The sequence below is a fragment of the Pagrus pagrus genome (assembly GCF_965226575.1).
Source record: "Pagrus pagrus genome assembly, chromosome: 10".
Taxonomy (NCBI): domain Eukaryota; kingdom Metazoa; phylum Chordata; class Actinopteri; order Spariformes; family Sparidae; genus Pagrus; species Pagrus pagrus.
The window spans coordinates 24616420-24760598 of NC_140194.1; the positions used below are offsets into that span (position 1 = coordinate 24616420).

At 41.2% G+C, this 144179-nt stretch overlaps 3 protein-coding genes across 5 annotated transcripts; 1 reads left to right on the plus strand and 2 right to left on the minus strand.

Annotated features, from left to right (window-relative positions):
* Window positions 1-13147: 13147 nt before the first annotated feature.
* Window positions 13148-40667, plus strand: siah1 (siah E3 ubiquitin protein ligase 1). Of its 2 annotated transcripts, none has more exons than XM_084363406.1 (5): window positions 13148-13305; window positions 30179-30235; window positions 34955-35136; window positions 35516-35812; window positions 38303-40667. In XM_084363406.1, exons 2-5 carry the CDS (start codon window positions 30226-30228, stop codon window positions 38672-38674), a joined length of 861 nt encoding a protein of 286 aa, XP_084219532.1. In that variant the 5' UTR covers window positions 13148-13305; window positions 30179-30225; the 3' UTR covers window positions 38675-40667. The 2 variants fall into 2 exon arrangements, with proteins under 2 accessions (XP_084219532.1, XP_084219531.1); XM_084363405.1 differs by lacking the exon at window positions 13148-13305 and adding an exon at window positions 24440-25602.
* A 6462-nt stretch (window positions 40668-47129) lies between these two features.
* lonp2 (lon peptidase 2, peroxisomal) lies at window positions 47130-72737 on the minus strand. Its single transcript, XM_084363892.1, has 17 exons — window positions 72414-72737; window positions 70344-70479; window positions 68710-68823; window positions 67241-67372; window positions 66980-67102; window positions 66327-66490; window positions 65539-65633; window positions 63611-63729; window positions 61931-62070; window positions 60279-60420; window positions 59931-60081; window positions 57920-58046; window positions 56724-56863; window positions 51010-51095; window positions 50212-50419; window positions 49907-50097; window positions 47130-49822 (listed from the first exon to the last, which is right to left on the minus strand). Exons 1-17 carry the CDS (start codon window positions 72644-72646, stop codon window positions 49592-49594), a joined length of 2532 nt encoding a protein of 843 aa, XP_084220018.1. The 5' UTR covers window positions 72647-72737; the 3' UTR covers window positions 47130-49591.
* Window positions 72738-73387: 650 nt separating this feature from the next.
* On the minus strand, window positions 73388-115936 carry il34 (interleukin 34). Of its 2 annotated transcripts, XM_084365224.1 has the most exons (9): window positions 115721-115936; window positions 106675-106722; window positions 104370-104662; window positions 87879-87982; window positions 86637-86714; window positions 86184-86261; window positions 82820-82927; window positions 81234-81417; window positions 73388-77696 (listed from the first exon to the last, which is right to left on the minus strand). In XM_084365224.1, exons 3-9 carry the CDS (start codon window positions 104413-104415, stop codon window positions 77638-77640), a joined length of 657 nt encoding a protein of 218 aa, XP_084221350.1. In that variant the 5' UTR covers window positions 104416-104662; window positions 106675-106722; window positions 115721-115936; the 3' UTR covers window positions 73388-77637. The 2 variants fall into 2 exon arrangements, with proteins under 2 accessions (XP_084221350.1, XP_084221349.1); XM_084365223.1 differs by lacking the exon at window positions 106675-106722.
* Between the last annotated feature and the right edge of the window lie 28243 nt (window positions 115937-144179).

Sequence of the window (144179 nt, forward strand, 5' to 3'; positions counted from 1 at the left end):
GAGCAGCTGGTTAGCTTAGCTTCAAAAAAGTTACTAGTCCTGGTCAAAAATAGAAAAATGTAATTTCACCCAACAACGAGTTAATAAGTGAGCTTTAGAGGTGCAGGTGGTTGGATTTTATTACATTTGGACCGACCCAGGCTGATTGTTTACTGTCTTTGTGCTAAATTGTGCTAACCGCTTCATATTTATCATTCAGACATGAGAATGGTGTTACTCATTTACTCTTGAAAGGAAAGTGAACGGTGTATTTCCCAAAATGTTGAACCATAAATTTACAGTGATTACAAATTAAATACATTCTATAAGTCTTTTTTTTAATATATTTTCTATTGAAATACATCTTCATATTTGTTTTTAGTTGTTGCACTTCTGAGTCGCTCCGTGAGCTCTTCGATTTCTTTCCTAGATCAAGATGATTTTCCTCATCATACGGCAGTTTCCACTGACATCTTTTGTCGTGCCATGAGTGATGAATAACACTGACGACCACACTAAGTTACACACTTGTCTGGTGTCTGGTGGTACGCCAGTGGATACTTCTGTATCTTTTGCCAGACAGCAGCAGGATGAACAGACTGTGGCTGGGTTGGGTGTCGTCTTTTAGTAACCTTTGGGCTCCGTGCAGACGTCTCACTTCACTGATGCTCTGTAGATGGTACCAGTGATGTTCTGGGTGGTTTTCGTCACCTGCTGTAGAGCCTTCCTGCCCTGGGCCGAGCACGAACCATGCCAGTCTGTGATGTTTCCAGTCAGGATGCTTTCTATCGCTCCTCTGTAAAAGTTGACGAGAATCTTGCTCCAGAATTTGGCCTTCTTAAGTTTTTCATAGGAAGTAGAGCCTTTTCTGTGCTTTTTTAACCAGGGTGGTGATGTGTGATGACTGAGATAGGTTCTCAGTGATGGTAATACCAAGGGGCCTATAACTGTTAGCTTTGCAATGTGAATCTGCCAGTGGTGCCAGAGGAGAAGACAGCTATCTAGCTAGCCGCTTCCAGGTGAGGTTTGCCGACAAAGAGCACAGCTAGCACACCTCACACGTCGCCTGCAGCACTGCACTCTGCACAGTTCAACTCTCAGTACTTGTTATTGTCTGATACTGAGTGCTGTAGCTGTGTGTGATGGCTTCAGCTTTTACACTGACCATGTGATGTTTGTCCTTGTGCTTGTTTGTCTGGCTCCTATGAAGAATCTCCTCTTGAAGACCGTGAGATACAAAACCACAGCTGATAGTTTGCAGATCTGTCACGCACATCATGAATGTAGCGTATTAAGTTTTCCTTGAAAATGATTTTGGCACTAAAACTCAAAATTTTGAATTATTATCCCGAAAGAAGAGTCACGACAATGACCGTCGATTTTTCTCTTTCATCCAAAACCACAAGTCCACTTCCAGATGAATATTTATATTTTCAACAGGTTGATGCCCCGTTGTCAGAGGGTGATATGTGTGACTAAACACTTTCAGTCTTCTCATGCCAAATATTTACTCACGACTGCAGGCAGATGGATTTGTTTGCAACTACTAACATTAGAGAAACATAATCTGAACCTATGTTTGCACGCTGTGCTGTGGAATTGCCTGAAATTTTCTGTGAGCTTTTACTTCTGACGTTTTGCATGGATGTGTTTACAGTTAGGACATTTAATTTTGCTTTTATCACTATCTGTTAGTGTTCAAACAGCAAGAACATTGAGAGCAGATGGACAACTACAGATGGAATTCTTTATTTTGGTTCTGGCTAATTATATTCACAGTTATCAGGTCAAATTTGTTTTCTAAAGCCAAAAAGTCCCGATGACATTGCCTCAGTGGGTTTCACAATCCGTGCAGTGAACGGCCTCCTCTGTCCTCAGACCCTCCATTCAGTCATTTTTCTCACGGGCCTACTTGGGAAACTTCTCGCCAGGGGCGTAGGACTGGTTGGGAGAAGGGTACTGACTATACAGGGCCTCACGTGAGAAGAGCACACAAAGATTATAGAATTAAAAGCATTGGGTTAAGAAAGCTAAACACAGCAGCCTGTGACCCTGTGTGTGATGGAGACAGATGGCGGGCTGCACCTCGGTCAGGCAAACAGAGAGGTTGAGAGAAACATGCGTTGTGATGCACGTTACTCGTGAGTTTGATCCCAGGATCATTTGTTTATCATTAGTTTATTCGCAACAAAAACAGAGGGAAAAACAGCCAGAACACTGTACTGTACATCAGCTGTAAGCTAGCAAGCAACGGCAGGCATCGAGGGTGTGTGTGTGTGTCAGCACTCACCACATTTCCCCTCCAGGTCTCGTCAGTTGCAGTCGACACAGAAAGCACCTGACAATGGAAGCCACCTCACCGCTTGTTGCTGCAGTCAGGTTGATAAACAGGAGTGAAGATAAATCCAATATCACAACCAGCGCAGAACTTAATGAACTCATAACTTCAATACTCTGTAGTCAGGTTATTACATGTTTTTATAACATCAAAAATACACTACTCAAAATTAGTTAGGGACATTGTAGTGTTTCACTTGATTGTGTATAAATTGAATATTTTTAATCCCCAAAAATAACACGACACATTTCATTTGATTTTCATTGCATATCCATGCACACGCATAAATGCACCCATATCCAAATATCCCTAACTAATTTTGAGTAGTAGTAGTTATTACATTGTGAGCTGCGGCCTCATTAATCCTTTAACTTCCTGCCATGAGAAGAGTGACACCAGTGGACATCCAGCCTCTATGGTTGGTGTTAAGCTGCAGTGTAGATGTGTGGAATTGACTAAGATAAGACTAAATACACACTTCTGGACTTTCTGGTATTACATAAGGTTTGAAAACACACATCCAAGCTGATATTGAAAGAAGTCCCAGGATGTTGCCAAAGCATACATGAAGCATTAGAACTGTTTACATAAGAAACAGCCTGTATCTGACTCCCTCCCTCTATCATTTCCTCACACACCGCTCCTGATCAGATTTGAACCTTCATGACGTCACAGCAGCTCTGTGTCACTTCTGCAGCTTATTCACTAGGGGTCAGTGTGCATTAGGCTATGGCCACTGGAATAATGGAGGGTTTATTTTTTTAATCACGTCACTTTACAACTTTTGTCCTCACCAGATGTCACGTATATACCATCTGTGTCTTGACATTTGACCAGACAGGATTGTGCATTAAAGTGGGCAGATTGCACAGATAATGGATCAGCATGGAACATCACGGCGCTGCCATCAGATCCCAGCAGGCATTAAAAAAAAACAACTACTTTTTTCATGACTCATGAATAAAGAAGAATAAAAGCATATTTCAAAATCTAAATGGATATATTGGATTATTGTGTAAGGAGCCCCGAAAGTGGCAATTTTTTGTCTAATTATATATTTTCTCCGACTCAATCACTCATCTGTTCCTTACTGGTCATTTCCTTTTCTTCTTCAGATCTGCGTGTTTGTGACTGTAGACAGCAGTGACTGATGATGTCACACACTTGGATGATAATGTTTATTAAGATTAGCCTCAGAGCTAGCCAAGTTTGTCGGCATTGGTTTTTAATAGGAAAACTTTGTGCTCATTTCATCAGCTGATTGAAGGCTTTATATTGCTTTTTTCACTCAATTTGAATGACTTAACATTTTTCTGTGTATATATTTATTGAAATACTCAGATATATCATCAAGTTGTCTGATCATTTTTGCCCTTTTGGGGCTGCTTAATAATGAAAGGACTGAAACTGGCAGGCTGTGCGTTTAAATCCTTAGGTTGGTTTATTGTAGTGGGGTAGTGATCTTCTTAGTAATTAAGAAGATTGCCTTTAGTTTTATCTCCAGATTTACAGGTATTTTTACTTTTTTTCAGTTATTTTACAAGCATTGCCTTTCAATTAAATGTGTTGCTTGCCAAGAATAGAGGACGGAGTTTCTCTATAAGGCCAAAGCCCATCTAATAAGTCATCATGGTGGTTTTAAAGTGTGCCTTCTCTTCTGTGGTCAGTTTTCATGAGAGTATATTTTTGTAGGATATAGAAATGATCACCTCAGCATGGCAGACTGCAGGTTAGACTGAAGACACGGCTACTAAATTATAAAACATGGCCTTTGAAACAGTTTTTGCCCAAACACTATTACATAGTATGAGGAAGGTCCAGTCTTGTCATAGATCTCTCTTTTCTCTTTCAGTCTGCCTCATTAATTGGAAGAAAACTTACTTTTTAACACTACACATGCAACACATGTTGTCTTGTTTGTGGTTATAGTGACCCTAGACCCTCTTCACCTGTTGAAAATCATACTCAATATCATTTTATCACCTTGATACTTTTCCTAATTCTATGAGAAGTGCATATTAACCCGATGCAGAGAACTCAGTTTTGTAAAACATGGTTAAACAGAAATGTTTTTGATATACTCAGATAGTCTGTGATTGATGGTGACAGTACATTTTAAACACCGCTACCTTTTCCAGATCAGTCTGGTCTGTATTGCTTTTGCTCATGTAGCAGTAGGGTCTCAAGTGTGGGAGCTGGAACAATGAGGACCTAAAGACAAAACACAAGTCCTGATCAAGTATTGCAGTCCAAAAAAGAAAACCACTCACAAGCATCTTAATCAGTGAATCTGGAGCAGCAGAGGTTTCTGTGAGTCGCCATGACATCAGCATTTATTTTCACCTGCGTGCCAAATGTCTCCATGATGCTTGTTTTCATGTTGATCCTCAGAGGCTGAATCATTCAGATCAGACAGCAGAGGGAGGCCGCTGAGCTGATTTTCAATCATCCAACTCATTCACTGCTGCTGCTTTCATTCACCATCTTCATTGTCCTCCTTCCATATTTAACACAGGGTGTCCCCTTTTAAACAACTGCTTTAAAGCACCTACACATCTGTGAGTCACCCACACATTCAGTATGTCAGCTATTTCCCCCTGTTAAACCCTGTGTGGGTGTGTAGTGTACAAACTGTGATTGGCTGACATCCCTGACTCTCCTGTTGCACCTGTTAGGGTGGGTCAACTTTCTTTCTTTCTTTCTTTCTGTCTGTCTTTCTGTCTGTCTGTCTGTCTGTCTGTCTGTCTGTCTTTCTTTCTTTCTTTCTTTCTTTCTTTCTTTCTTCCAGATGTTTCCTTCCTACCTTACTCCTTTCTTTCTTTCTTTCTTTCTTTCTTTCTTTCTGTCTTTCTTTCTTTCTTTCTTTCTTTCTTTCTTTCTTTCTTCCAGATGTTTCCTTCCTTCATTTCTTCCTTCCTTTCTGTCTTTCTTTCTTTCTTTCTTTCTTTCTTTCTTTCTTTCAGATGTTTCCTTCCTACCTTCCTTCCTTCCTCCTTTTTTTCTTTCTTTCTTTCTTTCTTTCTTTCAGATGTTTCCTTCCTTCATTCCTTCCTTCCTTCCTTTCTTCCTTCCTTTCTTTCTTTCTTTCTTTCTTTCTTTCTTTCTTTCTTGGGGAACTCTCAGCTCCACTCAGCATGAACCTGAGCAGAGGTCCAGTTGGTTGAGCATTACACCTTGTATCCGACAGTCATATTAAAATCCTGGGGTTAAAGCTTGTGTCCAGATGCCAAAAGGAAATCATTCCAGCCGGACAGACACTTGATATGTTAGGGGGGAGAACACACACGTATGAGCTCAATGCTTATATAAGGAGCACACACCTTTTAGCCGCTTTGCCTTCATGCAAATGTGTGTGTTCTGTGTCTCAGGATGGCGGCAGGTCAGATTCAAAGCAGAATCTGACCTGCCGCCATAATTCCCTGTTTCCATGAACACACACACACACACACACACACACACAGAGACAGAGAGAGAGAGAGAGAGAGAGAGAGAGAAAGAGAGAGAGAGAGAAAGAGAGAGAGAGAGAGAGAGAGACACATATGTTTTCATGTTTCTTGGCTCCAGATGTGAAGGTAAATTTAAACATTCCTGGGGTAAAGATAAGATGGATGCTGAAAGAAGATCTCCAGCCTGACTCACACATTATCTGTGTCTCAAATGAGGCCCCGGAGACACAACAAACGCTCATGTGTTAACACATATCAGGTACAACATTACATAAGCGACATGCCTCTCACAACCTGGCTCTCATTATGCAAATGCATGTGGGTCGTGTTTCAGGCAAAGTGATTTGCCAACAGAGACAATGTGTGTGTCCAGAGATTATTCTTCGACTGCAGTGGAAAACACTGATGCTAATCATAACCAGGTCTGCTTCGGCCAAAAAATAGCTTCAGGAACATTTCCTCCAGGCCCCGGCGGTGTAATGTGGGACAGATGACTGGGGCGCCTCTTGTTGCAATAAAAGGCCTTTGCATACACAGCATACAGTATGGCTACTGTACAAGTAGTTTGGCAGCACATGATGTCCTGAGACACTCTGGATTGCAGGAAGAGAGAACAAAAAACATGTGAGAGACAATAAAAGATTTCTTTGTCTGACTGAAAAGTTTTTTGCATTGTACACTTAAAGACTGCACTCTTACAACAACCTTACATGTATGGCTCCCCAAAAACAGGTCAGTTAACATGAGGAACTAAAGAGATATGACCCAAAGTAAAGTGTTGCACACAGATTAACATGTCGATGCCATGTGCATCAAAACGTTAGTCCTTTAATAAAGTTTCCGCTTTACTTTTGGGTCATGTATCTGAATTTTCTCCTTATCCTACAGTGCCCTCCTCTGAGAGAACCAGACAGGCTGTCAGCTCCATGTGAAGTGCGTTAAACTTCTTCCTTCATCTACTAAACCAAAGTAGAAACCATTTTACAAGATTTATTATAAATAATGCCTTTGGCTTATTCCAAAGAACTCTTGGGTTTATTTAAAATGTCATTATATTGAACTCTAATCATGATAAGAACAATATTTAGTTTTTAAGTATTTATTTATTTATTTATTTTACAAAAAATTACTTAAATAAAGCATATCACTTGAGTATTAGTCGAAAATATATATATAATTTTCCATTCTCTGTACAAATCTGATATTGAGCCTTTTGTGGATAAGGCTCTTTAAAGGAACAGTTCACCCAGAAATGAAAATTCAGTCTTTATCTATTCACCCCCATGCCAATGGAGGGTCGGGTAAAGTTTCCTAGTCCACAAAACAGCGTCGCAGCATTCTCCTAATCAACTGAAATAGATGGGGACTTAAAAAAACAACTGAAAAAATTAAATAAAATGACACCATGATCCAAGTCTCCAGAAGCCCCGAGATCACAAATTGATTTAAAAGACGTTAATTACACCTTTTTTTAAGCCGAAATCTTCACAGTAGCTGCTAAGCTAAAAGTATTAGCATACACCTGATTGTGTAAATGATCTCTGGCCATTTTATGCTTTTTCAGTTGTTTAATTACATTTTAAAACAAGTCCCCATCTACTTCAATTGTTTTGCCGTAAATTTACAGAAATGTTTTGTGAACAACGAAACCTCACCCAACTTCCCTTCAACATGGGGCTGAGTGGATAATGAGTGAATTTACATTTTTGGGTGAACTTATCCTTTAACTTGGGGGATAAACCCAAGGGTTCTTTATTGAACCTTTTTCATGCTGACTTGGCACATATTTATCTTTTCAATAAAAAACTGTTTCCTGATGTCATGATCTGTGATTTCATTTGTCATTTTTTTTCTTGTCTGGAATTTAAAACCAATCTGTCAGAAGCTCTACGTAACAAAAATAACCTCTGTCAGGCCTGTGGGCGCAGGATTTGATTGTACCTCCTACCACCACTGTAGAGCAGAGTGGGGAAATACAGACGCCCATTATAGACTTGTGGTTTTTTCCACACTTAATGAGTCCACTCAAATCCAAAATCCTGTCTGTGCCACTGTTCCCCTGTTTTTCTGAGTCAGCCTCCATCCTTAATTGCCTTTTTTGTTGCTCTGTGGTCCTGTGTGTGTCATACACAACCCTGTAGTTATGGTTATAAGGACATAAACAATGCTGTTTGTGTTGCACTTCTGCTTTGATCACTGACTATAGACCATCATTAAATAGCCGGATTTCATAATCACATAATTACATTAATCCACCGTAAAGTTCTTTGGTGACCAGACGAGTTTCAGCTACACAGCAAGCTGGTGAGAAGAAATACATGACATGATGTGATGTGACATTCTTCTTTAATTCTGTTGTCATCATGCACCAGTCATGTCATGTGACTCTTTTTAGTCTTCAGGGCGTGCTGTTGTTTAATTGAACACGCAGTCTCAAGACTGTCACAAGCAAACAGTCACACAGAAAGCAACAATATATATTATGAATACTGCTGATTGTTGAGTCTCATCCCCAAGTCGTCAAATACTGACGCTTTTGGGTTGTTGGCAATATTTGATGAATTGGGGATGAGACTCAACAATCAAAAATCTTTCTCCAGAACTGCTGTCAAACTTATAAAGTTTTGGTTTAAATGCACAGTGTGTAATGTCTGCCACCAGGCATCTTTCAATCAAAACATTTATGACAAAAGAGTAGTTTGATGCATGGATATAATAGGGGAAATCTGGATACAGCATCAGAGGCACATGAAGCCAATAAAGTTTGACTTCCTGGCTGTAAAATTACCCAGATCTTCCGCACAGCTTCCATAGTGTGCAGCCAATAGAGCATGCGCACATAAGACTTCCGCCAACAGAGCTGCTAACTTCCGGTTTAGCGCTCTGCTAACTGTAATGTGAACAAAACATTAAATCGTGTAGCTGTTCTTGGTTTTCCAAATGTTATGGGACTGAATGGCCCACAAACTCATAGTGAAACGAGTCATTTCACAGGGCTGGTGACGTCCAACAAAAAGTCTTTTTGGGCCAGGGTGCGTGCAAATTTGCTTCAAAACCTGGCCCTGTTTCTGGGGCCTTGATTGGATGAGCTTTCGCCTTCATTTGCTGACGAAAATGTATCTGACGTGACTCAAATAGACATGTTCACCAACAAGGAAATGTATTAAAATTGTATTCAAGTTATGTTGAGTCACATTGCTGACTTCCTTCTTTACTCTCTGACTTTCACCCCAAAAATCAAGCGACTGTTGAGAGTGTTGGTGTTAATAAAGCTAGCAAAGGAGCTTGGGAACGGGGTGGGGTTAGCTGGTTAGCACGCTAACTTCAGTAAATAACTCTGCACACACTTCATTCCATCAAAACTGTTATTTCTTCACATTCTGTTGATAATATGAGTTGATTTCTAAAAGTTTCCGACTAAAATTCTTTATTTTTCAAACACATGAGCATCAAACCAACGATGCTTCAAATACCATTCCCAATCGTACTAGCCGCCGGCCTCATTATCACCTATTTCTGGCGTTTGACCTCCCCTGTCACAGTCAGCCAACATGAAGTTTAGAGGACAGGGGTTCAAAACTAGTCTGGCCAGGGTTTTCCACAAGAATCTCAACAGTAAACAAGTCTTCAGAGAGCAGCCTGAGATATCCACAGCTAAGAATTTGTGTTTGGTTTCAACATAAGAATCTCCTGCCAAACTGTGTTACTTCTGGAATTTGCTGATGAACAGTTCTTTCTCTCTCTCGCCCTCTTCTTTCTTTCAGCTCCTCCGTCCGCCCCACCCTCTGTCTCTACTCGTCTCCCCTCTTCCTTACATCCATCACCCCCGTCTCCTCACTTCCTTCCTCCCTTTCTCCCCTCTCAGACCCCCCACCTCCAAACTTTCGCCCCTGGCCTCTTCCTTCCACATTTTCTCTTTCTTTAAACCTCCTTTTCACAGTCCTCACCCTTTTCTCCTTCTCGCTCGGTCAGGAGCAGAATAAAACAATATGTATGTTGTTATGTCCGACCAGAACTTCACATTCCAGCAGCATACCAGCCCAGCTTAACATTCTCTTAGGTTTGGATCTCTCCCGCTTCCTCTCCCTTCCTTCCCCAAACCCCTCTCCCGCAGGCTCCACACTGCTCTCTCTGGAGTTTCATTTCTTCTTTGTTTGCCCGCTGTAAAAACATTCTGCCACTGAACGATGAAAACACTGACATCCTTTGGTTCATATTGTCATGATTCTTTCAATGAGGATGATAAAAGTCAACACCCACCCCAGCCACAGTCTGCCCACCCTGCTGCCGTCTGCCAACAGATACAGAAGTCACTGCCATCCCACCAGACTACAGAGCAGCTTCTCACCTCAGGCTGTGATACTCCTGATTCCCAACACTCCACCATGAATAGATTTTAGATTTTCTAACTCCATATGCGTCAGGTGGTTCCTCCCTCAGATGCTGCCTGTCTGGTGGTCCCACAAAGGTCACCAAACCTTTGCTGTTACCTTTTGATCTCAGAATAACTGGCAGGATGGACTCATGCTCTCCTATAAAGATCAGCTATAAACATTAATGGAGTTTTTTTATGACCAATATTTTTTTATAGCCTTCTTTTTATTCTATCCTCCAGAGTTTACAGTTTGTATCAATGTCATTTTAATGTGTTGATGCTTGTTTTATAGTTGTTGCTACTACTACTACACATTAGATTTAACAGTAAAGCTCATTGTGAATTTGTGTTTTATTATTATTCTTATTATTAGTTATAATAAGTAGCTGTAGTGTTATTCATAATATGTTGAGGGGGCACGTATGCTGTTATTGGACCCTTTTTATGGCAGACATGTTGAGCATACACAATACTAGAGCCCAGGAACCAGCTCACCTAAATGGAATGCAGCCGTCACTAGTATTATAAATTTCACCTGCGCTTGTCCTGCTCAGATTGTCTGCTGTGGAAAGGGTCTGTGATGTGTTCGGGGGTTAAAATGTGTATAGATAACGAGACACAGTGTCCGCAGCCATGCTAGCAACTCTGCAAGCCTTCACTTAGGTACAACAGTGCTGTCGGTTCAGGGTTAGGGTTAGGGTAGTGGTGTTAGCTTGCTATGATTTTCTAATTTGCACTAAACAAAATGCAGCTAAGACTGACAGGGATGTCATTAGCAAGTAGCATTTATATATTTTTAAGTATTAAGGTATAAACAAACGTATCAGACAAATTTTAATTTTGGTCTGATGATGGCACCCCGACTAAAAGTTAAAGGGTAACTCTACATATTTTACATGTTTAAGTGTATTTGCAGGTTTTGTCGAGTACTACTGGATTTGTGAAAAAAGTGGTATAAAACCTTTTGTGGCTCCAGAGGAAGTTGTGTGTAATCTGATCAATTGCCTTCAGTGATGTCACTCAGCGGCTAAATTGCATTGTGGGTAATGTAGGCTCCAGGTTTTGAAAAGGAAGAGGAATGTGTGAAATAAGTAAAGCTGATATCTCTGGTTCTGCTGCATCGATTTGGATGATTTGCTTTTAAAGTTTCCATGAGTTGAACAGTGTTATAGGAGTGTAATGCTAGAAGAGTGGACTGCTTTTAAAACATGGTGCCTACATTACCCACAGTGCAATTTAGCCACTAAGTGACATCACTTGAGGCAATTTATCAGATTCCATGCAGCTTCCTCTGGAGCCACAAAAGGCTTTATACTACTTTTTCCACACATGCAGCAGCACTCCCCAAGACCTGAAAACACACACTAAAATTGGTGGAGTTACCCTTAAAGGGATTACCAAAGTTATTACAATTCATTCTAAGGGGTACATGAATGTCTGTATCATCTAATAGCTGTCAAGACAATTCAGTGAAATCCACAAATGTCAGCCTAAATGGTGATGTGAGAGGTTAAATCAGTGGATTACTAAAGGCATTACGATTCATCCTCTGGGGACGCTAACGTCAAAACTGTTGGCAATCCATCTAATGGTTGTTGAGATATTTCAGTAATGACCACAGTGATTGGCAGACAGACATTAGCCCAGCATTAGCATGGCTTAAAAGGTGGCATGGTCATTATGTTTAGTTTATGTTTGAGAGTACACAGTACTGGCAGAGTAGTGAATGCCATTAGCCCAGAAAAAAGAGGTGTTATTCAACGTATACCTCTCACAGAAGAGGTTGTACATCAATCCATGTGGATAAAGAGCTGACAAACTCTATATTAGAGGACACTTAACGAAGAAGAGGTGGTTATACATGCTCCGTGTGGTAGAGGTGGTTGACTTTGTTCTGTCTGATGAGAGAGACTCAATACATTTGGAGGGGACGGTTGCTACTGTCTGTATGATTACAGTAAGAAGCAGCATTACAGCGCCTAAGCCATTGTTGAGGACGGTACAATAGGATTATATTCACAAAAGTCTGTTCATTCTCTCACTTTTCTTGTCGTCTGAGTCCCTCTCGCCCTCCAATGCACTCAGGCTGCTGCTAGCCTACTGGGACAATGCACTTACATAACCAATCCCTCTCTGTAATCCCCGCCTGTGTCGCCCCTCCCACCTCCACCCCACACCACTCTCTGCCTCTGCCAAGCTCTCCCCCTCCTGATGCTGTTGGCGGCAGAGGGGGGGACTTCCTTATGTCCAGATTACTATGGAAGAGGCGTCATGACCTCTTAATCTTAATCTCACCCAGTTACATGTACACTCAGTATCAAGACTGAATCACATGGCTTCATTCTCAGCTAGTTTTGTGTTAAGGGAGCACAGTTTTCCAGACCGCTGTGCACTTGACTGGGAGAGACATTTGCTTCTAATTATAATGACAGATGCTCAAATTCTCTTGTTTTATGGGATTTCTTTCCACACAGAGGTTCTGTTTTGTTGTTATTGGAATTTGATGCAGTGTGTCATTAAGGGACACGATGATTTACAGCATTTTGTGAAGTTTATATTAGTGAGATGTCAGGGAAGCTTCTCATGTAAAGCAACAGGAAATGTAAATATAACTGGACTTTTCGTCATCAGTCACCATTTTAAGAGGAGCAGTTATTACAGTACAACACAGATTCACGAACTTATGACAAATATAACTTATGATAAACACACTGATGATGAATTGGAGAAGTGAAAGCCCAGTGAGACATGAACAGCACTGCTGGGGGTAGTGCAGGTGCTGTTGGAGAGCAGCATTACTACTATGGATTAATTTATAATGTTTCAAATCAAATAGATAAAAACATTACAAAAGTGTGAAGGGGGTGTTAGATTGTATTTAAGCGTATATTAATGTAGAGATCGTGTTGTAAATGTAGATTTGGCGCAGTTTGTAGGCTACAGTCTGCGATTCGTGCAGAGCGCGCCCCCGCGACAAACTTCAACAACTGTGCGCGCTCCGGAGCGGCTGGTACTTAACGCCTGGCGTCTCGTCTCTGCTACAGGAGCTGTGCGAATGTGTACACCGAGCTAACGAATGAAAGACGATAAAGAGGGATCCTGTGTCTACCACCTCGCCATACATTCACCCAATAATCTGCAGTGAGCTGAAGGATTATTCGTCCGAGGTAAGCGGGTGTGCCGTCGCGAGTGAAACATCGGATTTTCGAGTGTAGTGTGTGCTGGGAAAAACAACAGCCCTGCTGTAGCAGACGTTAGCTTCCTTCATTAGCGCGCTGCTAATGTTGGCTGTTAGCTAGCTAGCTAGCTCTGCTTTGGCAAAAAGCTGGCTAGCCGCGTCGGTAGCTTGTTTGTTGCTTTCTAAAATGCACGGCTGTCTGCGGTGTGCAGTCGATGGGAACGTCTGGTGAGCAAACGTTGTTGTTAACGTCCACTCAAGTGTGCAGGAAGAACGTTAGGGCATCTTTTTCCTAGCTTGTTCACACACTTGCTAAGCTAACAAGTCACCGATTCAGCTAGCTAGTGTGCTAAGGGGCACTGCTTTACGGCAAGACGAGGCCTTGTATGTCTGTAACAGTTAGTGCTAGCTCGGCTACGCCGTCGTCTGCTTGGCCAGACAAGGCCATTTTGCTCTCAAAGCAGGTTAGTTCAGGTCATCAGAAACACATCATGGCATTGTTTTGTGTAGCAGCGTTACTGGCATAACCTGGTTTAATGACGGTTGCGGAGGAAGTGATGACTAATGTTTACTCAAAGTAACGATGGTGGCTGCTGACAGATCCACCGTGACTGTGGGTGTTTGACCTGTCTCTAAGGGGAGGACGAGTGAATGTCAGCTTTCAGTTGTTATCCTTCCTCAGATGGCTCTCATCTTCTTCTTCTTCATCACTCGCTCACCTGCGTGTGCATCGCGAGTGCAGCAGCTGAACAGAGCGCACACCTGTCGATCTGTTATGAGCCATGCTGTCAGAAACTCTAATGCTATCACTGTGTGACCTTATGATGAAGCGACTTCAGCCTGTTAGGGGAGTCTTATGTCTGTTGTTAAGGGCTCAGTTAAGGTTGAGGTGGGATGGATCTATGCTGGGAGTTACCACAAACTTAATGTGCTCATAAGAATGACAAGGTGTACAGTAAGTTGCCCAGGGATCAGCATCTTCTTCATGTAGAAGTGACTCCAGTGTCATCATCACTGCAAAGACCTCAGCTGTATAAATGTTGTTACATGAAAGGCAAAACTGGAGCAATGTGTTATGTTTGTGAGTTTGCCATTGGCCTGCACCCTGTAGTGATGGGAGATGAATTATTAACAGTTGGGAATATAGGATAGAGAATGATTTGTTATTTATTTTTTTTAATATGTGATTGTATTAAAGTAGTCACTGAACTGGCTGGTGAAGCTGTTTTACTAATGTTTCGGATGACCAGAAATGACTTTGCATGGGGTAAAATAGAGACATGTGGTCTGACCAAGCAAGAGTACTCAGCAAGTGCAGCCACAGTGTAGTCAGACATCACATTGTGGCAGTGACATGCAGATGTGTGTCAGGTATTTGTTGAAAGAGATTTCAGCTCTCTGACTAACTGCATCTTATCAATATAAAAATACACAGATGCGTGTGAACCGAGCTTATAGCACATTACAACAGAGTAGTTTTCAGAAAACATGATATCCTATATAGCATTAAAGTGGAGGTTCACCACTGTGGAGGCTTCCTTGGAGAGGGTAATGATGAAAAACCTCTCTGACATGGTTACTTTGCAGGAACATTTTATATAATAACTTTTATACATTAATTTGAAAATTACTTATTCTATATTAGTCAGCTTGATGAAATGGGGCAAAATATTAAGGCATTTATTGTGCATGGACATAAAAGTCCTTTGTCCAGCAAGGTTATGTTTTCATCCGAGTCCGTTTGCTGGTTGGTTTGTTGGTTTGTCAGCAGGATTACACAAAAAACACTGAACTGATTTTCAGCAAACTTGGATGGAGGATTGGTCTCGGCCTAGAATAGACCCTGTTAACTTCTGGTGCGTATCCAGATAAAGGGACGGATCCAAGATTTTTTCTCACTTTTCTTTAGAAATGCGAGATACAGTGTTTTTCAACATTTTTGTCAATTTCTCAAGGAAAAGAGAGTGCTAAAGGGGACTGTTGGGCCTTGGCAGAGGTATGCGCTCTTCTGAGTGCCATTCTAGTCCAGTCTGTCACTGATAGCAGCGTCTTTCATGTCATTTTACTGTTGTTGTGATTACAAAGGATACTCTCAACATTAAAAACAAAACATTCTAGTCCGTCAAATATCAAAAAGGATTTATTATTGTTGAGAAAAATTGAGCAAGTGGAGCAACAAGTTAGAGTCTGCATACATCTGTTAGATTTATGTGACATTGGATGTTTTTTGCAAGATTTATGACGAATATATTGCAGTGTTTTTAGCCATAGTCGCTCCATTACTGTTCCAAAGTTAATTTCACGCTCTGGTATCTGCTGATATAGATAGCTATGACATAAAGCAGCTATGCCTGAAGCTTGTATTTTGACTGTTTGACTTTCTACAGTGAGATGACACAGCAGTCATTAGTCTGCTCAACAGCAGGGGTCCTGTCCTGTGGATGATTTCACCTCCTAATTAAAACTCTTTATATTGTGTGGTGAGCATGAGTGCTGCATGATATTGATTATTAGAGAGCTGGTCACATTTGTTGCTGATATTGAAGTTGCAATTGATTATTTATAACCAAGTATAAGATATGATAGTGGGAATGAATCCAGACAAAAGCCTGGTCTCCAGACCCAAATGGAAACCCGCCATAACGTCCAACCACAAAAAAATCCTAGTAGAACTTTTTTCTTTGAAAACTCTCGGACACTCACATGTGTATCGCCTGTTATTCTGACCAATTAGACCTCTGCTCTGGTTGTAATAGCATGGTAAACATTGAAGTTGATCAGACCTATGAGAACAACAAAACTAACAGACGAGTCAGATCAGGGGTGTCAATCAGTCAGTGTGCTCAACAAGCTCTCACACTCTTAAGTCTAATCACAGACAGACACACACACACACACACACACACACACACACACACACACACACACACACACAATCCTGAGCAAAAAATTGGCTTTTTATTTTGTGCTGACTGTGGTCAGTACAGTGGTGGTTGTCTATAATACAGCAGCAGCAGAGATGAACTTGTTTTGACCTGAGGGTTTTCCATGGCTTTTAGAGAGGCTTAGTCGTTTGGTAATGTAGCCACCGGGATGGTTTTCATATGTGTATTGATGTCGACAGATGCCAAGATGACAGGGATTTATGTCATGGATAGGAATGATATACTCGGTCAAATGTGGGAAATAAATGGAGGATGGCTTTTTCATATTTTGTTTGCTGAAAAGTTATTTAGCTCTGTTGTAGTGGCACAAACTCAACAACTGTTTGTAGTAGAGTTGTCAGTGTTTGCAAACCTTCAGATTGCTTGTTCTGACAGTCCCAAACCCCCAAAACATTCAGATTTGCTCATTTATGGCAAAGATTAGCTGAGTATACTCACATTTGAGATGCTAAAACAAGGAGTGTAAATTACCTCAAACATTTGCAAAATCAACAATACCGAGCCATTTGTCAATGATACTACAGAACTGTGCACACATGGAGCAACATGCCAATAAATAAATAAGTGTTTATAAGCTCTGCTCTGTATTGTATTTCAAGCTTTTCAGCACAGTGCTAGTGGTATACCCAAGATACCATGCCACAACTGCTCATGATATTTATTTTTCATATAGTCACTGCAGTACTGGGTCATGGTGGCATAGCATTTAAACACACATCAGCAGTGTGCTGAATTCTCACATTCCTCAAAGTTTTTTCGAATCTCCCTTCTACAGAGGAAATGGGCTACTTGCAGCATGTAGGTGCACCAGTGGGATGTTCTCCAGCTGAACGGTGTGACTTCTGTTCATATGTGGCCTCCCTGCTGTTTGTTTTTTTCCCTAAGTGTTTATTCTACCCCTAATCTGTGGGTATAGTGTTTGGAGGCTGATTTCATTTATATTGTGCCTTCTGCAGCGAAGATTATGTAACCATATGTGACTGACAGTTGAGGTTGCAGTGGCACAGACACCCGTTAAACCTGATATAGGACGTTTTACAGGTAGTTGACTTGTCATTCTGTTAATGACTGTATTGTGGATACATATGCTTAAAGGTCCGATTTGTAAGAAAGTTGATTTTATAATCATATTTTATTATTACTGTATTATATAATTATAATTATCCCCAACTCGTCAAATACTGTCGATTGTAGGTCAGGTCTTCCACCATCCCAAAGCATCAATATTTGACGAGTTGGGAATTATTACAAATTGGACCTTTTTTAGAATCAGGAGTCACTTGGTTTTATCCAATGAACATCAGTGGTAGGCCACATATTTCTGTTGATGGATGTAAAGCTGTGGTTTGCATGCAGCTTTGTCTAAAAAATCGATACATATCGACTGTGAATGTTTCAAAACTATTTCTACAGTACCGATGCACCTGTACCAGCTTCGCTTTCTTGCTCTGTCTACTCTATGGCAACGACTGGACAGACACACACACACACACACACGACTGCAGTGTCCTCATCGGCCCACGATAAATACAGAATCACGCACGACCGCAGTTATACATATGTGTTATTAAAGACAAGGACAAACAGATAAAAGGTTAGTGTTCCCAACTGAAGGATTAGAAGAAGCGCTTTGATTTGTCTCTTTTTTAGGGATTTTTGTGCTGGCACCAACACGGACTGTTTTATTATGAAAATCAACCGGATGTTGAAATCCGGCAGAAATAGAAGCCTTGCGTATCTGCACCGGAAGAGTCCGGACTGCCGGAGCTGTAACGGAGTAGATATGCAACGCAGCGGAGCCAGTGGAAGTGCACACATAGACTAGAGTGAAACCTATCAGCTCCTCTGCCGTGGCGGAGCGGAGACGTACCGAGCACGTATCTGGTGGAATTTAGGGGTAATGCTTGGCTGTGTGTATGGGGATGCTTCTGGGGAAGGTCCATTTGTTCAGATATCTGAGGCATGCAAAGCTAGCCTGTCGAACCAGAGGTGTAGTGCTACTTGTTTAAGTACAGGAACCTGCACCTTTTTCTAAGGTTAAGGTGGCTTAAGTAAGTTTACATACATGAGTCAACTTAACTGACCACACAGTCTAATGTTAGACTGTATTTATGAATAGTTTCATCATGTGGAGTATATTATGTTAAGCCAAACATCTAGTAGTATTACGTTATACCATTGATGTCGCATGGTGTGACTAACCTGGCATTCAGAAATATAGGCAAAGAAGTTTACTTGTGTTTTGAATGATTTCATTGAGTTTGCTGTGCAGAGCAGCTGAAGTTGCATTGAAAACACCAACTCTGTGGAAGAGTTTCAGGCAGAGGTCAAGTTCATAATAAACTATGTTATGAAAACATAGCCAAATAAAGCCTTCATTTCCTGCTGGTTTAACAGTTTGACAGGCTGGCTTTGAAATATTTGATTCATCACAAGTTAAGAAACCTTCAAAAGAGTGAATGATGAATGAGAGGATGTTTTGCTGCCTTTTCATCTTTAATGGTAAATGTTAACTTGCGATAGACTAGAGAAAAAATTAATTCACTGTGCTGCTCAAAGGCTACCGGCAGCTGCCTGGAACTTTTAAAGTGGAATGTTTTGGTGCTTGTTACTCAATGCTTTAACTGATGCTGTGAAACAATCACTGCACAAGCTGAACTTGCATTCAAAAGATCCTTTTCTTTATCCATTTCCTCTCAGGGAGGTTTGTTTCTGCTTGCCATCCACAGCGTTACTGCTGCATCGCTTCCTGATTTCCCTAACTATGGGGTGGGCGAGGGTTATAACGTGTGTGCATTAATCCTGCATCAAAAAAATTAACGGCAATCAGAGGAATTTGTTTTGTTGTCGCGCTAACTTTGACTGCCCTAATATTTACACATACAAAATGTGTATGTATGTCCTCCAAACTTTTTCTTTTTGCCATAACACATTTGTCAGACTGTAGTGATGCTGCAGGTGCTTCAGTAGATTGGGGAAAGGCTGCTTGACTAAAGTTTGTTCTTAATTTGTGTTTGAATCAAAAAGCTTGGTTGACTCGTCTAGTATTTGAATTTACCTGTAGCCGATCTGAGCTGTGTCTGTGGCAGTCTCAGCTGTGTGTGTGCATGCTTGTGTATGTGTGAATGCACGCTTTTGTAAGGCATTGGCTGGTGTCACATGGCATAACACAGGAGATTATCATGTTTTATGTGACATTTCTGAACAAGTCCTAAGCCCTCTTACAGCAAGCTAGATGTAATTACATGGCACACATCATTTTGTAGTATTTGGCATCAGTGACAAAATCGTAAATGACAATATTTGACCTAATACCTTGATGGATAGTGATCATACTATGGAGAGGGACACAGGTACCAGAAGTGTTTTGCCTTATTCTGTATTCCCTTTATTGGGGGCTGGTCAGATTTGCAAATCGGAGCAGTAGCAAATTCAACACACTTTTCTCAACACAGTTGGGAACAAAACATGGCATCATAGTGGTTCATCAAAGCTTTCAGTTTTCTCGCCACTTTTATCTTTAGCTTTCACCAGGCGTTCCTCAAGCTCACGGATTGGATGTTTTTAGACACACCTCTTAGGTTTTTATGTACCCAGGCTTGTGCTTTCATCTCTTTATCAAAGACCCAGATGTTTTCTAATGTCCTCAATATTTGTTTTTATGATTTAACCATTAGACTTTAATGCCAGTCAAAGCCCTTAGAAGTACTCCAACTGTGAGTCATGAAACATTGTGAATGGGGAAAAAGAATAAGACTTTTACGTCAAGAAACCAGGGATTCCCAAAATAACTCCTCCCACGTCGCAAACTGTGTTGGTGCTTTCAGGTGATAGTTAATCTATCTGTGTGTATGTATGTGTGTCGGTGACTTACTGTAGCTTGTCAGCATACCTGTGCTTTTTCTTACTGTCCTGGCACATCATCAGCAGTGCATGTCCAGCGAATAAAACTCATCTCGTCCTCACAAGAATGACAGCTGTTCCTGCTGGCCTGATGCAGGAGTGTGTGTGAGCGTGAGTGAGAGAGGCAGAGAGTGACTCACTGGCTCTGTAGCAGTGAGGTAATTCTAGATCTGTTACTAATGCCAAAGGGAGTCCCTGCTTGCTTTACGGCTCTTTGTGTCTGCCTGTGCGTGTGTGTACGCATGATGCACATCTATGTCTGCATGTTAAACACAAGGTCTGAGGCTTTGTGTGTGTAGTTTGATTTTGTCTCTGCCCCGATATCCAGCTCTGTGTGGATTCTCCATGGTAACAAGCGGCTGAGCTGCACTGTTACTCAGTGGTTTTTCCTGCTGTGGAAAATAGGTGACTGCCAAAGTAAAAGAAATGACAACATTAACCCCCAAAAGAAACGTTCATATGTTGTTTTTTGTTTTATTCAGGGAGGAAATTTTGGGCCAACGCTGGCTGTTACACAGAATCCCAGTGATATTTCAGCACTTGTATTGAACAAAATGTCCTTTGTTATTATACATAGTGTGGCGTCTCTATAACCATCTAACATATTTTACTTTAAATCCAGAAATGTCATAAAACACAGCTCATTAAGTCCGGAGTACGTGCAGCATAGGCTCAAGGGACAGCAAAGTACAGTCAGTGCAGTACACAATTCCCCCACTGACTGTACTTTGCTGTCCCTTAATTGTGTCAGCAAGCAGACGTGTTCCTCTGAAGAGTTATATTAACAACCAAGGACAGATCAATAGTTGATCCTTCGCTCTGACTAGAGCTTTTCATGAATCTAAAAATTTGTCCCTGAATCAGAAGACTTGTTTGTCTTAGCTTAACATGAGAGTACTTTGTAAACAAACCACATAAAACTAAACCAAAATGAGTCAGATGGCATCTGCACCTGAAGCCAAACCAACCCAAACCTGAGAATGTGGGAACACGTGGTTTCCTCTGTTACCTTATCTAGCTCTGAGCCAGATGGGAGTCCCTCTCATTAAAAGTTTATTGGCTCCTAATGAGTACATTCTAAACTTCCATTTGCTTGTTCACTCAGGTATTACACAGTTTGTATAACCTTTCTCTTTTGGAACAGTGACGTTGATTTACTTTGTGTCGGCAGTGATGCAGATATGCATAAACAGCCTACAGTTGCCTTAAAATTAATTTGGTATTCACAGTAGGCAAAGTGTGACTGGAGCAGGGTTGCAACGATATTAATATTTTCATGGAACAATAACCATCTCCAGAAATATCCCGCTATATGGTATTACACAATTTGTATTATTGTTGACCTTTTTTAATGGAATAAAAACAATAATAATAATGATAATAATAATAATAATAATAATATTAATATCACAGACATGAAACTTGTTATAAACAAATGTTAGATTCACCTCAGTATTGACGTGTGGATGTACTCAGCTATTGAGAGTAGTTAAATTTCACCAAGTGTGATTAGCTCTTCCAAAATGTTGTTAAATGGCAAATCTTTGGCAGGTCAAGTGATGTTTCTTTTGCAAATGACGACTTTATGTAATCAAAGCACGTAAGGAAAGAAAATATTTTGTGCCTTTTATTTTGACCCTGCTTCAGTGACTTGTATCGGATTAGTACAAGCTGGACTGTGAAAGGGTTTGAGAGCTGGAGTCATTTCATATGGAAATGTGGGCTTGTGCTCGGCTCTATTGTAGTGTGTTTTACAACCTCACTGCCATGGTGTGCTTTTTATGTTTCCTACTCACTATTCTTGTTTCTCTTACTCCCTTGATTTCAGCTCAATGATGCATCTTGAGCATGAATCATTTCAGACATTTGCATCGCTAAAGCGTGTGGAGGATCTAAATAATCTGACCCCCCACCCGCTTTCTTCCCCCTTTTTAAACCACTGGCTGTAGGTGATGAAGTGTTTGGGTCTCTGGTGGTGAACTGCTGCTTGGTCCAGATGGCTCATTGTTGTATCTGCTGCCCTGCCCCTTTAATAACACAGTCTTGGCATTGGCTAGTGTCACTAGTGCTGTTTTTATAGCTCACAATGTGTATATGTGCCACAGCAGGTCTTCTTTGTGCCCACATATTTTGTGCTGCTGATGTTCTGACTGCATTAAGTTTATATTGTCTGGTGATAATGTGAACAGATGTAGTGTGACGGTGGTGAAAAGAATACAGCAGCAGTGTGTCTCCTGTTCTTCCACAGTGTTAGCTAAGCTAGAATCGAGGACAAAACCAGAATATGCATTGTGAATATGGATGCATGATATGGTTCTTTCAACCAATACCGATGATTACTAGGGCTGAATGATTTGGGAAAAAATCATAGTTGTAATTTTTCGGGCCGATTTTTTTATTTATTTATTTTTTTTTTAGGTCACGCTTCAGTTCGATATTCACTTTGTAATAGATTTAAAACGTGATGGAGCATTGCCATATTGATATCACCATCAAAACATTGACTGATATATATTCTCATGAAAAGACAAGAACTTAATGATATAAGTGTTTATTATTATTTTTTTCAATTAGCGTAGAACATATAACAATCAAACACACAATAATCACAAAAGTTGTATGTTAATTAATATAACAAATAAATTCCAATAAGAGAATTGTAAGACATTTCTATAAATAATTAATAAGACACTAAAATGTGTCAGCCTCAGGAGCTGCATCTAAATACTGCACTTTCTGCAATCAAGTAAAATAAAGTCTTAATAACCAATTTTAAAGGTGCATACTACCACCTGCTTGTTATATTTATAGGCTATTATTTCACAGACACACCATTAATATAAATGTCCCAATACTGAGCCAATAATCTGTTGACTCAATGTAATGTTCATCTCTATTGTGAATGCCTGTTCCAGATGAGGACATCGTCATTAGCAGAGTAAACAATTAGTTTATCAACAGAAAATTAACTGCCAACTATTTTGATAACCAATTAAGTCATCTGTCATGCAAAACTGCCAACAGTTTTCTGGTTTTAGTTTCTTAAGATAATTGTAAGTAGCAGCCCTAAAATGAGATCTAAGATCAACTTCCTAGCCCAACTTGATGCGACGCAGAAGAATAGCTAGGAAGGACATTTTTTGTTTCTTTGTAGCTTCTCAGGTAATGCTTCTGTCAGTAGTGCGTTTCAAAACAGACAACTATGGTGACAAAAGGTTTGTACAATGATATGCGGCTATTTAAATGTTAGAATTGCGGTGTTTTATTTTCCGTTTGTGATCGAATCATCCAGCATGCTGTTTTAGTGCTACGTGTGAACTGGGCCAACATCTTTCTCTCTGTGTGCACTTAGCTAGCTATCACTTTCTCTCCTGCTGACAGACAGATTCTGGCTCACAGTCATATTTTGGTTTCACTTGGTCTTCTTTTCCTGGCTGGCTCAGTTTTCGTGTGTGTTTTTGGAAAGGAAGAGGGAGCCAGGGTGTGTGCCGGATTGAGTCTGTGAAAGAAAGGAGCAAAGGGTTGCATAGCTAGACTGATTCTACAAAGTAACACGTTAACATTTGACCCATCATGAGGGGTGTAGTCCTCTGAAGAACGACATCATATTGTTTTGATCTGCAAAGTGTGGTTTTTGGGCAAATCTATAATTTTGCAAAAGCCCGAACTCAGTGGTAAGATCCACCACACTTCCCAGGGGTTTACAAATTTCTCAAATTCAGCCATTTGAGGTTACTTAGTGTGATAAATATACATATTACATTGTGGCAAACAGCAAGACGGTAAGTAAAAAAAAAAAAGGATAGAATGAAAAGAGAGGCAGTGAGAAAGTGAGGTATGGTGTCAATGAGGGCAGCTGCTGGTACAGCCTGCAGCCAGACAAGGCTGAAATCTGAGACTTGCACAACCACAGAGCCGGGCAGAGGGAGGGGGCCGAGAGAAAGAAACACAAGTTGGAGAAAGAGAGAGAGAGAATGTCCATGGAGGAGAAAGAAGGCAAAATATGCAGGCTCAGGGCAAAGCAAGCATGGAAGATGGTGTGGCGGAGGAGGGGAAAATGGACACAGATACTGACATGAAAGATGAAGTGTAGCAAGGCAAATAAAATTAGTAACAGTCAAGTCAAGGTCTGTGTGAAAGAGAAATGATGTGTTGCGGAGAAGAAGGGGTTATGTGTTTGGGCTGGGAGCCACAGAGAGAGAAAGGGGAAGGGTGAGAGAGTGAGCATGCTCAGTTTGGACTGACATTGGATGCCGGCTTAGCTTTTCTCCGTCATGCACACAAACACACCCAGCAGCAGTGACCACCTACCACACTCCAGGGGACAGAAAGAACATGGCTTAAGAGGAAAAGCCAGAGGGAGAGAGACTTTGTTTGGGACTTTCCCTTGTGTTCCTCTCTCGCTAGCTACAGCCGTCTCCACTTCCACCAGGAAACCCAGAGAGAGCAGGGCTTTGTTTTCCAGTCGCCAAAGGATTATTCTTCCAGCAACTGCTGTACACCACACAAGATTTGTTTTTCATAGAAACCTGCCCTCCTTTTGCCGGAAGTGTGCTTTTGTGCCGCAAGCCTGCAATTTTGGAAAATAGGTTTTGGAAGTAGATATACCTGTTGTTGTTGGGTTTTTTTTTTCTCTTCTCTTAAAAGCAGTGCAGTGATACAGCGCCAAACCGACCCTGAAGATCTGGCAGCAGGAAAAACAAAGGTGGAACTAGTAAAAGGATAATTGTCCATTGTTGGAGAGAATCTACAGTGACTTTGCTAAACTGTCTCATGTTGCCTTTAGTTCCTAGTAGCTGACTGGGAGCAGCAGGGGAGTGGCAGGCTGACCACACACTGACAGACTGCTGACAGACTGTTGACTTAATTTTAGTTTGACTGGTTCTCTGTGTTGCAGCATAAGCACCTAGCAACCTGCCTGGTGTTCCTCTTTAGTTCTCTGATGGATGCCTTTTTTGCATGCTGTTCCTGTGACAGAGGGACTTTGGAGTTTAAAATGTGATATTTTTGTTTTTTGGATTCCATGGACACAGACATAATCACTCTTCCTCCTCCTCCTTTTGTCCCATCCCCTCGTGGGCTGTTATTTTTCCGGCTATTAAGCATCTCCATTGGCTGTTGTCTGGACTCAGCCCCGCATTCTTTCATTGCAGCTTTCCCCACACCCTCATGAGCTTTTGCTCCCTAAATTGGGGACCAGGAGGGAAAAATGTGATCCTCTGTTTCGTGGTGTGTTTCGGGCAGCTGCAACAGTGTGTGGTTTCCATGGAAAACGGCAGAGAAATATGGAGCTGAGGGGCTGCATGATTGCTCTATCCCTATGTCTCTGGTCCAAGTGAAATCAAAGCCGGCTTGCGTAGCACTGCAAGTTCCGCCCTGGTACTCCTTGTTCAGACTCTTCTCGTGTGTAGCCACAAGGAACACACACAGGACTAAAGGTGAATGAGCGTTTACAAGACAATGCACACGAACGCGCACTTACGTGCGGAAACATTTACACCCTTTCTGCTTATAGGTGTAATGTGTTGCCTGCACTGGTCCTTTATAGCTGCAGCCAAGGTGTTGTAAAATGTCGTAAATTCCTGAGCTGAGTCCAGCTGCAGCTGTGTGTGTGTCAGGTTGATAAATTGATACTTTGTGTGCAGGGAGCTTGGCTAGCAAAAGTGTTCGTACTGTATGTCGAATAGCTTGTGTGTGGGTGAGTACAGAAGACTCATTAAGCAAGCGTGGCTGTGTGCATTGTGAATTATGTGTGCGAACACTGCACAACGTGTGTGTGACTGAGAAAAGAGTGGGCCATGAGTTGAGAACAAAGAATGGCATGTTTGTGTTGAAGCCCAGCTTGTTTTCCGCCTCCCCCTTCACTCGTGCTTCTCCTCAGCCTTTTTGTATCATGTGAATGTATGTGTTTATGTTTTGTCTAAGGCAAGTTGGCGCTTGCCGCAGAAAAAATTGTGTGACTTAAACGTCTTTCAGGATAAAATGCCTACATACCCCCCTTTTAAAGCATTTGAGAAGCCAGAAACTCTGCTCCCTGGAGATGCGTCTCTGCTGTGAAAGACAAATACTTTGTACTTTGAGATAGATCAGATGACCTCTTCAGAAATAGTGGAGACTTGTTGAAAATGGGATCCTTCTAAGTGTTAGATAAGCAGAAGTCTTGATGCATCAAAATCAATCTCTCTCCTTCCTGGACGGATGCTTCGATGTGTGTTGCTCCATTAGTCCAACAGTGGCTACATCTACATGCACTCAGTAATTCTTCAATGACAATGTTAACACAAACATGATTGCTTGATGTCATCATTCTTCCTGTTCATAGTGGCTATAAAGAGAACCCTTCCTAATGTACTTTCAATTGAAGCAATGGAGGAACAAAATCCACATTGTTAACATGGTATTCAAAAGTTTATGAAGCTCATTTGAGGCTTTGGACATCCGAACGAACAAATAAAGCGCACATATTCACCAGTTTTAGTATGACATTCCCTCTTTGTGTTTCTCTGAACAGTGGACAGTCTCTCTGTTGAGCTGTAGTGGTGTGATGGTAACAAAAAGAGGATTTTGTACTAGAAAGAAAAAGGACTGTGGCAGATACCCACTTGTCTTGTCTAACTCAGACTGCAGAAACCTCTTAACTTTATAAATGTTTGAATACATTAGGAAGGGAGTTCTTAAATGTCTGTATAAACAGGAGGGATGGTTACAGCAAGCAGTCTGTTTCATTGTTCATATGGATACCTTACTATAATTTTAATAGAATTGTGAAGCTGTCCTTTTTAAGACTGTGTTCTAGAAAGGTCGATCAGAGTTTGAGGCGGATCTCGCCTGAAGCAGAAGCGCCGTGTTTAATATGCTGCAGCTAGGGAAAGCCACCTATAGTACAATGCAGAAGATTTCACCAACGTCAGCACATTTAGCAAACACATAAATGATGTAGCAGACAGGGCGACAATACTGACATGTACCTGGTGTCATGTGTTTCATGACTGGAGTCACAGAAAGTTTTTTATTATGGGCATGTCAGAGAGAATGTAGGACTACAAGAGTAGTTTGGAAACCTTTCAAAGCATCGGGAAGCATAAAAAAAACTTTGTACTATTGTATTTTAGTCACAGCCCGTATTTTCAGTTCTTATCTAATGAGGAACATAGTCTAAAATGATTCAAAATTTCCCATGTATAAGTCACTCTTCAATATTCTAATACTATATATGGCCAAAATGTTATGTGCAGGAAAATATTTTAATGAATTGCTGTTGAGACCACCATTATTTTCTAACATCTTGAACTGGATTTATTTGACTTCATATTTCATCCATACATAGTTGCTGTGTGTAATACATTGTAGTAAAACTGCTATAAGCCAATCTGTTTATATTGGCTTAAACATATGACCCCAATTCCAAAATGGGACCCCGTGTAAAACAAATTAAACAGAATTTGGAGATCTGCCAATAATTTTGATATGTACTCAATTGATAAACAGTATAAGACAGTATATTTAATGTTTCACCTTTTTAATGATTTTTGTAAATATGTACTTATTCTAAATTTGATCCCAGAAACACGTTTCAAACAAGTTTGGATAAGAGCAACAAACTGAAGGAAAGTTGTGGATGGCATTGTGTTTTTAGTCACGTTTTACACGGTACCAACTTTCTTAGGATCAGGGTTGAGGATCAAGCTTGCGTAAAGATGTTTCCCCTTAAAACACACCAACAACAAATGAAACAATCAAAGAGCTAGATTTTAGTCTCTCACAGTGCAGCAAATTGGTGTGAGTTGGCAATACTAACATGGGCATTGTCTCACTATTTTTCGTCGGAGATTGTGAAGGCGATGTGTGTAATGTTTACATGAGATCCAACTTTCTTACATGACGGCCTCAAGTCACATGAGTTGACTATTTGTGTGCATGTAAACTTGCAGTAGTGGTAAAAGCGCTTTTCTTCAATGAATGCTGTGTTATCTTTTCAGTTTGTACAACCACATATTGACTTCAGAAGACATGCAGGTAAACCCTGTTTAGAAAATAGACTTTGTGAGGTTTGTCCGCTGTGTGTTTTTATAACAGTGTTGCGAGTGGAAACTGGTGATCTCCTTCAGTTGATAGTGTACACAAATTGACATGTTGTAATAGACTTGTTGCTTTTCACATCTTGTAAAAAACTTGTAACAGTGATCTTTTACTTTGGACTATATGTGCACCTACTGAGGCTGGATTCTGATATTGAATGCATCATGAGACCGTTTCCCACTGTGTCTTGAAGCAGTGTGTGTGTATTTCTTCATTATTCGTGTTTCTATCAGCAGAGAACAGCTTTTCTGCAGCAGGTCGGCTTATAGGTTGCAGTGAATGCAAAAAGAGCCTAAGTGACCTAAGTGTGCTAAAACATAGCACTAGGACTTTTCAGGGGGCGATGCTACAAACCTGGAGCTAATCCTGCTCCAGAGCTGGGCTAGCAAACACTTGGCTTAAATTGGGGTTAGCCCACATTGGCCAGAATTGTACCAGTGTGAACGCTTTTGTACAGACTGGCTATACAACGTATGTGGACCGTTCATCAGGTAGCTGCTGCAACACTAAGCTTCCATTGTAATCAATGAAACTGGCTACACCAGGTATAAGAGCAATTTCTAAGTGATGCATACGTGCCATAGAGATCCACTCTCCAAGCATAAAATAGGCCAGCCTTCCTTTTTAATATTTTAATGGTGTGGTGTGCGCGGCCCTTTCATTCAGAAATAGGTCATACATAGCACTAGTTTGTTAAATTAAACAAACAGTATACAAGAAATTACTCTAGCCGACAGTGAGCTTTTGAGAGTTTATATTATTTATTGTTTCCTGTCAACTGCGTCCTTTGATAGTAGCTGACGAGAGAGATTGATAGCAGCTTCTACACTTGGGGCCTTGATCATCTTGTTGGCATTTAACTAACAGCTGATGTTTGCTTAGTAATTTAATCTATCTTACTGCATCCACTCATGTTACACAAAATTGGTGAACAGTTTTAGCTTTCCAGCACTTTTACTGTGTCCAAAAACTGAAGATGCAACCCCAAAACTGAAAGCTGTGACTCACACAGCCCTACACCATATGTGCAGGTGTAGCCAGTAAAAACATATGCCACATCACATCAGCTCCATGAACTGTCCACATGTGTCGATGTAGCCAGAGCGTTAGCCTGGGGCTAAGAAGGTTCTCAGAATGCTTTTAGCTGTGGTGTCGTGGGACTGCTACTTAAAATTGAGCATGAATGCTTGAGCTGAACTAGCATATAAGAACTGTGGTAAAGCATATCTGCACATCTAAGCGAAAAATAAGGATAAATTAGCATTATCTTTGGTGATGACTTCCTATAGAGTAAGCACTTAGCTTATCAAACTGTGTTGGTGAACAGAATTCAACCAGCTGGCAGCCACTTCTGGAGAATGATGGTCTTGCATCAGCATATTATGATCCTGACACAGACACAAACCTGACTAAACTGATGGATGGAGCCTTATCTGCTTTATGAAATATAAATTAACAGTAATGGGAAAACAGTTTGGAGACAGCACAGTAGGAATCGATGATTTTAGAAGCCTACTCTTATTTGCGTTGCATTAGCAGCGCAGTAAGTGGCTTAAATTGCTTGAATGAGCATTTTGCTTCGTCAGTGGAAGTGCATGAGGCGGGCAGTGCCCTTCCTCACCTCTTATAGCCTGTTGGCCCAGCACACGGCTCCCATAAACATTAGATTGTGTCATCATGTAAATCAGATCTGCTTCACATATGAACTGACCGGAGCAAGTGTCACACCCACTGTCAGAGATGACAGAACCAGGCCAGTGAATGAAGATGTATGTTTACCACAAAGGACGCCATATTTAACTCGCTGTCTCTGACTTCATGGTTATTGGGGGTTTATTGTTGGGGTGTTATTAGTTGGTTTGATTCTCAGCCAGTATTTTCTAGCTTTGCTCCTCAAAGTCATGTTTGTTTACCTTCTTTTTTTTCTCTTTTCAGAGGTCCCCACATTTCAAGAGAAGACGAAAGCCTTATTTGGAAATCTTATGGACGAAGGTGGGTATCTATGTTTCTGTTGGTGTTTTTTCCACCCTTTGCATCAGTCTTCCTGCCAGTCTACAGTTGTGCTTGAAGACAATGGTTCCCAAATAGTTTTCAGTGGATAATTTCACTGGGTGTGTCCTGATCTGTGTGTCGTGGCTGTTGCTCGACTTCTTTCCTGTTGTGGATTTGGAGCTCCCAGTTTGCTGTAGTTGGGCAGCGTGTTGCACCATTTATTCTCTCTCCATCACAGAAAGGGGTGTGGACCGTGACATGTCTCTCTGCTACTACCTTTTTATTCAGCCTTTTTGTTAGCTACAAATAGGACTTGATGCTCCATCCTTTCCCCTTCACTGTTGCGTTGCTCCTTCTGAACTCTTAAGGACCGTCTGCACAGTCATTGTTTGTTCTCCTCTTTCTGTCCTCATCCTTCCCTCCACCTCCTTGACACAGCGCAGTATGTGCTCATTGCCCTCTCTCTATCTGGTTAGCTGACTCACTCTCTCTCCTCAGCCCCTCTGAGCTCATGTTTTCTCTACCTTCTCTCGCACCTTTCGTATTCCTTTTTGTTGAATGTATAATTTGGTTATAAAGGCTCTCTGGGGAGGTATCATTCATAATGAGTTGCTAGTTCTTTTTAGTGCCCACATTGTAAAAACTAAAACCCAGAAGCCTTGTAAACTGTAAACTCGGACTGTAAAATCCTTCTAAGGTGCCTGCTAACAACAACTGGGCCATGTTTGTCTTTACTTTACCACTATCAAAAGCAAAGTGTTCATCACATCGATGGCGACTACACTGGCTTTTTTTAAGGTCTGTGTGCACCAGTGAAAAGCAGTGGTTGATGATCTCTAATCATAAATTGACGTTTTAACATAACCTGAATCACATAAAACCCTCATGGTTGAATTAAAACTATACTTTATATTCACTCATGCTGGGATTGGGTGTGGCATCTCTAACATTTCCTCCCTGTGAGACTGCAGTGTTGATCTATTTCAGTCAAATATGTTTAGCCATACAGTAATTCTGCTGACTGAGCTGCAGTCAGTATTCTTGTTGTTATATACTGTATCCATTTCATCTTTTCTAGGCTACTTTTACCTTTTTACATTAGAGTGTCATGGTTCCAGTGTGTCTAAATTGGCAGACTGGCACATTGAAATTTCTCTCCTACATCCTTTGACACTAGTTGTTTGGTCACACACATCATAAGATGGCACTGCAGTGTTTGAAAAGCAGGCCCAATCAGCCACGCCCAAAACCACCCAAATTTCCTCACAGAAACACACAGCTGGCAGAAAGCATCCACTCGTACGAAATGACTAGTCAATGAATCCCTATCGGATATGAAATAATTTTAGAAACTTTAAGACATCTGTGTATTGAGATGCAAAGATATAGACCGAAGTTAGCATGCTAATCAGCTAGCACCAACAGGTCTAAAGTTCCTTTGCTAGTGGTGTAAACACCAGCACTCCCCTGGTTCCCCAAACTTCCAGTTTGGACCAGCAGCTGCATCGGTTAGCTGAGCTTACTAGCTAATAGCAGCCACGGTAAGCAACAAGTAGCGGTTACTCTAGCAATTGCTGAGTCTTATTTGTTTTTAATTCAGCAGGTGGTCAATTCTTACATATTTCAGCTTTAAGCAAAAGGATCTTCCTTTCTTCCAAATACAGCAGGTATCCTTTTATAATGGGTTTTCTAACCGTTGTTACATCACTCATGGACATAAAGTAATGATTTAAGGGTATGGTATGGGTCAGTTGTAACTATAAGGTTGTGCTGGTAGTGTGAGCAGAACAGAGTCAGTGTTAAACATTACACATAATCTATTGATATTACACATAAGCACATAGCAAAAGCTGTACTTTGTATTTCTTGAAAATGAATAATGCACTAACATTAGTACAGGGAGGGAAGACTGTTTAAAAAAAATTAAATTATTAAGCTTGCTACACTCGTTCACATTGTTGCTATGCAGCCTTAGATGTTTCATCAGATTTAATGTGCAACCTGACTTGCATACATTGCACTATGCCTTGTCGTCTTTTTCTTTTACAAAGTGAAGCCACATTTTTGACCATTTCTTCGCGGTCCATTTTTCGAACTGTGACTGCTGCTGTGACACGCTAGTCATGCACACTAGCTCTCCAGCTCGCTTCTGTGTTTACGTGTGACGTAACAGGTCCTGACTCCTGGCAGATAAAAAAGGTCCTGGAAGGTAGCCAGACGAGCCATGCCCTTGCAGATATATGTAGGCTTTGTTTGCACTAATTAATTTTTGTCACGTTTAGGAGCAGAGCCGAAATTAATTTTTTTTTCACGGGTGCCCAGTACTTGGCATTAAGTACTCGGTTCTAATTTGGAACCGAATTTCGGTTCCTAACCCTAGCCACCAGTTCTGATGATTTCATTGTCTTGAAGCTGTATTTGCCAAGCCTATGACTGTCTGTGTGAAGCTACCCTGTGTTAGCTATTTCAGTCCTGCATGCTAGCTGACTGTGACCCTGGCCTTGACCAGGCTGAATGTCCTCAGCTAATTTAGTCCCACTGCTCTTTGCTGCTGCTAGCATGCATGCTAGCCAGCCAAGAAGTTCTATTAATAGCTGGCATTATCTCCATCGCAGCAGATGTGTTTAGAAGCCAGCAGGCTGCGTTACAGCCAGCTAATGCTATCTCTCATTAGGTCCAGTCTTCTGCAGTTGGCATGTGTGTGCATGTGCGCATGCAGAAAAGCTTTGGCCCAGCAGATGCACTGGCAGTGCTGCCAGCTACCAGGCTAGATGTAAAAGGGATGCTTATGCAAGGAGTGTAGATAAAAGCATTGCATTTGGTAATCATGACTATTGGGGTTAAAATGTAAACAAAACAAAAAACAAATAACTGAATTTTTAAAAGGCTTCTTCAGTAGAAGCACTGGGACTAATTACTTGCTTCATGGTACTGTGTGTAGAGAACTAACATGGATCAAACTGTTCTTTTTAACGCGTTTAAAAAAGGTTAACTGCTAGTCATCAAAAATGGGTATAAAGAGAGACGGGTCCTGGTACACATGCAACAGGTTTCGAAAATGACACGTCAACGTGAAAATGTCGTAAGACCACCTACGATGTTCCCTGACTCAGTATTCTCTATCGTTTTAAACTGTTAAATTAGCTGCAGTGTCAGGCAGATTGAGCAGCCTCGACCAAAGCTTTGGCAGCATTTTGTAGGTGGGTGTTAATTTCCCAGCTGTTGTATTGTCTGTCTACATATTGCACTCCCTCTCCACCTGATTCTCTTCACCTCCCACACATACTATCCTCTCTTTTCTCCATATTTGCTCCTCCGTTGTGGGTCTCCCGGTGCTGCATCTGTCTGTGGGTGGGGCTATATACAGGATGAACTATGCCAGGTAGCAGAGTAGGTGGGGATGCAGGCATGCACAGTCATCCTACACAGCACAGAAAAGACCTGACATGAAAGGCTCATCTTCCTGTCTTCTCCTCCTGTTTTTGAAAGCTCTACACCCACACTGTGCTGTCCACTCTTTGCTTATAACACACTTTTCACTCCTCGTCTCTCCTCCTCCGTTGTCCTCATCCTCATCTTTTCATGTTCCATTTGTTTCTAGCTCTTTGTCCATCTCTGACGTACTTGCCCTGCCTGGTTCTCAACTTTGCTGTCTCATTCCTCCTCCTTTCCTGCTCCTCCCTCCTTTTTTCATCATATCCTCCTCCCTCCTCCTTTCATCTCCAATAGCTCTGCCTCTGTCCCCGTTCCTGAACACATACCTATTCTCCTGCCCATCATTTTTACTCCCCTCTTTTCTCCCCTCTCCTTTTCTCTGCTCCACAGGCCATCCCATACTTAACCACAAACCTGTTACCAAGGCAACTGCACAGCACGATAGGAAACAGCAGCTCCACACACACACACACACACACACCACATCTGAGTTCACTTTGCTGTCTGGCGGTTCTTTTTTTATGTATGTGACTAAGAGAGTCTGTGCTGCTCTGGCTTGGTGCTGGGACAATAATAGACATGTAGTACACAGTAGGCTCAGACCATAGAGAGGCTGTCAGGCAGGCAGAGGACACTGACGTGTACATGGCTCATTCCTCATGTGGTGCCATTGAAAGGTGGTTTAACTCTCCCATAAGAGTTAATGGTTTGAAGCTCTGTGGTTACACATGTGACATAGCGTGGCTGGTCTACAGTGATTGAAACAAGTGGGTTACCACACTGATTGTTGGCAGAAAGGCAGTGATGATCATTGATTTTACATATAAAAATGTGATGAATCAATGAATAATGTAAGCATAGATCAGATACTTTATTCTGAAAAGTGAGATTTTCATACAGCCAACACACAGCAGATTCTGGCTCTGCTTGACATTTGATGGCTGCAAGGTGAGCGTCACTGATGAGATAAGAATAGATTAGCTTAGCATGTACCTGCATGTCGTCATGTAAACAATGGTCTAACTGCTTACGAACTGCTAAAAGCGTACAGTGAGGAGTGAGGTTATATTTGGCTGCATGACAAGACTTGATTACTGGGGGCTACATTTGAAACGGTGATGTCTCGCATGATGATGATGATGATGATGATAGCTTTGTTTTTAATATTTATTTTGTTGAGGCACAAGAGATGACAAATAAGATTTTGTTCACAGTATGTATGCTATATATTTTTATGGTAATTTGATATAGTGTCTTCATCATGTCCTTCCCCCTCTTTGTCAGAAATGAGTCGCCAGACTGCCACCGCGCTGCCCACAGGAACCTCCAAGTGTCCCCCCTCCCAGCGCGTGCCCACCCTGTCAGGCACCACCGCCTCCAACAGTGACCTGGCAAGCCTGTTCGAGTGCCCTGTCTGCTTCGACTATGTCCTGCCCCCCATCCTGCAGTGCCAGTCCGGACACCTGGTATGTATTCAGCCAGGAAAGAAAGCATAGCCAGCAAGTGTAATGATTGTCTCACATGCATTATATTTTAAGTAGCTAAATGTGTGTGTGTTGTATGCATACTGCAAAAGTTAAATGCAAAAAGTAATCAACATTGTGCCCAAGGTTTCCAGCAGGGTAGAAAAATCTTTATTACTGAGCTAGTTTCACTGTTGAACAAGTCAAGCTTTATTACAGTGTTGATTTAATAATTTAAATGCATTTTATAGCTGTGAATAGTCAAATCTTGAGTGCTTGGCCACCTGATGACATTTCATCCTCTCCTCAAAGAGACCTCAAAGAGAAGAACAACTCCAGGGAGGAGAAAATAATAACTCATGTTTTATCCGTCCCTTCCCAGGTATGCTCCAACTGTCGGCCCAAGCTCACCTGCTGCCCCACCTGCCGAGGCCCCCTGGGCTCCATCAGGAACCTAGCCATGGAGAAGGTGGCTAACTCTGTCCTCTTCCCCTGCAAGTACGCCTCGTCGGGCTGCGAAGTCACCCTGCCGCACACTGACAAGACGGAGCACGAAGAACTGTGCGAGTTCCGGCCGTACTCCTGCCCGTGCCCTGGCGCCTCCTGCAAGTGGCAGGGCTCCTTGGACGCTGTCATGCCTCACCTGATGCACCAGCACAAGTCCATCACCACACTGCAGGTGAGACACTGACCTGTCTCCTCAGCTTCTTTATTAACTTGGCATATACCGTTTGTGGGATACTCAGTTCTGATTAGCTGGTTGAAACTGTCTTTTCAGCTTTCTTAATTACATCCTATTTACTGGAGTAGTTAACAGCATTTCCATTGCATAAGAACCTTATAGGATTGTAATGTTTGTTCCGGCTATTAGTCAAAGGTGTTGCCGAGGAAAATAAAACATTTATATTTTATTTAAACGCACGGAAATATAAATTAATGGTTTTCTTTGGCAAGTGACCATGTTATAAGCAACTTCGAGGTGTAGTAGTTAGGTGTGAGCTAACTAGTTAGCTCAGTTAGGCCCCCTATTTGTTTTGAGTATCAAATCAAATCAAATCAAATTTTATTTGTATAGCCCAAATTCACAAATCACAGTTTGCCTCAGAGGGCTTTACAATCTGTACAGAGACGACACCCTCTGTCCTTCGACCCTCGATTCGAGTGAGGAAAAACTTGCCCCAAAAAAAGCCCTTTTAACAGGGAAAAACAAATGCGGAAGAAACCTCAGGAAGAGCCACAGAGGAGGGATCCCTCTCCCAGGACGGACAGACGTGCAATAGATGTCACATGTATCATGTACAGAGCAGATCAACGAGATCACAATGTATACAATTATAATGGATGGTTGACAGGAAAGTACATAAAGAGGTATTACAGCAATAATAATGAAATGCACATGGAAATGTGATTACTAGTGATAACAGTTGTAGTGGTTAACGGTAAGGATAGTATGTAGTAATGCATTACAATAATAGTAGTGGAACGTATGTAACAGAGATATGACTAATATTAGCAACAGTAGTGGTGGGTGTCGGGCAGGGTCATGGCAGTAGGCGCATCCACGATCAGGCAGGGCCATGGCAGTAGGCGCATCCACGATCAGGCAGGGCCATGGCAGTAGGCGCATCCACGATCAGGCAGGGCCATGGCAGTAGGCGCATCCACGATCCACGACCCGGGCGCGACCAGGATCCATGGGAGCCTGTAGGACTAGAAAGCACAAGGACTCCGGGGAAGAAGTGAAGTCAGTGACATGCAGAGATGGGGCATGTATACAGGCATAATGTATACAGATGGACAGGGGAGGAGAGAGAAGCTCGGTGTATCATTTGTCCCCCGGACTGGGCCTATAGCAGCATAACTAAGAGCTGGTCCAAGACAGGCCTGGGCCAGCCCTAACTATAAGCTATATCAAAAAGGAAGGTCTTAAGTCTACTCTTAAAGGTAGAGAGGGTGTCCGCCTCCCGGACCAAAACAGGAAGATGGCTCCACAGAAGAGGAGCTTGATAACTGAAGGCTCTGGCTCCCATTCTGCTTTTGGAGACTTTAGGAACTACAAGTAATCCTGCGTTCTGGGAGCGTAATGCTCTAGTTGGGTAATAGGGTAGTATGAGCTCCTGGAGATATGATGGTGCCTGACCATTAACAGCTTTGTAAGTGAGGAGAAGGATTTTAAACTCTATTCTTGATTTTACAGGGAGCCAGTGCAGAGAGGCCAATACAGGAGTAATATGATCTCTTTTCTTAGTTCCTGTCAGTACACGTGCTGCAGCATTCTGGACCAGCTGGAGACTCTTTAGAGACTTGTTAGGGCAGCCTGATAATAGAGAATTACAATAGTCCAGCCTGGAAGTAACAAATGCATGGACTAGCTTTTCTGCGTCTTTTTGAGACAGGATGGGCCTGATTTTTGCAATGTTACGTAGATGAAAAAAATGCAGACCTTGAAATTTGTTTTATGTGGGAGTTGAAGGACATATCTTGATCAAAGAGAACTCCCAGATTCCTGACGGTGGTGCTGGAGGCCAAGTTAATACCATCCAAACTAGCTATATCATTAGATAATGCATCTCTAAGGTGTTTAGGACCAAGTACTATAATTTCGGTTTTATCTGAAGTATGAATTCGATAGGTGGCCAATTCTTACATATTGCACCTTTAATGCGCACCCTGTCTGTCATTATCTTTTTTCTTAATTAACCCATTCTAGGTACTTACAGTCTGTTTTCTCAGCCCATGCTGCTTTGATTTTGACCCTTCATTTTTCTCTATGGTAGTTCACTGCTAAATCAATGCAGTGCCCCTTTAAATGACCACCCTCCATGTAATAAGGGACAACTGTTGCCTGCCGCATGTTTAGCATCCTAAATATGTCCATATCCCCAGACAACAGTTGGCATTTCCCATCAGTTTCACACTCACCCACACAACATTACCATATTTGCCAGTGCTTAATAAAGCACGTGTGGCTGCTACATGATAAATATTGTTAAGCGAGAGTATTTTGATTTGTGCTTATTTCTTTCATTGTGATTGAACTCATCTGAAATGCTGGATTTTTTTCAAAATAATAGAAAATCAGATTAGGTTTCCCTGTGAACAATTCTGAAGAGTAGAGTTCTTGAAGCAGTGATGACTGAACGTGTGAAACCTGTGTATGTGTGTCCAGGGGGAGGACATTGTGTTCCTGGCCACGGACATCAACCTGCCGGGCGCGGTGGACTGGGTAATGATGCAGTCGTGCTTCGGCTTCCACTTCATGCTGGTGCTGGAGAAGCAGGAGAAGTACGACGGCCACCAGCAGTTCTTCGCCATCGTGCAGCTCATCGGGACTCGCAAGCAGGCCGAGAACTTCGCCTACAGGCTGGAGCTCAACGGGCACCGGCGCCGCCTGACCTGGGAGGCCACGCCGCGCTCCATCCACGAGGGCATCGCCACAGCCATCATGAACAGCGACTGCCTGGTGTTCGACACGTCCATCGCACAGCTGTTCGCCGAGAACGGCAACCTGGGCATCAACGTCACCATCTCCATGTGCTAAGAACTTTCAAGTGAAGAGGGTTAAAAAGTTACAGATTGTCAGGGGGCATTTTTTAGGGGTCAGATAAATTAGTTGTGACCTCACAGCGCACCCCCCTCTTTGCCTCACCCCTTGAGATGTGGAACTGGACTGTCTGATCGGGCAGCCGCGGAGGCCCAGGGGGTGGGAGGGATGGATGGATGAATGAATGGATGAGTGGAGGAATGAATAACAAGGACATAACTGTGTAGTGATGGCTATAGACTTCTAAACACACACATGAACATATATATGTGAGACTCGTGCACGCACATGTAGTCTGGCGCTCTCTTGGTCATAAACAAAGACACAAACTGAAAAAGCTGTTGAGTCAAACTCTTCAAGTGATTTCCCACCGCTCTTGTTTTAGTGTCTCTTTCTTCTCTTCCTCTCAGTCCTCCTCAGACATTTCACACACTACAACTCCCCGGCCGTCACTCCCAGACGCTGGAGGGTGGCTGCGCCCCGACAGCTACACACTGAGGAAAGGCTCAAGCTAGATTTCAACATGGACTCTTGGTCAGTGCTGGGTAGCTAGCCAGCTATCCACCCCCCCGCCCCCCCACCCGTTCCCTGCTGTTGGTAATCCACCTCAGTACCGGTCAGGCTGAACGGTTCACACGCTGCCGACACTTGTAGGGCTACAACCGTGGCTGTGGCTGGGCTTCACCACAGTGGGCGTCTTCATGTATTGGCTAGCTCAAAGTGGAACCCAGAGCTCATGAAGTTCCTTATTGCAGATTTGGGTTTATATCTTCACTTGTGGATGACCCTGCTATCGATGGCTGGGACTGGAACCGCCACCCATAGACTTGGACGGCTGTAGCACCCATAACCACAGACACCCAGTTCTGTCCAGGACTGCAGTAAAGGAACTCCGTACAGGCTCATCTGGTCCATCCAAGGCTCAAGATTGTGCATCGGACGCTCTTTAAATAGTTGACTGTCGTTGTTGATAGTTATTTAGAACAGACTCTGCTCTCATACTGTATGGATTTAAGAAGGCCCTCAGCGACATCAGCCCTGGACTTTTTTATTTTTTTTTTATTTTCATGGATTGGACACAACAGTGGACTTCTCACACACACAAAACACACGCCCGTTCTTTGCATCACTGGCTGTGTGTACAGATGTAATAGTGGATGAATTGAGTGTGTGTCGGGGTATTTTTTGTTTGTTTGTTTTCAGAACAAGGAAAAAAAAAACACTGCATTTCAGTTGAGTCAGTTTTATTTTGGGGTCTGAAGTCTGTTTCTTTTTAATTATTTTAGTTGTCTTTTTTTTGTATGAGAGGAGAGAAGAACTCCTGATATTTGTGTGTGTATGTGTGCGCGTTTGTATGTGAGTATGTGTGCGCGTTTGTATGTGAGTATGTGTGCGCGTGTGTATATCTGTGTACATGTGTTTGTGTGCGCGTGTGTGTGTGTGTGTGTGTGTGAGACGGACATGTGGCAAAAAGCCTGCTCACTTTCTCTCCTCTCCTCTCCTCGCTCTTCTTCTTTGGTTTCTACTCTGCCTCCATCTCGCTCTGTCTGCCAGTGTCGGCCTCAACCACTGATTGACTGATCACCCAACCAGGAATGAGGGACAGTTTCTACCGTTACAATGTTGCTATTGTTATTATTAAATGGAGATTATCATAATTATCATTTTTTGTAATGACTTTTAAAAACAAAAATTAAAAGGCAGTTGTAAAACTTGTGGCTAAACTTCAGTGTTTGTAGTTAAAAAGCAAGTTGTGTCGTTCTTCTGAAGGTTTGTTTTCTCCGAGTTGGATTGTTTTTCTCTTATCTATTTGTCTCTCCGTCCTCTTGTTTGTGTGCTAAGTCTTTCCTTTTTTTCTGTGAGGAGGGAGGGAGGTCAAGCCAATCATCTCTCCCTTTCTCTTCATGTGGAGTCTCAGTAATGTTGCTGCTCTCCTTCAACTTCTTTTTTCTGTTTTAATTTGTCATTAAATAAATCTATCTTTTTCATACCTGGTGCCTTTTCTTCTTTTCTTTTTATGTTTCATACTGGGTTTGGTAATCCAATGCTGATGAGTGCCAGTGTATTTGTAGACTTGGATGTCCCCTGCTGGAGTTTTGACAGTACTGCTATAGAACAACATCTGCACAGGACATGATTCACTTTCTGCCTTTGGTTTCATAGTATTCCTGAGTGACAACATATACCAATGCACTTCCAATGGCAGTGAAGAAGACTGCTAAAAAGTTTTATTATTGATGGAATTTAAGATTTAAAAAAAAAAAAAAAATCATCTCGAAACTCAGTTTTGCAAATGTCTGAGGAAGAAAATGCATTCAACGTGTTTGTTAGACCTCAAGGCTATACTTTAAAGGCTAACTCCATTAATTTTACTGTGTTTACAGGTGATGGAGTGAAGGCTTTCTATTATTTATTTTTTCAAATATACAGTACTATAAAGCCTTCTGTGGCTCCAGAGTAAGCTGCATATAATCTGACATTACCACCAGTGATGTTACTCAGTGGCTAAGTTGCATTGTGGGTAATGTAGGCACAAGGAAGAACAATGTGTTGGATAAAAAAAGTTTTGATCATTTGTTTTTAAAGTTTACATAATGAGTCCACCAGTGTCATAGGGGTGCAATGCTAGACCAGTGGACTACTTTTCAAAACCTGCTGCCTACATTACCCAGAATGCCACTGAAATTTATCACATGCAGCTTCCTCTGGAGCCACAAAAGGCTTTGTAGTGCTTTTTTCACATGCAGTAGTACTGCCCAAGACCTGTGAACACTCTTCAATATGTAAAATTTGCATGAGAAAAGCTGAATCTGACTTCGGTTACAACTTGTTGCTATAACTTTCTTCCTGCATTTGTTTACAAGAAATCCCCACAGGGCATCTTTAATATTCCTTACAGATCCTGCAAGATATTCAGTTCAATGAAAGCTGAACTTCCTCAGCAGACAAAGTTTGGGGCACTAAATTATCAACAGAATGTGAAAACAGCAATATTTGACGTCATGACTTCCCCATAACTACGTAATGCACTTTAATAGGAGCACAGTGTCACGGGAACACGATGTTGCATGATAGCAGTAGTATGATCCTGCAAATTAATCATTTGAAGTTTTCTTTAGGAAATGATTCTGTGACCAGGAGCTCACCGGTTCATGTCTCAGTCATAAGGAGCCTTAACGATGCTGTTAAGTCGAGGAGGAAGGTGATTAATTTCCCACGATGCTTCTGTTCAGTACAGTCGGGCTGTGTGCGATGATGCCGGGCAGCTCCCAGGTGTAAATCTGTGCATCTTTATTACCGCATCAGGGGAAAATGTACCGTCTCAGCAAATCTTTAGCTAAATATGTTGACACTGCTAATTCATATTTCAAGACCATTCATCAAGAAGCCACATGCACTATTTCAGCTGCTTACCAAGGTCAGTGAACGCCTCCATGCAAGTTCAAACTAAATCAATGCGGTGGGATGTCGAAGTGATACTCGTTTTCTTCAGCTATATAAACAAGCACTGTATTCTTAATCAATACACATGGAGCTTATTACAATCACAGTTACTGTAAGATGAGAGTGCTGGTCAAAACTCTGAGGCCTGATCTGTAAAGTGCACCCCTGTCCTCGATGCATCTGTCGGCCTCCCGAGATTGTCATTGTTAAGTAGGTCTGTGGATGTAGGGCAGCCTGTGAGGTCACACAGGTAGATCAGACAGGGTGGAACACAGGAATAGTTGTGTGCAGCTGCAGGAACACAAGCTTTCAGCTCAGAATCACCAAGGAAAATTGAATGCAGAGAAGCTAATGTCAGTGCCTGTGAGCAGGTTTCAGAAGGACCTCTGTCCCACAGTCTGAAGGTAAGGGACTGATCCAAAGTGATCTGTGGCTGATGGCTGGCCCGGAAAAGAAGAAGGTGTAGTGCTTTACTGAAGATCTGCAATGCAAGAACGAAAAACTTCATAGTTTTGGGAAATAGCATTATGATTATTTGTTTTCCTGCTGTGATTTGAGATGAGAAAATGATCCTGCCAACTTCAGAGTAGAGTACCATGATAAAACATGTTGACACTGACTGTTTATAGTTAGGAAAGCTGCCAACATGGTCACTTCATCCCTTCCATTTCCCAACCCAATGTACGTTTTTTGCAAACCACAGATATGTTGAAACTTTACATTTCTTTTTCTCCATTAGCCCTATAATACCTGTACCTGAAGACAAAACCTGGAAATTGTCCCGAGATCTCCTTAAAAATATCCAGTGGTGTCACACTTATAAATGTTGAAACGCAGTCTGAAACTGCAGGTTTGGCAGCCTCCTCGCCTGGCTGTAACTCCAGCAGCATCCTCTCTGCATCAACAGGTGACGTGAACCTAATATGACAAGTTTTGTACAGATGTGTGTGTCTGACATGATTTTGCAGCAATAATAACATTTTAAAATCCTTGAAATGGCACCTACCCCTTCTCCCTCATTAAAAATTCCAGAATATATAAAGAATATTCATCATTTTACAAGTTTAAGTGCTGAACACAAGACATCTCTTACTTCACTTTAAATACTAATATGGTATTCTGACATAAGGGGGAGCGTGCCCATCTTTCCTAAAGGGGTAGATCCAAAGAAGGTTTTGAAACATAAGACTCTGCCTCCCCTCCCCTCACAAATAACTTTCCGACAGTCCCTAATGATCCATCTTCTCCCTCAGAGGAGCTCACGTCGCCAATCTAACCTCCACTAACACATATTAGTTTATGGATTTCATCACTGTTAAAGAATGTGGTGAACACCTACAGGATATTTGAATGTAAAGAACTGTGTTATTTCAATCGGAGGTAAAGACAAATCCAGACTGTAGTTTAACCCTTTCCTGCCATCATGTGGTCACAGGGGTCCAGCCTGTCTGAAGGGACCGCACCTAAAATGAGCTGACGTAAGAGCGTACAATATGAGCTCTGTGTGTGGGGGTGCTCTGCCATGTGAAGCGGGCATGCTGCCAGCATGCTAAGCACACCCCAGGGGCCTCTGGGTAATTATGTTATAGGTTAAGGGCAAATGTGCGCTTGCGGTGAGGGGGATGTTGAATACAGAGCGCTTAGAGAAGGAGTCCTAATACTGGGGTTTAACTCAGACTGGGTGTGTCTGCAGTGAACTCACTGTGACATACAGTGTACATACATGTTCATAAGCATCATTAAAGAGCCACATATAAATACTGTAATACTCCAGCTTAAGTGTTTTTTCATGTTGTGGCCAAGAAAGCGGCACATGATGAATTACAGACCAGAAATGCAGGTAATGTATGTGGTGGTGAAGTATAGAGAGAATTCAACATCTGCAGAGCTTCTTTCCTTTAAGACTAAACAGCAGCCCCTTGAGGCTGAAAGCGTCATTGCACCGAGAAAATCCAAATTTAAATCACAAGGTGCTGATATATTATAGTTTTCCCAATTGTTTAAAGGTGCAATATGTAGTTTTGAAGAAATTATCATGAGAAGAGAAAAATCTGTTTTCATTGATTTTCACAACTGAATAGACAAACGAACATCGAAAATCACAACACAATTCCTTTTTAGGGTTAGGGTTACAATTTGAATTAATATCTAAACCTTCCATCTGCATTTTTGTAGCCAATGAGGTTATCCGATCACAAACGGTTAAAAACTAACTCGTACTCTGAGTAGTTTGAGGGGAATACTTTCACGTAAGTATTATTTTAATACCAGTAGTTTTACTTGTAACATGAGTAGAGTTTTTCAGTTCTCTTTCTACCACTGCAGCGATCATATGAGCACCTCTTGCAGAGCATCAATTTAAACACCAGTGAGAAATATTTAAAACACTACTATCAAAACACTGCTCCTGTACTGAAGGGTCTGGCTTCATCAGGCCATGCTCAATATTCAAATCTCAGCCCAGCTTCGATAACTGCTCCAGGTGAACAAACTGTGCTTAGTGATTTGATTTGTGCTGCTCTAATAAAACATGATAGTTTATTTGATACTCCAAAATTTATTTAAAATTGTGACATTTTAGTTTTAGTTTTCTCAGATGCTGCTGGAACCATCTCACCACAACTCAAGTTTGAATGTTTTCCATCTGTAAGCAGCTCTCCAGCTGCATTGTGGGACAAGCTGCTGTCTGTCAATAGCACGCTCTGACAGGCCGGCAGTTGCAGAGATAATTCTACTCACTATGTGTTGGACTCACGGAAAGATGGACGGATGGACAGACTGTCTGACATCTATAAAGCCTTATTTACTGCAGACTGGACTGCATCACATTGTTAAGTGCTCCTGCTATTCTGTCCACCTGCACACGGATCAATAAGCCCCCCTCAGTGAGCAGAGTGCAGGCTGGGAGCTCCCAGGTACTCGTTTCACAGCACTCGCCGAAATAAAAGTATTGGATAAATGCAGGAGAACAGTGCGTGTGAGAACAGACATTCGGTCAGATGAATGGATTGTCTCGAGGTTTGTTAGTTCCACCTCCCCTCCATCCAACAGCTGTATGGGTTTTCAAATAATCATCTAGCACGAGTCCAACAGATCCATCACTTAAAGTCTCACGTTATTCCTCTCACTCTGTTCCAGGCTGCAGTGTGTTAACAAACAGCTGAAAGGTTTCTTAACTGCCTCCCATCGAACGGCTGCCTGTCATCGTCAGTGTCACGTGAATTGGCTGACACACCAGTAACGGGCCTGTCAGATAATCAGCATCCTGGAAGGTGATACAACAGCACTGACTGTCCTCAGCCATCCCTCTCACAGGGCAGACCTTCAACAAGTCAGTCAAACGTACTAACAATTAGGTTCCGCCAAAGATATTTTATTAACATATCACCGAAATCCTGTTCTTTCACAGACCTTAACCAAAGTTAATCCTACAGATCAACTTCTCAAACTGTGGTACAAGTAGCACGAGTGGTACGTGAGCTCCCTCTAGTGGTACGTGGAGGAATCCTAGAAATGTTTTTTTTAGTTATTTTTTAAATAAGTAAATTAAAAACACTGAAGTGCGAGTGCTATCAGTTACTGAAGGGTCCAGTGTGTAGGATTTAGAGGCATCTAGTGGTGAGGTTGTAGGTTGCTACGAACAAAATACCCCTCACCTCAAAACTGTGAAAAACACAAAAGGCCGTCTCTAGAGCCAGTGTTAGGTGTGTCTGTTCTGGGCTGCTGCAGAAACATGACGGCAATACATGGCAGAGGACCCGCTCCCTCTGTAGATATAAAAGGCTCATTCTAGGGTAACAAAAACGCAATGATTCTTAGTTTCAGGAGATTATACACTAATGAAAACATGATCATAATAATTCTGTTCCAATATTTCACAACAGGTCCCCCTAAATCCTACACAATAGACCTTACCTGGAGAGTCTGATAATACCTCATTAAAGTGGGTGTAAAAAGTTACAGATTAGGTTCACTCACGTTTTTTTTTGTGCAGCAAACGCTCTAAAAGCCTGCTGTGCACTACCTGGCCTGCACCAAACGGCAGACTAGACACAGTTAGCAACAAGCCAGTGAACATATATGAGCAATTAGTAGCTGAAGGAGTTGATGGAGACGAAACACAGAGCTAAAACACTGGACCACAAGGAACTTTCATTTCCTGTTGATTCTGGCGGTATGAGCACCAACGCCTCCCGTTGTGAAGATCTTTATCTGGCCAGCATGTGCATTTGTTTTTAAGGTGAGTGAAAGAAACATGTCAACATATTTTCAACACTATTTTTCTTTATGATCACAGCTGTGGCTACATAAGCATAGCTGTAATATGACAATGTTGAAACAGGGCAAACTTTGTTTCAGTGCCGTACCGCCAGACTACAGAGCAGCTTCTTCCCTCAGGCTGAGACCCCTCGATTCACCCTCAGCACTCCAGCATGAAATATTTAGTTTTACGACTTATCTGACCCAAGGTAAGTCAGAATCCACGTTGTGTGTTCACAGCTTCTTACTGCAGGTTTGATGTATTTTTTGATAATCTGTCATTTTCAGTAAGGAAAATATTAGGAGCACAGTACTAACTTTCTTTTATCATTTGACTTCCATTAGTCATTCACATTCAAGGTCTATTGCTGCTGATGTTTGCAAGAAAATATCATGCATACAGCACAACTGCCTTTTGTTCTAACTCACGCCACTCTTTTGATGTGTTTGGCTTTTATGAATCTATCTGTACAACATTTTCTGCTTCGGTCCATTCACTATTTCATGGCTGTCTGAATGTGTAAAACACTCAGTGCACGCTGGTGTTTCACATTACGTCGCTACAGGGGAGAGAGTAAAAATCACATCTGTGGCACAGAATTCAAAATCCTTTTTTTTCTACTTCAGGGTGATTTCTGTGAAGATACATGTACACAAACAAGCACACTGAGTCAATTTTACCTCTGTGTGTGTCTGATGGTCACTCACTGCAGCACAAGAACATCTGGAGGAGTAAAGGCACTTTCCCAACATTTCTTGAAACATCTTTAATTCAAACATTTCTTACAGTTATTTTGTCAGACATAAGTGCATCTTGGTTCTAGTATGCAATTAAGAGTTGTATTGAAAAGTCATTAGCACTACAGATATCTACACATCCATCTGTCATACTGCTTTAAGATGGATATCATAAACCTGGTGTAGAGTCAAAACTATAACTTAATGCATCGACCAATAAGACTGTTAGTCCAATAATTGAAATGGACAGTCAAAAGAGATATAAAGCTTTACCTTTTCCCTTTAAAGGTGCAATATGTAGTGTTATTTTTGAGATTAACATGTCTTTGTATTGTGTTGCAGAGGAATCTACTGAAGTTAGCATGCTAACCAGCTAGTGGAGTAGAACGCTCACAACAATCTCCTGGTCCCTGAGCTCCCAGTCCAACCCGCTAACTGCACCGCTAACTGAGCTAACTAGATAACAACAGCTAGAGCTAGCAGCAGTTTGCATTACTCTGGTGATATGCTGCCCTCTTTTTGTTTTGAGTATGAGTTTGACAGGTGGCCAATTCATACATATTGCACCTTTAACCCTCAAACAAACCAATTTTCCTGTATCTCCATTCAGTGTAGCTTAAACTTTTTAAACTATTTGATGCTTTCATTTATTTTCTATTAAAGGAATGTTTGGCTAGCTAGCACGACCGAAAACACTAGTGGCTACACTCACTGGGCACCAGCCTTTTCAACTAGAAAAGGGATGTTGATGTAGGCTAACGTGCATCATAATGTTGATGTAGAATGTAGCAGCAAAACAGCATTCTCCTGAACAACTGAAGTAGCTGGGGACTTGTTTTAAAACGTAAAAAAACAAACAAACAAAAAACCATAAAATTGCTCCATACAGCCTGTCTGGCATAATCCAAGTGGATCCAAGGAAGCCCTGAGATCCCAAGTTGATTTCAAAAGACGTTATTTACACCCTCAACGTGTGGTTGAGCTTGAACTCCCACTTCAGACGGGCTGTGCACTAGCAGTTTTAGCATAACAGCTACAGAGAAGATTTCAGTGCTAAAAAGGGTGTAAATAACATATTTTTCAATCAGTTTGGGCTCTCAGGGCTTCCAGGAGACCTGGATTACTCTGAAAGAAAGAGAGAGCCATTTAATGTTTTTTGGGGTGTTTTTTAAACATTTTAAAACAAGTCCCCATCTACTTCAGCTGTTTAGGAGAATGCTGCAACACCTTATTCGCTGTGAAGCTCCAGAAATGTTACGAAACTTCACCGTACTTTCCATCAGCATCGGGGCAACAGATAATGAATTAATTTTTTTTTGGTTAACTCATCCTTTAAGCATTTCAGCCGGCAAGCTTAGTTAGCTTACTAATGCTACACAGAAGTCACAGACACTGTGCTTCTATTTTCATAACATCTTAAAGTGCTCGTCTCTTGGAAAGAAGTCTGGGGAAGATGCTGCTCGGCCAAACTAGGGAGTAAATAAAAGATAAAATATATGGCAAGACCAAAGAAAGGGAAAATTAAAGACTTGAAAAATTAATTTTAAACTAATTTTAACAGAATTGTAATTTATTTATGTTTAGGCTACAGTTATATTTATGACTAGTTTGACAACGCCAGAAGCACGAGATTCCAGACATTAAATGGAGATAACTCATTCTGCCAGAAAAAAGACATTTTGGATCAAAATTCTGTCATAATAATATCTGCAGATATAATTTTTCCACACCTCATGCAGGCAGGTGCTCAGTATGGTATCTGATACATACTGTGTCATCAAATTAACTGTAGTCCTTTTTGTTAGCTGTTTAAAATTTGCACAGCTCATACATTTCAAAATCTGCATTTACAAGTAAAACACGTGTGATTAAACACAATCATTCAAACAGGCTGCAGGTATCCAGACCATGTGGACACGTCTCATCCGCTCCCGTCATCACACAAACCATCTCAGCATCAATCAATAAGTGCTCATTAATTTGTTAGTGTGGCATCAATAAACTCATGTCCACTTGACTTGGCTAAAACTATTTACTTGATGTAAATATCCAAGAAAACGGCAGCCAGTCTAGAAAAACTGAAGTTGAACCTCAAAAAATACTTCCATGACAAATCAATGTTGGCTGTGCGGAACCAATATTAATTCAAATAATGGAGTTGTTGTGCGCTGTCCATGAAAACGGAATTCTCCTACAGGGCCCAACTCTGAATTATAGCTTCATTTACTTCAAATGATCTCTTCAATAGGAAAACAATGCTTTGAAAATGACAATCTGAACCGCAAAGAAGCTTCAAACATGGTTAAAGATCAATTCAATGACTTTTCAGAGCTGAGCACACTGGCTGGTATTTCCTGGAATATCAGGGAAAACTCCATCGACCGTGTCCAAGCTGACCCTCTCCCTTTGTTCGCTTTCTTCAATTCAAATTGTCTGTGTGTGTGCGTGTGTGTGTGTATTCTCATCAGCGTGTTACAGTTTGCTGGTCAGCTGTGGGTGTGTGTGTGTGCTGGCTGTCCCTGGAAATCCTCCATCGAAGGCGGCGTTCAGCACCTCGTCCAGGTTTCCGGCGAGTACAAAGTCGAGGTCGACGTGAACGTTGGCCGGAAGCTCCTCGAGGTCCTTCTCGTTGCGTTTGGGGAGGATGACGCGCTTCACTCCGGCCCTGTGAGCCGCGAGGATCTTGTCCTTGATCCCGCCCACCTGGGAAGGACAGACCAATCCAGTTTGTTAAAACTGTGGACGGATTCGACATCTTATTATGCGTCTGATGTGATGAAATCTCACCGGCAGCACCAGCCCCCTTAGCGTGATCTCTCCTGTCATGGCAACGTCTGATCTGACCAATCGGCCGCTAAACAGCGAGGCTAGGCAGGTTACTATGGTAACACCTGCAGAGGGGCCATCCTTGGTGACAGCTCCAGCAGGGAAGTGGAGGTGGATGTCTGTCCCTTCTAGTGGATCTGGACCCCCCACCACTGTTCAAACACATGCAAACGAAGAGTGTAAATGCAGGTTTACAAGCCTATTCCACAATATCATCATCCTGTAAAGCCATGTACAGTATGTGCGTTAGACCTGTGAGAACTCACTGTTGGCGAGCTGGTAGGTTTTAGCGTTCGTTCTGAGCCAGCTGATAGCCAGATGTGCCGATTCTTTCATAACGTCTCCCAGCTGTCCGGTCAGAGTGAGCTGACCATCTCCCTCCATACGACTCGCCTCCACAAACATGATCTCCCCACCGAGGGGAGTCCAGGCCAGGCCCAGAGCCACGCCGGGCAGGGTGAGCCGCTCAGACACCTTCCAACACACACACAGACACACAGACACAGACACACACACAGACACACACACACACACACACAGACACACACACACACACACACACACACACACACACACACACACACACACACACACACACACACACATCTGTGAAGCTGCATTTGATGGAATCATCATCAGAACTTCAAGGAGCGTTTGCAAAATTCAGGAATGAATGTGAAACACAAGGTTGATGTGACCCTCCGAGTGAAGGAGGGAGGGAGAGGAGTGGGAAAAAAGTGTAGGGGGAGGAGAACAAAGAAGTTGAAGAAACAAAGAGAAAACACCTGGGGGAAGACTAACTGTATACTGTTTCACATTATATTGACACCCCGAGTTGATGCCGCATTATGTTTTCAATGATTCTGACTTCTTGAGCAGCAGCTGTGGTGGAGCTGCGAGACATCTCCACAGGATGCCTTTATATTCATGAGTTGTGGGAGCGGACTGCAAAGTTCAGACAGTCGTGAAAAAAAAAGAAAAGCGCTTGGAGGACAAATTCTGCACATGTTTCTGTAAGTGTGGATTATGAACACTGCCGATTCTCCGCAGATGCTTCTGCTTACCTCCATTTCAAACAGCGGAGGTCCCAGGATGTCTTTCAGGGCGATGTGGTCAATCACTATTGGCATCTCTGGAGGCGCCGCCTTGTCTGAGCACACATGAAACAAATTGAATCCTATTGAGAAGTACTGCTGGATGTCCGACCATACATAAAAACATGACATCTGCTCAAAACGTATTTGTTTCACATTTGAGGTGAGGGGTTCAGGTACTAAAATACAAGACTAACGGAAACACGCTTCTCTTGTACATCAGTTTTAAAGTCTTTAAAGTGTACGTAGGCACACTGCAGGGAACAGCCACACGTCTTACTCTTCTGTTTACAGAGACAAAACTGTGGAAGAAAGGCCTCAGAGAGAGAAAGAAGAGCAGGTGACAGCTGCAAGTGAGACTGGAAATTCACACGTGCACACACACTCGACATTATGCATAGATGTACAAAATCCCCCCCCACACACACACACATACACATCAAACAGTGAAACTACACGTAGTGGACAGTCATCAAACAAACACCATCCCCTTGGAAAAATGCAAAATACATGCACAGGAACACACATCATTTGCAAGCTCACACACACACACATACACACATACACACATCAGTGTTTCTGCTGCGTGCGGTGACATCAGTTACCTGGCAACACAGAGAGCTCTCTACAAAGCAGCACAAAACAGCGCCCGACTTCCTGTCTCTCTTGTCCCCTTCACTACTTTCTCTCTTTCCTGAAGTCCGACCGACTGAATTCATCCTGATTTCAGTCAACATGTCTGATCATTTCAAGCGAGTCTGGAGGGATTTTGAAGTCGAGCCAGCGGGGACGCATTTGAATCCACTGGGAATCCTGCAGACAAATTAATACTGCGGGTATGACTTCCTAATGTCATTACCAAATGAGTAATGTAGAACGGGCTCGTCTCCACCAAACATGCTGACACAGAACTTGACAGGGTTTATTTTGTAATAAAGAGCAGCTGCTGCGCATTATCCAGCTCATTACACAGCTACTGGATGACATCATGTTGGAGTTGGAAGGATACTTCAGACATCCAGCAAAATAAAATAACATCACTGTTTATCACTCATATTAAACAGAGACTTTATGTCACAGTTGGGACGCATTTGTCTGTCTGGACAAATGACTCACTCAGGAATAATCAAGATGATGAATACAATACGTGATTTTTGTGGTTTGTACAGACAACCTATTCAGCCTTTTATCATGGGGGATGTACATGCTGTTAGTATGGCTCCGTCTTATTCCTAAAGAGGCCCACCCACGGAGCATTTAAACTCCACAGACCATATTGTTCTTTTCAAACATCTACTGAAAATACTTAAAACACACTCCACAAGTATGATAAGCACAGGAGGAATGGCATGCTGTGCACATGTATATATAAATCTAGGCTTCAAACAAAGTAAGACAGAATCTAACATGAGACAACCATATAGTGAAGGAATATATATATATATACACACAATATAAACAATGGCTACGTCTGTAAAAATACTCACTGAGAATAACTCAAAGGTAACAGAACAGCCAAACTCATGACATCACATTAAGCAGTAGTTCATTGTTTAGAGCCCGGGGAAACAAGGTCTGTAAGGTGAAGATCCAATAAGCCTCAAGGTTCTTTAAAAACAAGATCACCCCCTCTAGGTGGCAGACTAACCTTTTCAATGCCACAAAACTGTGAGGTGGAAATGTCATGTTTTTCACCATTTAAGTGTACAGCAAAGGGATAATTGTAGTCATTTCTATGTATAGGTTTTATAGGTGCTGTTGCACTGTGCGCAGCTCCCACACCGGTAGGTACCGTTGGGTAAAGGGCTTGATAGCCTCTGTTGTATCGGCTGTGTGGGTTTTTGGCGTGCAAAATTGGCATGAACCAACAGGTCTATTAAGTTTTTTCCCCGTTTGTAAACAAAAAGGGGCATCTCTCTAAAAGTTTTGGCTAGTTTGGGATCAGATATTAAAATATGCCAGTGTTTTTTAAAAAACGATTTAATGACATATGATTGAGGAGAATAGGAGGTGATACAGGTCTCAGAGAAACTTTTCCCTTTTGTTTCCTTTTTCTTCAACAAATCAGAGCGGGTTTGTTTAGTGCAGTCTCATAAGCCCCTTTAATCCAGTCGATAGGATACCCAAGCTGGACAAATCTCGCTTTCATGTCTTCAGCTTTCTCCATTACATCTTCTGTTGTATTGCAAACCCTTTTTAGTCCAAAAAACTACTTGAATTCTTCATCATATGGTTGTCTCTAAGTTATAATTTCGCGTAATCAGCTTCTTCATAGCCTAGATCTAACCTACTTTTGTATTACACTCATGCTGTTACACTGTTTCTATTGTGAACATTCAGCATTGATTCACTGTTGTGTTTTTTAAAAACAAATGGTTTTCATTCAGTGGTGTAGATTTGTTGGTGAGCCTACTTAAGACAGCCTCCCCCATTGTCTTGTAAGATAACCTGATGAAGGTTACCGAAACGTTGTTGTAATTAAACTGAATTGCAAGTGAAGTGGACAGCGTGCAGGAGTCTTTTTCCTGACCTAGTAAGAAGTGGGACATTTTTCCGACGCAGCATTAATTGGTTCTGACAGACCCGATTCACTGCAGACATTTTGACTTGTCAAAGCAGGAAAAGTGACCAATGACATTAACGATGGCACTATTCAATTAAGTGTCACAGTAAACAATGCCAGTGAGTGAGCATACACAAAACCAGAGCCCTGGGACTGGTTCGCCAAAATGGAATACAGCCGTCATTAAAGGGTTTAAATTCCACCTGTGCTTTTCCTGCATGTCTGCAGTGAAAAGGATCTATATTAAGCATGCTGCAGTTGGACCTGCTAATCCTTGGCAAATCAAACAGCAAAATACAAATTATTTCCAACTTTTTCTCAATTGTATAAACGGCTCTAACACTTGACTCCTCACAGCAGGAGAAGCACAGACTGTTTACAGTGGCTGCTGGTCTCCTCGTCACCATGTAAGATGTGTTTCCTCGTCGCTCTGTGAGGTTATGATTGACCAAAATCAAATTACAAGCACTATTTATTTGTAGATACTTGTTTCTTTGTTTTACCCTGTTAATTTTCCTGATCACGAGTTTAGCACACTAGTTGCACTTGTGAGCGAGCCGTGTCTTCTGCTCAACTGAAGGCAGATCCATTGTGAGGAGGCCGCACCGAAGCCCTCCACTGACCCAGATTCCCTGCCATAAATAGATGCCAACTATCCTAACCTTCCCAACTGTGGACGAATCAAATCAATGCTCCGCACAATAAAACGGGATATATGTGGGAGAATTCACTTGACTTGCTTGTGGTTTCATTTTTTTTTTATAGGTATATGCAGGTTCATAGCAGCGTTACCAGCTGCTAGCGCCGACCCCTCCATGACCTCACTACCGACTAGGAACGACATAATGTCTGTTTTATAGTCTCATCCACCTCGTAAAATCCTATATCGCTGCATGCCATCAAAAGGCTGTAAGAGGATGATATACATTTTGAAATTGAAGATGATGTATGTGATGGGTGCTTGCGACGGGTTCACTCCTCTTCGACCTCTGCTAGGCACAGGTGTCTACACTGTGAGGTTCAACACCACTATCACATAACTCAGGCTGAACCGTCAAGAATGTACGAGGATGTCGGCGTTATCAGCAACAATCTTTACCTACATCCATGTGTTTAGGACATGCCCCTTTCTGCATAACGTTTGGTTGGAAATATCCAATACAATCTTACAAATTATCTCCGTCAAACCACCAGAAATCACTGCCTTATTCAGAGTCACCCTCACACCTGCAATATCAAATCATATGAGAAAGTTTATAGCATCTGTAACTCTCTTGCTGCCCCCTTATTCTTGTCAAGTAAAAATCTTCCGCTCCGCCTACCTATCACTCTTAGCTTAGAGTTATGTTACATTACATGGTTACTTTGTTCGTCCGATCAGATAAGATAGAACTTTATTAATCCCAAAAGAAGTTCTTCATATGGAAAAAATTTGATGTACATTGAGAAGATAGTAAGTACAGTTTTTTTGCATATGCTGATAAACTAACCTTTGCTACCATCCCAGACTGACAGACCATTTTCAATATCCCTCCCTCATTTATTAAAATTATATGTTGAAATTATACATATGCACAAGTGCATGTGTGTTCTTCTTTTCGTTCTCTGATCTTCGGTCTTGTAATGACTTAAAGCTTTGAAACTCGTTATACTACTGTTATCTGTTTGGAAACCCAATCAGTACATTTTGGAAACATTAACAATGGCTCTGTTCTATTCAAATGTCCCAGTGACCTCTTGATTTCACTGGGCACGTCTCCATTTCCTGGCATGTGTGCTGCTGTTTTGTTCTGTCTTCCACTGGGAATGTTTCAGAAGCGGAGCGTCATGCCTGCTGGATGTAGTTGCCCAGATTGTGTTTATTTCATCATTTCTCCTTGTCTTTTTTGTGTTTCTACTGTTGTTGAGAAGGCTACGTAGTTACATTTCAATACTTGTCTGTTTTAAGTGTTTTTATTGTAAGTATTTCAGACTGTTGGGCTGTAGAGCCCCGGTTGGCACCTGGTGTTATATTTTAAAACAAACTGACCAGATGCACAATGCTGTTCCATTGTCTGACTTCGTGTCTGGCTCGATCTGCTGTGTGCTTCTGCAAAGATCAGACTCAGCGCGTATTCTCTGTGGGGCAGAGCGGAGAGCCCAGTGGAAACTGGAGGTAAGACATGACAGTGAGCCGGGATGAAAAATAAGTAATTACACCTGTGCTTTGCCTGATGTGACATGACAGAACATTAAACATAGGGAAGGCCTATTGGTACATGAAGCTTAGTGACCTAATTTAAAGGTCTACTAAGCATCAGTGTGGGTGTTCTAACTTATTGTGAAAAGGCCGCCTTTCATTTCTGTCTGCTGCTTCATTTAATCTATTCATTTTTCAGTGGGGTTACATGAATTAGGGATTTTGTGTGTGTTTTGTAATGTTAGGGCAGATGATCTGCTTAATTAGTGATGGTGAAATAGGTGCAATGATGCTGCAATCCATTGCAAGTCGGAAGTTGATACTTACGAGTACGTATTCCTGATTTCTAATCTAAATGCATCCTAGTACATCTGCTTGGGAAAATATGGATATGCACAGCAAACAGATGTTTGTACGTCAAGTCTCTGACCGTCACAAGCAACTACAGCAGCTGATTAATCAGATTAGGCCATTAGGCCTGTAATGTCATGCGTGTTTATCTCTGTGAAGTCGAGCTTGGTGGATATCTTGCCCGAAAAGTTACCTTTTATTATCTGCATTTTAAATTTGTACATAAAAACACCTGAGTGGTCACATTCAAAATTAAACCAAAAAAAAACCCCTCCAGATATTGCAAGAGCGCCCTATGTGATAAAGTGCAATAGAAACAGGCTTAGTGAATAAATTATGTACACAGAGCATGTGACTTAAACATCCACTGAACCTTCTGCTCCACTGAGGAGGTGTAAAACGGTGCCACAATAAGAGCATAATTTCATTGTTGTTATGATTATTTCCATAAACTTTAATTTATATTAGTATGTACACATGTAAGTAGAGGCATTTATGTGTTACTGCAGTGCAGGCAAGGATTATATCTCCTCCCACTCCAATCAGTCCAATCAACACACAGAGGCAAAGACAGAGAGCTCAGGGTCTTACCTCCTTGCTCTGTTGGGCTGTCAGGGATCAAACTTTCAGTTTTGGTGACTCTGTGACCTTCAGCGACCTTCACAGCCACAGCTCGACAGATCGCCCCGATCTTCCTCTCTAGGGAGCGCACACCTGCTTCTCGGGTGTACCTAAAACAGCAAACACACAACAGATGAATACAATTAGGTGGAGATGAGGTTTCACAAGCATGTAGCTTTTGTTGCAATGACCCTTTATCTTGGTTTGGCCTGCGAGAGGAGAAAACCCTGAGAATCTGAATCATAAATAAACAAATTAACTTAGAGAAAGGAAAGTAGAAATTCCCCATTGGCAATGAACTCTGGAGGCTGCCCTCATCCATCTGGCTGAAAGATGTTCTCTGTAATTTGTAACCCTGCAAAAGGAGTACTGGTCAATTTTCAAGACAAATAGCCACTAAACCACCTGACAACTAAATGATACACTCTGACAACCAGAAGTGGAATCCCACGTTAGCCTCAGACGTGAGCTGCCAGCTGGCTGAGCGCTCCGCTCCACATATCACACAGTGGATCTGCTCTTCACAGGACTAAATGTTGAAGCTCTTCAGTGAACATCCAACAATGTCCGAATCAATCTGGGGAAGTCAGTTGAATACAATGAACGACTTCCTTCTGTCGTTGCATCAGAACAATATATGAGCTCAGCAGCATACCGTGTTTACTGTAGCAGAAGAAGACCTGTGCAACGTGACATGACAAGTGTTTATTTTACTACAAATTCCCTTTAAAAAGTCTCCGTTCATTCGTATATATTTCCAGTATTTTTAATGCAAAAGTGGTGTTTACATGCGTCCATCATCTACATTATTGGGTGTATTGTTCTCACATGTATATTGTCAATTAGCCAATACACAGATGATGTGATGATGTCATCACTGTTCATCTATAAATATGGTGTGTTTACACCCTCACCTTTACGATGAAGACCACTTGAGGTGCAGGTATTTATTCGTCTTCCTGAACACTATTTCAGCTCAGCTGATGGACAGGGAGTGGCATCCTTGCCAATGAGATCCACATTTCATTTATTCATCCAGAAAATAAAATCAGTAAAGATAAGAGCTGCACTTAAAATGTGGTCCTGCTGCTCTATAATTAAGTCGAGGTCATGTCAAGCTAGTTTTGTTTTTCCATTATGTTTGTTATGCATGTGTCTGTGTGGACCTGCTGATTATATCCTGCGTGGTCTCCTGTGGTATATGCAACTGCTGAGGTGTTAATCCATGCTGCTCCAGCTGGTTTGGGATCAGGTGACGGTGAGCTATCTCCACCCTCTCCTCCTGCGTGTAACCTGAAACACACACAGATTTATCATTGCACACCTATAACATCGTCATACTCGCTGCTGACAGTTATAAAAAAAGATTAAAATTGAGGGGGCAGAAACAGAGAAAACGTCTTTTGTATTTCTTTGTGTTATGTCTGTTTATTGGTACTTAAGTTGTCAAACAATACAGACCGAGTATATATAATACAAAATAGTATTAAAACAGGGACGATATACAGTATAGATGTTAATCGAGGTACAAGGCTGCTTTATGTGGTCATAACTGACATCTCACTTAACCTACGTATTGTAGCAGAGAGTTGGGAGGATATTTTTTCGTGTAGCCTCTACATAATCAATAAAGGGTTGCCAAGTGTTATAGAATTTGTCAGCAGAGCTTTGTGATGCGAATCTGAGCTTTTCTAGTTCTAAGGTGCTGCATAACATGTAACATAACAGGTTGTGTCTGTTTCCAATTGAATAAAATTAATCTACCTTGCCACAGTTAAAAGGAGTCCTTTAAGTGGACCGTCCTCTCCCAGTACCCCAAGTACAGCCAACATTCATCTTTTTTTATTTCTTGCCAAAACCTGGCACCCACATTACCTGCAAAACAACTTTAGTGCCGACAGTTTGGTCGGATATTTGGGCTTGTTATGCTGTTGTGTCAGCCAATGTAGCCTCAAGGCGCTAGCCTCAAGCTGAGATGAAGAGCAAGCTGCAGATGTTTGGTTTGCTCATTTGTTTCTAACTCCACACCTCCAGACATGAAGCCTTTAGCTGAAACCAAAGCTGACTCAAGAGACAACACTCTAATCAGTTTTCACACAGCTCTCTCTGGAGCCATGAAAAGCTTCGAACAACCTTTATCAAATATGCTGTAGTGTAACCCAACGCCTGTATACAGACTCTGATGCATTTAATGTGCCCTAAAAATAAAGGCAGAAGGTTCTATTTATAAACAAGAAAAGCAGCAGGCTAGGAAACCCAACCCCGGTGGTGTGTCTGGTTTGTCTGTCAGTCTATCAATCAATCTCCAATCCTCTGTGTCAGTACTGTGGACAGTGCAGCACCTACACACGCACCCCTTAAATTAACTGTATTCATTTCACCAGCTCAGAGCACAAACGCCCACTTGCTTGTGGGGCTTACAGTAATTACATTAAAAAAAACATTTAAACACCAAAAACCATTCAACCACATGCCAGCACAGGCTCTGCGTGACCTCACTGCTCTCTGTCTCTTTTATAAATTAGATTGAATCCGCATTAAATTGGCAAACGGGCGAGTTACAAGTGACTTCAACGGGAAATTACAGTATGACAGAATACATTATGCAAAATGTATTTACAGACTTTGATTGCTAAAAAGGAGGCGCTGCATCCAATCACATGGGTGCTGGTATTAATGTGGGAGGTCCTGAATGCTGTTCTGGCAGCATCCAGCACAAATGAAGCCCTGCATGTTTCAGTGTGTAAAACAGTGTAATAAAAACAATCCAGCTAGCAATTACATAGAAATGTGTCCTTGATCCTTTTGAATTATCTTTCCTTGGTTGTTAGTAATAACACAGGCTATCATCTACAGTTCATTTGTCTATGTCTCTGCAACATTCCTGAACAGCTTTAGTGCAGTGTTATCTGGATATACTTCAGGTAATGTATGTTAACGACAACAGTGTCTTATCTTTAAACATGTTTTAGAAGATAACAGGCTGGGGTGATGGCACAGGTGTTGTCTGTATTATAAAAACTAATTCAATGCTACAGATAAAGCTGGACATGGAGTTGCTGTTTCATCTGTTCCCTGAATATAATCATACAGATTCAGTGACATCACCTGAGTGAGAGTTTGTCTTAAGATTAAATAAAACTGTGCAGATGGTTCCTGAGAGTGACTCTCACCCACCTGGTACCTGCAGCACCTCCATCCTGTCCAGCAGGGCCGGGGGAATGGTCGCTGTGGTGTTTGCAGTGGCGATGAAGAGCACTTGAGAGAGGTCGAAGGCCACGTTGAGGTAATGATCTGTGAAGCTGTGATTCTGTTCTGGGTCCAGGACCTAAAAGAGCATTTAGAGACCGTTGCAGTGGCAGTGTTGAGAGAAAAAAACCATTAAAAGAAGAATTAGTGAGTAAGTACAATAAATGCCTACTAGCAGTTGCCGCAAAGCTTAAGGTTAGGCTTCGAGCATGTAAAGGTTACGCTGAATGATGACATCTGACACTTCTACTAAGTAATCTGAATGAGAGCGCTGACCTCTAGCAGTGCAGCTGCAGGGTCTCCTTGCAGGCTCTTCCCAAGTTTGTCCACCTCGTCCAGGAGGAAGACAGGATTATTGACACCTACTGTCTTCAAACCGTTGATGATGCGGCCGGGCATGCTGCCTACATATGTGCGCCTGGAGAAATGAGCAGAGGACGTACTGTATTGATGTGAAACTGAAACAGAACTTTATTCTACTGATGACAGTAGTAAAGTGAAGAAACATACATATAACAATATGTCATCTACTTTTTGTAAAAGTATGCATTGCATTACAACACAACAAAAACAAATCTTGGAAAAATTAAGAGCCCAGCAATGTTCTCTGTTAAAAATTACCTAATGAAAGCAAGTTTCAATGTCAAGTGGTCTGGCTTCAAACAAAAGAATAAAAAGAGTAAACACAAACCACACACATTTTAATAAGAAACCACTGGAGGGGTCTATTTCTCAGACAATTCTTTTCTGAAGTTGAACAAATTGTTTAATCAACCGTTAAAGAACACTCATCTTTATCACTCGCTCTCCTGCTGTTGGTATGCCGGACACATGTTTCTCATCTGGCTGATAGAAGCTGTCTCAACTCTGCTTCATCTGCCTTTAAACTACCCGGATTAGAATCTGCAACCTGAGATGAACTCTGCTGCCCTGTTCACCTCTCTGCACAGACTCTCACAGAGGCATAATCGCTGATACATGGCCTGTCAAGCAAAACCTATCGACGGGAACACACACAATGGAGCGTCTGCATTTGTGTGTCTTGAGACAGATTAGATTCCCGATGGAGGTTGTTAACAGACAGATGAAAGGTTCACTGAACCGCTGAACCAATGATTATTTTACTGGCTCTGAGTCAATCAATACACTGTAGTTCATTATCAACTTCTGTTGTTTTTGCTGCAGTAAACTTTACTTGATGTATGACATGAGAGAAAAAGCTAATATCAAGGTTAAGTCATAGGTGACTGATTGATTGATTGCTGGCTAAATTGACATAAAGTTCCCCGACCTATTTACCTCTCATGTTTGTAATTTGACAATGTGGTTTACTTGTCAGGGGAAGCGCCATGTCTGATATGCTGTCAGATTGCATTAATATCTTCACCTCAGGGTAGAAGCTCTGCTGCCTTTCATCTTCAGGATCTCACCATGCACATCTGTGCTCTAATCATCAGTTTTTCAAATGACATGCAGCTGGATTTCCAGTAACGCTGCAATATATCGACCGGATTTTCCATTGTGTTGAACTGTTGGACTGAATAAAAAATAACTATGTTTAAAATGCAATCCAGATACTTAACTCACGGGGGCTCACTCAGCAGCAGAGAGCGCCCACAGAGCCACTGTAAGCTCCACCATTAAATAATTAACTGCCATGTCACATTGTTTTAGCCAACGTCTGAATTATCCATGTCCTAAAACTAGACTGGACTAGCTGCTTTAGATGAATCACCATATATTCTTCTCATATCTTTGAGACATCTCGAGCATCATTGCGCTCGCCTCTCCCCGTGTGGTCCAGTAGCATGGAAGGAAACTATGCCCTCTGCCCCAGAGAACTCTGTATATCTATATCTATTTATACTGTGGTGGTAAAACATCTGCTGTCAGAGACCTCCAGTAGAGTTGTTATCTTATGAGCATACCTGTGTCCTCGGATGTCAGACTGGTCACAGACGCCTCCCAAAGCGATGCGGTGAAACTCTCTGCCCAGAGTCCTGGCTATGGAGCGACCCACGCTGGTCTTGCCGACCCCTGGAGGCCCCACAAAGCAGAGAATGGGGCCCTACAGACACAGCATCACCATGAAATTGACAGATAAATACAGAAATCCTTGTTAATTTTTTTAAACAATTGACTCGTTTTCTACAACCCTGCTTTAAGAGAAACATCTAGTAATTAGAAAACTAACTATGTTTATAGACAAAGGTTGTATAAAGTGTTACTGAGCCCCTGTAGTAATATCCTTTATACAGTCACGTGTTTAACTAAGTGGAGAATCTCGCCTCATCCTTGCTTGTGAACGACTGAGCCTTTTGAGGTTGCCCTTTCCTTACCCAATCATGATACTCTCACCTGCTACCAATTACCCTGTGAAACAGGTTCCAAACAGGTGTTTTTGGAGCATTTCACATCTTTCCCAGTCTTTTGTTGATCCTGTCTCAACTTGTTGAGGTGAGGTAAATACTATTTTTGTACTGTTCTCAGTTGTGTACATATCTCAAAGAGGATTAGAGATTTACCCAACTTATTTTAGAACAGGGGTTGTACAACAAATAACCTATTTTCTTTATATATTTGATAAGTTTACCGATGGAAAGTCGCGTGAAATTTTGTATTATTTTTTAATTTATATATTATATATATAATTTATATATATATATAAATTATATATATATATATATATATATATATATATATAATGTACCCATTTGTTTTTGCTCGTTCTTTTAATTGTCTAGTTTTGTCTCGTCTTACTGCCTCCAATTTTATTTAATGTCACACTTTGTGTCTTTCCTCTCTCACTTATCTTGGGTTGCATCACTTTTTATTTCTTTATTTTTTTTGATGGTCTTTATATGACTTTATTGATAGAACAGGCTCAAGGTAGACAGGAAACAGGATGAGAGAAAGAGGGGGAATGACTTGCAGTAAAGAGCCCCAGGCCGGGACTCGAACCCGTCGCTGCAGCGAGGACAAAGCCTCTGTACATGGGAAGCCTGCTCTACCAACAGAGCTAAACGGCGTCCCTGGATTGCATCACTTAATAATAAAAAAATTCCCTTCAGGCATTTTGAGATGTCATGTTCAGAAAACATGAGGTTCCAGTGACCATTGACCTTTGGCCTCTAAAATCTAATCAGTCCATTCTTGAGTCCAACAGTGGGTTTGTGCCAAATTTGCTGAAAATCCCTGAGGCATTCTAGAGATATCAATTTATGTGGCAGGAAGTTGTTGTGACCTTTGACTTCTGACCTCCAATGTCTAATCCGTTCATCCTTGTGTCAGAGTAGAAAACTGTGCAAAGTAAAGCATTAGCTTGAATCCCACCAGTGGATGTCGAGGATATAAATAACTAATTAATTAATTAATTTGGGTATGTGTTTAGTTTATTTCAGTTTTTTATTGACTTTAAGTTTTATTTTTTAAAATGCCCCATCTGCTTCTGTTGTTTAGGGGAATCCTGCAACGCTGTTTTGCTGTGAAGCTCCAGAAATGTTTTGTGGACTACAAAACTTAACCCTTCTTTTCATCAGCAGAAGTGAGTTGATAATGACTGAGTTTTCATTTTTGAGTCAACTTTTCCTTTAATGAACTGAAAGTACCTTCAGTGAAGTCTTCAGCTGTCTAACAGCCAGGTACTCCAGCACGCGTCTCTTTAGCTTGTCCATGGCATAGTGATCGTTGTCCAATAGAGTCCGAGCAGCTCGAATGTCCAGGCAGTCTGAAGAGCGTGTGTGGGGGATCATGGATGAGATGGATGGATTCAAAAAACAAAAGAAAACATAAAAGTTAGTAAAGGCTAAGACAGTGATGAAAGCTACAGAGACAGAATGACTGCTGTAATGTGAGAAAGAGAGGAGGAAGCGGGGACAGTAGAACACAAGTTTCCTTGGGTGGTTTGGCAAATATGGATCTATCAAGGACAGACAGTCCTTTGAAATTGTTCAGTGAAGAAGTACTTCAGATTTCTTTGCAGCACAGACTTACTGACCCTGCAACTTAATCAACCCTGTCCTCATGTTTTGAAGTCTCCACTGATCTGAGCTTATTTGTTTTCGTCACAGCCTGGGGTCAGCAGCAGAGACAAAACAAAACAAAGCAGTGGCAAAGTTTGTTATATTATTATTATTATCATTAGTGTTGTTATGTCAAACTTCCTCTTTAGTCACCCAGAGGTTTTAGAGCAACGTTAGTCTAATTTCCACTTGTCCTTTTGCTCTCCTCTAACTGATGAGTAAAATATCTGGCTCTATAGCTAAATGCTCCCCTATGTTCACCATATGTTCTCCATGCTCCTTCAGCTGGGACCCGGACTCTTATCCCCCAGATCTTTTTATTAATTTTTCTTGACTGACTTGAGGTACTTGCTTTTTATGTTATTTATTCCCTCCACTATATTTACCCTTAAGCATCAAAAGACTGGGGCAAAGTCCTTGTATGTGAAAACCTTGTTTTGATGTCAACTGTTTACTTCAACTCCAGCAAAGCGCTTCAAAGCAAATAAATATGAGATTGGTTATGCTCAAATACTAAACACAGTTATCACCACAATCTTACACTCAACACATGTTAAGCATTGCTTAAACACTGGGCAGGGAGACTCCTTCAGCTTAGCTCTAATAAAAGTGAAAAAACATGGCTTCCAACGATGCCAAAGCTATCGTGCTGCTTTTTTCACTAACAACAGTTGTAACTGCCTGACCATGGAGCAAAGCTGAGGAGTATTTGACCCCTTTTCCACCTGTCAAAAATCCCATTTAAACCCACTAAGATCAGGCTTCTGTCTGCAATGGGAATGTGTAAACTTGGCATTTACACCCAGCTCAATTGACTCGAGTAGACACAGGTTTTTTCACCTCGGCTCGGCTTTGATCGAAATGTAAGACCCGGGTGAACACACTAAATTCCTCTGTGCGAAGTGATGACCCCTTAAGGAAGGAATTTGATGATGCAATCTATTAAGGATGTTTTATTACAGGACACAGAGCCCTGTTCATTCATATAAAAGCTGCTCAGTGGTGTTTTAAAGCCAAAAAAGGCACGTCCCGGCTGTGAAAATACCTGAATCGCCAATTTAATCGGCTAACTTCCAGTTTTTAGCGGCCAGCTAACCTGAATGGGGATAAAATGATTTTATCGTGCGGCTCTTATAGACTTTCCAAATGTTATTGGACCGAATGTCTCAAATTCTGATCGTGAAACGAGTCATTTCACGGGGGTTGTGACGCTCAGAGGTATTTATCCACCGTGAGAGTAACATACAACGTAACACGTCAGATAAAAATCACATTTTAAGCGAGTTGACCCACGTTTAAAAAACCTGTGTAGACTGCTAATTTTGGTGGAAAAGCGATATTAGAGATCTCGTGCTGTATCTGAGGTATCTGACACCTGTGTGTGTGTGTGTGTGTGTGTGTGTGTGTGTGTGTGTGTGTGTGTGTGTGTGTGTGTGTGTGTGTGTGTGTGTGTGTGTGTGTGTGTGTGTGTGTGTGTGTGTGTGTGTGTGTGTGGACCTGGACTCTTGATTTACCTTTGGTGCTTTTGCTCCATGGTAATTCTACCATCAGGTCCAGGTAGTTTCTTGTCAGGGCATACTCAGGCATGGACTGAGGCATCTTCTTCAATCTAAAAACAGATGAATTAAACAAAAAGCCAACACTGGTCTGAGTGTGAACCAAGACTCATCCTGATTTAACACAGAAGAAGGAGGGCCATGTCTTCAAGAACAAAAACAAATCTGTGAAATGATTTAAAGGTACGATATCCAGCTAAATATGAAATATGAAATAACACTGGTGACATAATGCATCTATGTGAAGAAATCTAGCATGCTAACTAGTTAGCCCAGCGGTCCCAACCTCCTGTACTGGCACCATCACTTCTCCCAAGTGAAAATGCTGAAAATCAAAATCCAGACCACTAGCTGCACAGATAACTGAGCTAACTAGCTAACGGCAGCTACAGTAAGCAGCAATTAGCAGCCACTCCAGTGATATGCTGGCCCCTATGTGTTTTGAGTTTGATTCGACAGGTGGCCAATTCTTACATAGTGCACCTTTAAAAGGATCAAAGGTTCCAAATAGCTTTAAAATGGTAGATTCCTTTTTTTTTTAATTAAATTGCTGTGATCTGATGTGCCATTGTTTCACCAAACTTATATATATATTTTTTACACTGTGTAGTCAAAAGTAAAAATTTAACCAATAAACCCTATGTTTTAAACTTCAGCTGTTACAGAGTGAACAGAAATGACTGGTTAAGGTTTATACAACATTATCTAAAAGAGGAGCTGAAGGTTTAATCAGGGTGAAAATTCACCTCTTGAGCTCTTTGAGGCAAACTCTGAGCGCAGCGTCAGGCATGTTGGCCCCGTGGACCTTCTTCTCCAAGGCTACAGTGTCATCGCCATCTTCTTCTTCATCTTCCCCATCAAGATTGAACTGCCGGCCCGGGAACACTCCACCTTTACGCACTGATAACACCTAAATAGATGAAGAAGTGGAGACGTGAACAGGCAAATATAGACATTAAATGTTTTTCCATGTTATTGTCAGGAGAATTTGAAGTTACGCATTTCTGTAATAAACAGAGTAGAAGAAGAAGAGGTTAATAAGTTTGCCAACTGCCAAAAACCCTCAAAAAAGAAGAAGAAGAAACAGAACCAGTCGCCTTGGCGATCTATACGGTAATGTGGGAATTAATCTGGGAATTGGAATCTTATTGGAATATCTGGCAACATGGCGACAGCAGACACAGCTGATCAGCCATGTCAGTTAAAAGTTTGCTACATCAGAACTTATTTGACAAGGTGTTTGTAATGTTTACTCTTCTAGCGAGAGTAAAACTTTTTTGTTTTCTCAAATTATGCTGTTTCCATCAACATTTTCTAACGCAATACTTAAAAAATATATATGTTAATGGAAACACAACTATTAAAAAAAGAGAAAGGAGAAATAAAAATGTTTGTTAACCCTCTTCTCATTGTCGGGATTTATTTTCCTGGTTTTCTGCAGCAGTTTCAGCCCCTCTATCTGTTTGGTCAACATGGGCAGAGCCTTCTTAAAGCGTTCCTCCAAGCTCACCGCATCCAGGACCTTCACAGCACACACGGACACACAGACACTTGATTAGAGAAAACATTAATTGCAACTCTTTTCACCAGGACTGATAAATATCGTCTGATTCATTTGTAAGATGCTGTAATCACATTCAACAACTCTAAAAAACTTCACCTGCAGTTTCTCCTTGTTTGAGGTGCGGATCATGGAGGCCACCACATCAGGTAGAGTTTCCCTGGGCAGACTGTCCAATAGACGCCTGAATTTAGCCACCACGGGAACGGACATGTCCAACATGCCTAACAACTACACACACACACAGACACACAGTGGAGATAAGATGAAGTGGCACAACTGTGTAATCAATCACAGCATACAAATCGTGCCTGCTTCTTGTTATTTTGAGAACTGTGAGTTCACTCATAAAATCACTTGGTCATAAATTGTGAATGCATAGACAGAAGCCTTCCGTTGACTTTTGATTAATTGTACATACTTTGAGTTATAGCTTTACCAACTCCCACAAGTGTGGCACAACTGCAACCTGCAGGTGTTCTTACCACCAAGATAAGATGAGAAAGAACATTATTCATCCTGAGGGAAATCTGTGTGCCTGACATCCTTGATTTTTGTAAACACACAGTACAGATATACATACTACAAATGCATTCATAGGATTATGACTAGGAATTCACCGATCTGGTACAGATAACAAGCAAAGATAAATAAAAAGAATGAAGGGAAGGAATGAAAACACTGTATGAACAGGGTGCATCAGGACTTGGATTAAAGGTGAGGCATGTAACTGGGAGTAAGAGGAAACAGATGAATTTATGCTGAAATTCAGATGCATGTTGGAGGAATGTGATGCTTGAAGATGAGATGCCTTCAGGATTGATCAGACTCAGCTCAGCCAACAACAGGGACTGACCTCTTCCTCTACGTGCTAATTATTCAAAGGAGCATGTCATCACGTCAGGGACTGATCAGATGACCCTTTCAAGATTTTTTGTTTTGCAGTGAAGAGGTGAGAGGAACAACTTCACAAACAGCAGGGTTAAAACTAACTTCTGGTTATGTACTGATACATTTTAACAAGCTGGACATACCCTTAAATGTTAGTAGCTCCTCTGATATCATCAATTTATTATTTTTATGTGTTCAGTGATGTCAAAGTTGAAGAAATGGCAAAAACTAAAAGACAATGGGAAAATAAACTGAACAGCAAAAGCTAAACATGAAACCTTATTTATCACATTTCTATAATCAATGGCATATTGCTGTAAGTTCTCTGTGGAATAAAACCTGTCCATTTTCAACTCTAGGACCATTACATGAACTCCATGGGAACTGAGAAGGACTTAAGACTGACGTATGGGTTGAAGGAACTAATCTGGAAAAGGGTCTCAGACCTGCAGAAACCACTGCAACTGGTTTATTGGGAAATTTTTAAAACCCTTGAACTGAATTCCATGTATGAGTGACAAGGATCAAATTTTTCTGTTACACTTGGTTATGCCGAATCCTTTAACATAATCAAGCGGATATTTTTTCTAGTTTATTTTCAACTACCTCTTCTTTCTCTAGTCACACACACTCACACACACACACACACACACACACACACACACACACACACACACCTGTACAGCAGCCTGGTAAAACTTCTTGGACAGTTCCCCCAGCTCTCCGCCTTCGGCTGTAGCACCTTCAGTTGCTGGAGTCGTGTACTGCTCCAGCTTATCCAGCTGCTCCACCTGACAATTGTTTTGTAATTAAAGAGACACATACTGCAGTCACACTCATTTAAGCATTCGTATTTCTGAAATACTGATGTGCAGGTGCTTTAAGTCCTATATTGGCTATAAAAAAAGGAGCTATTAGTAAAGAGTCCCCCTACTTTGACAATGTTTCACTAGATGTAACAATATCAGGAGATTAAAAGGTACCCTGTGGAGTTTTTGACCCCAGGAAGTGCAATGTAGCAATGTTTTTATGAATGATTTTGTTTGTATCGTGCACTCACATGAGGACGCACACTCAAGCAAGGGGGTGACATGATACGCATTCTCGCAGCTGGCTTCACACTAATCTGCTTATTGACAGTTGACAGCAGAAATGCACATTTTGTACCTGCTTTAATGAGGTGGAAAATGCATTCGACACATGTGTTAGGGGTCAAAGGTAAACTCAGTGTATTCTGGTGAGTAACACACTGACCATCATTTGACTGGGTCCATAGGAAATTGAGTAGGTTGCCAATAAAGTTTGTGTTTTTTGAAAAATTGCAGTGTTAAAAGGTTGAGGTTATCATAAGATATATCAATAATGTTAAATGTCAGTACAGCTTCAAACACTAGGAGACATAGTCCATTATACATATAAGGGCTTTCTTTTATGTTTGTCTGGTTTTAGGCTTGAGTCCTTTTGATATCTACAGATGATTTTCTGTGGAATACATAATATACAGACATAGATGACAGATGGATAAAGTAGACAGTTTAAGTGCACGTGCTTATCGTGCTCATCTCCCATTCAGTTCACACTGAGGTTTGCCAGTAACGATTACGCGATTCCTGGCCCTTGCATCGATGAAACTTTTCCTAACTACGACAGTCTGCTCACAGCAGCTCTCTTATGACACCATACCGTGTTGGGTTATTTCGATAACATTTAGCAGAAGGTTAACTTAATCAGCTCTTTGGGGACTGCAGCGAAAGTAGCATGTCATGATGACTGAGATTGGTTTGTCAGCAGGATTACACAAAAGCTACTGAACAGTCTTTCACAAAACTTAGGTGGGTCTCAGACGAGAATAGGCCACATTAACTTTGGGTGCAGATCCAAATAACCGGATGGATGCAGGAATTTTTTAACACTTTCTTTAACATTGCAAGACTGTATATCATAAATTCCTCAGGGAATAATGCAATAGAACTTGATGAAAAAAAAAATTGGGTTTATTTAGGTGGCTGGTGTCTACAAGTGAGTACAAGTTGATGCAAATCCGAACAAATCTGGATCCAGCTGATTTAAATATGTTTTATGAGTTTGAGTTTTGACATGGAAATATTCACAATTTAGCATTATCCTTGAAAAAAATACGCATTAATAGTGAGTTTACTGCATCATTTTGGATTTCAACATGTCAGAGACGTAGGACATACCTAACAACATCATCACTGAACACATAGCTTTTGCTTGTTTACAAGAACTCTCAGAATAATGTGGTTATTAATCTTAAACAAACTATTGCCTGATATTAAATAAGTTTTACCTCCGCCAGGACAAAGGGTCGCTCCTTCAGCAGACTTGACACACTAAAGCGGCACAATCCAGTGATGAGGAGGCTGTAGTGAGGCTTTGGCCAGTTGCTGCCCACCACCTGCACCGCTATCCCTGCTGTACCAATTCTACAGACACAGATGGAGAAAAGGTGAGAGTGAGCCAGAGAAGGTGGGTGAGCACAGACAAACCAGTGGAGGAGTCAGACGCTTCATAGCAACACTATCTTACACTGAACAATAATCCACCCTCCCTGGTTGTTTCAAGATTGTAAAGATTCAATTTTCACTCCTCTGATCCTGTTGGGACCTCACGATTATTTGTATCAAACAACTCAGTGTAGGTAACAGTGTAACAACAGCATGCGGCTGTGAGGAAGATAGCAGCTCGGTAGCTTCAACATCTCTGCTGTCTTCCCGCAGCATTCAATGCTTATGAATCAACAATGAAGCAAAAGACTTCCAGGATAGTCCCCTGGTCTGATTATATATATCATGATGTATGATGGTGCTTACACTTTGTGAAAACATTCAAAGTGGGGGCCTGAATGTTTAAATAAAACCTGTCAAAACACTTGTTAGGTGAGAGGTCTCCACTATCAGAAAGTCTTTTAGTGTGACAGCTCGAAAAACGTCTTCCCTGCTCAAAACACAGATCTGTAACTTCTGGTGATATTGCCTAAGACCCAATCCCCCTCCAACACACACACACAAATACATAAAATATGTTACTGATTATGTGCTTGCATTGGTGTGGACATGAATTTCTGGATTTTTAGTGAGGCTAAGTACCAGCCACCACAGAGGAGATGACTACAGTGTGTGTGTGTGTGTGTGTGTGTGTGTGTGTGTGTGTGTGTGTCTGTGTGTGGATCATGGTTGATTGAGATGCCTTCTGAAGGTGCTGTGGCTCTAAGTCAAGACACTCAAGGGAAAAAGCTGACTGGATAATCAGGACTGAATCCCCCTTGTCCCCTCACAACCATGTCGTGTTACTGTGGCTTACCACAACAACACAAGGGACATTCAAATACCATCTTTCTTTCTTTTCATTTATAAATTCTCCCCCACATCGAGGATCCTTTTATCCTTAGCAGTGCTAACATACCAAGTTGAGTGCCTTAACATGCAATGCCCTGTTTAATGAATGTGAATAACCCAACATCATCAACCATCTTTGTCACTAAGGAATTCCATATTTTTCCAGCATTTTTTTGCCTCTAGAGAGACAAACAATAGCTACATAATAACCAGACTAGCTGTTAGACTGCTGGTGAAAGGTTAAAGTCCATCTCTCCGTGCTTTGGCTGATTGTATTTGACTGCTGTAGACTTTTCTAGAGCAAATCACACACTGCAACTTTCGTCAAAAACAATGATCAGTGCATAAAAGTACCAACTTCACCAAATACTTGTGTAGCTGGCAATCCTTTTAGAGGCATAATAAAGACACAAAGAAATTTGATTTGTGATACGTACTGTCCATGCCCATGAAACGTGGTAACAAAACCTAAACTGCTAAAATTGCATGGCATTTGAATTGAGTGTTGATCTGTGCATTATGTCTGGAGTACAAGTACAAGGCTGTTTTTTAGGATTGCATGACTGCATGAAAGGGGATGTAACTTTCCTCAGCAGTGCGATCATGAACACATCAACAGATACAGTTACAGCTATTCATATCAAATGGCAATCCATCTATTTATCCCATGTCTACAATCTAGCTGATAGTAGTCAAATGCTTGCTTTTAGCCTTATGAGTGGCTTTAACTTAATGTATCAGGGCGTGGAAAGGTCAAAGTATTCTGTTTTCACAAGACAATGGCACACATTTGAGAAAATTCTGATAAATTAAAATACTTTTGTGTCGTTCTATCTTCCTCTTTATCCTGTTTCCATCTTGTGACCCCTTGGGTTTGTTTGGTGACCTGCTTGAGGGGCCCCCACCCCCAGGCTGGAGGTCCTGTACAGCATGTCCTAATGTCTCGCCTCCAAAACAACATCAATACCATCAGGACATGACTCAACTCTACAATACCCAGCTATATGACAAAATGTTATTACTTATGCAACGTGGGGAGGTCGTCGGTGTCGTGCTCTGGGTCTCTGGTGTTGGGAATCACTCCTATGATTGTGCTTTTCAGCGAAGTCCCCCTCAGCAGCCGCTGGCTGACCAGGTGCATGTTCCGCGGAGAGTCCACGCTGAACCTGACGGTGGAGCCCGGCAGGAGCACCCCTTCATGTGACAGCAGAAGTGGCAGACGGCTCGGTATCTTAATTCCACCGTCGGAGGTCATTGTCCGGTGTTCTTAGAGGCAGGACACTGTTTGTAACACAACACTGGCAAACAAATACGCACTTTACCCGCTGTCAAACGGGTAAGCCAAGCGTAAACATGAGACTTCCGGTGAGGACTTTCAAAATAAAAATATAACTGACGACCCGACTACATAACTAGCTAGCAGTGTAAAAATAAAAGTTGCTACTGCTTAAAAAATGATGTTTATGAAATGAAAATGTTATTGGTTATGTTTTCAAGCTGACTTTTGCGACATTTTATGCACTACAAAGCCACAAACTTTTTTTCCCCCGTCCGCTTCGTGATATGACTTCCTGTATTCTCTGGACTGACTACGGTAAGTACAGAGGGACAAACTAGAGGTTATTGCATAATATCAAAACTGAGAGAGAAGTTGCAATGAGTCGGTCACTTGTGTTTTTGGAGCCTGCATTTTCAAAGTGGATCTGTTTCCAGTAATGCGAAGAAACCAAGTATACTAAGGTAGCATCAATAAATATAGTAATAATATACACAAGACAACAAAAATGTGTTATTGTTATAAATATTTAACTCTCATTTGAGAGCACAAGCACATTTTCTCCAACTTGTATTATTTTATTTTTTCTACATTTTACAGGTATTTTCATGTCTCTATCGTTTTTTGTTAACAAAGATAGATATGTTATTGTTGAAATAATATCACCAACACAAGATTGAAAGACCTGGATTTTATTATGAAAGACAACACTGGCAGCATAAGACATTTTGATAATGACTGGACTCTGGACACAGGGTTAGTTGATAAAAATAGCGATTTGTTTTTTTATTTCTTTAATAAAAGTATTGTCACGTATACATTTCCAAAAAATAAATAAATTCAATATCTTGTGTACAAAAAAATCTGTTTCTTAAGACCACAGACAACAACCGTCCATGTATTTGCAGTTATCATCTCTGTTGTTGCCAGTCAGCTGTGGGAAATATCACTTTGTATTCACAATGAGGGATCTTTGAATATACTTTAAAATGCTCTTATGGTTACAAATGGACAACCATACAGTTACATATGATTGATAAAGTATAATACAAATACACTTGCACTATACACTGCATTCATAGCAATACACCAATAATTATCATTCATCTGTTACATCATTATAGAATTGCATTTGAGAGCCAAGTGTAGCCCATTATAAACATGTGAAAGCTGTCAATAGGCTCCTTTTAGACTTAGGCACAACCCATTGCTGTGTATATAACATAATCATTGAACATCATCATTCTACCTCCTGAGGAGTGACACAGGCTTGTGAGGCTTCAACATACAACATGTGGGAAGTTAGGAGAAGTTAGGAGTGAATGCATGAACTAAAACTTACTTTCATACATACAGCAGGTTTTCACATATGTTGTATATATTACGTTGTATATTTTTTTCTAATTAGTTCAGAAACATTAAAAAATGAACTAAAATTATCAATAAGTCAGTGTGGACCATTTCTTACACTCCTGTAGCGGTATGGTGGCCATGTTTGTGGACAGAGTTAATCTTCAATTGACCCTGGAGATAATTATGGCTCCAAGCATATTTGGTTAAACCGCAAGATAATTGAAAGATAAGCCTTTCTTCTACTACCACGGGATTTAAAGCATGTTTTTCTAACTCCAGTAGAATTAGTAGCGGAGATATGGTTTTATATTAAACAGAGTTAGCCAAAAATTAATGAAAGATAAGTAAATGTTACACCAGAAACTGACTAAAACAGCAAGTCAGGCTTTGCAGGCAGTGACCCAGGTGCATCGAGTTGCCACTACTACAACTCAAATTTAAAAACATGGCTCTCAGAAAAACATTGAATGCATGAAGTACGAAGCAAATAATGTCGAGCACCTGACTAATGCTCACCCCTGTAAATGATCGACCCCACCCATGTCACTATATGAGACCTTAAAGTAAATACATTTCACGTTACTTCAGCAAGCTCTGTTGACATTTTTCAGCCAGAGGCTTAGTCATGATTTAATCCTCTGTGATTTGGCTTGTTTGCATCCTGTAAGCATAACAACAGCCACCTTCATCTTTTAGCTTCTATGACATTTTGAAGATTAAGTAAAAAATATCAGAGATGGTGCATTTAAATGCCCACCTGAAACATTTGTAGAACAGCTGTTGGGTTTATCTTAAAGGGGCTCTATGTAGCAATTTATGGAAATTTACATGTATTAATCACTTTTTTTTATTGGCCATATGTGAGCAGATTTTAACGTGACGCGATAAAATGGGACCTTCCCGTCTCTCTCGGTTGCCTACACAAGCCTGTGGATGATTTGTTTAAGTTGTTTAATGCTGCTGGACTCTGGATTTATTTGTGACTCAGACTCGAGTCAGAATTTCCATGACAGTCCAAAGGACGTGACTTTATGTAGGTTCTCGAGTGCCTTGTCTCAGTGTTTCTCTCCGCATTGCGAACAGAGGGCAACGGTAGCTAAAGTTAGTTTAGAAAGAGTCCACTAACATAAAATTAATGACCGGCTTCCAACACAACACAGGCGTTCCACAGGACCCCAGTAAGTATGCATATCTAACATTTATGATTAATACATTATAGAAATTATAATTTCTTACATGTACTTTAAAATATTCTTAAGAGGGAATAAATGGCTACTTCACTTGGGTTCATTTCCTATTGAGTATGAATCTGATGGAAAGCTAATTGCAAGTCAGTCGTTCATAAGACTCTCAGAAGGCCTATAGTACATATAGGCCTCTGTATGTCCAAAGCATTATAAATGTCTTTTGTCATTATAAATTGTTTGGAAGGGAGTGTTTTTCTGAAGTGGGTTATGTATTTATATTCTGGTTTTAAAGGCGCAATATGTAAGAATTTTAGTTCAAAACATTCAAAAATTAACTAAAATTATCAGCAGAATGTGAAGAAATAACAGTTTTGACATTATGTCAATAACATCTATATCTTGTGTAGAAGAGATTTCAAGACTAAGAGACCACAGATTTCTGTGGCCAGTTAGTAACTAAAGATCCTCCTTTTATTATTGTGGGTGAGGTCAAACATTTGAAAACAGACTTCTATGGTTAAAATATTACAGCACGCCAGAGAAGGCTTGAAGCTACAACATCAACATGTTTGTAAAAACGTGTCCAACACATTAGAAACTGACGAGTTCTGTCAGTGTGGACCATGTCTTACATTCCTGTAGATATATGTTGGCCATGTTTGTTGACAGGGTTAATCTTCAGGTGACCCTGAAGATAAATATGGCTCCAAGCAGATTTGACTGCTGTTGTAGTAACACCTCATAGCTCATACAAGAATGCCATCACTCCACTTCAACTATGATCCAATATTTTCTTGTCTGCCAAGGTCTCCCTTATGCACACACGTTTTGGGTTAAGGTTGGGTTTGTGTCAGTATATCGAGAACTGAAAACCTGATTTGGGCCTGCAGACCCAATTAATTCATTGCATATGATTTGTGCATATGTGTTTATATGTTGAGCCTCACAACCATAGTGCCTATTAAATTAAATTGAAATCTCTATAATATGGCTTTTAGTCTTAATACGGTAAATACATTTCATTTAACAGCAACAAGATAGCCTTGAGTTGAATTGCACACATGGGGAAAAAAATAAAGCAGTAAAACAGACAGAAACTGAGGGGCACTCTCAGACAGAAAAACATGACAGGATGTACTGATTTGCTCTGAAGTAAAATCTCGGTCAGAATTTGTTGTTGTCGGAGTAAAACTAAACAGAAAATAACTACCCCATAGTTTAGTTCAGCTGTCTGCAGGGATTTTCTCACATTTTCTCAGTTGAAATGACTGAAAATACCCCCAAACCAACCTGGGATGCCAGTTTTGTTCATTCTTACTAACTTCAATCTATCACCCCAGTGGCTGACTCAGGATGTTTGAGGGGCAGGGGCGAAGAAAATAAAGGGGGCACCTGCCGTCTGCAGTGGGGCACCAGTGTGCTTCTTCTAAATACATTTATAATGAAGAGAGGCCACTGGAATTTCATCAAATTTTTTCCCATGTTAGTATTTCAAGAGATTTTAAGACCGTTTGGAGCCTGATTATAAAGAATTAACTAATCCTAACTGTGATGTTACTCCACATTTGAAATTCTGCACAGGTAATTGAGTCATCAAAATATTGAATAGTTGCCTGATGGAAGAAGTCGGTCAAAAAAGTAGATATTAAAATGCACAGCTTGGACGGAGAGACACTATTTGCGCTTGATAAACACATGGAGTTGCAAAAATGAACAAAGTTGTTTTGGCAGCTTTTGAATATGCAATGTGGGCCTGTACAGCTCTTAAAATAACATTGTAAATGTAGGCTGTGGGTAAGAGATGCATACAACAACAGAAGTGGGAAGAGAAAACAGTAGTTATCAGTTTGCCGTAAGGTTGAAGTTCAGTTCATTTACATTGCTCTCGCTCGAGCTTGTTGATGTTTGAAAGAAGCATTGATGGATGAGAGGTCTGGCTATGGTACAAAGTCAGCTGAAGTTTCTCAATATCATGACAATCCAATGAAGAGTCTCTCTTACTGCATCCTGTTGGTTTCTGCAGGTCCACCGGAGAACATCACAGGCTTGGCAAAGCCGCATTGATGTTCCACTCCAGGTTAAGTTAAGTCTTCGCTGATGGGGAATAAGCAGCTTGCACCGAACAGTCTGTCTAAGAGTCTGCGTTGGAAAAGATTTATCTAATATACTGATCTTTTCCAAAAGTATTAAAGCAACAATCTGTCATGCCATCAAGAGACAAATATTCTGGCTTCCTGACTGACAGAAGATTGGAAATTCTGAGGAGTTGGAGCTATTACTCCAAATTTGCTCTATTTCATCTTAGCAGAAAGTCCATATGCGCTGAAAATTGCCACGAATACTGTTTATGTACCTACAAATTGTCCTTTTGCCCCATCATGATACCGATCCCTTCTCAGTATCAACTGGGATGACTTCACTTTCGTCTTCTCAGCTTTCAGGCTGTAAGTCTTTCTTCCTGCCTTTCCTCCAATAGGAAACTCTACAGTCTGAAAGAGAAGAGAAGAGAAACTTGATCAGACATTCATGCGACAAAAATATGTGTGGGTGTGTTTGACAATGCTCTTGACAAGAAGGAATTCAGATCAGTTCAGTGATGAGAACTGTAGGTTTCACCTTTTTGAGTTGTCACATACAGAGTAGCCGCAGCTGAGCGTGTTGAACTGCACGATACTTGTTGAATGTTTCAGATTGTGACTAAGCCACAGAGACTTGACCCACCCTCGACCTATGGTAAACTAACACAGTCTGGCCAGCGTACAAACCACACACAGACATCTTCAAACAGTGAGGCATCGGTTTGATCACATCAACATCTTTTGCAACACTTGCAAGCAAAGTCTATTTTGAGCTAGACGAAATATAGCATAAAGGTTACATTGTAAGATACTCTGCGGTATATATATTTCTGTGCACGATATAACAAAGTGCTCAAAGGATTAGCTCAACAGTTCAAAGTTTACATCCTTTTTTTTCTCTTTCCAAATTAGAAGAGGGATGCCACTCTTGGTTGCTAGCCGTATTTAAGTATTTTTGATGGTACTTGTTTTATACAGTATATGTAATGTCATTCTGAGGTTTACTGGCTGATGTGTGTAGTTACAGTGAAGAGTAAAGTCAAACAAGCAAACACCTGGAACACCCGGACAAATTCACCCACCATCACCTCTAAAGCTCACGTTATATCTACTTTGTTTAATCCGTACAAAAACGTGTAAAAAACGACAATAGGTGTTTTGGGGGTTTTTTACGTTCAGACAGAGACCCTGTTTTCAGTTTTTATGCTAAGCTAACCGGCACAGATCGCATATTTTAAGCCGGATTAATACTGGAAAAGCAACAGGTTTACATGGCGTAGGGCCACCTGTCTACTCGCGCCGCTGAAAAGGACAGTGAAGTGTGTCTGCTTCTCACCTCGCCATCTGCTACTGGAATGTGTCATGTGTTGGCTGCTGTTGTGATGACAGTTTGTGCAGCATGCTGCTAACAGACCCTGTGATTGTGACACACGCTACCAGAGATGAGATGAACCATGAAACACAGTCTTAAAGATAGACATTTGAGCTTTAAATGTTGACTGCCTGATCCAATCCTTCCCTGCTGAATTAAGGTCCACATGAGGCACCTAACAGTTGCAGCACTGTTCTTGATGAATGCAGTCACATGTGTTCCACATGTTAGGGCCTCACTAACAGGAAACATTGAGTGTGGTCACATCCTGGCATCTCGTGTATGACCAGGGTGCCTCCATTATATAAATCTTCTGCTTTTCCTCTGACAATATATATTGCGTTCTGTGTCATGTGAGAAATTAAATAGTTTTGAATTCTGTAATCAATGTATGGTAAAGAACATATCGGGATGTGAGAGGAGGGGAGATTTCCTTTCACCTTTTGTGGAAGGGTCAGAAAGTCACATGAGGGGCAATTCCAATAAAACAGCAAATGTTCACTGCCCTGGGAAAGGCAGTATCAACACAAACATCAGGGGGTCATTGTTTTGGGAAGGAGTAATTAACAACTGTCTTAAAGTGTAACCACTGTATTTAAGTCAGAAACATTTGAAAGAGGGTCTTCTCTCCATGCTGCATGTATTAAAGAGATCTGATTCAACACACTGAGTCTAAAATTCTTCTGAGAATTAGCAACTCTCTACCTCAACAAGGAGAATTTCCCTTACAGGCATTATACTTATTTAAGGATTAGTCAAGTCCTGTAAATTCTGAGCAAACGAGGGTCCGGGGTGGGGGCTCCCTGCCAGAATGAAGGCCAGGGATCTTCAAAAATAACTGTTGTGAGACCGTCCAGTTTCAGCAAGCCTGTGCTGTGCATGTATTAGAACTGATTCCTCTGGATAAGTTGGATATGTCGATGCCGAGCGATGCTTTAACAAAAACGCACAAGCTCTCTTTGCATTGCGGATGCATGAACACAAAAGAGACAATTGATCGCTCTTTCAGAATGATATGCTCTTTAAGTACACATAACCCACATATACATGTGTTGGTCTTGTTGTCACTTCGTCTGTCGTCTTGTGGCTGCCCTCTCTGCACTCTTGGAGAAACTTACACACCTGTTTTCAAGTCTACACAACACAAAATGAACCACAGATGCTTTCGTCCTACTCAACAAGTAGTACCGTACACTGTATGGAAGAGGTTGCAAATGTAAACTGAAAAAAGTAAAATGTTGACTTTTTTTTTTTTTTTTAACCTGTCATCCTCTTATTACTTATTCTCCTTTCATGCTACCGCATTGATGAAAAAGGGCCGTTTTATTTCCACCATACCCATGATTTTAACATGTGATATATATTGCTGTCAACAATTTGTGAGTGTGTTTGGCAAAGTTTTTGACAGGTGGGAATGCAAACATTAGTGATAAGTGGTTTTCTTGCGTGCAATAACGCCCTGAGCCACAAAGACCTCGACAGTGCAAAAGAGGACACTAACACAACATCCTCCACAGTGAGGCAGAGCAACAACAAACTGTTCTGTCTTCACTGCCAACTAAGTTATGTTCTGTTCCTGATTGACAAATGTGCATGTGATGTCGTCGGGTTTACTGCAATTGCGATGATTATAGAGTCAAGGAACAATGAACCTGCTTGAGTCCAAACCAAGATTTTGTTCTCATTGTTGGAAACAGAACAGAAAGTGAAATCCAGTCTCTCTCTATTCTATAACATTTGGCTCACTTAGAGTCCAATCTTAAAGTTCCCATGAAGTCCAAATATATATATATATTTTTTTATTTTATTTTCCATATATGCCTCACTCCATATCTCAACTATACGCCATTATCAGGCCAGCAAAAGCCATTTTGAAGGTATTTTTAATACTATAATACTTTTAATACTTCCTGGAAACTCATTAAAAATGTTGATGAGTCATCCTGCACTCGGGGGCGTACATTAATTTGTCTTTCTTTATTTCATGACACTGCCATGGATGAACAAAAAGAGGAACGTCAGCAGAAGATTGTGTTGCTCAGGACTGGACCTCAACGATTAATGTACAAAAACACAACTTTACAACTTCATTCAGTGATTTTGGTGAAACTTGGTCATGTTTAATTGAGAAAATATTTGCTTACATCTGCTGTCCTCGGGCTGAGCAGCTGAACAGATAGCTGTACTTGTTGCTAAAATAACTGCTAAAAAACATGACTGATAACCAGCAGCTTGTTTCAATGAACAGCTCTGGACTGGGGCCGTAACGTGGTGATTTATGGAGTTTCCTGGTTGACAGATACCCGTAGCTTTGTTTCTAAAGTAAGCGCTAACTGCTACTAAATGTAGTTAGCTGCTCGGTAAGCGGTCTGGGTTATCAGGTTTCAAACATGGCACGAAAACCACCTGGTTACTTGGTACTGCATTTCCTTTGCCAAACTGGCGTCCGTCTTCTCGGAGGCGACCATATTTATTGGGAGCCTTTTTTACAGGAAACACTTCCATTTTAAGTTTTTAGTCACAGCCTGCGGTGTCACTGGAGGTTTTTATATTTCCGTTCCCTTTGTCATACTCACAGTCCTGCTGCGCTTCTGTGCTGGCAAAGCACTCGCTGAAGAGGCAGTGCATGGTGTGGCAGAAGTTGTCAAGGAGAGACTTCGGGGAAACAAATCGCCATCTGGACTCTGGCACTCTGTCAGGTTCTTCTGTTAAATGATCCCAAGTCTCCTGGATCGTCTCTGGGAGCTCCTGCTGGAACACCTGGACACACACATGAGTGAGACAGTCAGGTAGGCAAAAAATGAGTGTTTTAATATATATGGATCCGTGACGTGCCTTTGCTTTCAAAAATGTCAGTATACCATAAGATGTAAAGCATCAATAATGTGATGCAGCATCAAAAATATGTGCATTTCAAAAATGGGATATTTATGGTGGGTATCTAAGGTCAAAATGGACAAGATCGTGTCCTGATGGAAGGAAAAGCACAGGAGCTTTCCTTTGAAGCAAGAAAAAGCAGATTAATCGTCCACCAGTCAGTTTTTCCTTCATCTTTCAAACATTTGGAGAAAGCAAACAGATGCTTTTAATCTCTGTTATTTCAAAGTGTCCACGTTGAATTTGGGCTTCTTAATGTGACTCCTGCTGTTGAGCCCCCCCCCCCCACACACACACTGTAATGTAAATTAATGACTGTAATTTAAAGGTGCATTGTGTAGTTTTGGGGAAGAAATTTTAATCAGAAAAAAAGATCATTCACTGACTGTTTGTTATGCCTTAACAAACTAAACAAACTCTCTTTATTTTCATGACAGAATAAATTGAATAAACACACTGACCTCAAAGGACAACACAATTGCTTGCTGTTTTGCTTGTTTTACAGCGTTCTGGGACCTTATTTTCCTCTGAGAACAGCTTGTTTATTCAGACATGGAAAATATAAATATTTCTGAGTTTGTATTATTGCCTCATTAATATTGTAAATATTAAAATTCTGAGTTTGAATTTCTTCTCTGAAGCTACACAGTGCCCCTTTAACTGTGAATCACAAGAAAGAACACACCAGATGTGGATCATAATTCAGGCATCTTGCTGTGATCAGTCCAGACTTACTGTCTGCTGAAGTTAGACTTACTGTCTGCTTCAACACAAGGCAACAGGGCATTAATGAGTGGTAGACATCCACTATTGGATGTTTACATTCATACAGTAGTACTGACATTTAAATACTGGTCTAAAAAGTGGAGATTTTTTAATCACTGCAACCACTGGCTCAAAATGGTTAAACACAGAGGTCAGAGAGGACACATTTAACATATAAACTGAATAACCTGGAGTGGAATATTTGATTTTAACCAGCACAGATGAGTCTCCATCAAAGAGAAATTTAGTTTAGACCACGCAAGAACTGATTTCCCTGCAAAATATCCCTTAAACGCACCTCGCAGTACAAACTGAACTGTTTGATCAAAAATGGAAGCCACATTTAATTTTCTTATGATAAAGGCATTCAATCCTAATATTGATAAATAGGATTAATGTGACATCCATCTCCTGAGATATCCTTTGATCCTTACATTCTGAGCAACATGCTGACTTCCTTCATATAAAGAGGAAATGAAAAGAGCCGTGGTGCAGATACAGTATGTGACTTCCAGCTTACCTCAGCGGGATGCGACTGTACGAAGACTCCCTCTGCATCCTTGAAGCGTCTCTCCAACTCAGCCGTGTACTGACGTGAAGGATGTCTCTCAGACATAACTCGGATGATCTGAAATGTAAATTTGTCTTAAGTTAAAACACTTAAATCAACATTATGTAACTATTTCACCTCAAAATAACAGCCTCGAAATCATTTTGATGGTGCAGTGTTTTTATAATAGAGTGAATCATGTCTGTTTTTGCCACTCGGCATTCCTATCGCTTGTTTCTGTGCTGTGTAATTTAGGTGAGCAGGTAATATCACAGCCATAACCCTTAACAGCAGTACATCACAGAGAGTTTGGTCAAACTGGATCATATTTTATGGAGAAAATGTTTTTCTGGTTTTTCCACTGATGTCCTGCAGCTGCTCTGCCTCAACTCTGTGATTTACGGAGTGTTCTGAAAGCAACCTGCAACTGCTGCGTGCTTTAGCTACCAGCTAGCACTGTTAGCTGGGGCTTCAAATCACACAAGATAACAATTTCTACTTCATGTTGCTTTAAAGTCAATGATTGACAAGCTTAGCTACCTTCTCCATTAATACATTTTCTACTTTGTACAAAACTAATTAATAACAATTTTTCAAGAAAGTACTAGAAAGAGGGCTTTTCTGAATCTCCACACTGTTAGGACTGAAGGATTATCAGTGTTTTATTTTGGTAGATTCGGGCATGCATGGCAGGTAATCTGTTACCTGACCTGACACGGGGGGGGGGGGGCAACACACCTGAGAGGAGAGGCATGTTGGATCTCTTGCTTTGGACTGTATAACAAGTGGAGCGTGTGCCATCCACATTTTACTTGTAAAATACAATCTGAACTGCTGGCCAAAGCCAGAAGAAGCTGTCCAGCTGGAGCCCTCACCAGCACTGTTACCTTTCAAAGCGTGTTCAAAGAGAACTCAAACACAGCATCAGGGAGAGTAAGGACAACTACAGGAGAAACCTGGAATACAAACTGGAGAACAGCAACACCAGGGACGTATGGAGTGGGGTGAGAGAGATAACCGGCTTCCAGAGGAAAGGTGGAGGATCAGCTGAGGGAAATGAACAACGAGCAAACGAGTTCAACCAGTTTTCCAACAGGTTTGACTCCAGCTCCTCCACACCCAGCAGCCCCCCTGCTGCTCCTATGAGCAACCACTCCAGGACACAACCCACACAGCCCCACACCAACCCCACAGCAGACACCAGCTATCACCACCTACCTCACCCATCCACCCCACCCCCCTGCGGTCACCCATCGCAGACTTTCTCACACCCCCCTCCCCCAGGACACTTGCACACCCCCCACTGCCCCCTACCAAATCCTGCAGCCGACACCACCCTGCACAACCCCTCACCCCCCTGCTGTCACCCACCACAGACCCTGCCACACCCCCCACCCCCCAGACTGGACTTAACATCACAGCCAGCCAGATAAGGAGAGAGCTGGAGAGGATCAAGCAGAGGAAATCGGCTGGACTGGACCGCATCAGCCCTCGCATGCTGAAGGCCTGTGCCAGCCAGCTCTGCGGAGTCCTCCAGCACCTCTTCAACCTGAGCCTCCACCTTCAGAGAGTGCCAGTGCTTTGGAAAACATCCTGCATCGTCCCAGTGTCCAAAAAAGGACGTCCTGTGGCACTGGATGACTACAGGCCGATCGCACTGACCTCTCACATCATGAAGGTCATGTAGAGGCTGGTTCTAGCACACCTCAGACCCCTAGTGTGCCCATCACAGGACCCCCTACAATTTGCATATCAGCCCCATGTTGGGGTCGATGATGCAATCATCGACCTGCTGCAGGAAGCCTACTCCTCCCTGGATAGACCCAACACCACTGTCCGCGTCATGTTCTTTGACTTCTCCAGCGCCTTCAGCACCATCCAGCCCAGGCTGCTGAAGGCCAAACTGGAGAACATGCAGGTGGATTCTCCCCTCGTCACATGGGTCGATGACTATCTGACGGGCAGACCCTAGTTTGTGAGATTACAGAACTGTGTGTCTGACCGTCTGATCGTGCTGTCTCCCTTCCTCTTCACCACCTACACTGCAGACTTTAAGTACCGCACTGAGTCGTGTCATCTGCTGAAATTCTCTGATGACTCGGCCATTGTGGGGTGTGTAGGGGGTGGGAGGGAGAATGAGTACAGGGACCTGGTCGTCAATTTTGTTAAGTTGTGTTGGGAGAACCACCTGCAGCTGAACGTGGCGAAGATGAAAGAGATGGTGGTACATGGTGGGCCCCCGCCCTCTCTATTCTGCATTGGTGGGACACATGTTGACATTGTGGAACAATACAAATATCTGGGTGTTGTGCTAGATAATAAACTGGAGGGGTCTACAAACATGGAGGCAGTCTACAAGAAGGGCCTGAGCTGGCTTTACTTCCTGAGAAGGCTCCTTTAATGGCTTTCTTTCTTTCTTTCTTTCTTTCTTTCTTTCTTTTCTTCTTTTCTTCCTTCCCAAAGCAGGAGCTCCCAAGGGATGAGAGAAACATGCACTCAGGTTGTCGCTCTAGTAGGCAGAAGCATTGTTTTAAAATCTCCCACAGTCCATAGTAAAGTAACTGAGGTCTTGTTGTTCATGCAAATATGTGGATAGAAATGACTTGACAAAACAAGTGGGGATAATACATTAACTCAAATTACTGCAATTTCTTTCATTAAAATGGAATCCAACATGTGATGAGTCCAATGAAATCAACTTTTTTGTTGATTATTTGTGGTTGGCAACAGCTGCACTGATGTGACGCAGTAGACTTTAATGAGTTGAGTGACTTCCTCAGCTCTGAATACCTTTTGGTTTTGGATTGAGTGTGCATCAAGTGTTGCTTGATGGTGTTACCAGTTTTCTAAGTGGTGCAAACTTGTTTACAAGTCAACACGTGCTTACCGTAGTGTTCAAGAATGCAAGTGTGAGTGTGAGAGTGAGAGAGACTAACACCAAACAGAGTTTAACTTGACTCAATTACCAGTTATTTGCAAATAGTGATGACTTCATTCTGAGGATTATGGACTCAAGGACCTGAGCTTCTGATGTTACTCCTCCCCAGCTCTTCCTCTTGTAAATATAAGTGAATTGAAGTGAGTGGGCTGCATTTTTAGAACCATGAAAAACCATGAAACAAAAGATGAGGATTGCACGAAGAGGAATTTTACCCAAAGGTAAAACAGAAACAACCACAGCAGAATCTTGACCTGAGGAGTTGGCCCTCAGTGTGGTACAACACAGGAGGGCCACACTGGAACGACCTGGAACGGCCTAAGACATTACTTATCACCCACCTACAATGCAGTGCTCCTCAACTGAAGAAGAATCTGACAAATAATACATCCCTACCTTTTTTAACACGCCTTGGTTGACCTGGAACCACAACCTCTGGAGGACCAGATCATCCAACCCCTCCACCTGTAACCTCTGATGGGGTGATGAGAGAAAAGAAATGTAGTTGATTGATTTATCAGATTGTGTGACATGAAGAAGGATCATAAAGTCTAACAAACTTACTTTGATATTTTATCAGCAAGTACAGTACAGCACATTACCATGTAGCACTAAACAATGTGTAAATAGGCAGGGAAGGAACAAGGAGGAGAAAGTAAACTATGGTTATGCAGGTTCAGGTGTTGTTAGAGCTGTATTAGTCTCCGTAGTGAGACCTTTGACTGGCGGCATAAGGTCACAGACCGTCCTTGTGGGACTTGTTAGGTACATAGCAAACATCTGAAGAATCTCCACTGACAGAAAAGGAAAAGGAGTCAATAAATCAAGAGACAGAGTCATGATGTTTACCAGTCTGCTGATGTTTGACAGTTTAAAGACTTCGTTGTGATGAACCCTGATGGTGTACTTGATGGGGAAGTTGTGCCTCTGTAAGGCAAATGAAGAGAGAAAGAGAAACAATTAGCTTGTGCATTGCATAAATCAGAAAGCTTGCAACAGCAGTCCCCATCTGGGCTGATCATTAATTACACATGTTTCTAATTTAACTGTTTAGGACTATTATCAACTTTGACGATTTAAAGGGCCACTCCACTGAATTTACACATCATGGTTAGTTTATTTTTCGAGAGGAGCACAACTCTGATTGGTAAAACAGCTCTATAATGTCTTCTTGTAGCTCTGGTTGAGCTTAACAGCATTTGAGAAAATAACCCCAGCGATATAATTGTGATGTCATCAAGGTCATCTCAACCTGGGGAGACTACAAATTCTTCACAGAACCATGAGGGTGTAAAGTTTAGAAGACGTGGGGGGTTTATCAGGCAGAGAGAGTCTGGACACATTTGGGTCCAATTACTGGACTTGTAGGAAACACCGTTTTCAGTATAAGTGGTCACAGCTTCAAAAAATATTAAGATACACGGAACATTATATCCCAGATGATGACATTTACAATGTATAATTGAGGGTGAAACTTTGTTCTTTAACAAAACCCTAAAGTTTGGCTTTGAGGGCAGGGTCGGGGGTGCTGAGGGGTAATAATGATGATGTCACTGTAAATGGTGCGTAACATTCATGTTTTGGTATTCATTTCAAATGGCCAGGATAACTTATATCTTATAGTTATTAACAACAATTTGAGAACATTTTGCACCACAGCGGACACCAAAACACAGTCAACAATAGCAAGGAGATGAAGAGGGAGAGAAATTCCCCAGACTCCCGTATACAATTCCTCAAATTTATGAGCTGTTGCGTTTGGAGATACTTCATAAACTTTGAGAAACGCTGTCTATGATGAATTTTTCATTGTTCTGGCATTATTGTAAATTCGGCATATGTGAAACATTAAGTTCTTTCTCTTTGTGTAAAGAGAAAGAGAAAGGCTGTGATTGCAGCCTCCTCAGCACCCCTAGTTCCCTGCATCCATGTTTGAGGGTCAGGATTGTACTGACACATTCACTTTTTCTGCTCTGGTCCCTTTCAGCTTGTCCAATACTTAGAACCACTAACCCTCCACCCACAAGGCAACTGTACACATGCTCACACATTCACTGAGACATGCTTGCAAACCTGCCATCATTCTCTCACCATGTACCGTCGCCTGTGGCTGAGGCTGTCGTTGAGCGTCTTCAAGGGTGTGCACATGCTGGCTGGAGTCTGGGCCATCTGAACGGGCGCGAGCAGAAACAGGCCTGCAGAAAGAGAAGCAGCACAGCATGAGATTAAATGCACAGGGTCAGGGTCACAGAGCTCTACCAAACATTGTGTAGACACCACAGTATACAGTAAGCCTACCGTACATATAGGTCTGTCTAAGTGTTAGCTGTAGTCTGTTTGATCACTTTGGGTTGAGGTAGATAGATATAGTTTCACCTGACAGAGGTCAACCAGATCAGAAAGTTTTCAGGACAGATATTTCACAGTAGATGAATACATGACATCTTTCCATCACCTTTAAAAGGTTTTGAGCCAAAAAAAAAAAAGCGTTACATTAGGTGTAACGAGATTTCCACGCACGTCAAACTCACCATACTCTGCCGTCAACATGCTCACCATGATAATGCAAAAATTATTATGTTTACAAGGTAAGTTTATCTTGATCACATTCTTAGTTTAGCATGTTAGTATGCTAAAATTACCATCAAACACAACAGACAGCTGAGGCTGATGGGGATTTCATTAGCTTAGCAGAGGTTTGGCCATAAAGTAAAGGGTAAGGAAAATCAGAATTGACCTGATGAAGGGGTTAATTGAAAAGCTATTACACTGACAATATCCATACCATGGTTTTCAAGACATTTCACTCAAAACCACCAATGTCCTCCTCGGGGTGGTGCTAGAGAAAAAGCCCAGAATTACAATTGTCAGAAGGGTACATCCTCTAGGAACCATGAATGTCCGAACCAAATTTTTGTGTCAACCTATCCATCTGTATGTACTAGATGTCCAGATGTTGCAAAGGTAATTGAAGAGTTTTGACCTCCTGTTGCCAATAGAGGAAAAGTCAGGATACCACCAAATTCAGTAGGATTCATCCTCTGTGGATCATGACTGTACAAAATTTAATTCAGCCACTAGCTGTTGATATATATCAGTCTCGGTCAACTCAGTCATGCCACTGTCTATCCATTTAAATCCTCGCAATACAAATTCACATGGCTTACAAAAATTGAAATTGGCACTATAAGTTTTGCAGTACTTTGCTGGCAACAAGCTAATGGCCAGTCACATGATGTTTTTGGGTTGTCCCTGTTCCTTTCTCGTGAATCAAATATCTCAAGAACGCATGAACATGGTGGCTGAATGAGCTGATTTTGTCCTTCGAGCACCTCTTTGCCACTGCCGCCACACTGCCCCCGTTCGAAACCTGATCACCGAGCTGGCCTTCCATAACAGCTTGTTGAGAGTGCTGATCTCCAAGTCTTAGTGCCACCATTGCGAAGAACAGAGCACTAGCTACTTCAGACTGATTGAAGATCTGTTGCAAACACTGAAGGATCTGAGTCTCCTCAGGAAGAACAGTCTGCTTTCCTTTCCTCCAGAGAGTTTCAGTGTTGTGAGTCAAGTTCAGCTTTTTATTGTGTCGGACCCCCAAGGGATTTGTATGAGTTCACCCTCTTCACTTCTTCTGCCTGAATGACAACTAGGACAGGGGCCTCCTGTTCTTCTGGCAGTCCACCACAAGCTCATGATAATAAGCTTCAGGTGATTTTAGTTGCATCGAAGCTCTACATCAGTGCTCTGCACACCCCATAAAAACAGTCTCCATGTGAAGACAGCAAGTTTCTCACTCCAAATTATTCACTGGAATCATACATGTCAGTCAATCAATAACTTACATTTCACCAAAAAACACACACATTACATTTTATTAAAATTGCTTCAAAGTCCTCAAAACATGGATTATATGAGTCTAGACAGACATGCAAACTGCAGCTTGACTGGTTGGTAGAGGCATACAAGGCAAGGCGATTCTAGTGTCCACATGGAGGAAGAAAATAAGCAGTGCTCAGCATCCTGTCACATACCTTGTAGTCACTGAGAGCTTCCATCATCAAATGACTTGACCTCCTCAGTTAAGGGGTCAACTAATTGAATGGTAGATCACAGATGCTTAGTGATGATCAAATGACCATCAAACAACAGCCAAACATTGACCGTTGACTGGTTTTATTAGCAATATAAACACAGCTGTGATTATCCACTCATCCATTTTCCTCAGCAATGTTTTTCCTCTCCTCCTGAGGTCGTTCCCAGGCCACATTAGATATGTTATCCCTCTGATGAGTTGTGGGTCTGCCATGGGGTCGTGCCTGGAAACCTCCAAAGTGTGGGTGCTCAAACTAATCCAATACAACTGGCTTCTTTCGATGTGAAGGAGCAGCATGTCTACTACGAGCTCCCTCCAGATGTCCGAGCCATTATTTCAATATCATGAATGCATAAACTAGCCCGTGGCACTGTTTTTCAGCAAGAAGCTCTTCACTATATACAGAGTAGATGAGAACAACACGTTTGCTAACAACACGCAAAATATTCTCCATCACAGGGAGAAATATGATCACGCCCTGAAAGAAAGGTTCACTTAGTGTACTTTACATCTTGTAAAACGGATACAGTCATGCCTGAAGAGGAACACAGCAGCCCGTTCTCACTCACAATGTGTCAAATCCAGCAGCCAGATCAATGGTCCTGGGCTTCAACGTTTGACGCTGTAGTCACCATTTTATCATCACTTCTTGAAGCAATGCTCTAGTACAACCTCATAAAAGTCGTCACTTTTAATTAAACAATATAATGTAGCATTTACATGTTTATGAGACACTAATATTTGAACAGTTTATCAAAGGTTTGCACCACGCTTCTTGATCTGATTAAAAATTCATTCAGATTGTGCTGGAGAGGATCGGTTTCTTCCGGTTGAGGTGGTTACATGAGGCATTATGATTCTGAATGGCCTTTTATTCTTATTATTAATGGAATATTATGATCCATATGCAGTAAATGCAGCGACTGCTTCATAAATAGTGTTTCTGTATCTGAACCTGCACGTATGCACTTGTTTGTACACCAGAAATTGTGTGTGTAAAAGTGAATGGATTCATGACAACCAGATACCAGAGATTATTTTAATTTTCCTGTCAGATCAGATGTCACCATAAACACACATCCAGGGGAGCTTCACTGGCCAAACAGCTTGTTCTTGTTGTATATGCAACCCAACATTGAATATACAACATTATGTAACCAGTGAGTGGTAGCCCACAGAAAATGCCTTTCATTAAGTAATCACTGCAATAATCTGTGATCAAAACTAATGTACCTTTTGCAGTGCTGTCTCGACACCACAATAACTTTTACACATGGGGAGCACTGTCAGCTGTCACAGAACAGGACTATGCAGGGGTTCAGACTGAGAACACCACAGGGGGCTGCATCGGGTTGGGCATGTTGTTAAAGAAATATGATCCAAACAATCCAATGGGAGCAACAGGTCAACGCTTGTAAGTAGAAGTAGACAGACTATCAGCCCAGGCCGATTATCGGGGCTGATATTAAGCATTTTCCGATTATCTTATTTTAAAATGCACTACTTTGGCTCTGATGCGACATCCTCACACACAATGTCTGGCCCACAACAATATCTTATGTTTGTATTACTCACAGACAGGACTTTATATATCTGGAAAGTTATCTCACCAGCCAGTAGTTTATATTTATTCACAACAATTACAACACAAACAGTGAACATATACTGTACATCATTCTTACAAAGTAATCTATCATTAATATGTGCTTGCATGTATTTAACTGGCCAACACAGTGCCTGGCCAGATGACACAGGACCTGGCCTTAAAATCAACAGCTATGCTAGCAGCTCTGAGACGCAGCACCTAAGCAGACTGGCGATTTGAGCTAAATGCTAAATTTAGCATGCTAACACTCTTACAGTGAAAACACTAACATGTTAACATTTGCTAATTAGCACAAAGGAATGTCAAACATTTCAGGGGCTCACCAAAGTCAGTAGTATGACTGAGATATCCATCGTCATGGATATCTGCACAACACTGCAGTGGATGCTGAGATATTGGTGGTGAACCAACCACTGATACACATTCTGTATAATCCCACTGGCTGAACGCTACCACACATTATCCACAATGATTCTAAAGGACGACCAACAGCTCCTGCAGTACTTATTTACATTACTTCAGGATACATGTAAAGAGTATATCATCAAGAATGGCAATGACTCCTCAACAATAAAGAGTTTAACCTCCGTTGGTTAAAACGTCTAATGTGAGCTCTACAGAAAAAAACAGTAATGAAAACTCTCTTCTTACTTCTTTCAGAACCTGCCCTTACACTCATGTGAAGAAGGAAAAAAAGCAGTGGTATGTTCCTGTGACAGGTCTGTCTCACTGATGTTCTCCTTATCTCAATGGCCTCATCAGTCTTTCTCGTGTAAAGTGGTAGACAGCTGTTGTCCAGCAATCGATCCTGTGGCTGGGAGTGACACCAAAACCTGCACGTGCCTGAAACTGGAGTCAGTTCAGTAGGCAAAGTGTGCTCCCTATAGTAAATAGCTTGTTTGACCCTTTATGGGCGTTAAGTATTCATGGGAGAACAATGCTTTGGGTCCATTCGTCTGAACACACTGTGAGACTCACCTTTGACCAAGTTTAATTAATGGATGACAGAAGTCACTGACAGCGGAAATCAGCTGAATATTCTGGGGCAAACACACCGAGTTGTCACTTGAAGGTCAAGTACAGCCTCAGCATTTGCTTAGACAAGTAAGGTTTCTCCTAGAATAGCTCAGCAAGCCCACCAGCAGGAGCTTACCATTCCTATGTGGAGTTGTGTGCAGCTCTGTTGGCTGATGAAGTCAAAAATAAACAGACAGACCAAATCCTGTGCTGTGCTACAAACACATGGGCACCTTTGCCCGCTAACATATATGCTGATACCAATATATCTGTGATAGGCCAATACTGGCTGATAATATCAGCCAACCGATATATCAAATTGAACTATTTTCCTTCATCCCAGACATTTAAGAGCTTGCAAAGGTCTCGACACCACAATAACTTTTACACATGGGGAGCCCTGTCAGCTGTCACAGAACAGGACTATGCAGGGATTCACACTGAGAACAGCACAGTGGGCTGCAACAGGTTGGGCATGTTGTTAAAGAAATATGATCCAAACAATCCGATGGGAGCAACAGGCCAACTCTTGTAAGTAGGAGTAGACAGACTATCAGCCCAGGCCGATTATCTATATTATTGATTTTTTTTCTTCAGATAACCGATAAAATAAACTAATTTAAAAATGCACTACTTTGGCTCTGGTGCAACATCCTCACACACAATGTCCGGCCCACAACAATATCTTATGGGTAACGCGTCACAATAAATAGCCCATAGACACACTGATTAATCTGAATCTGCAAAGTAATAAGTAAAAGTAGCAGAAAATGGAAATACTCAAGAAAAGTACTTGAGTAAATTGTACTTTTTAAATTGTATTGTTTCATCACTGTTTGCTTGACACAAAGCATTATTACTGCAAATGAATATCTGTCCCAAATACTGTTTTTTAGTCTCCTTGATTTCTGATAATCAGTATCGGCCCTGAAAAAGCCAAATCAGTCAACCCCTACCTTTAAGGGCTTATCAGACGCCAACAAACTGCAAGACTGTTTGTATTACTCACAGGCAGGACTTTATATCTCTGGAAAGTTATCTCACCAGCAACTAGTTTATTTTTTTTCATAACAATTACAACACAAACAGTGAACATATGACACATGACATGGCCTTAAAGTCAACAGCTATGCTAGCAGCTCTGAGACGCAGCACCTAAGCAGACTGGCGATTTGAGCTAAATGCTAAATTTAGCATGCTAACACTCTCACAATGAAAACACTAATATGTTAACATTTGCTAATTAGCACGAGAGAATGTCACACATTTCAGGGGCTCACAAAAGTCAGTAGTATGACTGAGATATCCATCGTCATGGATATCTGCACAACACTGCAGTGGATGCTGAGATATTGGTGGTGGACCAACCACTGATACACATTCTGTATAATCCCACTGGCTGAACGCTACCACACATTATCCACAATGATTCTAAAGGACGACCAACAGCTCCTGCAGTACCTATTTACATTACTTCAGGATACATGTAAAGAGTATATCATCAAGACTCCTCAACAATAAAGAGTTTAACCTCCATTGGTTTAAACGTCTAATGTGAGCTCTACAGAAAACCAGGTTTCAGAACCTGCCCTAACACTCATGTGAAGAAGATGGGGATGGCAGAGGTCACTGACAGCACATTCTGGGGCAAACACACCAAGTTGTCACTTGAAGGTCAAGTACAGCCTCAGTACCTTAGACAAGTAAGGTTTCTCCTAGAATAGCTCAGCAAGCCCACCAGCAGGAGCTTACCATTCCTATGTGGAGTTGTTTGCAGCTCTGTTGGCTGATGAAGTCAAAAATAAACAGACAGACCAAATCCTGTGCTGTGCTACAAACACATGGACACCTTTGCCCGCTAACATATGCCGATACCAATATATCTGTGATAGGCCAATACTGGCTGATAATATCAGCCAACGGATATATCAAATTGAACTATTTTCCTTCACCCCAGACATTTAAGAGCTTGCAATGTGCCAGTTAGCTTTGGATGCTTAAGAGGGAATTAGCTCATGAACTGCAACATAAACTGATGTATGTGGAAACCTGCCAAGTTTGGACATCCAACCTACATGCTGAAAGAGGACAGGAGGATCCTCTTACGTCTTTTGCCACTGGGAAAAGACCACATGGTGCACACATGGCAAGCAACCCAAAAGGAAGAGACTGACACGATACGATATTGGAACTGATAATCTCCTTGAGATCTTTCATTGTAGCTCCATTAAAGGCCCCCAACAAAGAGCTTGATGAATGTACTGTGTGTACAGGTATCTTATATAGAGAAATCTTAAGTTGAAATCAAGCGGGTTCAGTGTTCTTTGCATTTATAATCATCACAATAGCAGCTTGAATTAAAGCGTGTTGAAAATAAGCTCCTCTGATGTGCACAAACAAGACCATCCCCTTGAACAGAGATGGCTCTTCAATACAAAACAAGATTGTTTATTTCATGGCGTTCTCGGCAAGCCTGTTTTGTCACCATCGGAGTGAAATTGCTTGTGTTCATGCACTTCCAAATGAACCGATCTTGATCTTGTTCTATAAGCATGAAGGAATTACAAACTTTCATTTTGTTATGCAACCGTGTGATGTGTAATGAAAAATAAATCACCTTGACCCTTAAACTAAACAAATCCTCATTTTAACACCCCAATACATACACAGACTCTATGTGTCAGACAGTAAGCATATGTAATGTATACCAAGCTACATGTGACCATATTTGCAGAGGAGAGGAATGGAGAGGCTAAAGGCAGAGTGACTGCTCTTTAATATTCAAAAACAGGAAACCCACCACAGAGACCAATTATATTTGGGTTATATTATATATGGGTTACCACAACTGCTCCACAATCTATCCCATATGGTTCTGCAGTGTAAACATGTCACGCGTGATGAAGAATGTACAAACTATGCCAGTGTTTTTCTATGTTTTTCTAGCACTCCATCACACTCGTATCTTCAATGGGCCCGGCTGCAGTGAAAGTTTACTGACAGATACGGAGTTACGACCTCTTTGGAACCTCTGCAGTATGTTAACACTAATGAGGCTGCTGAAGGTGCACGGAGGCTTCCTGTGAGGAGGATCTTGTAGGAAAAATAATCTCTGTTACCATTACCACAAGAAAAAAAGGGAAGAAATTTGGCAGAGTGCTGCAGGAGTGAGTCCTAAAATCCGTATATAAGTTAACATTTTTGCCCTTCCCTCATTTTTGTGTCAGTTTTTGAATGGGTTTTTTGGTTAATTGCCTAAAATATGATCTGTGGTTTACACAAGCTTAAGAGACCTTCATGTGTTTTTCTACTACATAAAACACGTCAGTAACACCCTGTTTTTGAATTATTAAGATGTTTTTGTGTGTCAAAAACGAGAGTTGCTAACAAGTGGCCAATTGAGACTACAGAAGTTGTTGGAGACACTAAACATCCTCATGTTGGACTTTAGTAGCAAACTGTTGACACACAAGTGTGTATACTATACAATAATGTAATGTAAGATGCTTGGTGTTGCTGACGTTGAAGTCATGTACACCTCAGTGTAGTTTGTTGTCTACACCTTTTTAGCTGTTAGCTTTTTTTCTTCTGGCGGTTTCATTAATGCTTCAAACATCATTCAAGTGGTGTTCATCTGTGAAGACTTGCCTTGCTGAACAAAACGCGCCCATGAACTTCTGTTTACCAAAGAGCTTATTTCTGCAATAATCTAAAATCCAATTGAATCCCATAGGCTTTTTTTATCAAGAGAACCAGGGCAATGCTAACTACCCAATTATCCTACAAAAATACAACATCCCTGCAGCACTCCATGAACACAGACTGCAAGCAAGTACTGAAGGTTTAGCGAATCAGTGGTCCTTGCTTGCAAGTTAGACCACTGGTTAATCACATTAATGGGCCAGTGCAGACAAGTGCCCTCAAAGCTGCGGTTAAGTTTCCATTTCCACTCAAGCCCAGGTATGTCAGATTCTTTATTCTTTAAGAGGAATAAGCTTCCACGAAGTGTTAGCTACTCTTCCTGCTGTCCACATGCTAGGGACTACATGAGTAGAATTTCACTCAACCATGACACTGATTTCATGATGGAAGCAGAAATAGCAATGGCACCTGCTACTAACAAATAACAAAGGTGGTGAAGGTGGTCACCTATGGCAGTATTTGCAAGAAAGGTTTGCTTAGGTTGGAGTAACAGGTTCTTCATACCGGATGAAGTTTTTCTTATGCTTACCCAAAGACCACCCGACCAACCCCGAGAAATTAAGATTTGCATGAAGGCACAAGGTTAACCTTATTGAATCATCCTAATTAGCATTAAGTCTCTTCAGATATCTGGCTCACGTGATGGTAAGCTAACGTCGCTGATTACATTCGTACCACAAATAAAAGGGGCACAACTAGGGCTGGTTGAAGCACATCATCATCACTTTCACTGTTTAAAAGCATATATAAATAATACTCTCCGGATACTCCGGTTTCCTCCCACAATCCACGAGACGTGCGAAAAAAAAAAAGTTGGGTTAATCAATTACACTAAATTGTCCGTAGGTGTGAATGTGAGCATGAATGGTTGTTTGTCCCTATCTGTCACCCCTGTGATGAACTGGCGACTTATCCAGGGAGTACCCCGCCGTCGCCCAGTGTCAGCTGGGATTGGCTCCAGCCCCCCTGTGATCCCGGAAAGGATAAGCGGTTTCAGATAATGGATGGATGTTTGTACATAACCTTGATAAATATGGAGAACTGACATCATCAAGGCCCCCCCTCTGCAGGCATACCGCATTAGTGAACACAGGACTGTGTCTAGATGGTTCATTGACAAAGGTGTCGTGAAGTATGTGGTCAGCTGTTTTGTGTTGTTCAACGCGAACCATTTATTTTTACAGATTTTTTGAGGGACGTGCTGCCCTAATGCAACAACATGATTGATGAGGCCTCCAAGGGGATGAAGAAGGCGGTGACTGAGGCCATGAGGGAGTTAACCGTATCGTAACCTGTCAGAAGGAAAAGCCAAACTGGTTTAATTGCCCTTTGGACTGACCCTGAAAGTCTCAAGAGATGCTCAGCAACCCCAGCCTGTGAACATCTGAGAGATTCGCACTCATTTGATGTGTTGGCCAGCATCTTGAATGATGTCCATTCCCAGTTCGACATTCTCGGGAACATTCTGAGAACAAAAGGCAACGGCTCCAACTTCTAAAGCCTTCCAACCACCTGCTCAACCTAATAGCCCTGAAAGCAAGATCCAATGAGGCATACAAGAAAGCATATCATTCACAATTTGTAAAGTGTAATGCCCTTTGGAACAAATATGGAAGGTCAATACTTATCCACAGACTGCTGAGGATAATCAAAGACAAGTGAGCAGGGGCAGTCAGAGTCATCTGTGTAACTTCCACTTTCATTGGTCCATTTTAGTTAATTATTCATCTGAAATGCTTATATAGTGTTATCAAATAGTTCTGTTGATTTCGTTTTCATCACACGTTTAATCCAGTCGAACTCCCATTCCTCCCAGTGCGCCGCTTCCATGAGCCCAGTTGCCCAGGAAATCAACATCTTGCGAGCAGAAGCAAATCCCCGGATGGCGTGGCAACTCAAGTTTCCACTGAAGTACTGCTTGCCTCACGTGGATGTTCTGCAGTTGGGAATAGGGTATCGTTTGGGCCACATGTCAGGAAACAATGAGCTGATCGCAGCTGCGATTCTTCTTTCAAATACCGAACAACTTGGGCAAAGGATGATGCCACAACCAGAAGGAAAATCAGTGAAAATGTGTACATTGTACACACCTAATATTGGCGAATTCACAAATCAGTTACGCATGTACTGATAGTGCGTGTACTGATAGTGCATCCTCAGAATATCTCAGGATTGGATGATGATGACGATGGATGATGCCAGCATGTCCAGTTCATCTGATGAAGATGGTTTCTTCTCTGCACTGCAGTTGTCTCAAGCACTCTAAACAACTGGACAGATACTTGGCCTGTTCAGCATATCAGATGGACTTGCTGAAATCCTTTCCAGCTGTGTGCAGCTGAACATGCGTCAACCAGTCTCAGCACCCTGTCAAAGGCTGTTAAGCATCGCATGATTCTTCTTCAGCCCAAGAAGAGTGACATTGAGCTTTCACAATTAAGAAAAAAAAAAGTTTTTGAAGATAAACAGTACATTTTAAATTTTCACGTGATGACCGGGGCTGTTACTGTAGGGAAGGTAGGGAGGGAGGTACGACTGAAGGAGTGGGAGGGAAAAACTGGATTTTCTTTCAATTCTTTAAGTTGTTACGACCTCGTTTTTCTTCAAGTGTTATGTGGGCTCCATTTGTAAGGTGGTGTACATGCTTTAGAGAATAAACTTGATTGATTTTTTATTAATAGAATTTACATGTTTGTTAACTACATTTAATACCAGGACATTACTTTTGACCACAGTAAAGAGCAGATGCTTTCAACGTGTGACATTTTTGACCATGTTTTTAGACTTTTGCTGGTATTGTTTTACCAACAGCTGTTTAACATTTTCTACCTTGAACATTGTCACTCAAAAGTTTAACCCACTACCTCTTATTTAACACTTGTACTCTTATATCTACACCTACGATTAGATATTCAGTGAAATTATTAAGTGGTTTCCTAACAAGGACTAAAGTTTTGATAGCAGTATACTCTTCTCTTGCTTCTGGCAAACACTTGGATGAAGCCAAAGACTTGAACTTCACATGTGGGTGATGTATTCTCAAACAACCTAATTAACTGTTTTGTCAACATATTCTAACAACCATAATATTTACCAGTCCATTCATTTCCTACCACCATTTATCTTGTTCAGAGGTCTGCGGATTATCACAGGGCAAAGACGCTAAGACAAACCTAACCTGCATGTCTTTAGACTGTGGGAGAAATGTTTGGAAACACACAGGGAAAACATGCCGACCCACAAGACCCCAGTCACATCTGGTCTGATTTGAAACCAGGACGCTCTTGCTGTCAGGCAATTGTAAGCAAGTATAATAAGACAAAGAGCAAAACCTTGACTAAAAATGCATTTCATGCTGACAATATGATTATGGCACAACTAAATCTTTGTTAAAAACTTATGAATTCTGATATCACAGGTGCAATATGTAAGAAATTTTAGTGGGGAATCATTGATATTTTTTTACTAAAATTATCAATAGAAAGTGAAGAAATTTCAGTTTTGAAAGTTTGATGTCTGTGCGTTGTGATGCAGAGATATCTACTGAAGTTAGCATGCTAACCGGCTAGCCATGGCCCGTCTCTGTCCAAAGCTCCTGTGCTAGCAGCAACACCAGCTCTTCATCAGTGCTCAGAGCTCGCACTTCGGACCACTAGCTGCACAGCTAACTAGCTTACTCTAGCGACAGTTAGCAGCAGCTAGCGGTTATTCTGGTGATATGCTGCCCCCTATTTGTTTTGAGTATGAATTTGAACTGTGATCGGCGGGGGCTAGCTGGTTAGCATGCTAACTTCAGTAAACATCTTTGCAGCAATACGCAGACGTCAAAACATGAAAACTGGTAATTCTTCACATTCTGTTGATAAGTTTAGTTAATTGTTGGCTGCTTCAAGTACAATTTTATATATTGCACCTTAAAAATGTATTGTATTATGTAAAATGAATTTATATTGACTATCATCTAAACACTTAATAATATTGAGTGGCAAAATAAAACTCAAATTCAATGTGATGGTTTCTCATTTTCCATTCTGTGCATTAAATGCAGATGGGTCACGACCAAGATCGAAAACACATTGTATCCATGAGTGGATATTTGCATTTTTTGAGGACAAAAAAAACACAGATTCTGTTCTGTATACTGTATACAACCACCACAAAGCATTCCTGTGCAAAGGGATGAACTGCCAGGCCCCACTAACCCTGACACTGCACACACTTCATGACATTTGTGCCTGTGTGGTGAGGAGCTGTCAGTTATCTGGTTCTCTCTGCTGTAACCCATCTGTCTTTATTGACTCTGAGTGAAGACCAAGCTTCACCCAACACTTGAAATCCCAGCAAAAAGAGCTGAAGATGATTACTTGTGTATGTTTAGAAAGTTATCTGATTATCCAGACAGGCATTGGCTCCCTTTCATATGCTGATAAGGTATAAAATCTATTTGCAAGGATTCGAACTTGTAAAAATCTGTCACATTTGACAGTATTCCAATAATTTATGTATGTTTAAAAAGTTTAACTAACTACTAAATATATATTATTGTGATGAGAAAATATGTTAATATTCTCTTTGAACAGTACAGTTTCTCAGATATTACCACATCTGAAGCAAATACAAACCAGATGTCCAGCTGCATTTGTAGTAGACTGACCATTGTCTTGAAATTTGCAATCAATCATCCCTGAAGCGATTGAATTACACTCTCTCTACATTTTTTCCACTGGTTGTAATGCTTTGATCCTGAGATGCTGGGGCATTTTGAAATATAAAATACAGGTAAATCAGTACAGTTCAGTTCATTTGAACTTCAAAAAAGTGTCAGTGAATGACAAGAAATACATGTATTCTTCACTTGAAAATGAAGATTACCTTGAACCTTGATGCTTCAACAGTACATTTTAACATTTGCTCAGAAAATTCATCATGGTTTACAGTATGCGCTGTGACAGTGTCCTTACATTTTGACCAGAAAGACATTAATTCTCCATTTAGAAAGATGTGCATTTGAAAAATCTTCTAATAAATTATTTATAAAGTCACGGTTTCAACTACAGCAGTAAAAACTAAGTTATTGTAGCTAGAAACACATGGTTTATTGGAATATAAAACCAGAGGTTGCAGGGTGGGGAGTAAAATGACTAAAAGGATCAATTTTCATGTTGAAGCGGAGAAGGTGGACCCAAATGCATGAGACGACAGGCAGGGAGTGAAATGGAATAAGTTTTAATCTCGGTCACGGCAACACAAGGAGCGGGCAAACACAAAGAAACATCAGGGAGACACAAAGACAGGCTCAGGAAAACAACAACAGCAGGATCATGGAAACTCAGGATCAACAGATGACTCAACCAAACTGAACTAATGGTGCGTTCCATTGCACGTCAGAATTTCCGATCTAGGAGCATTCCAGTGCATTTGTTCAGAAAAACATGGACGCTTGGTGCAACGGGTGTTCAAATGGCAAGTCTGCGAACTTCACAGCAACTGCAGCAACTGATTTAACGGTTAAGGGCACTTAAAAAAAACAAAAACAGGAGGCTCCTATCCCACAGTCTCAGATACTTCTATTGCGCACAGACCAACTGAATGAAAGTGAAAATGGTAACTAAATATTTAATTTACTGCACTTTTCACAAACAAACACATAGTAAGTATATGAAAGTAGTAAAGTATATGAAGTAAAAATGTAGTTGAAGAGGTAAAAAGTAATTGTTCACTTTGCGTGCCGCCATACTGCTGTGATGCTTTCTGTGTTTATGGCGGAGAAACACATGGGAGGGTAATGATTTTTGCAAACACTAGAAGCAGGGAAGGGGCTGACAAGCTGGAAAAATACTGGGAAGAGGGAAGGACTAATGAGGACTACTGACACAGTGCAGGTGTGGAGGAAGGACAGACTGGTGAGGAGCACAAGAAAAAACATACCAAGTACGAATTCTTCACCCGAGGTTTACGAACTGAATGTTGGACTGCTCTCATTAACCTGCTAGCCCACAGCAAACATGCTCACTGTAAAACTAGGGGGATAGCTTAAGGCTTCTTCATGTTGCTATAGAGACCAAAGGAAAACACTTCATCTCTGTGGTTTCTCTTTCCGCAAAGAAGGCTTCCAGGCACAAAAAGACACACAGATCACAGTTATCCTGAACCAACACTGGAATCACTGAGGATCTCACACAATGTTGTACCGTACACAGATGTACAAAATACAGGTGGGAACTAACAGCGGACTGATGATCCACCTGAAGAACAGCTCATGTATAAACAGTGTTTGTACGCCAACATCCACACGACAAAGTGAATCTAGAAGGAAGGCCCTGACTCATTTTTCAGAGTGTGAAGCACAGTCACATTCATGTTAACTCTATTACAGGACACTGTACCATCAACATGATTTTGAAGCTGTTATTTTAAGGTCAAAAAAGTTACAGAATGTTGCTTTAATGATGAATTGAACATCGCAGGGTGATGTTGATATTCCTCATGTCCATATTCGTCCATATTATTGCCACGGGAGTTTACTAGTGTCATCGCCATCACTGTTTACATTCTGCCATCTGGGAAGCAGCGTGTGACGTCATCCATGCTGTGACCCTGGGACTTCAGACGAAATACCCTGGAGCCCCTATCATCATCGCTGGTGACTTCAACCACATCTCTCTCTCATCCACACTCCCAGCGTTTCACCAGTTTGTAAAATGCACTACACGGGAAAATAAGACAATAGATCTGCTGTATGCAAATGTTAAAGATGCTTATATTGTATATAGTACTTTATTGTTTCTATATTTGCCCTTGCATGTTGAATGTACTTGCTGCTATGATAAAGTAATTTCCCTTCAGGGATTAAAAAAGTTATCTGTCTGTCTGTCTGTCTGTCTGTCTATCTATCTTTCTATCTGTCTATCTGTACGGACCTCACTAAGAATTCACAAACACCCTCAAGCACGCCACCTCACAGTGGGACCAATTCACAACCAAACACTGGGCACAAATGGGCACTGTCCATCACCGAGACTGACAACAGCAGCCCCAGTGGGACACTCGCAGACAGGGATCAGGGATCCAGGAGCGTAATGTGACTACATCTGTAAACTACTGGCTGCAAACCCGAGCAGACTCTCCTAAAAGGAACCTACTATTCTTGTCCTGGGTGCAGAGTTACAACGTGTAAACAGAATACTGTACTGTAGCGTAAATGCTCTGTGCAGTGAGCTGTGCTGTTCCAACTAACTGACTGTTTTCACTGGCAACAATGATATTAACAGCAGCCAAAACCGATTAAAGCCGTGGTCTGTCTCAGCCACTGGCCAGACTGCAACAGAGCATTCAGACCAATCCTGTCACATGTACCGTAGTCAATAATTATCCAGAGGAAAGTGTGCAAACTACACATTTCTGAATGGAACCAAAACTATCATCAGAAACTTGTATTTAGTAGGAGATCAGCAGCTCGTACACTCATGACAGCCTACTCTATGTTGTACAATGAGTCATATAAAATACAGAAAATATCAGCTTTAGAGGTGTTGTAATGCACTTTAGACAGAAACCTGTGAGATGTTTCCTCCTGCTCCAAGTCTTTGTGCTAAGCTTAACACGTCCAGCTCAATGCTTCAGGCACAGTCACAGATTGAGACACATTTGAGTCAGGTGCTGGGAACGTAGCACACACACATCATTCCTGCTGGGATTCAATCAGTTGAATGAAAAGACCTCATACCTCACAGGTGTTGTGTGTCAAGAAACACTTAAAAAGAAAAGTGAACTTATCCTTTAAACTTTTTTCTTCCTGTGCAACCTGATGACAGGTTGATATAATCAAAATGAAACTGACATGAGGAAATGTGATTGTGCAGAGATCTACTGTACTTTGTGATCTACTGTACTACTGTACAATTTGCCACAGATTAGCTAGGAGCCTTCTTCTTCTGGGCTGTTTTTCCACAATGGCACTCGATTAGCCGCTAAAATATGAGTGCCTAGTGAAAAACATCATCAAATGTCAGGTATTAAAACAAGGAAAAGTGAATCAGAGTGAGCAATTCAATTCCATTTTTTATACAGGGACAAAAATCAAAAAAACACCTCAGCAGCAGCCACAGCACCAAGGGCCACTGCACACACATGTAAACACACACATGTAAATGATGTCTCTTACCCAAAAGGCCTCCCAGCAGGCAGACAGAGATGGACAGTTGGACCATGCTCTTGGGCTGAAGTCTACGGTCTTCAACTCCACAGTGCTTTGAACTCAGCACAGTGTGTAAACACACACACGCTCCTAGTACACTGGTGTCTGCAACTCTTCAGTGTGTGTGTTCAGCAGGACACACATGGGTCGTCAGGCTTCAGGACGTCATTGCAGTGTCCAGCATCACTGAAACATGCCAGCAGTAAAAGATCCTGGCTACTCTGGCTCTTGTGCTTCTGTTGCTCGCAGCTGTTGATGATCTGAAAATTAGACCAAAAAAACAGTCAGGGGGGCTGGACAGGAAAATAAGCAACATTTAAACAGATGGGACAAATTTGCCAGTAACCCTGCTTATGAACAGATGGATGGACACAGACCAGACGTGTTCAAGTCTGAAATGCCTTAAAAAATGTTTCCTCATATTTTGTTACATTCACACTTGTGGGTAGCATTCTACTCCCTAATATCAGGATATGATGGTCTGAGCAGAATCCATGTCACCACTAATAATGAAACCACCATAAAGCACCACGGGCAAAAAAACCGACTGCAGTTATTTGAATTCTTTCCTGAGATTATGACCTAGACCTCTATGGATACTTGATTTCCTACTAGTTGTTTAGTGTGCATGGAGAGTCTACAGCCATGATAATGGCTCTTTGAGGCTACACTTAAAGCAACATTATGCAACTTTTTTGCCTTAAAATAACAGCTTCGAATTCATTTTGATGGTGTCAAGATACAAGTGTCTTGTAACAGGGTGAATGGTGTCTGGGATGCCAAATCACACAAAATGCCAATTTCTACATAATGTTGCTTTAAGCGCAGAGGCGCTCTGAGCTCTATTCTAATATCAGCATGCTAATATTCTTATACTGACAATGCTAACATGCAGATGTTTGGCAGGTATAACTATATTTACCATTGTTCAGTTATCAGTCTTAAAAAGTTGTGGACCAACCAAACAATCAACACTGCCGTCTTTAGAGCCATGCTGCTAGTGTGGCGACAACTCACACTCAGTCAATTAGTAAACAACGAATGACCAACATGTTCAAGTTCCGACCCACGTCGGTTCTGACCAATCTTCAAACTGGGTCTTCATTTTGATCTCAACTATACATCTGTGTATTCGCTGACTGCATCTTGCATGGTTGTAACACTATCATGCTGACAAAGGTCTGCCCACAGACAGACAGATGGACAGACAGACAGACAGACAGACATATACACACATGCTTGAGCTCCCGATACAACAGGTGTCTCAAGGAACACATTTTGCCACGCACACATACACACACACACACACACACACACACACACACACACACACACAGACCAACTAGTTGAAAGCACTAGCACGCGGTCACGGCTGTTAAAATATATTTTTACTTTGGTATTAAATAGCACTAAATACCAATGCAACAATGTAGTAACAAATCAAAGTAACAGTGAATGACGAGCAAAACACAACATTGACAAACATGAACAAAACTTATATTTGATGAAAAAAAAAAAAGACAATCATCAGCCCAGGCTGAGACCTGCAGCACCCAAACTTAGCAGCTTCAGTTCAGCCAACGACATATCCTGTCAATGAATAAATACTCATGGTTCTGCTTTCAACAAGTTGTTAACCTGTATGTTAACTATCAAACAGACAATTGGATATGAGGATTTGGGCCTTGACTAAAATATGGGTGGTGTGAATTGTCACAAAATTTGGCATAGACATCCATGGTCCCATGACGATGAACTTGATGGACTGTATATATGTACAGTAATGGTATTGTAAAATTTGCTTATGAGCATAGCTGGAACACTTTGCTCCAGGCTGGTTTTCATATGTGTGATAAAACACAGACTTTTAAAAAGATTTGGATTCAAGATTATGTTTGGATTTGGATTGAAGATTTCTAAGAGTTAATATAAAGTTGATGATTTGACGAGTGTGAAAATGTCCCTTTCTTGCTGAGAGGAAGTGTATCTTAGTGATGGATGAGAATGCATACATACATTCTGTTCTCATATACATCACCCTGCACTGAATAGCTGCTATTTGGCACCACTGCTTGCATATGTGGTCCAGATGTTGCAGTCTGACGCCGTCATAATGTATAGGATATTAAAGTTAAGAACAGATTAGAGGAATGTTGGAGAAGAATGTGATTCTGAGTTGCATCACTGTTTTCAGTGAGTCTCATGAAGCCACATGACAACAAAGATGCAGGTTTATATATTGTACGACCTCACAACATCTGGAATATATTACCTGTGAAGGGCAGCACATCTCCTGGAGGTAGCCACGCAATCACGTACACTGTAACATATATGTACAGTATCAGTGACATTCAAGTCTTTCAGCTTCATTCACTCAGTCACCACAGCATGCTATGCCTGTTCTATGCTTTAAGTCACACAGTATGACCTCCAGACCTCCTGGAGGAATAAACACCCAGAGACGCATCGAATTTAGCTCTAATCTGGATCCGTTTAACAAGGGGGTAAGGGTTAGAGAGATTACGTTCGAATTTTTGGGATTGTCAATTTATCTTCGCTCCTTTTCATTGTAGTGGAATAAATACAATTGCAATTGTTTTGGGGGCATCACCTCCGAAGAGCAAAATGAATCAAATCAATAATTCATGAATTTATCAGTCAAATATCCAAAGCTGTGATTTCTCGATTCAATTGATCTCCATTCTCCAATCCAAAGGAACACACAGAACAACGACTGGGTTTAAATGAAAATATTTATTAATTGATTATATACTAATCCAATGACTGACATTAAATGAGTGTTAAACATGAATATTTAACGTACACAAACAATTAACATGATGATAATGACTTGGAATGATGAATGGGACATAGTGGAAGAAATAATCTGTTCAACGGATTCCAGTAACTAATATTGACTGAGGATGTGAAACTTGGAGGTGATATCACTACCAATGATATTACTATTGTTATTATCATTTCATCAACATCAACCCAGTCACATGAGGTTATAAAAGATGGTTCATGCCTACTTTGAGCTGTGAGGGCCGTGGAACGAAACTAAATGAGTTAAATGAGTTGAATTTCTAACTCTATGACTAAATAAATGATTCTACAACATTTTCTTCATTAATTGTAATAAGATATGCCCTTGTAACTTAGTCTAAATACGTACTAATATAGAGCAATTAACTATACATGATCAGTAGATGTCAGTATTATCACACATTAGAAATGCAATATAAAGCTTAAATGAATAACTCAGGCTTGGGAATTGTTAGAACAATGGGGTTTTCTTTACCTTGAACAAGAATTTTGAGTGAATGTGATTAACATAATGGCAAATGAATGAAACAGATGCTTTATAATTATTTCAAAGTGTGCTGCAAAGGTAGAAGCATTTAATATCCACTCAACTTGGTATGCAGGCAGATTTGCGACCCCTGCTGTTATCTGCCAGGCGTCTCCAGCAGAATCCCCTGTGTGTGTGTTTGGTCCACTATATGAGAGGGGACTTTGTTACTGCAGTATTGTTTTACAGTCCTCTGGTTTGTTATGTCAAAGCCGTTGAAGCAAAAAGTCAATCCCAATCAAAGATGGAGTCTGATTATCAAAACTGTAGAGACGACCACATCTCCATCCTGTGGGAGTGTTACTTGTCCTTTTGGACCTGATAATCTCAACAGGCCTCGATTGTAAATCAGATGAAGGTTATAAAAGCTAGCCTCTCCTTGGGAGCGGGCAACCTCCCCATCTGGGTAGCATTGATGTCATTGTTTTGTGGTGCATAATTGGGGAGTAATTCGTTTGTTGAGTGTACCCAAAATGACCTCGTTGTGGAATGTAACCAGGCTGAGCTACATCCTCAACCTGACTGCAGCAGCAATCTGTGGAGGTGACCACCATTGCTGGGTATTTATGCACTTTAGTGTTGACTGCCAACTGCAGCTGTAAGGGAAATGTACTTTACGTCATGAACATAACGTTACAGTGAGGAGAGGGGAAAAAGAAGAGAGAGAACCGAAGTCTCTGGTGAGTGCTGAGTTCATTGAGAGGTTGACCTGAACTCAAACACACAGACACACACACCCTCATTGCCGTTGCTTGCTAATCTGGTAATCTGGCTGTTTATGTTTTATTCATGTCAAGTTTAGTCTGACCTCCCTATCACCGAAGTAGTGACTGACAACCAAATGAAATGCACCGTTACCTTGAGTAAACTTGTGGTTTGAACACTGTTGGAATCATCATCACATTTTAATGCAGAATTCATACGTATAGTATCTTTAAATGTAGACATGTTCATACACCAGCATGTATTGAATTCTTGTGCAAATTTTTAATTGTATTGCTTCAAATAAAAGTTGGCTTACTTTGGCTGGAAGGATGCATGAACATCCCCTAAATCTCTTATTACTGGAGTCTGTGGGCGGCTACACGGTTTGCTAATTCAGTGTTGTCTCTTGTTAGTGAAGCGTGCCTTTTGCTCTTCACAGGTTTTGCTGTCAAGGCCAAACTGAGTGTGACGACAAGGCTGATGGGTCACCACGGGCAACATTGCACAGCTCAACCAGGTTTACACAGTGAACACAGCTGGACACCAAAGTGGGACCAAACACAGCCTGCAAGACCCCTAGATGTCAGTTTGAAGACAGGGGTTACAGTATGGAGGTGATTTACAGTGGCTCTAACCAGGACTTTGACTTTGGGGATGACAAGACATGGCAGGTGGGGACAGGGGCTTGCAGTTGGAGAGAAGCCACAGAGATCAGCAGCATTTTTACGCTGAGTTAATGAAGCAATTAAGCTCATCTTAGTTTGCTCACAGAGAGAAACTTGATTTAGGAAGACGTAGGGTTGCATTTTTTCCGTTAAGTAAGGAAAGTAGATGTAAGAGTATTTCCTTTCTTGACATTTTGTGAGTTTATTTTGTTTATTTTTAACACTAAAACCTACGAGGGCTTTTGCAATGTAGCAACTGCTGCTGGCATACATCTCGCAGCTGAAACTCACACAGGTCACACAGGCAGGCAAGTGGTAAAACAAAAAGCGAGCTTTAATCAGCTGAAGTCCAAAATGCAAAAGTGCCAACAGCCGACAAAAACTGGCAACAAAAAGGTAGGCAAAGTAAAACACAAAAGTAATCCAAAAAATAAGGAACAACAAGGAACACAGGGAACACACAAGGACTGATGAACAGGCACAGCATACGCATGGACGAAAACAGGAGGACAACAGGACTGACGAGAACAGACGAACCAACAAGACGAACCAACAAAGAGTGAGGGGACAACACAGGCTTAAATACAAACTAAACTAACAAGTGGATGAGGTGCAGGTGGAGAGACACTGGGAACAGGGTAGTGCTAATGAGGCTGATGTGAGACAGATGTGTGGGTGGAATCAGACTGGGGAGGAGCACAGGAGGGAAACAGAACACTGGGAACACAAGTGAGCAGGAAGAAGACAGTGACAACAAGACAGAAGAGGATAGAAGTACAAAATAAAACTGACCAAGAACCAAAACCATGACAATTACAAGACAGGACAGGACAGACCAGGGCTAGCTGGATAGCATGCTAACTTCAGTAGACATCCCTGTAACACAACACATAGACATCTTTAAAATAATGTCAACAGTGTTGATTATTCTTATTTCTGTTGTAATATTTTAAACTAAGATTCTGGTCATATCTTACAAATTGCTTTTTTAAAGTCGCCTTTTAAGACAAATAATTTTTTGAGTTTAAGTTTTCTAAATAGCTTAAGTTTCCCAAACTAGATTTCTCCCTCGGGTAGCTTTACTGTTGTTCAACTAGAAATAATTTGTAGCTTACAATGCTATGCCTTAAAAGAAGCTTTCCCAATACTGATCTCTATCAGAAGCCGATGTATTCAGTGGAGCTTATGGGTTTGCTGGAATTGAATGTGTATGTGTAAACATAGAGAGGTTGTCTTTTGTGTTGCATCCAACCACGGACTGCTGCTTTAACAAGAGGCAAGAGCAAAACCAAATAGTTGTCTAATCAAAAAAATGTAATGCCACACGCTTTGTTCGTGCTGCATGTGATGACAGACAACCAACACTCAGCCTATTGTCTCCTTTCCTGCCTTTGCGTTATAGATGGTGCTGATTGTTCATGTCCTGTAACTGGTGTTGATAGGGTTTGTTGTAACTTGTTGTTTGTAGGTAACCGTGTCATCACTATTTTGATGCGAGTGCCATCTTTGGTTCAACTCGTACTGATATCTACGGTAAATCTTCACAGCACAACACCAGCTTTCCTGGAGATCCTTAAGCACTGATGCATGAAAGTCTCGAGTTTGAAATTCCTTGGTAACCCTGAAGTAGATAAAAAAACCTGTTGGTGTTCAAAAGATGTGTGAAATACAGATAGCTGCTTAGTCAAACATAAATAAATAAATTTGCCACAACCTGCCACTTCAGAGTTTTGGAATGAAATACAGTTTAATCATTCTTTTTTATCAAGGCCACGTTCAGTAAACCGTTTTTTTTTTTTTCAAACGGAAACAAACACCTACAATAAAACCATTGAGAAAACTTTCTTGGGAACATTCCTGTACCCTTCAGCTAACGTCCCCAAGTCAAACATGGTTTGCTGGGTATGTCCGTCAGACTTTTGAAAGGTTGTTGGAATTGGGACTGCACTTTCTTCACTGCTGGATGTTCTTTCACAAACACTCAACCAGACACAGGCTGAATTTAGATCGCTTTATTTCAATTTGAAGACATGAACCTGACTTGTTGACAGAAGCTGCTCCATCATGTAAAGAGAAATTGTTTTATAGTTTTTTCACAGCACACTTGGGCAACTCTGAAGGAGCACTAGTGCACCACAAAATCACAGGTCAGGCTTTGGTTTTTCAAACCAAACACTGCATTATATGAAACATACTTTAATCAGTGAGTCACTCCTTATATACAAAAGCTGAATTTAGAAAATAGCGAATTTAGATACACATTTATGGTGAAAATGGTATGCTCCCTTTTCCACATCTTTGGCAGCATTAGCATAAAATGCACCTACATTTACTTCCTACTTGAACAGACTGGATCATGTGGTAAGCTCACATCAGCATCATCTATTACAGAAACCCAAGGAAAAAACATCGAGTATCAAAACTCAGTGGGAGGGCAATTTAGTTGAGGAATTCCCAGAGGAGACATGGGATATAGCTGCAATTAGTTTTCACTTGTCTTTCATTTAAGCTAGACACAGTCTAACACAGTGTAAAATCACCCACATCACCCATTTAATTGAGGTCAGGCTTTCTGGGATTTTCGATGCTGACTCTGCCTTACATGCATCAGGCCCCTGCTTCCAATGCCCATATGTCTTTTCAGAACCATATCCTAAAAACATCAAAACCCCTGTTAAACCAACTGCTTCAGAGTCTTTCCCCCATTTCCGTCACTGTCAAACCATAAAGCAGACTTCTGACAGCCCAGACACATCAGACAACGTCAAAGAACGAGTGTTTTTGATGGCCGACTGTTGCGTCCCCTCCTTGCGTGGCCTGCACTTGAACACACTGCAAAGACTTGAGCTGGTGGCCAATTAGCTTGTATGTTCTGCGCCTGCATGAGAGGAAATAATTCTTCATCCCACCAGGTAGTTGGTGCCTGTATTTGCAGCATTTTTTCTTGGCACAGACTCAAGGGGCTTTTGGACTCTCAACTGGGGCCGCAGACGCTCACCGACAGCCCTGATATTGGCTGATGGCCAACCATCGGCTAATGTCATTAGCCTTAGGTAGTAGTAGTATTTTAGTACAATACAATTACTGACTGTTTTTTCCTTCATCAGCATCATCATGAAAGACCCTACAAACAATATAGGGTAGGTATGAAGCAGAAAAAAATTAAAATAGGCCAAAAATATTAAAATAACAAGCAATCATAACCATTCACACACCTCAGACAATAGGGCGCCGACAAAGATAGATTGGGTCTTCAACCATCTTGGCAGCAGATGTGTCCCAGACAATATGTTTGTCTGCTCACCCTCGACACATCAAAAACCTCACATGGTCTGATGAACCAGGAGGTCATTTTAGATGCAGCTCACAGTGCAACTTCACAGCAAGCAGCAAAAAGAAAATGAGAAAGATGATCAAAGATGAAAAACATCACACTGTCAGAGAGGTGTCAAAGCAACCCTGTGATCTTTTTGCAGGCTGTGCTTTGTGCTGCTGTCCTACTGGAGCGCATTACATTTAAAGGTGTTCCTAATATTTGTGTAACCCCATCACGCTGAATATTAGAAACATCTCAGGGTTAAGTTAACTTGAGCAAAACCCAGGAATGCCTCTGATGTTTTAGTGGAAAACAAACAGGAATCAAGCAGAATGTCGCTGATGTGTCATTGTCACTCGAACACAATGACCTGATGATATGTCAGTAACATCCTTCATATTCTTAATATATAATAGTCTTAATATTCAGAATCTAAATCATGAGTCATCCCTTCCGTCTCTGCTTCCTGACTTCCCCCTGCTCATCTCTCTCTCTTTCACACCCTCGCCATTCAGCCTTATCCAACTTTCTCCACAGCTGCACGTCACAGCTCAGTGAGTGGCCAGCTGACTAACTCAGTGAATTCCTGGATGGTTCAGTGTGCCACCGGTGGTGAAGTCTTTGTGGCTGCAGCGACCAACAGATGAGTGAACCCAACTGTTTGTTTCGCAGTCTGCAAAAATGGATGTAACGGGAACAGTGTGTGTAGGCTGTAATTAGACAGACACTAAACATAAAAATAAAAATTTACAAGGCCACAAGTGCGATCGCTTCATGACACAGCAGAGGAAACGTTTAAAAACAGATAGTTCACGTTATAGTTTCATTTCATTTCATTCCAGTGCCACTTCTTTTACATGCACATGAACATATATAAAACGCTGAAGGGAAGGGAACGAAAGCACAATAGGTCTCCTTTAAAGGATGATAAAAGTGTTTTGGGGACAGCAGGGGGTGGGAGGATGTCCTTTTCCTTGGAGACTGAAGTTGAGAAATTAACAAGACCCATAGGCATGAAACGATCTCAACTTTGCCATGCTCCGTTACTAAGCCTTGAAAATTTGTTCAAAATTAGATATTATTGGATTTGTTCAACTCTGGGCATTTGGCAAGCTTTTATTAATATTTCTCTGATATAATGTTGCAGACACAAACAATATACAGTATATTATCCACTTCATTTGCAATATCTCAAACTCAGCAGAGCATGTGGCTCAATACACTGATTATGTCACATCAACGCAGCCTGTATTTGCATATTCTCACTGGTAGCAGTGCCTTCAAGACTGGAAACTGACGGGCTGCTTATCTCAGGTTCAAACATGTAACAGACAACAAGAATTCAATGCTGTTAACTCCCTGTTGTCCAGTACTACCAATAATAGATCACACGGGACAACAGAGGGGCACAAAATCCCAACATGTCAGCACTCAAAGTGACACGACGCAGGCAATGATGCATAAAAGCCGCATCTCTAAGCTCCCCTCAGGGTGCACTCAGAAAATTACAGGTCTCCGATTTAGGTTCTCATTCCACACACACCTATATATAGTGTTACATATATATAAGTTGAACCTTATCCTATTTATGCACTTGTTCCTATTTATTTACTATTCCTGTGCTGTTAAGAGCCCCCGACAGTCTACATTCATTCAATATCCTTTCACTCTAACCTTGTCCATCACCACTGCATGTCTGTGAAGCTGATCCTAACCTTACACCTCTAAAACTAATCAATCCTAACCCTTAACCCTTGATGACAAAGTGTCCTCACATGAAAAGAGCTTCACCACCACTGGTCATTACAAGGATAGAAACACAGAAGCACACACATACACACATACACATGCACACACACACACTCACATACGCACTCACATTGCTTGGGGCTGACTCACCGCAGTTTTCTCTTGTTTCTTCTGACCCTGAACTGTTGTCTCTCTGTTCTATCTTTGGATTTTGTGACCCTGCACTGTCCCTATAATTCCAACCTCTGGCTCAGCAATCAAAGAAAGCATGCTCATATACAGTAAAGAAGAAGAAGAAGAAGAAGAAGGAGAAGGAGAAGAAGGCATACTTTATTAATCTTTCTTATGAATATCTAAACGACTTCTGCAGCTGTAGGTAGTCTGAAGGCTTATACGAAAAGTTGGTGAAATGTTAACACAGGCGGAACGTCTAACGTTGCAGTAACAGTGTGTTGCCCTGCAGACCCTGCAGCAGAGGCCACGCAGGCTGAATGAGTGATGTTCACAGACAGTCGACTGAATACTGTGCCATGATGGAATAAAGCAGAAATACACGCAGCGTTTATATAAAGGTGCACTATGTGGTTTTAGGGGGGGGGTCTAACTCAAAAGAGTTAATATTTACAATAGTTATAATGTTAAGGTCAGTAGGTTAATGTTTTTTTTTTGCATAGCTTTTTTTTTTTGGCATAAGCCATCCTCAGAGGAGAACAAGCTAGAGAGGCAGCTGCTTAGAAGGCTCCTGCACGTTTGTTCAGTCATGAAAAAGAAGAGATTTTGTTTATTTAGTTTGTTTAGGTGTAAAAAAAATCAATCAATGCAGAGTTTTCCACTTTGATTAAAAGTTCTTCCTGCTCCTTTAATAAATTAATTAACTGATTAATTATTATTTTATTTCTTTATGAAATGAGCAAGTCTGAAAAGCATGGCTGCAGCTGCATGACCTTCTCTCACCATGTCCGTCAGGGTTCATTATCGACACTTTTGGTAGTTTTCAGTCGATTTATGAACCCTGACTGTCTCACTTGTCTCTACGCCTAACAGTCTTGTCTAAGTAACTACTGTATATTACCCTGTCTTCTTCTCAGTCGTGTACCCTGAACTCTTTCACGCTCTCTCTCTTTGCTCTTTAATGCTGATACTGTCCGATGCGGATGTTTACACAGTGCGTCTGAACTGTTGCTGTTCCCTCTGGATGCATGCCTCATCTCATCGTGCATGGTCCCTGACAGCTGCTGCAGTTAAATTTATGGACTGATGAAGCACACGGTGTATTTGCCTTGTAAACCTTGTCAGTGGCCACATGTTGCCACTTTCCTCTGCTAGAGGCAAAGGGCCGCTTGAGCAATAAATTGCTTACGCACCTGACGAAAGTGAAAGTACTGCTGGTCACCTAAAGGCGACAAGCTGCGCGCACGGGCACGCATGTCCAAGAGAAAAGTTCGACAAGCTATAAAGCACTCAATCACACACACACACACACACACACACACACATATATATACATATATATATATTGGTAGACACGCACCTCGAGATTCCCTTTAGTCCGCGCTCCCGGGATGCGTAAAGGCTGTATCCGCTCAGAGGTGACGCGCTGTAATCAGTCCTTGTTATATCAGAGGGAAAGCCAACCCGATGAGAATCCAATCATGAAATAGGAAAAAGTCATTAAGGGAAGTCCATTACTGGCACCGTCCATCCATCCACGCGGATGTGGTGCTCTGTGTCTGCGTGTGCCGTCAAGTGCGCAACAGGCTGGCCTGCAGCTCCTACCAGTCAGTCACCTCCAAGTCGCAGACACGCACACAAACACAGCCTGCTTTCAAAATAAGTGAGCCTTTTTGCACGCCTTGCAGTTCTCCCTCCCTCCCTCTCTCCCTCCCTCCCTCTCTCCCTCCCTCCTTCTCTTTCTCACACACACACCTCTCCTCTTTTAGCTCATCAGGCATTTGATTTACGCAAGCAGAAAAAAAAAAAAGTCCCCCTCACACATCTGCGCTTTCATTTCTTTTCATGTCACAGGTGTCCGGCGGTGATGATTTTATTTTGAAAGCTGCGTCTTAACCAGAAGTTAAGGAGGAGGCTACGGTGTCCCATCTGGCTTGACGGTGGAGTTACAACGCTCTCCTCCCTTAACAGGTAACAGATGATAATACCTTTCCTGGACGGTCTCCTGCTGATTGGCAGGACTCATCGTTACTCACGTTTATGATCCGACCTCCGCTCGGAAAGACAAATGCGGCTCGCCTTGGACCTGGGAATGGTATAGATGCAGGCTGGGGCGCAAGAGACCATGGATATTATCCTGGTTAGAGAGGGAGCATATGGTCAGAGTGTTGTAAGAAGAACAAGGCTGTTTCACTTTTTTTTTTTTTAAAGGTGTACTGTGTAGTTTTAGGGAAGAAATGTTAATCAGAAGAGAAAGATCTTCACTGACTGATTTGTTATGTCTAAACAAACTAAATAAACAAACTGTCTTTGTTTTCATGACTGATTTAACTGAATAAACAAACTGACCTTAAAGGGCAACACAATTTCATACTGTTTGACTTTGTTTATATGTGGCGGACCCTGCCACCTTTCTAGCTTCAAACAGTGTTCTGGGACCTTATTTTCCTTGTTTGTTTATTCACTTATGGAAAAATAAACATGTCTGTGTTTGTATTATTACCTTGTTAATAATGTAAATATTAGGATTCTGAGTTTGAATTCCCTCTCCAAAACTGCAAAGTGCCTCTTTAAATAAAGTAACACAAGGGGTTCAAGGAGAAGAGTTTCTCCAGAAATTCCTCAAGTTTAGGTCCATGGTCAAGATCCACCCGTGTTTGACCTCAAACGCCTTCTAGAGCTTTTGGCCAGTGTTCCCACAAATTCAATCACAGATCGTCTCATCAGACATTCATTCATGCTCAGATTCAATCTTTTAATCCAATAGTCTGCTTTTCAAATCAAATCATAATTCAACGTGAGTTATTAAAGCATGACTCCAGCGCCGCTTTCAGACATGAAAAGAGAAGAAAAGTGCCTCCTGTTATCTATCTATCTATCTATCTATCTATCTATCTATCTATCTTTCTATCTACCTACCTATCTAGCGTGCATGTTATATGGGATATTATTGCATTATTATACACCAGAGCCACTTCACACCAGACCACAACCGCATGTGTCGCTCCAGACTGGCTGCTGAGCTCAGACGGGAAAAGCCCACAGGAGAGCAGCGGCATGAACACAGCCAGGCAGGGCTTTTTTTCATTCTTTTATAAATATTTCCATTTAGTCATATGAGGTCTCTTTGATATTGTTTTTAGGCATTTGTATCATCATTTCAAGAAGGAGCTGGTCAGGAAAGCAGGACCATGGGAGTTGCAAATAAAAAGTGTAATTTAAGACTCAAATGCCGTCACTTTCTGTTAAGTCATGCTTTTTTAAGGGGTTATCATAACTAATGGTTAATAGACAGTTTACTAATGCTTTATAGATTAAGCTAAACCTTTGAGTTGCCATGCTATTTAGCTGTTTCGTTCATCCGATGAACTGTCTGACCAACAGATTTTTCCAGGCTCGGGGAGTGACACATTCATGTAATGGGATTACATTATCAGGAACAAAAAAGGTAACTCCGTATTCCGGTAAAGTTACAGAACAAAAGATGCAATTAGATACATATATACATATACAGATATATTCAGGGATTACTAACAGGATTAAAATTTCAAAATAAAGAATAATGCACTAGTATATAACCATGCACATGTGCACCCATGGCAACACTTCACGAGTCTCACACATTATAAACCAGATACAGGAGTGTTCTGAACTCCAAATGGCAGGACTATTTACTGCAGGATGGTGCCGGCCTATCTCATAAACTGTCATCAGTGCCACCTCTTGGGACCTGGCCCAGAGGTCACAAAGTAGTGTGAGCTGCCCTCTCGGGACCTCGGACCACAGGGGGCCATGGCCTGTGTAGATGCCAACTAAATGCTCGTCTGGTAATTTACTCAACAGTCTCGTCACCCAGGGAAGACAGAACCATCCTTGGACAGCAGAGTGTTATTTGTAATTGTCTGTTTCATTTGACTGTGCCCGTTCAAAGATATCAATGTGTCAATACATCCTGACTCCACAAATTTAGCACAGTCTGATTTAAGGTTCCTCCATTCACGTCCTATTGTGTTGCTGAACACAGCTCCATTTACAACACCTGGTCCAACCCCCGAACCTCTTTGTCTTTGTGTAATGTCTTGTCGCTATAGTTTAGTTTATGTGTTGCTGTTGTCGTCACGTCTTGTGGTGAATACATGTTCGTTTGTGGATTCTGTACATTTTACAATTTAGTCAATGTACGCATTCCGATTTTTCTCATGCTTTACATAAATTACAATTATTATTGTCTTGAATTAATATGTGTGTTAATAGACCCACTCTTCATTGTGTTATTGTACTGACTATGAGGTCGTCTCGCTGGACGAGGGGCTAACAATCGTCAGCTTAATGATCTTTATTTATGCCGTATTAATACTAATATTTTGAGCTATAATTATAATCTTACAGGTGCAATATGTAAGAATTGAAACAGCATATCACCAGAGTAACCGCTTTCTGTAGCAATCATTAGCCAGTTAGCTCAGTTCGCTGTTCAGCCAGCGGTCCGGACTGGATGCTCAAGGACCAGGGGAGTGTTTTCACCGCCAGCACAGGAACTTCGAACCAGGAAGGGCAAGGTCAAGCTAGTTAACATAGACATTGAAAGTTCAAAACTGCTCTTTCTTCACATTCTGCTGTTAATTTTAGTTTGAGCATTTTCAACTAAAATTCTCACATATTGCCCCTTTAAGGTCAAAGCCCTTAACATACTGCAAACATATACACATGTGGTGGGAAAATACTCAGCACTCAGATATATTGAGTTTCAATAAACTGGAATCTATCCACAGAGTGTAAGTATTTCACTTGGCTAAAACCCCCAATATCCCTAGAAAAAAAACCCAAATCCCCAGAAAAGCACCTCTCAGTGGTGCAGGAACTACAGCCCTGAGGCCAGGTAACCTGGAATGTTACTTAGAATCAGCTCAATACTGCACAACTCGATCAGCTGAAGCCCTGAGGACGAGGGTGATCCTTGTTAATAGCAACATCCTGTGACAGACGCTGTTATCAAGAGCTCTGTACTGATCAAGACATCAACATCAGGTCAAGTGAGGACAGACGTGTATCAGCTCATTCCAGAGATCAGCTCAACACACCAAAACCCTTGCAGTGGCCAGCACACATTTTATTATTGACTTTTCATACGATTTTTATGGTTGACAGGCCTGTTTGCGCTGCATAATGCCTTTAAAAAAAACATCCTAGCGTAAAAAAAATAAAATTTTAGTAAAACCTTAGAAATGCTCACACCTCTGCCAACAGCAGTGATTCAGCTCTGGTAGAAATGCTTAGTGGCCAACAGCAGAGCACTCTGTGGTTTTACTTGGATTTGTTATTGTGTCCAGCGCTGCCTTTCCATTGCTCATGGTGACACAAGGGCCAACCAAAGTTTGGTGAGCCATGTAAATCCTTCAACACCTTCACACGCAATGACTCATATGTATTTGTTGTGCTGTATTTTGTTCAACTATCTGCCAAGAAATAAGCTATTCATGTGTGTGTTTTTCATTTAACGTGATCTCGGTGCTGTTGTTACATCGTGATATTTTACACAAATACACGAGAGGGAGCAGCTGCACTATGTAGAATCAGTAAATCTTACAAATGCTAATGCATTATGGGAGTCAGTCATGCTAGCAACTAATGGATGTATGACACAGATACAGAATGTCTCTTTACTGTTAGTCTCACATCTCATGCAGTGTCTTTCTCTGTTCCCACTCTGAGGGGTTAGGGGTTATTAATAAGAACTTTTTGAGGGCCCTTGTCAGAAATACAGATAAAGTGAACATATCACATATTTGTAAGCTGTTTCTTTCAGGAAAAAGGGGGGCAGGGGGTGACAGAGAAATTATGCATTGCAACTGTAAAGCAAGAATAGCTGAAATCAGCAGCAGAGGCAAATATATCCTGACTTTGGCCCATAGTATGTGTCAAGCTCCAAACTGTTGATCCTACATTTCCCATAATTTATGCCATATATTCTATATCACAAATTTGTCTCAGAGGACCTCATTTCTACAGTACAACAAACAGCACCCGTAGTAGCACCAGTAAATACATATTCAGCGATATTTAGACAAAGTAGAGCAACTAATTCTGGATCCTTTTATAACATTGTCGTGATGCTCAACAGAAAAACTCTTCAACTCCGACTGTCTTCTGAGGACACTTGAGAAAAAAATTGCCCTTTCTCAACTGTTCTTGGTATAACGTCACTGGCTGCTCCCTTAATTGCACAACTTCAGGCTGCATTTTGAAACAGCACCATTTCGACGCTGTCATGTTGTTCAACACATATGGCAAGAAGTCAGTTCCGCACCACTGTAACTTATTTTTAAACCGTCTTCCTACTCACATCTGATTCGGTTTCAGTTCATCCTTAAATACTCATAAGAATGTTGAAGCGGGGTCACTCTACAGTATTATCTATGATGTCGGTGACGTGGTTCAAAGACCAGCTGTCTAGTGGTGTTTGACACTCCTGAAATGCTTATGTATCACTTCCCTCAGGCTGACTCTGGGTCCCCAGCGAACCAATATACAGTATGTATCTCATCCTGGTGGACCACTGATGTCAGATTACCGTGAATTAGGCATTGGAGGATATGAAAATGTAATAAATAAATAAATGCCATATATTCTATAATCACAAATTTGTCTCAGAGGACCTCATTTCCACAGTACAACAAACAGCACCCCATACCTTCAGACCCTCATTTCAGAACAGGAAACACTCAACATACATCACTAAACATGACAGATGACAGATGAGGTAGTAACTTGATTTTAAGTGCAGAAAAAACGTATGTATACAGTAAATACATATTCAGCGATATTTAGACAAAGTAGAGCAACTCATTCTTGATCCTTTTATAACATGATTGTGATGCTCAACTGAAAAACTCTCCAACTCCAACTGTCTTCTGAGGACAGAATGGCCCTTTCTCCAAGAAGTCAACTGTTGCGTTTTAATTGCACAACTCCAAGCTGCATTTTGAAACAGCCCCATTTCGACGCTGTCATGTTGTTCAACACATATGGCAAGAAGTCAGTTCCGCACCACTGTAACTTATTTTTAAACCGTCTTCCTACTCACATCTGATTCGGTTTCAGTTCATCCTTAAATACTCGTAAGAATGTTGAAGCGGGGTCACTCTACAGTATTATGTATGATGTCGGTGACGTGGCTCAAAGGCCAGCTGTCTAGTGGTGTTTGATACTCCTGAAATGCTTATGCATCACTTCCCGCAGGCTGACTCAAGGGTCCCCAGCGAACCAATATATGCATCTCATCTTGGTGGACCACTGATGTCAGGTTACCGTGAATTAGGCATTGGAGGATATGAAAATTTCATGTCACAACAGTAAAATGTACAGTGTCTATCCAGTATTAATAGTTTGTATATGAATTAAAGGGCAAAAATTGTCTTTTCTGAAATCTATTTTTTTGAAGACAGTGCTTTATTTCAGAAATACAGTGATAGCATATCTACAGGCATAAAGAGCATGTGATTAAGCAAAAGTGTCAAATAGTACTTGACGTGAGAACATGCTTTAATAAATAAGAAGTTGTTTTGGGTTTATAGCTGCAAGTTAGTCTTAGAGTGTTGTGATAAAGGCACATCAAAGGCTTCGCTGGGCCAGACCTCACTGTTGGTGCGGGTTCCGGGGTCTGGGGTCAGCTTTGTTGCCTGGGGAGCACCAGGTCATGTGTTGTCTGTCTCAAATACTGATACTCTTCAGTTTGCTCTGCAAATCAGTCAGCCTACGTGGGAAACATCGCTGTATAAGTGCCCTCTTGGATCCCCCTATGACAGGGACCGGACGCAGCAGGCGTAGACCCAAATGCTCAACTCGGATACGGTTTAGGTTTCCAAAAAAGCAGTCTGAGGGCAGGTTCAGCACACAGAAAATCAGTCAGCATGGTAAACAAAACACAAAGGGCTAGGCAGAAGAAGTAAGGTCCTAAAACAGGATCAAAAAACACTAGGAGGAACACTTGCTACTGTTGCAGGGCGAAGATGAACTGTCGGAGAGGGCACGTAGCACACACACTCGGGGTGTGTTCCGAAACACTGTGAAATTATTTAGACTCGCTATATACTTTTCATACTTTTTACTATTCGCAATAGTTCGTATTGCAGCTGCCCTTACAAAGTACATATTGTGGCCTGCAGTATGCACACACTTGGGACATACTACTTGATCATGACAGTGCGCCTTGAGTTTGACCCTCTTGCTCCTGTATCGTTCACAAGAACACAGTACTTCCACTCAAATGTGCTATCATCTGTCATTGCGGTGTCTGTCCTTCTGCCTTTGTTTATACTTGCGTCACACTCCGTGATGTATCTTCCGCTGTGCAGAGGACTGTGGGTCAGAATAGCCAGAAAAGCATGCTGGCTTGCAAACTGCAAAATGTGACCGGATGTAGTAGAACATCCTGGTGTGTTTGGCCTACTGCATTTCACATACTTAGTACTGGGACATACTAAATCTTTTTCTGGCATACTAAATAGTGTGGTAGTATGGCTATTTGAACACAGGGTATATAGCTACACAAGGGAGGTAAGGATAATTGGATACAAGTGAAACACATGACTGAGGGGCAGACACAACAGTGGGGGAAACACACAAGGGTACAAAGGGGGAAAAAGTCCAAGACCTGAGGAGTCCACTTACATCTGAAGGAGAAACATCATTCCTTTGAGGACAACAATTTAATAATAACCATAAGACAGATGGTTTGAAAGAGGAGCAAAAGAATCCCTCTATGTCAAACTGTAACAACCGCCTTTGAACAGAAGAGGTGGTCTAAGACATTTCTTATCACCCACCTACAATGTTGTACTGAAGTCTCTCCCCAGACAGCTTAACAACCATTCACACCTGGGCTCACCTAGCCCTAGCAGCGCACATGAAGGCCGGATGGGTCAACGACCCATAAGTGACTCTGAAACTCACACGTGTCCTGAACGACTCTGTAAGGACACTCCCACTCAGCCTGCAACTCCTCTCCAGTTAGTTAGAACTGACGAAGCCTCTTGGATGAGAGGTGACACGTCTTCAAGAAACTGAAACAAGTCCAGCTGCCTACGATACAGCACTTAGATTTAGATCAAAGCATTGCTGGCAGTCTATTCAAGTGATTCACTTATCTTATTTTTTTTACATCCACATTACAGCGAGACTGCATTATCAGCCTATTACCTTATCTTTGTCGCATCCTCAAACAGTGTTAACTGAGCAGTTGCTTTTATTCAATCAAGGCATCTTAGTTATGGGGTAATTTTATTCATTTTATTTTGCTTTTTTCAACCGAGAATGTCACTGGTTTCATTTCCTTTCCAGTCAGCACCCATGCACTGAACAATAAGGTTACTGTACCACTAACATATAATGAATGACTGAACTGATATACATAAAACAATGCCCTCACTACATTGACTCATAAGATGTTTATCACCTACACATCTGCCCTCCTGACACACTCAAGAGTCCTGTTTTAAAAAAAAAAAAATTTAGAAAAAGATTAAGGAGACTAACAGCCCACAGTTACAATAGATCTCAGCCAGGTTCACACAGCTGCACACCTTTTAAACTTAATAACACATTATTGTAATACACTGTTATTACATGATAGTTGACTGATGGCACACCAACAGTACCAGTCTCACAAAATGACTTTATCTTTCATAATAGGGTTATGGATATGGCTGAGGATGATTTAATTTACAAATTAATTTTTTTTATCTTTCGACATTCAGGTTTCTTTGGAGTTGAATTGCGTTCAATGACAACATTCTCTTTTTACATAAGGAGTGACAGTTGATAGCAGATTCAATCAAACTGTGTTATGTTGTTAATGTTAACATTAAGGATTTAGGGAAGTTAACACATGCTCAATCCATTTTTAATCAATTTGCCTGTAATGCTTGGAGCCAGCAGCCTGATAACTGAAGAACTGAAGCATCCATGGTCACAGGATTAAAAACTCAGTTGTGGGGGACATTCAGGAGGACACAGAGAAGGACATCCATGTGACCTTCAAAAAGTTTTGTTAATCAGTCTGATGAGACAGGAAATGAGGAAGGTCTATGCCCAGGTTAATCCCATCTGGAGGACCTCGGTTTGGGGATGTAGTTGACAGTAGAGGGAAGACTTTGAGGGACTTCTGAACAAACGCGTTGTGCCCTCAATGGAGGAAGTCTTAGGGGAAGCCTTACCCTTTTCCTCCGGAGAAGGTAAACAGAAAACTTCAGAGGTGAGCTGTGAGAGGTGAATGAGACGCTGAATGTGCTGGATGCGTTTGAGCTGCCTGGAGGCTGGAGATAAAGCCAGCTTCCTGTTTTTGTAAAATGGGGATGTAGGGTGTGAACCATTTATTGATGTGTCACCCTGCTCAGTCGCCCAGGGAAGTAGAAATAAACATCAATGATAGTTTTAAAAGTTTTGGCAATGAAGGAGACGTGTTTGATTCACCTGTAGGTTATTTTAAAACCGTTAAAAAATGTTAAATGATTTCTAAGTGCACCTGCAGCTTGAACCCCAAATGTAAGCGAATAAAGTTTAAGCACACATTTAAAGAAAAAACATTGTAAAATGGTCACTAAAACTTGCTGCTAGTTGCAAACATTATGGACTGTTAAAGGTTTTACATTCTCTTAAACTCTGCTGCACTCACACTAAAACCCGTTAAACACCCAGGGGTCAGGAGTTAACTGTCCATTAAACAGAGCTCCCACACTGCACATTTGTAGCCACCAGGTGAGAGGCTACAGTCCCTAAAGACGTTATATATATTGTATATATTGTTTGTTGATTGTGAATGTTATTCTATTGCATGGCTTTATTAAGGTTTTTATTGCATTTTTTTTTTTTTTCATTGTCTGTGTTCAGCATTTCATTTAATGAAAGTCTTTTTTCTGCATTTAACTTTGGCTTCTTTTTATCATTTTATAAAAGAAATAATCAGTAAATCAGTACATCACTGATTTTATAGTAGAACCGATTTGCTATTTTTCAATATCAAGAGAACTTCCTGCAGTACTCACTGAATACAAGCACAGGTACATTATTCTTCTTTGATGCACCTGATGCAAGGAGGTTGGCCGCAAAACACCTCCGCACCTGTGCAAGCATTAAATCCCCTAACATTGTTGTGATGAAGGTGATGCTCATTGTATGTTATGTTAATGGATTTGTCAAAGTAAAAGTCTTGAAAGAAAATGCATACATTTCATGTGCTTTCACCAACTCCTTTCAATCATTTTGTTTTGTGAGTTCCTCCACAAATGGATGGAAACCATAATTGAGTCAGTCTGTGAGCTCATGCATTGAACTGAATGAAAGGGACTTATTGAATCATGGCATCATTAACCCTTTAAAGCTAAGAGGAAAATCCAATGAGGAGTCTAAACATAGCAGGAATTTCCTCTGAGACAGAGCTACAGTGATGGCTGAGAGCTAAATGTTTCTCATGTCTTAAACTGTCCTCTCTCTGGAGGACATGCCACTGAGTTACTGAGCAGAGAAGATGAATGGCTACAAATAAACATCTCTATAAACTTCTGTCTGTTATGAAGGATTTCCAACTTTCAAACTTGTGGGATTCCCCCATGACTCATGTTGCTGTTGTGTTGCTGGAAGTGTTGTAGAACTAACAAGGATGTTCAACTGTGCTGACACGGACAGCCATCACTGCAGAGAGCCAGAAAAACTACTAAAATTAATAAAATAAATGATGATGAATCAAATGAATTAATGTGAAACACAGGTGACAACTGGAGCATCTCAGGTGTTTTTATTTAATCAATATTGTCATGATTTGAGTTTTAGTGTGGCCCTTTTTTCATGTTTGGTGTGTACTTTCTCTGCTTGTGAGTTTCAGAGGTGTGTCTTAGGCTGAGGCGTGGTTTCCCTGGAGGGCTGGAGCTTGACACACACACCTGCAGTGAATCTCCTCATCACTCCTGGTTAACGACCGTGTTCTACTCTTCATTCGCTGCCAGATTGTTTCTGACACCACACAGTAGTAGTTTAACCTTCGAGCCCTTATCCGAGAGTTTTTGCCTAGTTTTTGTCTTTCGACCAGATTTAACCCTGTGTCACCTCGTTCCTCCCCAGTGTTGGCGTCTCCACGCCCTCCAGCCTCTCACCTACCAGCCTCCTGCTTACGCACCTCTGCCACCAGCCATACTGCTCATGAGAGTCCCCAAGCCAAACCTCCTCCAGGACCTCACCACCATCCGGCCAGCCAATACGCATCTCTGTGTTCTCTGGAGTTTCCTGACCTCTGGTAACCCCTCTCCTCATGGGGCCCTCTTCATCCTGCTTCAACGAGCTACCCCTGAACTGCGCTTCATTCATCTATTGTTAAATAAATCACCTTTAATCCTTCTCCAGTCTGGTTGTCTGACGTTCTGAAAGAGTAAAGTTCTTCCGACTCTGTCAAGAAATTATGTTCAAACACCACTAAGTAAGTCATTATGTTTCAATGGGAAATGTAATTCATTTTGTACTGCAGTGATAGGGAGGTCGGGGTGGGAATACAAGTTTGCATTGTCACTCCCATGTATGGTTAGGTTTTGGTAACTAAAACACTTCGGTTAAGGTTGGAGAAATACTGCACTTTCGGCAAAATATAAATAAAGTTAAAATGTTGTGTCATGTACCTCAGGTCATGTGTAACTTTTTCATTATTTAACCGCAACCACGGTCTTTCCCTAACCTTAACCAAGTGCTTTAAACGCCTAAAACATAACCATGGTAAAGTTGAATAATCCCTTGGCTGCTACAAACTGATATTGTGATAAAGGAGCAGATATTTCATGAAAACAAATGAAACTAGAATGGTGCTCAGTAGAGCGTATACCTCCACCAAGGCCCAACAATCCCCTTTAATTCACTCATGCCAAATCTAGTATTAAATAAAACACAATTAAATCTGCTGGATCCAGATTTGTGTTCAGATCATCGTTTTCTACTCTGCTCTTATGCATTGTTATTTTATATTAATTGGCACAGTGAGGCAAAAACAAAGCTTCCCTGTCTGTGACAAGGTGACACAAGAGCAGGGATGAAATGTAACATAGTACATTTACTCAAGCACTGTGTGAGGTACTCGTACTTAACTGAGTATTTTCATTATCTGCTACTTTATACTTTAACGTCACTACATTTTGCAGGCAAATATTGTACTTTTTACTCACTACATTTATTTCATAACTTTACTAGTTACTTGTTACTTTGCAGATAGCGTGCTGCCTCAGAGCCAAAGCTGCACATTTTTACATCAAATAATTTTATCAGCGATCAAATAAAAAGACACTGATTGTGATCATCAGAAAAATGCTGAATATTGGGTCATATAATCAGCCAGGTTGATGATCAGTGTAACCTGAGTATACAGTATACATACATGCAAATATATGTGTAAGTCATTATTTCTTGTGCTTCTGATACTTAAGTACATTTAATATCAGATACTTTTACTCAAGCACTATTCGTATGAATTTTGCTTTTACTAGTATTATTTTAACACATTATCTTTATTTTTACTCTATAGTATAATTAGAATAATGTTTGGGTACTTTTAACAACACTGCACCACCCAGCAGGAAGCCAGAGCCTGGACTCTCTTGAAAGGCTGCACCTACCAGCTGTAATCCCCCAGACGAGCTGGAAGAGGCTGAGCTCAGCTCCGCTCATCCAGCAGCCTAACTGATTCTGAGCCAGACAGGCTGCAAGACAACAGATCACTGGACCAGAGTCAAACTGGCTTACCTGCTGATTTGCTTGTTTGTATGTGTGTTCTTATCAGGTATCTCCGTACCAGATAAAGCCATTTTATCACATGCTGTCACAATCATCATCAAAGACTAAAATGAGAAAGAGAAAAAGAAACTCTGAAAGTTATCTGTGCTCTCATCTGCTCCATCCCTCTTCAACTACCCCAAGGCTAACACTGGGCTTGAAAATACATAGATTTCTTGGCAATACAAACACGTGATAAATCATACCCTGCATATTTTCTCAGGAACGGTTTGTCCTATAACCGACTTTGAACATTTTTCACTACAGTTGTCCAATATTTTATGTTATTCCTTGTGTCTTCCAATTTATTTTTTAGGTTCACATTTCAAGAGGCAAACTTGTTTAAAACTGGCACTTTGGGGTTGTAGGATGGGTTGGCGCCATCCAGCAGTCAGGCTGTGAGCAGCAGTTTTTGACGAATTGGGAGTGAGACTCAAAAATCAATTTTTCTTTACAAATAGGGCCTTTAAATGTTCACTCCTGGCGACTTACAGAGAGTTATTACCCGACCCAGTGGTATCACCTTGTCAAAACGTATCCAGTGGTTTCACACTTCTAAATGTTGAAACACAGGCTCAAAGTTCTTTTTTTATTTTTTTTATATACCACTGTGTGTTTCACGCAGATGCACACAAAAGCTCCTCCTTTGCTCCTTCCCTGAGTGGGACAGAGAACAGGAGGGGAAAAAAAGTTACATGGGGAGGAGCGCAGCCCAGCTGCACGGTGCTTATTAGATATGCAAATGTAGCATGACGCCACCTGAGTTGTGCACGCTGCCTTTGCGTAAAAAAAAATCAGTCAAATGAGCCAGTTTTTTGAACGGCTCTTTTAAAGGAACGGCTCACCAAGAGCCGGCTCCCCTCAAAGAGCCATAAATCCCATCTCTAGTGAACAAAGGTGTGGTTTGCAGAAACATTAAATGCCAACATTTTATCCTGGCCAACTTAATGTTTTGGCTCACTCTCACTGCCTTCATGAGCATCATTTCCAGCCTCAGCAGGTAGCTGCTTTTAGCCAAAAAGCTCAGACAAATGATTGCACGCTTATTGCCCAACGCCAAATGGCACAGACACAATAAGCAACCTGTGTACAAACTGTATTTAGCAGCCCACAGGAGTTGATGAGACCGACTAAAAGGGGAGTGAATATCAGTGGTACCAGAAACACAATGAATGCTACTGTAGCTTCCTTTTCTACAGGATGTGCATATATTATCATTTTACACCAGAATGAATATGTATATGTTTGTTTTTTAAAAGTAGGTCAAATTGACCCGAGCTTGAACAGAGACAGATGGAAAAGGATTAACAAGCCAACATTGCCCAGAAAAGGGAAAATTAGTGTGTCCATCCGCTGCTTGGTTTTCATCACAGCCAATCGGACCTGTCACTACTGCAGAGTCACTTCACGCAAACGATCCCATTCAAGTGGAGAACATTTTTAATTTGGAAAATGTGGTGTCATTTATGAATTAGTTGTAATGTCTTTGGGACCAACTGCACAAGGACTCAAAAAGGAATCCAGATATCAAGAAACTCCTCAACAGGACGTGAATCACTCCTGTTTTCCTGGAATATTACAGTGTTCTCATTAAGTACATTACAGCCAATGTTTACCACAACCACACGGTGACGTTAATGTGATTCATTCATTCTATTTCATGTGTTCAGACAAGGCAGCGCACTTAGAGATGCCCGTAGTGATCAACCACACCGCTCTGAAAGAGACCTCTGCTGTTTAAAATGGAGGTAAGTAGAAGAGCATCTGCAGAGAATAAGCAGTGCATACAGTCCACAGTTGGAGAAACCGGCGCAGAGCTGACCTCCCAATACTTTTTTATGACTGAGCTCTCTGAAGCTCTTTTTCGTCAAAATCTGTTGCACATCAAGTGCTAGTCAGCCGTGGCTGAGAGGCGACCAGAGATGCAGGGTTGGACTGTGAGGGTAGTGGAGCTCACAGCTCATAAAGGCAGCCGGTGGAGATGACACACAGCTCCACCACAGCTGCTCTTCATAAAGTCGGAATGGTTAAAGACATAATGCAGCGGTGAGTTGAGGTGTCAGCATACAGTAAAATGTGAAACACAATCCATCTTGTCTTGAAGAAGGTGATTTGTCTCACTCTTTTTTCATATACCTCTTATTTTTTGTCCTTTACATCCCCCTTTCCTCTGCTCTGCTCCTCTTACACATTTCTCATCTTCCGTCTCGTGTGTCCAGAGCATCTGATAATCTGCCTGAGACGAGATAATCTCCAAAGAGTTTCCCTTTTGAACCCTATCATGTCTATCATGACCCAGGGCCCAGGACCTTTTAAACAGTGTGTTCAAACAACTGCTGGGAGGTAAGATGGACTTCAGACCTGGAAGCAGACAGGATGCAATTTAAACACAACAAACAGACTTTTTTTTCTTTTTTTTCCATAATGTAATATGTTGCAAGGTGAAGGATTCCTCAGAGATTTCTAAAATGTAAAGATTAAGGCTGCTCTTTGACTTTACTGATACAAGTAAACATTTTGGAGGTAGATTGTAGATTGTAGATTGGCTTTATTTCGAATATGAAGCGCAGAAAGGAGACAAATAGCTTAGTTTGGCATGAAAACTGGAAGCATGGGTAAATTGCTAGCCAAGCCGAAGTTTAAAAAGGACAAGGTGCACATTTCTCTCTCCGGTCCGTTGACTTCCTGGGGTGGCCAGTGGTTGCCATGGAACCAGGCCAAAAAAGTCCAGCACATAATTACACCTCAGAAATCAAGTCTTGGTCAAGCTCTGGTAACGAGGCAGGAGTAGTGATCTTGATGTGGAAATTTTCTGTTTGGTTTTTTTGTTGACATTGTTGTTGCTGGGAAACAAAACATTAGGCTTAGCCCGGGCAGAAGGGTTTGCTTTATAGCTATAACCATAAAATAATTGATAATTTTACGTTATGGTCCCTTGTTCACCCCGTCTTCACTATGATCCTAGTGTAGTTACAGCATACATTGAGTTTAAGTCACATGTACAGTAGATATAGGTCAAGTCTGCTGGTACCATGTAGTTATTCGAAATGTATGCCACCTAAACAGTAATTAAGTTCTAGGTAAGTTTGTTACCCCCTTATTTTATGTAATTCTTCACTTGTACTTTTAGGTACCCAGTAAGTACCCAGTAGTAGTCTGCTGGATGAACTTTTACTATCAAAAGTCAAAGCATTGGTTCTGCAGTCAAAACCTCTGTGTGTGGTTAAGGCTTCATAACAAACTTTAAATTCTCAACAACTGACAGACATGACATGACAATTTTTTTTGTTTGTTTATGCTATTTATTTTTTTATGCCCAGACTTAAAGATGATGTTATTTTTGTGGCTGATGGTGTTTCAGGAACAGGCGACCAGCCAGAGCTCTCTAAGAAGGAACAATTCCCTGTGAACCTCGGAGCAACCACGAAGGAACACGGGAAGAAACCTCGGGAAAGGCGAGATCCCCGTGTGTATGTGCATGTGTAGTTATATACATGTGAGGACCAATTTCAGTTTTTCACTTGAAAAGTGAAAACCCTTTGGCTTCACTTTCCACTTACCCTCAAACAGCTCTTGTCTGTGTTGGGGATTAAGACTGTTTAATCTGAATGATCCTCACAAATATACAAGGACAAATGCTTGTTTTTTTAGCCACTCTTCATTCCTGAGCATGGATCTGGGTACCACAGGAGTTTCCTGTACCACTTCTTCTTTTTTTTCTTGTTGATCTGGCTCTCCAGATCTTCCAGCTGGGACTTCATGGCGCTCTCTCTCTGCTCCAAATCCTGCTCCTTCTCTTGCAGAGCCTGTTTCAGAGCAGCCATGAGGGTGGTATTCTCATGTTTCTGCTCGTCCAGCTGAGCCACATGAAGAGCATTGGATTTCCCCATGTCCGGTTGCATGCAGTGGTTCTCAGTCTCCAGCAGATCCTCTGCCATCCTCAGGGCAGATGTTATCTTCCTGGTCTCTGCTTTGTTGTTGCTCCAGCTGGGCTTGATGGTAAGGCTGGGATCTTTCCAGAGCCCTCTTTGCCTCTCCCTTATGTCTCAGAAGAGCTTTCTCCATCACGCTCAGTTTCTGAGCTTGAGCCCTCTCAAATACAAGATCATGCTCAAGCTGCTTGGTCTCTGCTGTATCTTTGTCTTTAATTTCTGCCCTTAATACCTCCACTTCCTTTTGAAGATTCTCATTCTCTGCCTTCATTTTGTCCAACCTGACTTGAAGGTCCTTGCTGATGGAAGTTAAGCTCAGTATGATTTTTCCACAGGGTCTCACAGAGGGCTCTGAGCTGTGGTTTCATATCCTCGATCACCTCCACTAAAGAGTCCAGACTGGCCCGAGCGTTGACCAGCTGCCCTTTAAAAGAACATATCTCCATCTCCATCAGCTCTCTTTCTCTCACAGCTCCACTGCTGACACTTTTGTTTCTCTTGGAGCTAACTCAGTAAAAATGTCAGTGCTCCTCGTGTATTTCCAAGGTGACTCTCCCCTTTGATCCACTCAGAGTGAGCCTCGCCTCGCTGTCCTTCTGCACACACCTTATGTTCTCTTGGGGAGAAGAGAGCTGGAAAGCGAATGAGTGTTCAACCTCTGTCGACATATGTCATGTTGTCCAGCTGTGTCTGCTAATGGACCATGCTGTTTTTTCTCCTCCGTCTTCTTTGGTTGCTCTTACAATGAGCACCTTCGATTGCTACAGTGAGATTTGTGTTGGAACCAAACGTGGGTCTGAGAGGTAATGGCAGAGATATAGATATAGATGCTATTTACAACAATGTCAACATACCAGAAGTGTTTGCATGACATCAATAAATCCTGGTTCCTTCTATCCTTCATTCATGAATGAAATGATTTCTGAGATGGATGACAATGTCAAACATATTTTTGTCACATTGTTCTTACAAATATGACATTCAAACAGTCAAATTTAAAAATGATCGTTTTTACAATTCATATATACGGAAGCCATAAAGGGCCATGCTTTTATACATCTTATTTCCTCCGTTTTCCTGTGATAACGAGTTAATTTCATTTGTTTTCTTGAGATCTCGAGTTATTATCTCGAAATAACAACTGCTGTTTTCCCGAGATAACGGGATAATATTCTCGAGATAATGAAACTTTGTTTTCCCGAGATAACGATATAAATAATTGGAGATCTTGAGAAAACAAAACGATAGTGTAGTATATTAAATCATTGCAGGAAACATCATTCAGTGTAGCAATGTCAGAGGAGCAGGAGCATATCGATCACCGCGTCACATGTCTTTTCAATCAAGGCCTGACACAGGCTGAAATAGCATTATGCCTTGCTATTATTATTATTATTATTATTATTATTATTATTATTATTAGATAATATACACATTAGTGTGCGTAATCTAAAAAGGCTTCAGCTATATCGGCGGTGCAATCTAAGTGAGCCTGATGTCGTCGTTAACTACATAGCCGACCAGCTACTAGGTCCCGGGCGTCTCCATAATCTCAGGCCTATCATATCACAGTCATTATCTCGAGATCTCAAATTAATTATATCGTTATCTCGGGAAAACAAAGTTTCGTTATCTCAAGATCTCGAGAAAATTATCCCGTTATCTCGGGAAAACGGCAGTTGTTATTTCGAGATTATAACTCGAGATCTCGAGAAAACAAATAGAATCAACTCGTTATCACGGGAAAACGGAGGAAATAAAACGTATGAATGCATGGCCCTTTAGGGCTTCCGTACATATATGCATTGACATGAAGAAACTAGGAAATATAGAGATACTGAAGCTCAGTACAGAATATACAAATATTAGGAACAGTTTGGAGCACTCTAGCCTTATGGATGTAATAGTAATACAGATAAGTTTAATATGAGTCTATTGAATCTTTGAAAAATCAGCAGAGAAATTGAACCCAAAATGTTTGAGAGTGAGTACAATCAGAGAATAAATGAGATATTGATTGAACATGTTGGAGAAATAGCTGCTTTGAGTTCATTTAATAATTAATAATTTGATAATCTGAAACTAATCTACACTTATAATTAGAAGATAACAGAAGTTTCAGGCCACCACAGATATCAAATAACAGGTTAGGAACGTAAAACCACGAACAGGTATTTTTAGACAAACTAAATCCAACTGATCTTGAAAATCTGATTGGTCTTTTCAAAATCTAATGCCTTAAATCCCCCTTCAGTGCAGCTTCTAAACTGTTTTTCTTTTAAGGGTAGAGATATAATCTGCTCTTTTCAGCCATTGTATATTATTCCGACTGTCTTTAAACTATCTTTATATCAATAATGGATAAAATGACTAGGTTTGGGGACATTCTAATGATCTTTCACCCGGCTCAGCTCTGCAAAACATCGGTGGTTGACTTCAACATCCTCCATGCTAGATCTGTTTATTATTCTATTCTAATCTGATCTGACCCTTCCCCTAACGCTGACATTTGAAAAAATAAGCACAGTATCATCAGAAGTAACCTGATGCAAGCTTTTTTCTTCTACCAGCTGTTACATTTTTCAGATTGTAAAGAGATTTTTCTTCAGAGAATTTTAGGTGATTTATTAGCTGTAATCTAAGAAATTTCCTCCAGGGATGTCACTCAGTGGCAAAGTTGCATTGTGATTAATGCAGGTGCCAAACTTAAAAAGGAGGAAGAACGTGTGGAATAAAAACTGAGACGTCTCTGGTTCGGCTCTGCTGAATTTGATTTGTTTTTTTAGACAGTGTAAAAGGAGTGCAATACTAGACCAGTGGACTGCTTTTTAAAACCTGGTGCTTACATTACCCACAATGCCACTCAGCCACTGAGTGACATCACTGGAGGAAATGTATCACATCACATGCAGCTTCCTCTGGAGCCACAAAAGGCTTCATACTACTTTTTCCACATACGCACTGGTACTCCCCAAGACCTGAAAACACACTGTAATTTGTAAAAATGGTGGAGTTACCCTTTAAATCTCTGCCGATTTAAAGGGAAAAACCAACAGTACTAGTAACCTAACAAATGTAGTGAAGTATAAAGTACAATATTTGCTGATGAAATGTAGTGGAGTGGACGGATAGAGCAGCAGAAAATGGAAATACTCAAGTAATGTACAAGTACCTCAAAATTGTACCTAAGTACAACACTTGAGGAAATGCACTTGTATCAAGTTTTCAGGAAATGAATCATAAAACAAATTCTTGGACAAAAAATAAAACATTTAAGTGCCTTATTTTATCAGCCGCACGTCATCATCAATGATTCACGCCATAGGAACAGCAAGGAATTCCTGCAAAGTGCAGCCCATTTAATCCTGTAATGCTGTGTCTGTCTTAACTCTGCATGTAATGTTTTCACTGGAGTCCTAATGGTATTTTGATGGATCTGACTCTGGACTTAAAATATGCATGCTCACACATTCCTCTCCCACGGGGACATATTGGGAACATGCCTTTTATACTTGAGAAGTCAAATGATTAAAAAAGACTGCCATTTTAAACCACACAACCATTGCACGGAGGAAAATCGATCAAAGGTGAAGGGAAAGCCTCGCCAAGACTAGCAGAGTTGTGTTTTTCCGCAGAAGTACTACATATTCAGAAGATCTGCTTTTCAATACATCAGAGAAACAGTGGTTTTCAAATTCGGAGCAGACGGACACAGTTTGAAAACATCTGACCAGTTTTGATCATATTCCTTCAGTGATTAGATCAGGGGACTTTTAAAATGGAGATTGTGATGTCCTGTTAGAGTCTAAGATCACGTCGATAAAAGAAACGTCACAAGAAGTCTTTACAGGATGCTGAATAATCCTGGGGTAAACAGCTGTAGGAGTCCCCAATCAGTGCCTGACTCAAACTGTGTTTGCGAGGAAGCATTAAGTGTAATCTAGTAAAATAGATACTTCCTGTGGAGGGTCAATGCTCCACAGCCCTTCAACAGCTGGGGGAAATCAGACATCCTCAGTATTGTGATGTTGATTGAAAGAAAGCAAGAAGAATGTCAACCACATAAAAGCAGGGCCCGGACCCTCGCTGAGTCAAGCGGTGCTGACGGAGAAGCTCGACTCCCAGGCTTCATTGTCACCATACTTTGTGGTTGGATACATGACAGATGGCATTCTCTCCTAATTTTCTCCATCCCCTTCCTTTAAAAACACCATTTTGTGTATATTTTTCTTGTATTTCAGCTTTTCACAACAGTTGATCTTGCTTGTTGTTGCTCAGCTTGAAATTTTAAATAACACATGTAGCTACTCAAAGGCTGTCTTCACTTGTATTATTCAGGGACAAACTAATTTATTCCTGGAAAAAATACTGTCTTCAGAAAAACATCACATGCATCAACAAGTTTGATTTTTAGACTTTGGTTTTGAAAAAGTTGTGACCACAAGTCGCTGCAGATCAGCAAATACTGGTGGTCAACCTTTCATTCCTTCAGCCAAGTGAACAAAGTGCTGCGGCATCCTGCCCTCAAAGGGTGATCTGTCTCAGACCACTAATTGCCTGCTAAGTGGTTACTGCTGAAGTGCATCGGATGATTTAAAGAGAAAAAATCGGATTCTTTTGCAGCCATTTTGGGTAACTGGCTCCCTCCAGAATGAAGTTAAAAATAAATTTTATTAGCCGATCTTCATGTAGAGTATATTTCGAGGCATTCGAGCACCCACACAAACTGTGTATCAACTAATTTGTTTGCCGCCAGTAGATGTGCTCGTGACCATGAGCACTGCGATTCATGCGCAAAACATTAGGCAGGTCCAAAACACAGGGATGATTGAGTTCTGCAGTGTGCAGCTATCTGCGAAATGATTTGTCAAACAGTGATAGCACTGTCTGCTTCTGATCCCTCCAGCAGCATTTGATCTCAACGATCTACGGTGGATTTTTTTGTGACAGAATGAAAATGTTGTGTGGGAAGACCTGCGAGAATGAAAAGGGATAAAACTTTGATAGCTCTTGGTATTCACTTCAGCAGTTTTGCATTTCCCAGTGAGAAAACACTGGTGAAAAACTATGCGTTTTTTGAAAGTTACTCAATGTTTGCAACCTCAGGAGACTCAATTACCTCCAGATTGTTTTTTAAGTACTGACATATTTACCAGCTGTGACAGCGTCGGCTGGATATCTATTCACTTTGTCACTTCTTGTGACGGAACTGCAACAGAAATGCTTTTGACTCCTTTCCCAGGTGTTTATACATCCGTCTGTCTGTCTGTGGACAGATTTTGTCAGCATGATAGCGTCACAACTGTGTAAGAAACAGTCACAAAACTTCAAAGGTGTGTAGTTGAGATTAAAATGAAAGATGAGTTTGAAAGACGTAATAAGACAGAGAGAGACAGAGAGGGAGATTGGAATGGGGGGGAAAGGCAAGTTAGTGTCTCGTATCGGCAGAGACCCTGCAGCCCTCTGCCAGGATTTTCTTATTTTCTCAGAGTGTTGCTGCTCGGGATGCTTTGCCAACCCAAAATGTTGGTATTTGACGTCCTGGGAATGAGACTCAGCAACCAATTTATCTTTGAGGGAAGTTTACGAACAGCTGAGACAATTAACACTTATTCTACTTTTAAGTTTAATTGTCTTTGAATTATATTGATATGACATGAGGTTCAGTTAGCTTCGACCAGAGGGATACTTTTTTACTTTTAAACTTTAAGTGCTTTTCAGAGCCTGTACTTTATTACTTTTACCAGAGTTTTTTTTTCGCATCTGTATTTCTACTTGAGAAAAGAATGTGTGTGCTTTTGCCTCCTCTGCTCATTGGTCAGAGCGAGAACATGGCCATTGTAGCCAGTGTGATACCATCGCGAGGTGGCCTCTAGCTCATCTGGGTTTCGGTTCTTCAGATTTTTCCCTTCCCTGTACAACACCAGAGCTCTCCCTGCTCCAAACCAAAAAGCTTAATATCAACCATCTTTCTCATTCTTAATTCTGATTGGCTATTGATTACTTCATTCACAAAGAAAGGAAAGGAAAGGTTATGCTTGTTTTGTGGTCATGGGTCTCTTGCAGCTGTTTGTCACCGATGTTGTTGTTGTTGTTGTTGTTGTTGTTGTTGTTGTTGTTGCTACGAGGATTGGGGGGGAACATCAGCATCAATCCTGACCATAGTTCCACGCAACAAAGTTCACGTGTCACTGTGAAATAGGTGTCAACTTTGTTACTCGTGTATATAAAAAAGGAAAGCTGGATTTAATTACCACACAGTTGTCAGGATGACTATCCAGCGGTCGGCTGTAAATTCATGTGTCAGAAATTATACAAATTATACTTTGCGGTAGGCTCTGCTTATGATTTATCCACTTAAAATGGCTCTCACCACTTCCAAAACTAGTTCACACTTTGAGGTGGTGTGGCCATTCATTCTTGTCGTACCCGACTAACATGACAGTATTGCCGAGTCTGACAACCCGTTTCTAGAATGTGGAGCATTTATTACTCTCCTGACATGATGTAATCCTTGCAACCTTGAATAAACCCAAAGACCCCGTAACTAACTAATCATATAGGTTAAAAATGAAGAGAACAAGAATCACACTTTGTATACTGTGAAGTTATGTAATGTCACACCATAATCCAGGGCTATAAAACAGTGACTTTATGATTTAACACTTAATGAGACAATGTTTTTTGTGAGTGAAAAGTTCAGTAGTAAATAAGAGGTTTTGCTCCAGTCAGGGAACCACATCTGGACACAGCGGCCCCAAAAAAACAAATTTAAAACTGAGGTTAGTCAGTCAACACCAGGATTTAATCAGAAAAGCAAACAACCTCGTGAAAACAAACACTCCAGGTCAACAGAAGACGTTTGAAAGTCTTTTATCTTTCATTTAAATTTAACCGGGGGGGAAAGTATTCAGACAATACTAATGTGCACTGATTAGCCATGTGCCTGTTTCCTGGACTATTTAGATTACAGGAGCCAGACTAGGGCCTGCTGTTCATCCAGAGTGTAATCAAAATGAACACTGTGTGCACTCCTTTCAGCTTCTCCTGTGAGGAAGCAAAGTCAGACAGGTCAGCTAAATGAATATGGCATAAAGAGGGACATTCAATCTCGATGGTGTCACGTTACATATTCCTCAGTATTATTACATGATGCTGGAACACAACAACAATCAATCATAGTGAACCACAGGATGACACGAAGACGGTTATATTCAGTTCATTTCTAAATTAAACAGACCACATGAGTTGGATACATGTTTGGCAGACAAAAGCATCCTTCATAGGCAATCTGGAATCCTTATTTAATTAAAAAACTTGTTGTATCTAAATGAGGCATCACAACAAGTATGAAATTATTCCTGGTGGCAGATCTTGTAGGGGCGCCCTGGTAGCTGCCTCATCTCTGGGTGTCATCCAGTGCTTAATTTGTAAAACCAGGTCCCGCAGCACAGGGAGGTCACTGTGTCAGCGGGTCAGAGAGAGAGCAAAAAAAAGTCATGGAACACATCAAAATCCACAGAGCTCGGAGCGCATGGATAACGCCTGGGTGCCAGCTGTGAAAACTAGACTAAACTATGACTGTCATCATCAGTTACATTTAGTCTGTTACATGTACTTGAGTAGCTTTTTTGGTCAATTGTCAATTTTTTTTAATGCAGTGCCGTAATAAGTTACGTTATTAGTTCCACCTGTGTGATTCCTCTACATTGCTTCTATGAGAAATGGAGGGATGGAACAAAATACAATAATGTGAGAAGAATACACAGACTGTTGTGTGACAGAGGCCATTTCATCTATGCATTGAAATGACACAGGCCCAGCACGCAAAAGTGTAAACACACACAACCGTTGCTCTGTGACACACAGTACTGAAGAAAATAGAGCGAACTGAAGCGATCCACAGTTGATCTTTCTGATCGGCACTGTAAGTTTAAATACCAGTAAACTCTTTATTACGTGCTCACAGACGCAAATGCAGTTGTCTTGGTAGCTTCATCAGATAGATAACAAACAATACAAATACTCTAATACTCATCACAAGCACACAGGATTAACATCAATAAGCCAATGACCTGAAGCATAGCGTCTCAGCTCATTCATTGGTTTCTTAAATGTTGTGTTTCAGGTCCATATTTAGCATGATTTAGCACATTTACACCAGATCACGTATATGTTTTTTTACCTTTATCCAGCTGTTTGTTCCCTCTGATTACAGTCCAGTATGAAAACAAACTTGAGACTTGAGACTTGCCTTGTTTCGCATCACAGCAACGGCGGTGCTGCAGATGCAGTGACGGTAGCTCCGTCCAATATGCTGTTGATTATCCTCTGAAACACGTATAAACTAGGACAGAAATACATTCATCAGCATTGGAGAAGAAAGTGAGTGTTCTGGACTCGATCAGTGCCCACAATATCTTTCAACCATCCAACCTGACCAGCTGGAACATGCCAAGGAGGAGAGGGGAGAGATCCGGCTCCATCCTGCTCTGAGCAGGTGAGGATAGCAACCATATTATCACCACAAGCACTAGCAAATTAAAAAAAAGCACTAAGTGTTTGTATACTGTATATGAATAACTCTATATGCTGTATGTTCTGTTTGTATAGCCTGGAGGGGTTTACTAACTTTGTTTTGCAACCCTACTGTTGTAGGTTCAAATAAATCACCTTGAACTTTGAGCCTTAAAGCATGTTATCCATTTACACATCTGATCTTGTGTTGTGCCTTTGAAACACTTTGGATTGGAAAGATAATTGGCAGCACTTACAGTTGACTGGGCTAACCCTGGGCTCTTTCCTTCATGGTGAGTCAATCCTACGCGTCATCTGCTATGTCTTGCCAAGGCTGACAAAATGTAAAGATATAGAACACTGCATTTCTAAAATGTCTGTACAAGAAACCTGTTTTTTGGTGAGAAATAAAACAGACCACCTCCGAAGTGTATGGGGTGTTTTCACAGTGCAGTCCTTCAGTATGTTGACACAATTGCTGTGGCCCTGTACCCAAGCACATGAACAGACTATGAAGTAAAAGTGCCGACTTTCAGCTTTAATGTGATGGTGTTTACATCCTAATCCCATTAATTGTATTGACGTTATGGCCATTTACTGTTAATATAAAGGCGTCTCCAAAGAGACACCAAAGTTTTCACTGTTCAGCTCTGTACGAGAGTAGAGCCGAAACAATGAAGAACATGTTTGTTCTGTTTTGCTTCATGTTATTTGGATATTAACCAAGAATGAATCATTACAATGGAGCCAGACAGGCTGCAACAGAAACTTGGAAGCTTCATTCCTATCATTTGATCATCATTTGAATTCTAAACCAACAGTCAAGTGCAACATTTTGCTCGATAGTTCATTGTTATTTTTTTATTTCCAGGTTGTAATATAAGATGCTGGCTGGGAACGAGCTACCGTCCCAAACCTGACCTGGGACTAAGACTCAAGTAACTGTATCCAGAATCGCCTACCTTCAGTCCACCTTCAGTTTTTGACTGTGACCTTTCTGCACAAGCGTGGCATTAAGGTTTGGTTGCTGAAGGTCTCAACTTTGCAGCCAGGTGTGAAATCTCTCCTGAGTGCAGGAACATGAGCTGAGGCACACTTTGCGTCAGACACAGAGGCACAGACTGAGCCTGAGAAACTTCAGGCCACAGCAACATTCACTGTCATATTGAGAAAGGTCCATTTTTGTAGAAAACTTGGTCTAGCTTTAAACCCTTGAGCTTAAATTCAATTTCACCACCTGCATGACACAAAATCTAATAACTCCACTGCCATTTACCACTGGGGGAAACGCCTCACACTGAGCTGCTTTCAGTGTCTTTCCAACAAGGTTATAGTTTGCTTATAGTTTAATCCAGGTTCTCTCTCCCCTCTTCCACACGCTGAATGGACGCTCATGTACTGAACAAAGGTCAGTCATCAGAATGATCGATGACACGGTGGGCAACCAGAAAGAGTCAAGAATTTTAAAAAAAGACTCAATAAACTTTGGAATGTTGATTTAGACGTGCTGTCAGCTATTTAAAATATAGAGTTGACCGTGTGTGTGATTGTCTCCCTATGGAAGTAAAACGGTTCCAGTGAAAACAATGGATCCCTACGGGACAAAACAGGACCCTTGAGTTGTCAATGAGCTGTAGCACTCTTGGTTTTCACAGTTTACTGTTTATGACTTCATATTTAATGGATGTTTAGTTTAGCGAGGAGAAACTCTATCCAACTATCCAGGGCTCATTACAAATACACAAGGTGGGCACCCCGGTGGCTCAGTTGATGCATGGTATGTATCTTTGATGTCCTAAGTTTTGAGGCATTCTTGGTTCTTTTGATACACATTGACTGTCTCATTTCTTGATCCTTCTACAGTAAAAAGCTGTCCAAAAAGAACAATGATAAGACACATCGCCAAGAGGTTGAATCAGGACATGGTTTAATTTATTGGAGAGAAATCCACTTTGAAGCACTTACTGTATTCACATTCACATTGAGGCTGGGGCCATTCCCAGCATGCACAGGGCAAAGGGTGAGGGAACATATTGGACAGTTTACCAGTCAATCAGTACATTCCCAAATAACTGCTCACACATGAGCTGTTGAAAGTCTACTGTTCCCCTGACTTGACAGTACATTGTTATGACGTAATGAGGTTTGTTTGTCGTTAGCATCTACATTACGTCTGACATGTTGTTACAGACCTGGGATTTGTATTTACGACAGTGGTGTTGCACTCAGAAACTGTGGGGTGCCAAATAAATGTCAATTTCTACGTAATGGTGCTTTAAGCTAAAAAGGGCAGCACTACTTTTCAAGCCAGTGACTGCTGAGGTGGAATTGTAATTTTCAGATTGAAGAGCCAGTGTTAGCAGCAGGCTAATTAAACTGACCTGAAACACAACTCTTTCTCTGTTTCTAGCCAAACAGAGTTTGCTAACACTGGTAACACTTGTTCTAGTAATAATAGTCGTAACTCTAGTAATAATCTAAGATCATTGGAAAAAAAGTAAAAAAAACATTATGTAAAGCTGACAATTGTTTCTATAATGACTGAACTTGAATGAATAACATTTCAAAATCATGTGCTTAGTTTTAATGATCTCTTAAATTAATTCTCAAATGACTGATTCATTTATGGATTCATAAGTACTTGTTTATTTAACATTAAACACCTTTGGGCCCCATATATTAGTATCTGTTTTTTGTTCATGTTGATTAGTCATAATGGACTGCCTCACTAATATTGTCTCTAGCCAGCAGGGTATGAAGGCACCGATGGTTAGATCATCCTTCGCTTAATAGTTTTATTGTCATTTTTTAAACAAGGGTTTGACAACAATCTATTTCAGATAATGTAGTATTGAGGATGAATTCAGGAGTCTCAGCCTGAGGACAGAAGCTGCTGTGTAGTCTGGTGGTACAGCAGAGGATACTTCTGTATCTTTTGCCAGATGGCAGCAGGCTGAACAGACTGTGGCTGGGCTGGGTGTCGTCTTTTAGTGTCCTTTGGGCTCTTAAATTCACTTGAGGCCCTGTGAGGCTTTTATAATGCTGTAGAACGTCCTTAAGAGATAACTTTTACCTCAGATGCCTTGAGTCTGTGACCCTTCTGTCAGAAGACCACAGAAATATGAACACCCTTTACACATGCTACAGCAGGCACATTTCTCTGCACAGGCAGATTTCTCAGACAGGTGTAGTGGGGCATGATTTCATGAGGAGACCATCTGTAAAAGTTCATGATGGAACTTCAACAAGCTCCACTAAACATGTAACGACGGACTGTGAACGTTTTTCAAAAAATGCTATAAATGCCCTACAGGCAGATGTAAAGTATTCTCAACCCCTCAGATGTCCAACGCTCACATGAAAATCAGACCCTTCAAAAAGAATATCTCTTCACAGCACGTACCACGTGTACCATACCAGAATCCTGTCTGTTGTTGTGCTTTGAGCACCGTTGTCCAACCACTGTGACCAAAGAATACACACTGAAAAATCCTAATTATCCCTTCATACGTATGTATGGTTCTTAAAATAAGGAATTTCAGTAATAAATTGCTATGAAATAGAGCT

Excerpts from the sequence above, each read along its gene's own strand:
- siah1 (XM_084363405.1), top strand. The coding sequence starts at position 25,485 with ATGTCTCTGGTCCAAGTGAAATCAAAGCCGGCTTGCGTAGCACTGCAA. Across the intron at positions 25,603-30,178 it reads GAACACACACAGGACTAAAG|AGGTCCCCACATTTCAAGAG; the intron begins GTGAATGAGCGT and ends TTCTCTTTTCAG. Across the intron at positions 35,813-38,302 it reads AGTCCATCACCACACTGCAG|GGGGAGGACATTGTGTTCCT; the intron begins GTGAGACACTGA and ends ATGTGTGTCCAG.
- lonp2 (XM_084363892.1), bottom strand. The coding sequence starts at position 72,646 with ATGACCTCCGACGGTGGAATTAAGATACCGAGCCGTCTGCCACTTCTG. Across the intron at positions 63,730-65,538 it reads ATGGAGCAAAAGCACCAAAG|ACTGCCTGGACATTCGAGCT; the intron begins GTAAATCAAGAG and ends CACGCTCTTCAG. Across the intron at positions 62,071-63,610 it reads AGCTGAAGACTTCACTGAAG|GGCCCCATTCTCTGCTTTGT; the intron begins GTACTTTCAGTT and ends CTGTGTCTGTAG.
- il34 (XM_084365223.1), bottom strand. The coding sequence starts at position 104,415 with ATGGTCCAACTGTCCATCTCTGTCTGCCTGCTGGGAGGCCTTTTGG. Across the intron at positions 86,715-87,878 it reads GCCACAGGCGACGGTACATG|AGGCACAACTTCCCCATCAA; the intron begins GTGAGAGAATGA and ends TTTGCCTTACAG. Across the intron at positions 81,418-82,819 it reads TACAGTCGCATCCCGCTGAG|GTGTTCCAGCAGGAGCTCCC; the intron begins GTAAGCTGGAAG and ends GTGTGTGTCCAG.